The 141,822-nt window shown below is 40.2% G+C and overlaps 2 protein-coding genes across 2 annotated transcripts; one reads left to right on the top strand and one right to left on the bottom strand.

The window, feature by feature from the left end:
* Positions 1 to 30,933: 30,933 nt before the first annotated feature.
* LOC135936433 (zwei Ig domain protein zig-8-like) lies at positions 30,934 to 105,309 on the bottom strand. Its single transcript, XM_065479240.1, has 7 exons — positions 105,047 to 105,309; positions 61,251 to 61,480; positions 55,192 to 55,293; positions 46,158 to 46,266; positions 44,316 to 44,606; positions 34,492 to 34,971; positions 30,934 to 32,120 (listed from the first exon to the last, which is right to left on the bottom strand). Exons 1-6 carry the CDS (start codon positions 105,123 to 105,125, stop codon positions 34,799 to 34,801), a joined length of 984 nt encoding a protein of 327 aa, XP_065335312.1. The 5' UTR covers positions 105,126 to 105,309; the 3' UTR covers positions 30,934 to 32,120; positions 34,492 to 34,798.
* A 16,728-nt stretch (positions 105,310 to 122,037) lies between these two features.
* LOC135936441 (uncharacterized) lies at positions 122,038 to 124,159 on the top strand. Its single transcript, XM_065479249.1, has 2 exons — positions 122,038 to 122,939; positions 123,028 to 124,159. The coding sequence occupies exons 1-2, from the start codon at positions 122,129 to 122,131 to the stop codon at positions 123,195 to 123,197; spliced, it is 981 nt and encodes a 326-aa protein (XP_065335321.1). The 5' UTR covers positions 122,038 to 122,128; the 3' UTR covers positions 123,198 to 124,159.
* Positions 124,160 to 141,822: the final 17,663 nt, after the last annotated feature.

Here is a 141,822-nt window from a genome sequence, read left to right as displayed (position 1 = left end):
ACGAAGTCTGGAGCACACTATAGCTATCTATTATTTTTTCATATGCTACATCAGAACGAAGTCTGGAGCACCCTGATGCATCACAGAACGAATTCCGGAGCACCCTATATTTTTTATTGTATATCTACATGTAAATGTTTGTGTTTCATGATTATTTAAGTAACAATTTAACATATGCAATCTGAAGGTTGCGCAGGCCTTCAATTGCATATCTTAATTTGCACTTCTTCCTCTTGAAAACATTGGAGGCATTATTGAAGGTATTATTGAAATAGCTGATTTAAAGTAGCAGACTGCCTTTTAAACTTTAAAAGGCTATATTTATAACGCTATTCATGCACCACATGCCGGCACAGAATGCCCGCTGTGGCACACAAAACATCCCTTGTTGGGTTATTGCGACTAAAGGCTGAAGAACGCTTCCGCTTCTCCTTTCATCCTTTTTTACTTTCTCCTTTTAAAAGGAATAATATTCGGTCTGCTGTTATATTTTTTTATTAACGAGATAATTTGCAACACAGCAAATATATTATTTAAGAAAAGGACGCAAATCCTTTGCATTCACCGGTCCCTCAATGGAACCGTCATTTTTACTTATTTATTTATTTTTTTATTTAATTACAAACGCATTTGTCATTGGAGTTTCAGTTATTGTGTAAGGGTCTTCATACAGATTAAAGAATTTTTTTGAATCACTCGATTTTCCTTGTTTGAAAGCTTTCTTTGTTTGTATAGAACTAAGTCTCCAACTTTGAAGCTGTGTTTACCACATCTTCTATCAAAGTAATTTTTTCTTTCTTTTGCTTTCTTCCTCAAATGCTCATTTGCTTCAATTCGGACTTGTTGCAAATTGTCCGACTTTTCATTTTTAGGAAAATCGATGAGATTTTTTATCGCTCTAATAGGTTTTTCATTTAGCATTAGTTCATGCGGTGTTTTGTTTGTTGACAGTGACATTTATCCACTCCTGTATTTTTGGAACCACCTGTACCCAAGAAGTGTGTCTCTCATTGCAATAGGCTCTGAAAATTCGCCCTAATTCCCGCATAATTCTTTCTGATGGATTACCAGCTGGATTGTATTTTGAAATGAATTTTGCAGTGATGTTCATGGCTTTCATTTCTTTTCCCCACAATTTTGAAGCAAATTGCGGGCCATTGTCTGTCAAAATAGATTTGATTTGACCATATTCACGAACATAGTCTTGTATTTTCCTTACGATTTTTATCGCAGTTTCTTGTCTGAGAATGTACAGTACTACAAATTTAGTAAAGACGTCGTAAAGTACTAAGCTGTATTTTATCCAAACGCGTCCGGTGTGCAACTTTCCGTACAGATCTGCTGCAACCATTTCACGCTGCGTGGTGGCTAAAATTGGTTGCATTTCTCCGGTGAAATTTATATTTAAGACCTTGGTCTTTTGACAGATTTCACATCTCTCAATAACCCTTTGTACATTTCTCCTCATGTTAATTAAACAAAAGGTTTCATTGATAATTTTGCTAAAAAAAGCAATGAGTCGCTTGCTCTTTCCATCATCTTCGATCTGATATATTAATCCTCCTATTCCGGTGGTGGAAGCATCGGTTTCAACTACAAATGGTTTGTTTGGATCCACATGCAAAATCGTGTGTTTTGATTTTAATCTCGTAATGGAATTCCTTTAAGCATCTCGGCTTGCGCGACACAATATCTCTGTACTCAAAGAATAAATCATGTAATTGGTTTCTTTGTCGCTGCTCAAGCAAGTCGCAGTTACTCTCAGTATTTACAATTTCCTGTTCGGTAGGAAATAAATTTGTCACTTTACTTGCCAAATCAAAATAATCTAAGTCATTCTCCCAGCTTTTATCTGTAATTTACCCGAAGGTTGAATTTTGAAATATTCATTTTGTACTTTATGTTCTAGGGAAAGGACTAATTCTTCTATCTATTTATAATGATCTGCTGGTTGTTTGAAATGCAATAACTCTGTTTTCTTTATCTAATGAAATCGAGTGTTTGTTTTTTTCTTTGCGAATAAAATAGACTGTTGTGCATAAAGTAAATTGTAACCAAGCAATATTGGAATTGCTTCCTTTTCTACCACACAGGAATGTGAATTTAGAATTACTTTTTGTTAATGAATGTAAGAGGAAGGAAAATTTAGCATTTGACTCTCTTACTTCTAACTCCTGTTGCTCCTTTGATGAAGGACTTTGCAACTGGTATAAGCTCAAAATGTATTTGGTTTGCTTTTAATTGTGCATATAAATCTGATGATATGTAAGAGATCTCCGCTTCAGAGTCAATCTATAAATGCTAATAATTTTGAGTTTGCCAATATTGCAACTAATTTCAGAAAGTTTTAATTTAGGTCTAAATTTAACTGGATTTGATTATTTCATCAATTCTTCCCTCGGTTTCGCGACTAGCATTAGCACTTAGAGAAGTATTGTCGGTGCCACCCTGACCTTGTATCCCCTGCGCATTATTCCCTGAAGGGGACGGTACCGTGCCACCCAAACGCGGAAAACTCTGCTTTAGGATTTTCATGACTCGAATTTCGACTCTCATGATTATCAATTTTTTCTGCTACGAGATTTGGATATTCCAGTTTTACGGTATTTTCTGAAAGTTATTTCACTCTGTTTACCAAAGTGGTCATGGCGAGGTACTATTTGTTGTTGGTGTTTTTAAGGTTTACTTTTGCCACTCTGAGTGGCAGAACTGGCATTTTTAATGCAATTTACAGTCTGATATTTATTTTCTAGCTTATTGGTTAGATTTTGTCTTCGAATCCTTCGACGCGCGCGGGCGTTCAACTTCTGTGGGAATTGTTCCCCATCATTTTTCTTTTCTAAATTTTCTTGCCATAGGGGCCTTCTTCTCTCTATTAAGAGTTTCTCTAATTCATCTAACTCTTTTAAGTACTCTTGTAAATTTTCAATGTTTACAATTTTTCTATAAACAAGCGCTTTCGCGATGTTTTCTGGCATGGAAGATTTCATCCTCAAAAGAATTTCTGAGATAGTCATTTCTGGGTAGTATTCAACTAATCTCTCGTATTGGCGATCAAAGTACATACTGAGTGATTCATTCTCAAATTCTGATCTGAACGTTTCAGTAAAAATCTTTTCACGAACTGCTATATGCGTAATTTCAACCGCATTGTTCTGTTTCCCACTGTGCCATCTGCTGTTATCCCATGCAGCTCTATTTTGGCTGCAGTCGGGTTCTCTTTTAATTCTATCTGCCATGTCCATGCACGATCTGCTTTCACATTTAATTAGCACATTTGCGTTCATTTTTAAAGAATACGCAAATTGCTTGCTAGGAAAATATAATTATTAATATAAGCTCGTTTACACCTTTTTTATAAAGTGTGTATCCGACCAGCTCTAGGAAAATATTTTTATTTTCTGGTTTGTTTCGCTCTCAATGCAAAGAACGACCCAGCCTTTAAGTTGGCTCGTTTCGCTTCTTCTGAACAAGAGAGCAATCCAGTCAGCAAGGATATATAATTTATTTTCTGGCTAGTTTCACTCTTAATGAAAAGGAGTGATCCGGCTTCACTTTTCCTTTAGCGCATTTGCGTTCATTTTGAAATAATACGCAAACGGCATGCAAGGAAAATATAACTTATTCTGGCACGTTTACACTCTTAATGAAGAAGAGTGCATCCGGCCCGGAGGACCAAAATCGTGTAATGTCTCTTTTATCAAGGTGAATCTTACGGTGATTAATAAAATACCTGTAGAAATTTTAAGGTGAAGATTCCTGTTGATTGCTAGACTCTCAGGTGAAATTAATGTTTAATTAGCAATTCCTCTGGTTTCCTTGACTAATCAAGACAATTACCGACTAATAATTGAAGAATTAATTAAAGCAGATTTAGATGGTTAAGCAGGATCATGCAGTAAATAAAAGCTGAATGGATCGGTTTCAATACGTATATTGATCAATCAAGAATCTCAATACTTGTGCATATGATTTTACAAATTAATGTTCTTTTCCGAATTCGCGCGTTTAAACTTCGTGTGTCTTTCACTTTGTGTCCTTTAGGCACTTCTTCACGGCTTGGTTGTGTACTCACAGTTCAGATGACCTTTTTACGTGTGATGAGTTTGTTGGTCACTCACAGATGAGTTGGCTGTGCTCTCGCTGCCTGCTGATAGTGCTGGCCTTGCAAGCGCTGTCTTCTGCTGGTGCAGAAATGTTCTTACAGTGTCCTTGTGGCTATTTAGTTGAAGATCGTGGCGGTCTTACACCTTTCCTGTGTGGGAGCAGGAAAAGTAGTTCTGTCCATTTGGATTTGACGCAGACACAGGAAAACCCACTTGAAAACCTGTATCCAGAACTCAGTAACCACAGGTGCTGATCGGGCCTATTTGCTAAGTCCGTGGCCTCTGTTAGCACTTTCACTTCACTTGGACTGACTGAGAAGACAAGGATTTGACTTCTTAGTCAGGGGTGTCTCAAAAGACTGACGTTGCCTTCTTCGGACGAAGAGCTGCTCTCCTCACGTCCGAAAACATCTTAAATTTGGTTGGTGAAAGAAATAGCCAATAGTGAATCTTGTCCTTCTTCTCGATGCACTCATTGGTAGACTCGCTAATTATGTGTCCTACTCTCTACCACAAGCCCAGCGTCCTGTCACACGGGTCACACTCCCTCACATGGTCATAAATCTACATTGCTGTTATTGTTGTTTCTACAAACAACCAGATGTACGTGTCGAATTTGGGTTCCTTGCAATTTACATGTGGACAATGTCCTTTTTTATGATGGAACAATGTGTATGGATAAAATAAACCCTGCTGATCTTAATACAATAGACCTTTCTTAAGGGATGCTTCCGAGAAACTGTCGTTTTGGCCTTGTACCACGGTCTCACATTTACAAAAGAAATTATCTTCTTCCGGCTACATTGTTGTGTTATTTTATCGACATCTGGTCACCACGTTTGCTCATTAATCATTGCACAAGTATTGAGTTTGGTATCTAATTATTGCCTTCTTATCAATTTAATTACCTATCCATTCTATTATTAATTGCGAAAATTTATTTTATAATATGCTGAAATAGCATAGAGATATTACAGCGTGCTCTTTCTCGTTATTGAATGAAACACTGCTCAAGATTCCAAGAAAACTTCCCATAGAGGAGTCGTAATTGTAAAAAGAATACTTGCGAGGTACATAATATCGTTGCTTGCGTCGTTTCTTGAAAGTTAGAAAGAAAATTCTTTGCTTTTTAATGAATAAACGGGGAAAGAACCTATTTCTTCAGGTAATGATCCAGCTCGCGGATTAATTATTTTCATCATGGATTTCTCGCAAAACTTATTCAAGGGCAGATATGGTAGTTCCTTTTTTTACCCTCAATTACGGAAAGCTCATTATTTCTCCGTTTGAACTTATTCAATTGAAACCTTTGACCCGCGCATATGGGTGTTCGTATACAGTTAAGATTACCAAGATTTCTAGCATTATCTTATTCTTGTTACATAAATCCGGATACATTCGACGGCATCCATCTTTCACCCTTAAAATGGAAACACAAACTGCAAAGAACGCTTATGGTTATTGAATCATCTATCGATAATACGTAGAATCAATGAATAAAAACAAAAAGTGCAGCCGTTACCCCGTCGTCGTGCTAACTAAAATCGTCCTTCAAACAATCGTATCCACGCGCTCTTCAATTTTTGTGAATTGCGGTATAACGCGTTCAGTTCGCACGGTGGGTGTGCATCGTCATAATGAGATTTCCAGCGGTGACTCCGCAGTGCAAAAATTATTTAGGCCGATTTATCGCCGGCGCCGTGTGTAATGACGATCGTTTGTCAGCAAACTCGCGTTCCAACCGTAATTGTGCACGCACACCAGGATGAATGTATGAAACGACAATAATTGAATCAGCTTGAAGCAAATGAATTAAATCTTCATTATTTAAGAGCATTAAGAGTGACTTTGAGTCTAATGATACTGAATCTGTCATTGTCCCTAGTTTAATTATAGAGTGACTTGAAAGGCGACTCGTTTCGTGAGAAAAATAGATCACTCTACGAAACTAATGTGCCAAAATTATTCAACTCGCAAGCAAAACTTCGTGTTGCCTAAAGTTAGAGTAAAAAATTATTTGACATATCTTAATTTCATTTAAGACCTTGCAGGTAATTTTTGAATTCACAATGATCCAGCTATATAGCAAATTTTGTGATTTCTTCTTGCATGTAATGTTCATTGATTTGTGCCGATAAAACGGCAAACTCGTTTTATTCTTAGTTAGTAGTTTGATTGTGAGTGAATTTTTGGTTCAAAGTGGGAAAAAAGAAGTGATTATAATTATGTCAAAATTTAAGCTTTGAAGGATTTGAATGCGGTAAATTTTCCAGTATCGCTTCAAACCAATGAACTGACAGAATTATCAGTTGTAAATTCTAAGGCTAAAGCGAAGTGGCTAAAGGGATTATGACCAATAATTAATTTAGTGTCCAACAATAGGACCTTCCTATTGTTTGCGGCAACAACAGACAGACATGCACGCTCCCCACTCCTTAATAAGCTTGGACAGCCATGCTTTGTCCGAATTCCTCTTTGTTTCGCGTGAAATTCCACAATGGACCTGTTGTTTGTATGTCTATGTGCAGTTTTACGACAGTTCAGACACACTGGGCCGTTCAAAGAGAATGAATAAACATGGTCAGTGGATACTTAGAAATCCCTATCGGGGGTTATTTCAGGCAGGGTGCACTTGTTAAAGACATATCGCCAAAATAAATTTATATTTCTAACAATCTCCCCCAAATGCATTTATACATATATTACGTTCATTGTTAGGGGAAAACAAATTTACCCTTATTCTGATATAGACTTCAAATTTATTTATTATAAGTAAAATTGAACTCACGGGATTCATGTTAATATGTTGTTAATTTGTCTGCCCATTTTACTCCAACACAGCACATGTTTATAAAATTGCATCAAGCTTATCACTGTCAAAACCCTATCGAAAACAGATTCGTTCTAGAAATTTCTGCAGTTTTTTTACCACGAGTTCTACATATTTATATAATTACAAGTAATGGCATTCGTTGTTGAGTGTTTTGAATATCCCGTGTTGCATATAACTAAAATCAATTCAAGTGCTGCTTATCGGTTCAAATTAAAGCGAAGTTAAAGCGGCTTGGCTAGGCAGAATTGCGAGCTTCATGGGATGTAATTAGGTTCGTTGCTCGGGGTAGCCGTGCAAGAGGCTCTTAACAGCTCGTCTGCATGCGCAAAAATGCAGCGTTTTCTTTGAGAGATGAGCTCCGAACTCTGGAAAAGTTGCTCCGGGGAGTCGAAATCCATTTTTGCGCCGCTGGCCGCTTTATCTGCACGTTGTGAACCGGTGATAAGCTCCGAAGCAGTTAAAACTAATTTCCAACCGGAAGTGCCTCTAATGACTTAAGTTAGGCGCTCTCGCTTGGCAAAGACTGAGCAGTGAGCGTGGGTCTCGTCTTGTTCGCCCCTCACACAAATTGCGCGCGCGCGTGTGCCTTGTTTTGCAAGATTTATTAGGCACTGTGTATGCATAATCCCGTGATTTATAACCGCAGGAAGCGTTGTTCATTGGAACGCTAGGTGAATTTATTGGACTTGTACGCTCTCTCTCTCTCTCTCTCTCTCTCTCTCTCTCTCTCTCTCTCTCTCTCTCTCGCTCTCAGGCTAAAGCAGTAGTAGTTGAGGACTTAAATTGCCGGCGCCGCCGTTGCGAAAGATACAAATAAAAGAGCGGCTGACGCTCTCTCACTCAAGAGCGCGGACCATGATTAATTAATTTCTGCAAATGCCGCGCGCAATGCCACTCTCGTTCTTTTCCACCGAATGAGCCTGTTATTCAACCTGAATATAAAAGTGTAACAAGAGTGCTTTCGCACACATATCTCTTTCAATTAATAATTCATTATGCGGCTTTGTGAGCTTTTTCAGCACAGCGCAGAATACTGGAAAACGTGATTATTTTTATGCTCAAAGTTGCGCCGACTTAATCCTTTGAAAAGAACAAATGGAGTGGCTTTGTGCCACTGAACTTCTAATTTTAGTTCAAGCTGACCTTTTAAAAAAGCCGGCGTAGTTAAAAAGTGGTCCTTTGACGATCACTAACAAAAGAAAAGATTGAAACGGTAACATAATATTTTTCGGCCAACTCAGTTTGGAAAACACCAACAAGTGCAAAATAGCCACAAGCAGATCCAAACCCAAACTTAAATTTTAACCATATATCAGTTTTTTAATTAATGATTTGCAAAGCTGTAGTGGTTCGAAGCCAGAAGGGTTTTTTTGTTAAAAAAATATTTTAGACATGATACACTTTTCTTAACAGGAAACAGAACATTGTTTTCTACTCACAATTCAGTAACTTATTTTGATATTAATTTTTGTTTAATTCAACCGATTTAACAAAACACTTACTTAGAGTTTACATTGGTATTATTCAAATCTACAAAGTGTAAAGTTACACTGCACGTAATTTTTTAAATGTTTCAACTATGTATAGTAAGACAGGTTTTGCATTTTCCTTGAAACCTGGCAAGTTGCGCTTCACAATATTATGTAATAATAAATTCAAAAGAATTGGTAATTTGAGAGAGCGTTTTGTCTCGCTGCTACGCAACATAGTTCCTATTGTAATAAAGGATGTACCGAATATTTCAATTTCATATTCAACGTATAATTTTATGCGTCATGTATACGTTTGACAGAAATGAAGAATACGCACCAATCGAAAAACCTCCTCTGAATTGGCTGGAATTGCAACGTTTCGTACAATATAACTACACAATGAACAAATCCAAGCAGGCAATCTCAATTTATAATTATTTTGAGTGTGGTATTGGTTGAACCGAACATCTGAATGTATTTTGCCAAGACTTTGGAACATGTTACCGAGTGAACTAAAAAATTTAACTGACAAATGTGTTGTGAAGCGAAACATCAAAAAGTGACTTATGAACAATCGAATGGAGTCTCAACGACTGCACTGCATTATTATTTTTTTATTGTATGTAATTTGCACACTAAAATGTACTATAAATAATTGTGCTGCCTTGTGTAGCAGAATAAGCACCAGCCGTTAATTCTCCGGAATTGGCTGGACTTCTGTAGTTTCCAAAATAAATATTTTCTTAAAAAAATGTGAAGATACATAATTAATATTGTACACTTTTCAATGAATTGACAGTTGGTTGTTTAATTATTTATCTCTTTAGAGATGGTTTATCTCCTGACAGCGAGCAACTCGCGAAAAATTCTTGTCCACGATTCTCTCGAGCAATAACCAATTACTTCGCTCCAGTAATTTATTGCTACACACTGTTGAGGTTGGCTTGGATACTAGGAAAACAATTCCCCTGTTCACTGTGCACTTTGCTTCTGTTTATTTCTGCTCTTATTCCGTTCCATTTCAGCTGTTAAAAAGTTAAAGAGGAAAGTCATCAGTATTTCGAATCTCACATTGCTCTCGAAGAATAAAGAAAGACGCATGTATGTTTATTCAATTTATTTCCCACATCAAGCTTTTCCTTCACAGCAGTAAAATCACACAGGCTAACGTATATAAAGCATTTCCAGCGGCGGCAGGAAGCGGGATCGAAAAGCTTCCATCAGAGCAGCTAGCTGTGTGAGAGTGTGTGTCTGCGGTGCGACAACGTCATCAGCGCGGCGTGATTTCGCCAGGTAATAAAGTTTTTGTCGTAAGCTATCGTAATAAAACGACAGCTCCATTCGCGAGCGCGTTGTTGGGCATTCATTGCGTCGCGCAAATGGCGTGTTTGCGCGCCCGGCACAAGCATTTTTCGGCGTGCATTTTTCACTTTCTTGCAGAGACAGCGCTGAAGGCCTGCAGGGTTCATTTGACATTTCTCTCTGCCGCGCGTGCAAACAAGAAAAATGGCTCTCCGCAGGCGAAACGGGGTAAAAAATTGGTGCTGAAAATTGCTGCAAGAGAGCGAGAGGCAACGAGCGAGCGAGCGAGCGGGTGCAATCCCAAAGAGGCAAAAGTTAAGCGCTCCACTCGGTTAATTTGAATAAATAATTATGGCTGGGTGGGCAAGAAATTGCAGGCAAACTTTTGCCCATCGCACGAGTAAAGTCGAGCCAGAAGTTGCGAATTTGGCGCGCGAGAACGCGAAACAAGCGCGAATTAACTCTCTTTTTCACGGCTGCGAGAGGAAGAAAATTAAGCCCGGCTGGAACTTGGCTAATGGCCGCAAAAAGTATTTAAAAATGTGCTCAGCCTTTACCTCGGCGCGCATTAATTCGCACGCAACGACACAGAGATATGCAAAATGCGGCACCGTTTCGAAATTTTCCTCCCTACTTGCACTCAGCTGACCTAACAAGCCGCTTTTTTTTTTAAAAAAAAATCGTCTACCTTGCTAATGAACTCGAATCTCAATTTTCGGACGGGCGCCAGATGGGAGGTAAACAAAGGAGGCCGATAGCGATCGAGAAGGCACTCGGGACTTTAATAAAACCGGGACTGCATCCAAACTGCTTTTTGATGCGAAGGTCTCTCTCATATATTATGTTTTTAGCGCGTGTCGAACCCAGCGCGATATTACATCTTATGCAAAAGCGGCTCCGTTTTCAAAGGCTGCCTTATTAGGCCCGTCGTCACAGAGTTGCCGTGTTTTTGGAAATCGACTCTTTTCGAAGCTGATATTAGCAGTCTTATCAAATTGCGATTCTTTTGTGCGCAGTTTCATATACTGCTAAATTAGGAACACCTTGGGGGAAGTAGAGTTCTCGTTAAGGAGAGCTTTCATCACCATTATCATCAAATGCTTATTACATACATTATGGATTCTTAAACGCCAAATTAAATCTTTTCTTCAAAGGAATCATTTAACTCATTTAAGATATTAATAATTATAAAAAGCAAAAAAGGTCATAGGTTTTTCCCATCATTTGTAGATTTATTTGGGAAAAAAGGAATACGGTCTCTTAATTATAATTGACGGCTGCATCTGACCGAGTGTCACTTCGATTGATTGATTGACAGTCTCATTACAAAATGGAAATCAGCGAATTTGATTACTCTATGTTAGAATCGCTCATTCATTGGCTTGGCATAAAACATGTATAATTTTGTTATTAATATGGGAAAAGTTCATAAAAATAATTGAAAAGCGTTATATATATTAATTTATGGGTGAATAGCTTTGGTTGTAATATTTGCATCGTCAGATTTATTCTGATTTCCTTATTTTATTTTGTGATACAAGTTCATTTCTGTAGCTTTTATTATGTACGAAGCTTAAAAAAGTTAATGAGATGGCACTAATGGCAGAGATTTATCATTTAGCATATTGGAAATTGAACTTGGGTCTTCTCAATGTATTCGAGTCCATCACATTCTTATTTTTTCCCCTATAAGGCGATTGGCACGAAAGTGACAGATCTATAAATTCTGCTGTTTATACTAGAGACGGCCGATACAACAGCGCTGAACAACAACTTGCGCCTTTTTTGTTGTTGATGAGTTTTCTATGGCAGCAACAGCTGGCAGCAAGACGTAAAGAGAGCAAATCGTTCTCTATGATATGAAAGTCCTCGAAAATCACGAACGAACAAAGTATTTTTTGTGTTTAGCATTGTTTTGTGATTGAAGTTAAAACTATGTTAGAGCTTTTTTGATTCAGCTATGAAATATAAAATATTTTAAAGTATTTAAATGTTATTACACTTGTTTATTTTCATTAAAGTCAAATATACATGTATGCACATAATAAAAATCTCTTAAGCTTGAAATGCGCTCTTAAAATGTATTAAATTAAACTTAAAATTAAGACATTAATTTTAGTCTTGCGGGGTTAAAAAAATGATGGAGCTCTCAATACTTATGCAGGATGAAATAAATTAACAAAATTTTGCGACGTCTGTGACACTAAGTTGGTATTGCAGAATTAACTGCTTCGCCAACTTTTAGTTGGTCCCAGCTGTGAATAATTCAAGCAGAGAAAGTAATTGGCCAAATTTCATTAATGTGAGAAAAGCGCTTTTGATTTATAACCAGAATATTAAATGTGCAATTCCACGCAAAGCGGTGCTTGGTTTATTGTTGTTTTTCAGACGGAGTGTACTTATCACACGACTTGAGTGTGTAATGCAAATTTTTCTGCTATTACTCAGCTCGTTAACAAGCAGATGGAGGAGGAGCCCCTCAAAGCTGGCATTGAGAGCAGTCGGCTGCTCTCCTATTCGTTTGCGCGTGTTTACTGCTAAGCGTGTGTGTAGCACGTAAATCTCCTTATTCCGGCGGCAACTAAAATGCAAATTACAAGCGTGTTGCATACTTTACGAGCCGCCACCGCCGCCGGCAGCATTATGTTTGTTTCTTTAATTATCGCCTGGTGGCGTCTTGCTGGTGCGCCAGTTGGCGAGCGGCTCCATCATCCGAAACGAGCGCCGCCGCCATAGTCCCGGCGGCGAGCTTTAATGCCCGTGTTGTGCACACACGGCAATTTGCACTCTTCCTCCAGATTAATTCTGATGCTTTTAAAAGAGCGGATTGCGCTTCAGAGACTGCTGGCTGGATGGCTAGCTCGCTTACCCGCTCGCTTGGACGCACAAGCAGCAGTCACAGCGCCTGCAGCCAGATCGTTGTATGCAACCCGCTCGTCCGTGATAATCGGCGGCTTGCATAACCTTGCCTAACGAGATTGCAGGCAGAGGACAACGTCGGCTGACCCTTGAGAGGCGAGCGTTGCTTCACTGCCAGATTGGATCAATTGATTAGAAACGTGATTTGCTTTGATTGCCCATTGATTGATTGTACGATACGTCTTTTGACTTTGAACTACAGCCGTCAGAGTTAAGGACAAAAGAGATGGTTACTCGAAAAATAAAAAAATTTTACTATCAATCTGGAGAGAGGGAACGATTTGTTTTTAATTTTTTTTTTAGCAAAAAGATAGAAAGATGGAGAAAGGAGGTTAAAGGAGGATCAGAATGACCAGCCGGTTGGCTCGGATTATCAAGGCTATTAGAGACATTAGAGCATTTCGGGGATCTATTTCTCGCTGCTCAATGTCAGAGAGGGCAAAAGATGGTTAATTGGATGACTCGAAATAGTCGGAATGCTCAAATAACTCAAAGGGAGGCGCACCGGCGCTGACTCGCAACTTGATGGTTTTCGCAGGTTTTCGCACATTTCCAGTGGCTTTACGGACAGTTGTCTGACGTTTCAATAAAAGGCCTCGATGCGGGGAGGTGAAAAGATGGCCACATTGGGCCCAAGTTCCTCTGCAGCCATTCGTGCCCCAAGTTATCTGCCTTGGTGGTTTTATTGGGGCCCGGTGAGCTCGTAGCCCAGGGGAAGTGCTGAGCAGAGGCTTAAAAAATAAAACTAGAATATTAAATTGCAAGATGCGGGAACCTAAAAATATTTAATTTGGCATGTAGTGCAATAAACATAATTTTGATTGTGTTTCTTGATATTAATATGACATTGATTACATATAATGCCGAAATATTGTTCTCCCTGCTTGAAATTGTCAAATATTTGTTTTAGCAATAATTTAGCTCATTTGACTGAATTTCCCTAGCTGTGCAAGAAGCACTATTTTTCATTGTTTGTAATTCCGGGTCAGTAAGGTGAGAGATAATTCAATGTAATTTATCGTTTTCGCAATATTTTGCTAGTTCTCTGTTGTTATATCGGCAACTCCTTTCGTAAGTTCCTTTTGAATTTTATGTACCATTCGTATTGATTGAGCTAGAAAAAACAAACATATTTGCTATATTCGATTTCAACGTCTGCAGCCACCACCATAATTTTCCTGCTTTTAAAAAAAGCGTATTTTTAGAAGTATGCAGTGATCAGGGATGTTTGTTATGGTGGTGAGGTGTTTCTGCAGATGCTTTATATTTTACTGTTATACATGGGTAAAATAAACATCATCGTGTCCCGTTCCTACTATTATTTCCTCTTCTCAAACTTCCACTTGATTCAAACCATTCAATTACCGTCCTATTAATTATAAACTACTCATTCAATACTTTGCCTCAATAGTTTCATCGAGATATTTGTTCATGCCTTCTCGTGTTAAAGCGATAATTCTGATAATTCCTCTTGAATGTTTGAAAAGTTTTTTGTATGAGGTATTGTAAGTTGTTTTTGCATATCTGGAAAGTTGGTTCGTTTATTAATTTTTCTTCCGTGCCGTCTGAAAAATCACTTCAAAAATAAACTCCACCTCGTGCTCTATTGGTACTAATTTTTTATCGCAGCAACGCTCTTTCTATTTTTGTTTGGTCGTCTTTCAGCTGTATTTGCTTGGGAGAAATACGGTACTTGAGCGTGCTCACATACAAACTCGACAGCCCAAAATAGACGGTTGAGTATGTTTGCAGAGCAATATGGAGGAAGCAGCCTTTGACTTTAAATGTGAAGCTCGGCCGACCAACCTGCTCCGCTCCCTTAGAGAATTGATAATACATATTCCACGCTAATTTCGAATTGTGCACGCACCACCCGAGGATTGTGCGCAGCTTCCAGGATATCCTAGAATGCACTCGGCTGTTGCAGCAGCGGTGCAATAATGGACTTTGCATGTTGTTATCGCCGTCGAGCAGTAAAACTATAATGGCTGTGCACTCTCCCGTCGGCTTTAATCTGCTCCATTCGCCGGCAAGTGAAAATTTAAAGAGCCAAGAGATGCATTATTATATAGCATGTAGCACGTGATTATCGCAAGACGGAAATAGGGAAAATAATGGGTCACGTTTAATTACTTCATGTCTCTAGGAGAGGTTTGTATCTTTGTATACCAACAGCTGAATCAACGTTTTCTTCATTATTACGAAACTTCCATTTAAAAACGCTGTAGATTCTTGAATTTTTGCGTGTCAGATTTACACTTGGGTCAAAATTTTAAGAATTATGAGTCACTCTTAAAACCATTTAAATAACCACACACAAAAGTAATTGCACCTTAGCGCTTGAACTGGTTTACGTGATTTTTTTCTGCAAATATTAATACAAATTTTCCAATGGATTTTATTCTAGAATTATAAAGAGTCGGTTAAAGAGTGGAGTCGTTTTTAGTACAAAACAAAGAAAAATTCAGATTGAAGCTACAAAATCTTTCATATTTTTTAAGTGTGTATTTTCTCGAGAGCGTGTCAGTGATCATTTTTCGTCGAGTTTGGTGTCCAGATAATTTTGAGAAACAATTTATATCAGGTTTTGAAAATTTCATTTCTCTACCGAGTCAAATGAAATATGTAGAGAGCTAGAGAAAAAATTGTAATTGTCTAAGATGCCCTGGTAAAAATCTAAACTGCAATATTTATAATTGGAGGGGAAATCCATCTAAATTGGATTTAAAGTCTAGCAAATGAAATTAAATAGGACACTAGGTAATTCAAGAGAATTTGGGTTAGTTAATTTAAAAACCCTTTGAAGAAATTGGTAAAATTCGTTGATCCCGTGTAAATTAGCTACTATTCTATCCAGATCATCAGTTAAACATTGTTCTGAAGATATCAAAATATTAAAATTTGGATGGAAATCCATTTAGATGTTGGCCCTTTTATTTTTTAATTGAATTTTGAACCGGAATCTCGCCCTCTCTAACGAGAAGAAAAAAAGTATTGACAAACTCGAGCTTGAAATATTCGCCTGTGGACGAAACGGTGCTCTCGCCCGGGTGCAAAAGCGTAAACACACGTATATGTGGAATGCGTGGTGAATTCGGTGCGCGTTCTTTTTCGCTCTCAGCGCTCGTTAATTTCCTCTTGAAGCGCTCGCGCCGGGTCGGCTTGGCGAATTTCAAGAGGCAACACGTGCTGCGCGCACAGGTGCAGGTGTGTTTGCATAATCACAAAACTTCCAACATGTCTGCTCCACCGAGCGGAAAAATAATTTATTGGAAATCGCCTGCGCGCCAACTGCTGGCGAAAAATGAGAAAGAGCGCTCTTGACAGACTGATTGGAGTTGGGAAATCAACGCCACCAATGAATGAGGAAAATATCCACTGAAAACGTTTCATTCACGGAATTGAGTAACAATTAATCATGAACACGTAAATGGATGGAACAAAAGGAAAAGCAGGATTAAATTTATTTTTAAATAATAAAAGGTTCTACTTGTAAACTTAGTGCGTTTGATCTAAAAAAGGTGGTCCTTTGGTCCAAAAAAATTGAGGTTTATAATGGAAATAACACAACGGGAGTAATTTTTTTTTCGTTGAGATTTCAGTTGTTATGGGCATAAATAATTTGTACAAAGGTATGAAAATAAGTTTTTTTAAGAGTCACTCAAGAATGAGGAGATAGTTTAAAGAAATTCAACGTGTATTGAATGTATAATTTTTGACACAATTTTCAATTTTTAGTTTGAAGAAAAACAACAGGCCGGGTTGGAATAATATTTGCTGAATTGCCTTGCTACGACGGGTTAATTCAGATTTGGGAAACTTTCACTAGGGGCAAATTAAACATTTTTTTACTCATTAGAAGTTCAAGAAAAGTGTGTTATGTCGTTTTAAATTTAGAATTTCATGATTCATTAAGATATTTATGTTCTAAGTTTCCACCAAAAGAGCTTGTAAAAACAATCGATCTACTAAAACTCCCACGTCTAAATATATAATTATATAATTTGGAGCCTTTCCTTTAAAGCTCTTTCGAAAATTCTGAATGCAACATGAAAATTTGTTGAGATCAGATCAAGTTCTCGTTTAAGTCGTTAATATTAAATCAACATGTTTAACTTGTAAAGGGTATACATTCTGCTTCTCTCCCTTATTCGTTTTCACTAAATTAACTAGTTAACGAACATACAGAAATCGTGCGCAAGCAACTTCTTCAGATCTAATTAAGTCGACGGATTTAAAGTTGGAGAAAGTTGAGCGTGAGAGTGTATACATATATATATGTGTGGAGGAGTTGGCGGTCTTGTTTGCAGCAATCTCGCTCGGCGAGGCTTGGAACACATAATTTAACAAGCAATTTGGCTGGTGGACCGCCGCTTTGTTAATGTGCTGCACATAATAGGTGTGAAGTTTGCCGCAGCACGAGTGTTTGCGGGCGTGTGAAACGCTCACACGCTGAGGCAGGAGCGTCTTGGCTGGCCGACGAGATAAAGCTGCGGACCAAAATTCCATGTAGCATATAGCCGCTCAAACAGATTTAGTAACGACGAGCTCATTACGGGTTGCGACAAATAATTAAAATAAATCTCTTCATTGTGAAAAATAAAATAACCATTATCTCTCTTACAGAGATAAAAAGCGTGAGTTTTAAAAAAATTTCACTGCTGCCTTTCATTATCACATACGACCATAACTTTTTATGTTGATTTCTGATTAACAATATTATCTTTAAAATAAAGAGCAAACTGTCGCAATATTATTTTATTTTCATAAACCAATAATTCTTGTTTTTTCCACAAATATTAATCAAAAGACTCATGAGTGCACTTTGGCCCTAGTATTACGTTCCTTCATCTGCCCTATAACTTTGTCTAAATAAAGTATAAAAAGTCTACTGGATAAAATAATTGTCTGCTTCACATTAGTTAATATGGAAAAAATCGCTAAATTTATGCAATCTTGTTTGAGCTTAGTTTCAAGAGTTGTTGTTATTCATATGTGGACAAATATGATTGAAATGATGTATCTAATTTTTGACGAAGAATCCTTTCTTTCATCATTAAGCACTAAGTCACCAGTTCGATTTTGAAAATACCCTCGACTAAAACTTGGTTTCATACCACTAATAATATCATGGATAATTTTTTGGTAAATTATTTGATAAATTTGACCACAGCAGAGTCGTAAAAAAATTACTCAAAATTCCGCATCCCTTTCAATTCGCTCAAGCTGGACAGCTGGTGTCTCGAGGGGTGAAAAGATTCACTTCTGAGCAAGGGGAAAATAGTCAATTGACGAGGCCATTAAAGCGTCTGGAACTGCTGCCGGCATAAAATGTCGCAACCCGTGTGCAAAACAGTTTTCCGGCGGCTCCACCTCAAGGATTAGCCGCTCAAAGGGGCAAAGCTGGCTTTGGTCTGTTTGAAAACAAGCTCTTCACTGTGTCGAGAGGGGAGACAGTCGCGATCAAAACGGCCGGCACGAGAGGAAAAAGGCGGCTAGACGCAAAAAGCGGCGGAAGTGGATCGTCTCTGATTTGAATAATGACGGGCAACAGTGCCGTTGGCGCTCAATTAAAGCCGAGAAAAATGTCTGTGTCGAGCGAGAGTCGATTTTCATTTCACAAATCGCGCGCTAGCTATGTGCGCTGTTCGTGTGTGTACGTGAGTTCTGGCATTAATTTTTTTCGCTGTCTGCCGGCGATATTTTTCATTCTGCGTGGCCGCTTTTTGCTGGTGGGCCTGATAGGAGGGCAAAGCCGCTTCTTCTCCTCCGGATGACAAATGGCTGCGAGCTGGAAGCCACCGCCGACAAATTGAGTGTAAGATGCAGTCTGCCGCTATCGCAGCGCACCTATACAAACAATATCCGCACCGCTATTGTGCAAACACTGTTGTGTACTTGCACGAGCACAAGCACACTCCATCGATATTAACTGCAATTGCTGCTCGACCGGCGTCGCGACAAATTGGCTGGTGGCTTGTTTGCAATCACTGCGACGCAGTTGCCAGTTGCCGGGTTGTGTGCCTTCCATCTGCTCCTGAGTTGAGCTTTGATGATGAGGACTTAGTGGTTTGAGTGTCAAGGCTTCGGTTTCAACACACAATGCACACTTCGAGTTCAAAACGTACTTCAAATGGAGTTATTGAAGAAGAATCATCATTATATTTGATCCGCTTCGTAAGAAAAGAGGATTTTGAGTTTCAAGGGAAATCAGGCTAGCGTAAAATGCACGTTGCATTTGCTTATTATATTACCACAACGCAAATGACATGATGTGCTGTTGTAAAAAAAGCTCTGCTGACTAGCTCGTCCAGTGATCCTAGGATATTTAATTGTATTTTAATAATCCAGCCTACTTTGCTGCCAGTATGACATATAGATCGATAAGACTTTCAGTTTTGCTATATAATAAATGAAAAAAATACGGTAAATAAAAAATCCTTTTCATAAAATGAAATCTTAGTGTCACGTCTTGCACAGCCACTGGAAACTTATTTCATGAGGGAAATCGAGTTTGTTAGAAATTGCAAACCAGTCAATATTTTGCGAGCAGATGACACAAGACGACTACGAGTGCAAGTTGCAAAAAGTCGCGGACGCGGAGACATGCAAACACACTGGATTTGTCATAATTTATGGCACGGCGTCAACACGCTCAGGAGAAGTGGAGCAAGATCGTCTCTCTGCATGTTGTGTGCATTTGCATTTCGCTGCTATCTGGAGCGTGCAACGGGGAATTATTCAAACACGGTTATTATTATTGTTGTTGTGAAGGCAGGGAGGCGCAATTTTTACGACGAGATATGCCACAATGAATTCGTTTTGCGCACTTTGCTGGTAAATCTGGCTTTATATTCATACTTTGTTTTACTGTGCATAATATAGGAGAGTACGTGGATGCAGTACTCCTTCACTTCTCATTAGAGATGGGAAATAATGGCGTGCATGATCAGGTAAAAAGAATATTTAGTTTTAACTCTAACTTTTGATTTATTAACCATCTTCACAAAAGAAAAAAAATTATGCAGTGCGTTTTAGGCAGGCTCAGTTTCTTCAGCATTTGAAAAGGCATCAGTAACATGAATCCATAAAAAAACCAGCGATCAGAATACAAAGTTTGGAATATAGTGATTGAAATGTCTCTGCGTTTGAGAAAAATGTGGCTTTATACATGTACCTCGAGAATATACTGCTAGAATGAACTCGGATTTTGTGCATGCAACATCTAAATTTCTGTATAAAAAGTGAGTTTTAAGACAAAAATAATATGTGTAATTGAGCAATTTCGATAAAACTTGAAATTCCAGAGAAACAAAACACTAAATTTTACGTAAGTGCTATCATTAACAGGCATAGTCATTCACGCAAATAAATTTTGGGACCAATATGATGAATCATATATTTTTGTATTGCTTTGCACGTTTATTTGTTTTCCTATATTCTATACGATTGCATTGATGTGCGTATTTTAGTTAGTTGATCGTTAAAGTGAAATGCAAACAAAAAATAAATTTGAGGCAATTCTGTTGAACCAAAATGCTTTCTCAATTTGATTTAGCCCCTCCTCTCCTGGTTCACGAAGAGATTGCGGGGAAACACTGCAGTCAGTAGTTGGGGCCCGATATTAATTACACTTTTAAAACTATTCGCGCACCGTTGATGAAAGGAGCCTATTTATTGCGCGACAGGGACAATTAATCAGGCCGGCCGGAACATAATCCAGTCGGAATTCGGGTGCCCGTGCAAAAACAGGCATTTTCGTTTAGGGGCAGCGCGCAACAGCCGAGGGTGCCTGCTGCATGCACATAAATGAAAAACGAAATTAAAGCGAAAGTCATTTTGCGGCCATCCAGCAGCGGCGGTGGCGGTGGCGTCAGGGATGATTTATCCCTGGCCGGCGGGTCGTGTGTGTGCGAATGTGCGGGGGCAGAATCACATGCGCGGCACGTCCGAGTGCGAAAAGGGGCCATTGCGCCTCTCTCGCAGAATGGTAATGGCCAGGCAAACGGCCGCGCCGAGACGCCGCCGTGTCATTCGTACTGCAGCGCTGAATTAACCAACCTCGCCAATTGAATCTGGAATTGCGGCCATCTTGGATTCCGCGACCAGGGATTGACTGGCCAGCACCAAAGGGTCACAGCCTTACACGAGAACGTAATTAAGTCGCTGGCTGGTTTTCACTGTGTCGCTGCTCCGCGGCAAACGTGCGGCGCAAAGGGCTGCGGCATGTGAACAGTACGCAATTGATTTCCGCATGTGGCACTCGGTGTTTGCACCCAAACAACGAACTGCACTTCTAGATGTCAGACTCTCATGACTCCAAGCTCAGTTGTTTGCAAAATAACTGTTGCAGTAATATATTTAGCAACAACGAAGAAAATATAAGTTCCATCTATTTGAAAAATTTCACAAAAATAGCTTCATTTTGAGAAGTTTAATTCAATTGTAATTAAACTAACCAAAGTAACTGAAGATTTTAAATTTAAAATACTGTGCTGACGCCGCATGTCAAACATATGTTTCAACCTGGAGTGCATGGAATATAATTCTGCGCTCGTACATCAGAACCAAGCGAGCATGAAGCAGATTATATTACCTCCCTCTAAATATTGAAAGCTATTTACCACCATTTCCAATGTGGAACAAAGCCAATTTAACTTCAACTCAAAAATTGTACTTTCTCTCTAATAACTTAATACTTTTGTCAAAATTTTCTTTACCATTACTTTCAAGTTTGCTTTTAATTTTATAGAGAAATTAAACTGTTCATTTTGGACAATTTCTTGAAAATCTTCCACTTCACTGAAAACGGTGCAAAACGATATTGGAAAAATATAGATATAATTTAAACAAGAGGAAATTTGAGATCAAATCAATTTAAAACTTTCAATTTATTAGCATTATTAAAACTTTTGTTAAATATTTTTTAACATTGATATAAGAATTTTTTCGGATTATTCAGATATTGAAAGAGAGCGAAAAAAAGAAAGGTATAGGCTGCAATTGAATCATGGTAAAGTGCTAGCTCGCGGAAGCAAAAAGAGTTGCCATTAGGTAATACATATAAGGTAAATACACAAATCGTGTTTGAGTCCCATTATATGTATTTTCTGGTTGGTAACAACCACATTTTCCAACCGAGAGCTGGTCAAGCTCAGAGTTATTCACAATTCGAGAGCAATAAACGCGCCACTCGAAAACTATTTGCCCGTACTCGGAGGAGCTCAAAACGAGAGCCTCTGCATCCCGGACAATTGCCGCAAAAAGCAATAAAACTCTCGCATTTTACAACATAAATGTGTTTTACTGCCTTCAAGCTGCAAAGTCGTCGGAGTCGTGCAGAGAAAAAAAGTAAAAGAGGGACGGTCCATTACTGCTGCTAAGTTAATTGGACGCCGGATTTTGTCGGAGAAAATAGTCGCCTCCGCCGCTGCTGCTGCTCGATTCGATTTCACCAAGTCGCATTTTTCTCATTTCACCGCCGAAATGGGTCTCTACCGGACAATTTTTCTCCGCAGCACTCGTGTCGTCGACTCATGAATTTATTCCTCCAGTCGGCCGCCGTCATTAATTCTAATAGCAGCAGCCGTGTTGTGTGACAAAAAGCGCTTTCTTGTAATGATGCTCTTCAACTACATTATTCTCGCACACATTCTGTCTATAGAATTCAGAAACGGGAGAAAATAGCACTTTTCCTCGATAAAATACAAACGTAAAGAAAAAATGGCATCTATACTTTTATGTGGCTGATAGTTTGCATATGAAAGAAACTTGGCAGGCCAATTGCATTCAAATAAGGTGTTATATTTTTCCATAATCCAAAATTGCCTTACTAAAAGGGGCTGAAAGTTCGGATTTTGTGAATAACGTCATTTTGCTTCAAATTTAATTATCTCTGCTTCCAGATGAGTTAATTAGACAAACCCAATGCCATACATGCAAGGTAATTAAATGGGCATAATAAATTGAAAATTAGTGCAAGATCATAGGTCAAAGGTCAAGGTCAATAAAATTTGGCAAAAATATTAAAATCGCCGCCAGATATCGAAGGGCATAATTTTTGCGATGTTCCCTCTTCACCCCACAATTTTAGCTGTTTTAACTACGCTTTTCAAGACAATCAAATAGTTAAATTTAAAGAATATTAAAAATAATGTAGCATTATTAACACTTTGCCTCTTACGCCGAAATTAGGTAACTTGTCAACACTTTGACGGTAAGCAGACAAATTTCAAAAACATTAAAATCCCTAAATGGGTTGTGTTAAAGGATGGTTTTTGAGATAATTCTGACGCACACGTACCTGATCTAGTCGAAATCAGCATTTTTATGCTTTCATGCTAAAAAATGGTATTGTTGGATTCAAAACGAAACTTGGATAGGTCTAAGCACTCGCATACTAGGGGCGTGAAAGAGGGATGAGTGGTCACATTAAATTTAAGTGGTTTTAAATACTCTGCAAGATCAACTAATCGGGTCGATTGCTTCCAACCTGCAAAAATCTATTTTCCCATTTTAGAGGGGTTGAATGCGGGTGACACCCTTAAACTGCCTCGGCTATCTAGGGGAGGTGATAATGAATCGAACGGTGTGCAATTTTTGTGAAATCGATACTTATTATAGAAGGCGAGATGTGGGGAATAAAAACATGTCATTCCTTCAGATACCGTCTTAATAATAATAATAAAAAACTGTATGTCGACCAAATCTAAAAGATCCTCTTTGTCCAATGAGGTACAAAAAGAAGCAAAAAATGCGTGTTTTTTGTTTTTCAGGGTTCAGGGTCAGGGTGCATAAAGGAGGTTGAATGGGTGGCACCATGATAACCCTCTAGGAACCTGTGGGAGGTCAAGATGGGTGGCTTTTGAAAATCTGCTATGGAGTCATCCTTGTTTTTTAATATTTGAAATTGGGCAGTTTGGAGAAAAAGAAGATAAGCTGATAGAAAGCAAATCAGCTTATTTACTGTAGAATCAATTAATTCAGTAAATATTTTTGCCCAATGCTCCGCAACTCTTACAACTTAAAGACTAAACAACGCAAAAATCAACAAACATGGAATCACAAAAGCCCTCTCAAGAGTTCCAAAAAACAGAAGAAAGCCGCAGGACTAAGAAAATTTTTCCATTCTTCTGTCTCTTGTCGTGCACTCCTATGAATAAATAAATAATACAGAGAAAACGGCGAGAAAGACAAACAGCGCTGACTGAGTGAGCCCGCTTTATGTTTTAAGCAGACCGCTTTTACGACGTCATCAACAAAGTGGCTGATTCGAAAAAATGTTGCGTTGCCTTTATTTTGCACTGCCTTTAAGCTCCGCATTTTCGGATTTACGGCGGAAATTACAAAATAATTGACCGACCGCCTGCCAACACGAGTGACGAGTGCAAATATTGCTTGGGTTGTGGTTTATTTCCCTCTTTCCACAGTTGTATGTCAAATTTTTCTCTCCTCCGATGTGCTGAAAAGTAAAAATCGGTATTGATTGGAAGAGAAACATTCAGCACAGCGAGAGAGAGAGAGAGAGAGAGAGAGAGAGAGCGTAATTGAGGGATGAACTCGACTCTGAAGGTGACATCTCCTTAAAAAAGGATTTCACCCCGGCGCACGTGATTTTCTCGTCTCACTCTGGAAAAGCTCCTTGCTCAGCACAGCAGATTTCGCACTAGACAGTCAACTGCTCAGCCAAAGTGGTCGTCGTTTAAAAGTGAAACTTCTGCCCTCACCCACCCAGCACTTGATGCAAACTTCCACCTCTTGCCAGGTGCTCAGCAGATTAAAAAAGTTTTCTGATATTTTAATACAGGAATTATACATATATATATATATATATATATATATATATATATATATATATATATATATATATATATATATATATATACTTGAACCAATAATTACTTGATGAACAGATCTAATTGAACCATCTGTAATTTAAGTATTTCCTTACGATTTCTCAAAAGAATGTTTGTAAATTTAGTCGCTATCGCATTTGGAGTTAATATGAATCAATGTGACTACATCTCAATCTCTTTTAACCTTTCATTCTACAGTGCTTTCTGCAATTCTTCAGCTTTCGTAGAGTGGAAATTGCCATATCCGTCAAGAAATGGGTTATTTAGAAACGAGGGGAGCAATTTGCTGTAATGAATCGAATGAATGTTTTGTACCGATGAGACGAAAGGCGAGGGAGGAAAAAGTCGGAGATTTACATTGCTGGCAAGCAGATGCCGCAGGGTGGCTCAGGCGGAGCGACACACAGACACGAAACGCACCCCTTTGCGCGCCGACAAAGGGTGCAAGGCGCTCACGTGGAATAAGGATACCCAAGACTCTAGGGTCGCCCATCCTAGGCCCGAATCGTTGCATCTGCGGACCACGAATCATAATCAATCTTGTCATACATATTTTTCAATTGTGGTTCATTAAAATAAATGCAACATTTTCCTTTCGGTTGTTTAAAACTTTCATGTATTAACCGTCTACGCAATCTCTATTATATTTCTCTCGAGATTCTAGGAGGTCATTTTATGATTTTGGTTGTAATTGGAACCCCAAAACTGTCGAGTCACTAAAATATCAACGATAATTATTTATTGTTCAATTACTAGTAAAGAATGTGACAAACCTCATTCCTTTTAGAGGACACTTAATTATAATTTTCGGGCACTTAAAATTATGTAAACTCGAGATAATAATTATGTTTATTTTCTCTTACATAATATGTATAATTATAAAAACTATAATTAGTTTAAAAAATAGGAACAGAGAAGAGAGTAACATTTCATTCGAAAAATCATATTTATTTTATTTAATTTTTGAAATCTGCGACTTTGATAGTCCGATTTTTTGGCTTTTAACTATGAAGTTTTTAACAAAAACAATTTGCGGTAAATTGTCATTGATATTAATTAAAAAAACGATTGTTAAGCTCTTCCTTCCCTCCTATGTTTACTACATCTATTCCATCAATTAATCTGAATGCGAACTAATTTCGGGACCAACAAGGGTGGCCTAGCAACCCCTTTTCTCTTCCTTTATTCTTTCTGCCGGTGGTGGCGGTGGTGGTGCCGGCGCCGTAATTTATTTCTGCACAGCAGCAGCTTCTTTCGCTGCTTCCGATAGTGCGAGAGCGAATGGATTTCCTTTGAAATTCAAACACACACACACACACACACCGACGGCACACGACAAACTTTTTTCACGCCCCGCGCGAAACGCGAAGAAAAGAGAGAAAGTATATGGTAGGAATACGGAGCGTCGCCGCAGGATTAGACTCTTGCGAGCTGCGTGTGCTTCAATCAGGGCTCAACCGGGCTTAAAATGCTGATAAAATATTTAGCCCGATGCTCGTTTTTTCTGTTATACACGGACTCGAGTGCTTTGGAAAATATCCAGCAAGCTGAAAATAGCACAAGAGGTCCGTTCGAGCAGAACCGAACTTGAAAAATTGATCGTCAATCACTCTTTATGGATATTTGTGCGAAAATCAGATGGAGCGATATTCAGTCATCTGCAGAACTAAAAAGACTTGAAATATTTGCTACAATGTTTGAACTTCCAAGCAAGAACTATCACTTTTGGACAAATTCAAATAATTATGTCTTACACTCCTTATTAAAACAAATTTTCAGCGAGTGTTTGTCTAAAAATCATAGTTATATAGTACACATCAAATGGTTGAAAGTAAATATCTATTATTAAGTAATTAAAAATTCACAATTTCTATTTGATTTTTGTGTTCATCTTTGACTCTATAGATATTAAAACCTTTAAAACCATTAAAGATTGAAAGTGTTTGTTTACAAATGGTGGGATCTGAGATGTAAAATATTAAAAAAAAACAATTCCAAAGCAATATTCGCCCGATTAGTTGTATACTGGAAAGATTTAAAATACGATTGCCAATTCCAAAACTAGAAAAAGTCAGAATCCTAACTCTATAGCATGTGTAAAACAGTAATGAATCAGCAAAGTGGATAATTCGTGCCCTAAACCAATCCGTCGAACTGGAAGCGCTTTTCCGTGTTTACAGTTGGGCCTGGGACACATTTTCCGCGAACACCATCCCTGGTGTTTGCCGTAACAACAGACCTGGCAACAAAATTAATTTCCCCTCGGTGCTGGCAGGGCAGAGGAGTGCAGAGCCGGACTTGGCAGCCGCACCGATGGAAATCGGCCCCGTACGTGTTTTTGCGGTGTCACCGCCGAGCTGACCAATCGGCTGCCCTCGCCCAAAAATGAATTTCTATAATTGGAAAGCAAAGGGTGACGCCAATCGATAAATACGTACGAGCGGTACGAGCGAGCGAGCTCCACCGTTGGCTGTTGCGTGATTAACTGACACACCGGCGGCGGCCGAGAGGGTGGAGAAAAAACGCCGCCGCCGGCAATCGCACTTGGGATTTATCAAGTGCGAAAGCGAGGAGGGTGAGTGGAGCTCGAAATTATCAGCGCTAGACAAAACCTTCCACTAGATTAACTCCCAGCACCGACAGCGAGTGTGTGCAAACCTCCGAAAAAATAATACTGCCGCGCTGATGCTGCAGCTGGAGAACGAGTGCGCCATCCAACTGTCAAGAGGGTTTCGCAATGTTAAGGCACTTTAATTGAAAACGTGCTTTTCCACATACAAAAAATTGGAGCAGAAAAATGTTACACGAGGATTTAAGCTCGATTGGACTGGCAATCTGAAATAAACTCGGGATCGCTGCTTGAACCATTTCGAGTGTTTTTTTTCTAACAGCGAGAAATAATTTTTGATGCAAATATTTAACTGGAAATACAAACACAATAGCAGGGTAATTATGATAAATTCCCATCTCTGCGTATCAACTAAGCGATAAACATTTTCATCACCAAGCCAATACCACTCAGATTTATCCTCATTTCCAAGAATTGAGAAAATCCATCATACAACATTTTATTGTGTAAGTATTTTAGCTGATTAAATGGACCAGTGATTAAACAATGAGGAAATGTGAAATATATAGCAAAGAGTGTTAAGCTAAAAATGATTTTCTCTTTATGTCTTAATACAACAATCTGAATACAATTGGTAATTTCATGATATATTCTACTCAATAAAGCCATGATAAATCAAAATTCAAATTCAACTCATAAGTTACCAAACACCACTTTAATTTTATTTTTGGCGAACCGGTTATTTTGTCTGACTGTAGAAAACATGGAACCAATAAGTCATATACTTTTTTCAAGCTGCGCCTTAAAAGTCAAAAGTAAACTTTGGAAATGTTTTATTGCATATTTTATCTGAATGGAATTTGTCTGTTGTGAGTTATTCTGAATAAAGCATGACTGAATGGAATAAAAAACAATTTTCGGAAAAAAATTGTTAAATGCACAATTGATTTTTAGCAGGTACCAACCGAAAATTAAGATATTTTTTAGGTTTCCACCTTAATTCTGAATTTAGACTGAAAAATGGTGTGTTTATTTTTTTATTATTTGATAAAATCATTTTTTATTTCTTGTGTGCGTAATGTAAGGAATGAAACTATTGATTTTTAAACATTCAAATTTTGACTGTACAACTTAAAATATTCATGAGTTATGTCCAATGCAGTTAATTACAAATTGCGGAAAACCCGCAAAATGATTTTAAACAATACTCTCGGTTTTCCGGGAAAATTGTGGTTTTTGCAACCCTGTTTTTTGGACGGTGTCCGTTCGTGATTTTGGATAAATCCTCTCTGACCAAATTCCATCCTGAAATGATGATGATGTATTTATTAAACATTAAAAAGTGTACAACAAATTTGTGTGTCACTCATGTTGATGTCCTAAAAATCTACCTTTTTATTCTTGAAAAAGTCAAACCAGCACCTCCAACCTGACAATAAGAATATGAGTATTAAATTTCATTACCATAACGGCCCTTATAAATTTAGAGAGAAAATGACGTTTGCGTTCGCATCCCAAATTCAAAAGTGTTGAGATCAAGCTTTTTGATGGGAGTGAAGCCTGGCGCACCCTTGGCGGCCCAGGGCAATCGCAGGCCAAAGTTAGTGAGGCAGTGAGACAAGCCATTGGCAAGGTCGTCATGCAAGGCGTATGTGCGTGTGGATCGTTGTGATGGTGATTTGCAAAACAACAACAGCAAGTTCAGATGCCGTTCTCCGAGATGCTGCGGCGGCGATAACGAGAAGAAAGCGGGCGAGAGCGGCTTTTAATTAAGTCGATGGCTGGCTGCGTGTGTGCATGCTCGTCGCTTAACGACCTGTCGCACAATGCAGGCCGAGTAATCCACGCGCGTTTTAACGCCAACGACCGTGTTTGCCTGCGTGTGTAGCGAGATATTCGCGCCCACTTGCCTTTTATTACGCTGCAGCGAGATTGACATCGTCCCAGGGGACTCAGCGTTTATTGCACAACGCACTTTTTTCGCGAGATTTCAATGAGTGCCCATCACGATTATGCAAATTGCCGGCAGCTCTCTGGCCTGTCGTTATCGTTCCGCCGGCAGTTACGCCGGCCCGTCGGGGATGGATTTTCGGATTAATTGGGCGCAGCAAAAGTGGAAAGATGCTCTCGAAAGCCGAAGCGCAGGTATACGGCCAGGGAAAACTGCCCTTTTCGGACTGTCTTCTCAATTTGCGAATTTTCCAGGCTCGTTCCGCTGAAATGAAGAGAGTGTGCATTCATCCTAATTGCCACAGGTATTACCTTTAAAGGCTCCATTTTCAATTATGCTATGATACCCATTTTATCTGCCTTTTTTCGTTGGTACGATAGAAATAATAATAGTAAAATTTAATCTCAGTATTTCTGCTCTCAATTAAAGTGAAGAAAATTGCAAAAAATTACAGAAATTTTGTGAAAACTCTTTATACCTTTACTTGAAAAACTATCTAAAAATGAGGACAGAGCTAAAAATTTTCCAGGTTGTCATTAGATTTTTTGAGAAAATCGACCATAAAGTTTGCATGCTAATCAAGCGATGAGCACTGCCTCCATATTGGAAATCATGATTTATTTCACCAGAAGGGAAATTTTGCACATAATTATCACACCATTGAATGGACCGCGACGAGAAGGATCGAAATCAAGCGAAAAAATAATTTATAAATTTCGAGCAATTTTGCGCAATCTGAAATTTAACTGTCTTTGATCCTGATTTCATTGTTGCATATTTTAGAGATAAATTGTTGCTAAATTTCACAATCAATACATACTCTTGCGAGAGTCAACAATGCAATTTTTTTTCTTAATTGTTGGCTTATAAAGTCCAACTTTAAACATCGCAATTTGATCTTCAAATTTTTCACCCATCTATTGATAAATTCAATCGATAATCCAGCTGCAAATTGAAGAGGGAAATACAAATAAATCCAATTCCCTTCACAAGCGCTCTATTATGTGAAGCCATCTAATACGCTGATAATAATATTCACCAGAAAATATTATGCATCACGCATTTCCAGGGAGCAATTTACCTTGCCTTTTCCACACGGAGTGTAGTTCAAACAAATTTCAATTCTTCGACGTGTCCTTTGAATTCTGCTACAATCTTTCCAAGTGGGACATAGGTCGTTGACTCGCAGAGCTCGGATAGCTGAGCGCAATTACACTGAGAGCGTAGAGCCATGAACATACACACATATTAAATTATATCTGCATGCAGCGCGCATAAGCTGTTTACGCGAGGATGAATTGGAAATCTTGTCGGCACGCTAACGTACTTAGCCATCGTGTCACTTGTGTGCATTATGAATGTGCACTTTGTCAGATGATCGTTGCGAGCCAATTAAAACGCTTCTTGCGCGGATTGAATCTAACGAAGTGCACTTCTTCTTCTCTGTCTTCTTTGCTAATTTCATAAAGCTGTAAATTCCTCGTTCTAAGAGGCAGATTAAGAGTTACAACGGAGATCAATGTTTGCGCTTACTATTTGCGAGTGGGATTTCAATCGCAGTTTTTCTAGAACATCAGAATGACATATAAAATTTATTTTCATAAAAATGTTTAACGAAGATATATATTGCTTTTAAATATGAATGCCGATTGCAAAATATTGAAAACCAAGTCGGAAATGCCTATACAGCCAACTTCTCTGTTATCTGCGCGATCAATGGCATCCTACCCGTTGTACGTCATGTATTGCATTATTCTTTTCACAGTATAATAATTGTCTTCCCATTGATTAAGAGAATTCATTTCGCTTCTGCAGCACCATCATCCTATTTAAGAAATTGAAAATCACAAATATGAATTTGATTTGAACTAATTTAAACAAGGCCGATGAATGGGTTTCCTAAATTATGAAATAAAACTGCGACAATGTAATAAAATACAATAACGATCAATGTTTTTTTTTTATTTTTTTGTCGCCTTCCATGTTTTAATGGCATTAATCATGTTAATAATAATTGTCGTTGACAACGATATTACATATAATAGTACAATTGCGTGTGTGTTGAATGTGAGTGTTTGTGCCGCGCGAAAAGAGGGCCGCCGCTTGTTGCGTGCGTTGGAAACTGTTTTGTCTGTTTGTTTGCCAGCGACGAGTGAGTAAGTGTCTGCACTTTATCGCGAGAAGCAGTTTGCCTGCACAAAGAGCGAGAAACAGACTTGTCGCTCATTATTTACGCACACAATCAAGTCGAGATGTGTGTTGTTCTAATGGATTCATGAATTACTTCGTTATCAGCACAATGCGTGTTTCGTCTCGCGCGACACTCGCATCCGAAATTTCGCAGGGTTATTCCAACAAGTTCTTTTTTTCTATATAGCTAACGGAACGGAAAGGTGGGCAACCTGCACGTCTCGTCTGCGTTGCGTGGAGTCTGATTCTGGAGTCCGTTTACGTATTGAGCACATTTCGGGGGGGGGGAGGGGGATAAATTAATAGGGAAAACGAGGCCGCGTCTTCTTTCTTGCACACTCACTTAGCCAGAAGTGGAAACACTCACTGCGTCGGATATCTTCTATACATTTTGGCGCTGGAGAGAACAGAGGTATTTACAGTAAGGAGAGTGTCTCAACTCTGCACTGCTCTATAACACTGAGTGTGTAAACACAAAAGTTGAGTGAGAGAGAGAGAGAGATAGACGACAGAGATAGAGAGAGACGAAAATGCAAAGTTTCCGGCGGCGGGGGTATTTTTATTTACAGACAATTCACTGGCTGGAAGTGTCCCGTTTTCTTTGAATATCAGAGGGAGAACTCTATCTAGGGCCGAGTCGATAAACAGCACTCGCACACAGATTCGCCGTCATTTTAATAAAAGTTAGCTGCATCCACTGTGTGTGTGTTTGTATTCTGCTCTACTTCGCCGTGGGCCGCGGGACTCGCTCCACTTCTTGCTTGACAAAATGTGGAGAAAGCGAAGGAGCGATGATACTCTCTCGTGCAAGAGCGGCAAAGTCAATAAGCCGTCGTCTCTTCTAGCCCCTCGATTTTAAAGTAAAACAAAATGTCAATTCTGGAGTCTTGGGGCTACGACGCGACTGCCTCCGCCGGAAGACCCTGCGAACAAACCGCCGCAGAATAAATATGCATGTACAGCACGCCATGCGATCGCGTAGAGAGGGAAATTTGAAACAATTTCCGCACGCACCCCCAGACAAACTTGGGACCTAACTTTTTGCATTTTGGCCACTGCTCGGGGGTTTGTTTGACTGTACAAGCAGTTTCTGGTGAAAACTCAATTGCTCCCAGCCGGAAGAGGGAAAACATTTTAAACGTGTATCCCGAGAGCAAACATAGCTGCAAAATTTGAGTTTAATTTTTGGATCAAATTAATGAGGCCCTGCAGCGCCATAATTTATAAAATATTATGTACAGTAAAACTTCCATTTGCTTCGTTCTTTTATGAAAAACTCGCACCAATAAACAAATTAAGTCCAGTGTTGATGTCGTCGATAAAATGCTTTTACTGAGCTATTCTGAAATAAAAAATTCTGTGAATGTTTTTATTTAATTCATTCCAATAACTGATCAAATTTAATAGCAATTTGAAGTGCACGCTTTAATTAAAAAAAATACCCTCGTGAATTTTATGTAGCAAGGATTGACGTTTGCTTTTTCAAAATATTTTTAATTTTGTGTAAACGAGAAAGTATCGTGGTTCAATTACTTCCAAAGCTCAACAAAAAGCGAGATACTAAATTCCAAAATTAATCGTGCAAGGTACGTAGGGTAGCACAAAAATTGCTTTCAAATACACCCAGCAAGAAAATGGATATCTGAAGGGTATCCAAAAGGTATCCGGGATATCCATGGATCTCCGGAGGATATACATCTGTACAGCCCGATGTCATAGGGCGGATATCCTGGATATCCAATTTCTTGCTGGGCAGTTTAAATCAGATTGATATAACTATCGTTTGGTCCTTCAGCACCGACTTTTGTGGCCCTTTAGACGTAATCATTTTATCATTACTATTTCCTTGGCTTCTTTAAAATGTCTTTAACCTCTAAAAAGCTGAAGCCTCAGCTGAGATGGGAAGTTAATATGGTTCGGGATTTGCCAAAGACAGATTGAAAGATAAAAGGCGAGCAGCTGAAAAGAAATGCGATTGACATGCTCCTCAACCTATCGCCGTAAATGCAGAGCGAATGTCGATTCTTCAACTTCATTTGCGTCTCGTCGGCGATGATGTAGTTGGCAAATACCATTGAGTGGAAATTGAAATTTTACGATTGCAAACGACGAGCCCGTCGACGTGGCTTCGCGGAACCAGATTTATGGCGCGCATGAAGTCGTTCTCACGAGAAACGCCCAGCAGCTAGCTCGCCCTAATGCAATGACACTAAAAAGTGGCAATAAACAGAGTTAAAAACTGGAGCAAGAGCGGCTGGCTTCCAGCTAGCATGCATGCATTCGGCGAAATCGCGATGCGCCGTAAATCAATGGTTCGCGCACATGCTCGTAGCTATTTATTTATTTTTAGCAAACACACAAGCTCACGCTGCTAGAAGAGCAACTTTTTATTGCCACGAATTTAACCATGGAGGATTTATCGCGTGCATGGAAATGGACTTTGTCTTCATAAATAATAGAGAGACTGGAGCTGAACGCACATTGAATTATCTTCCGCGGGCTGCAAATCACGCGTTTTTCACATTTTCGGTATGTTATTTACAAAAATAGCAGAAGAACTTTTTATCTCCCTCTCGTGGCCTAGAAAAGACGTAGTGTCGGTGAGTAATTAGCAAAAAGGAGCGCGCAGAGCGGAGCTGCGAGATGGCCTATTTCTTCTCTCAGCAAAAAGTCGCCGGCGAAAGAAAGCGAGGAAGGAGGGCATCCCTGGGGAGGCGAATATCACAAAGAAAGAAACGAAATATACACGCCCATGAAGGCACTTTCGCGGGCGTTCCGCCTGATAAAAAGTGACAGCACATTTCAGAATGAATAAGGTTGCCAGCGAGCACTCGTTTCCGGCGAAATATTATATTATTTTCCACCGTTACTTAAGTCGGTTCGTTCAATCAAGCGCATTCACTCTGTATCAACAGCACGTGAAAGTTGCCTTCCTGGCATTCAAAATGAAAAGCTCTCAACGGGGGCGCTCTTTGAAGAAAATTTTAAGAAAATATGGCTGAGAAGATTAGCAGGAGGTCGACACTTTGAAATGCAATTTGAAGTAGCAGCCCTGGAGAGGTGCTATATTGGATTTTGTGGTTCTGACCTGTTTGTCATGTCAACATCGCTTCTTCACAGAATCCAATATGGCGGCTCTCACAGTGCTTTATTCCATGAGTGTCTCCGGCGGCAAATCAATTTTCCGACACAGTATGCTACTTCGCCGTCAAAACGCAGAGGAAGGATACATAATGCTCGATTTGAAAAGTAGAAATCGGGTCAAGTGGCAACCCGTGTGACGAAGATACTCACGTTGGGTCGCTCATCCCTCGGCGGGAAGAGGCAAAAAAGAGTCGGTTGGCCAAGCTGCTGCTCGGGGAAAGGCTCTTGATAAAAATATGATTGCGCACGCCGGCCGGCTGATAAATGGTTTAATAAGAGGCCGGTGTGCGATAACTCTCTCTCTTTCTCTCTTTTTCTCTCTATCCGCTGGGCCGTATACGCGAGCGACAGCTGCTGGTGCCTGCGTGCGTTGAAAAACTGTCCTTGCACTCGTCGTCACATCACAATTATCACAAAAGTCGTCCGTCATTGCGATCTATCCAGATTAGGCGACACTTCAGAGGCTGTTCACCCGTCGGCGCCGACGAGACCGGCTCGCCTCGTCAACGGCGCCGCCGCGCCCGGCCGACAGCGTCAGCGCCACGCAGCCCGCCAGCAGCCACAGCGACGGTGACCGAAGCCACGACAGCCCGCGGCCGCCGGTCTGCATCGCCGCCGGGTTCTCGCCCGCTGAAATCACATAAGACACGGTAGCAGTGAGTGATTTTGCTGGAAAATAAATCATCGAAAGGGCAGATATTCAGAGGGGGGAAAATTGATCACAAGGAAACTATGGTTAAATGATTTAAATATTTCACCTATGGTTATTAATCGAGTTTATTTTTTATCAATAAAAAACTATTAATAGCAGCAAGAGGCTGCATCTATTGGCGAAGGAAATGAAGATTAATTGCTGGGACGAAGAAACATTTCCTCAATATTAAAAATAGTTCATTAAATGGTAATGGTATTTATGAGACACAATTTTGCTCTAAAAAAAGTAGGATAATTGTTTACAGCATCTGACGTTTAACAAAAGAAAAACCAACAGTTAATTCTAAACCAGTTTCTATAATTCGATGTCAGCCATATCACAAATAATAGCAATCTGCAATAAATTTTGGTGATATCTTTGGAAACTCTTATTGCGAACCACACGTGTTTAGATAAAATTATTTTAAAAAGTGGAGTCTTCTAGAAAAGTGTGTAACCAATTCTAAAAAATATCTTTTGTTATATTACAAATCAAATTAATGTTAATGTTTTTGTTTTAGAAGTCATCTAAATAAATATAATTTTCGTAACATTTGACCCTGCATGTACAAATTTTTCATGTCGGAAAAATCTAACAATAAGCCTTGAGCTTCACAAATGTCATAAAAGATGAGAGATGAGCTGAACAGGAAAAAGACGGTTCCGAGTTGAAAACAGAATTTCCTCATTGCATATTTTTTGCAGATTTTTTGCCCGCCTTTCGGACGCTGTGTCTAGTGTCTGTTTAGCGTCACAAAGTTTTCCCGGCAGGCAGCAAGCGCAATGATCCGCAGAGTTGCGAGACCAGTGAGAAACAATTGCGAGCGGTGTGTCAGAAAATTCGAGCAGATGTTTGGCGCGGCACGAAAAAGCGAGAATGACACTTTTCCCAGGGCACGCTAGCGCCAGTGGTATAAATTACAATTTCAGGCCCACAGACTTATTCCTACAGACGTTTGATGGGCTTGTGTGCATTATGAAGACGGAGCGAGCGAGATGTCTGTCGCACGGGGAAGTGAAAAATAGCCTCGCTGATATTTTTCACCGCTGGAAATGATATGGATATGAGGGAATTACAATTGGAGCCTCGTTTAATTTAAATTCTGGTGCGACTTGAAATTTTAGAGCGTAACTTGGAGTGGAATTTTAGAGCTTAATTGTCTGGAAACGCCTTGGGGACTGAATTCAATCTTTCACGTCCCGCGTCTGACACGCTATACGCGTACTTTTGTACAATTTCGCCGACTGACTCTCTGCTGGGACCCGGCGTCTTTTTATTTGAGCTGATGCATGCGAGTGTGCCAGTGGCGCTGCCAGTTCAATCTAAAAATGTATAAACGCAAAGCGAATGTGTTTTTCTGAATGCTAAAAGGAGAGAGATATAGAGAGCAGCAGAGAACTCTCGGCGCGCGTGCACGCTCGCAATATTATTCCGTTCGACGCTCTCGCACCGTCGATTCGCTTTTTCGCCGACGAAAAAGATGAAAGGAGGAGAAATGAAAGAGAAAATGTTGTGCCGGGGAAATTAAGGTCGGATGCATAGAAAAGAGTGCTGCTGGAAAACGGATCGTTTTGACGAGCTACTTTGAAATTCTTGAAATGGATTATGCTCCGAAAGACGGAATCAGAGTTTGAGTTAAAACATATAAGTCTAAGCCACACTTCCTGGAAAATCATATCTGCAAACTATGTGGTCGACTTCACTGCGGTTAGCAGCACGAAATAATGGCATGCACTTTGCACCGAGGAAATAAGGGTCGCGTTTGAAGTAGTTCTAGGAAAAGTAAATCATTTAACGAACATCTTTGAACCTACCAGAAAAGTTTATGTTTATGAGGTAAAGCTCCCGGTATTTTTTTTTGCAAATTGTCGTGGTGGCAGAATAAAATAATTACATGCACTTTTTAACAGGGCAAATTAAAGTCGGTTGCAGAAAAAGGAGTACTGGGAGAACGGATCGTTTTGACCAACTACGTTGAAATGGATTTTGCTTCGAACTATAAATTGCACTTTAAAAAACAGCACTTTTCCTCTCTGTAATTTGCGGTATAACCTACTGCGTTAATCAGAACGAAAAATTGCATTCATATGCATGCTTTGTCAGGGAAATTGAGGCCACATCAAATGCAGAGAAAGGAGTCCTGGGAGTACGGATCGTTTTGACCAACCACGTTGAAATGGATTATGCTTCGAAAGACTGGTACTACATCTGGAACTATAAATTGCACTTAAAAAAACAGCACTTTTCCTCTCTGTAATTTGCGGTATAGCCTACTGCGTTAATCAGAACGAAAAATTGCATTTATATGCATGCTTTGTCAGGGAAATTGAGGCCACATCAAAATGCAGAGAAAGGAGAAACGGATCGTTTGGACGAGATACATTGAATATGCACATCTGAAATGGATATGATTCGAAAGAACGAGTCTGTGTGAGAGTAAAAACGGGTAGAAAAACGGCCATCCTGCAAATTTCAAATAGAAATTGCTGATTTTAGTGAAATTAAGGTCTGATGCAGAGAAAGGAGTTGTCATAGAAAACGAATTGTATTAATTGTGTTAAAAATCCTTGAAATAGATTTCAAAATACTTGTTTCTGCGTTTTAGTTTAAACGAAAATACACAAATACAAGTAAAACAACCGTTTTGCTTAAGAAAATTGCGGTTTTTGTCTCTGTGTTTATCAGCAGAGCGGACACGCATGCAAAACGATATTTTCAAGCATCCTTCAGCTGTAGAATTACGATGGTGGGAAATTGGTTCTCAGCGGTGCGGAGGATGCATTTCCCCGTTGGCTTTGTGCCCCAGTTGAACGGTGAAAAAGAAGCAGAGGAAAAGTGAATCAATTTAAAAAGAACGCGGGCTGGTAAATTGCCTTTTTTATTTCGCAATAATTCCGTTTATTAAAAAGAGCGGATGCCCGCTACGAGATATTAAAAACGCTGGTGAAACAAACAGAAATAAGTGGAACAATAGCAGCGAGACGAGGAATTGTATGTAATGAGTAAAAGAGCGGCTGGCAAATTAATTTGCGAGTTTTCGTATGTATGCAGGCTCAGCGTGTTTACAGCCAGAGGGATTATCAACAGTCGGGGGAGCTATTTTCCATGCGAAAAGTTGGTCTCGGCACCACCAGCCCGTCGCAGCGGGTTAATAACGCGTGAATTTCGCGAAAAAGCTGCCTGCCGACACCAGCGCAACTCGAGCCAAGAAACTTCCGTGCGCCAATATATGCATGCCCTGGATTATTATATTCCCTCCGCCTCTGATGATGATTTCAATCAGACGGTTGCCAGCCAGTCCGATTCAGCTTGTTTGTTGAGCGGCAAATTAATTCGGAGCCTGCCACGAGTCCAGAATTTCTGAGGTATGCTGTAGTACTTATTTTAAAAATTTGTCACTCCCTCGTCAAAATATGACTGATTTAAAAACAGCCACATATGTGAGAGCTTTTCGATTATTTTCTCATTTTTTTCTTTGCAGAATTGTCACTACTGAAAAATATATTATTAGGTATATTATTTTTAAAACCTTCATTGATATAATATGTATATGCCACTGTGAGAGTGCCTGTGATTTTGTACTAAAATTCCCGAATTAGTTTCTAATTAAAAACATGAGAATTTTTGTAAAATAAAGAGCTATCCCAGTAAAAATGCTTTGAATTCGATAAAAAATCTGTGACATTCAAGTGAGCCATATATTTGTATTTGGGATTACTTTTTTGACAGTGCCATAAAATGATTGAATGTTGACAAATGTCAGAGAAAACAGCTATAATAAAATCTTATCAACGGGAGAGGAGAGACAACAAGATAATTTCAAACGTTTGAATTTATTCAAATGAAGATACAACTCTGCGAAACAGCAATCAGAATCAAAGCACATGCAGCTGCCTTCCGAATGATCAGCAGGCAGGAATCCCGTTTCATCCGATTTGCCCTTTGGCGCTTCCTATCAAGCAAAGTTTAATCGGGCGTGATATGCAATTACGGTGCCTTTTAAATTATCACACTCGGCCGGCTACAATGGGCGCTGCATAAACATAACAGCATGCGCAAGCATCATATATCTGGCCGACCAAGGGCGTTACTTTGCGATCAATACACCGATAATTAAACGACGGACCGTGTGGGTGTATAATTATTGCCTTTTTTGCGGCAGCTTGACACTTGTACAGCAGCTATATTAGTTTAATAAAATTTATTCATTTCAGATTTGGTTCGGACGAGAGAGGGAAATCCCAGCTGCTCCACGTGAATAAACCGCAGGAGCCGTACTAATGGCAAATTTTACTCATTTCCCAAGAGTGTGATTTTGAGCGCGAATATCATCAAGTTGTTCGGAGAAGAGTTGCACTGAATCGACCTCTTTCCGATCAAGGACGCCAATGCAGATCAATTTATTTTCTTTAAAAGACTTTATTGAGTTGCGGTTGCGGATTCATTAAGCAATAAAAAGCGCCGCGGAAAAATTAGCTGGAAGACACATTTGCGGGCGGGAAATGGCGTCGAGCATGCAGACGGCGGGGTTACGCGGGAATTAATGAGGCCAGATTATTCTAAAGTGGACTCGGGCAGGCACATCCTAGGCGAAACTTGACGCGAATATTAATGAGTCCGCTCCAAGACCCAACAATTAAACGACCCGGGCGCAATTTATTTGCTACGATGCCATATTTGCCAAACATGAGCATCCGAGACTGCCTCCCACATGCGGTCCGCAACACAACTTTCAATTTTTGAAAACAAGAATTTGTATTACAACTTGAGTTAACGAGTTGTAAAAATGTAGAATGGCAAAATGTAAAAAAAAAATCATTCTACTTTTTACTTTTTCAATATTTTTATATCCAAATTTAGATTTGTTTTCTTAAAAACTTTGATTTAATTCTTATAGTTCAATTAGGATGCTTGATGACCCCTGGAAAAAAAATTGCTAGGAAAATTTCAATTCAGGCCCCACTCAAGGTAGTCACGGCTCATCTTTGGGCTCTGCGGTTTCGGAATTTGCATTTTCGCGCTGGCAATGATGGTAAAAATAGCGACCATTACTTTTAAGAGCACGCACGTGTGAGGGGCGCAAGTTTCACGCCACAATGAAATTTAATTAAACTTCTAGACAATGCACACACATGTACGCCTTCGTGTACGTCTCGGCCGGGAGCGGAACACGAGTTTTCTGGCTTTGTTTGTACGCGGCTCTCACAGGCAACATCGCCGCTTAAAACTTTTCGGCCGAAAGTGGAGCGCTTGTAGGTCTAATTTGGCTGTTATGTCTGACTCGCTTGCCACCTTGACAATGGCCTGGCTTAACAACGGTCACCGCCAGAGTCAGGGTGGCACTGTTGGAATGGGAACGGGTTGCTTCCTGCTCACAAGATTATCTTGCTGCCATAGTTTTGGAAAGAAGCGCCGGATTTGGTTAAGGTCCAGGTTAGTAGTGGATTGTTAAAAGCTATATTTCTACCATTCTTATGAATTTCTTAATACATATGTGCATTTCCAATTACTCTAAAGACTGCAATTGGATTATATTTCATTCTATAAGAATATTACTGAATATAACAATTCTAATTTTTAAATAGGATTTCCATGTAAAAACCGAAGCCTATATTTATGGATGAATCTCATTTTTAGCTTCCAAGAATAGCGTTGTTTGCTTTAGCAGGCGAGGTTATATTATTCAGTAAGTCGAATATCCTGCCTTCTCACAAAAGTCGAAACTCGACTTCTGCCGCTCAGGTTCCATCTCTATAGAGCTACACATTCAGCATGCTAACAAGATGGTGAACTACAAAAGGGCATCATAAATACATATTTCCCTCCGCTTGCCGGGCAAGAAGATGCCTGCGAGAGGACTAAACGCGTGGCGGCAGGAAAAATGTTTGGTCCTGACCGCATAAATCTGGAGTGAGCGCTGGAAATTGGACTGAGGAAGGGTCCCGGCATGAAAAATGAATAATAATATTTCGCCGCACGCTACGCCGAGTTAACTATACTTGTTGTGTGCGAGGGCAATTCGGCCGGGAGGCATTGTTGGGCGGAAGGAGTTGAGCGAGCGAGTCGAGTGGCCGCCACTTGACGACTCGGTTAATGATATCGAGCAGACGGAATAATGGAGAGGGCACGTCCGCCTACGATGTTATTGGTTATGACTTGCTAAAAAGCATCGGCAAGTGCAAAAATACAACACACGCACGGCCTGCTGAGCGCTTGAGAGCCTTTTTTTACTTACAAATTGAATTCGCTGCCGATTCTTTGTACGAGTCACGTTTCGTCGAACACAGCAGTTTGCGCTGAGGGCTATTTTGTGTTGCCACCTCTTTTTTGCTGGCTTGCACTTCTTCGCCCCGAGGGTCCAATATTCCTACATTCTAGCCGAGAAGTGCATTTTGAATAAGAGAAACATTAGACTGCACCTAACAATAAGCTATCTAAGCTTTTATAGTTTCTCGTGATAAAATTGGCTTATATTTCCCTGCCATTCCTTTTAAGCCCTTTTTGAAATCGACGCAGTTAGTGAAACAATTAGCTAACACCACCTACTCTCTTCGCCGATGTGTTGTATTCATGATTTTATCGGAATAAAAAAAAACTAATCAGAAAATTCCATTGATTCATACTGCTAATCTTTGTGAATGGTTGTCGCAATTCTAAAGCAACAGTAGCTGAGTAAAAAAAATAATAACAAGGATGCAACTAACCTCGAGTGAAAATTTGCTTTCAAGAATTGTCACATATATATAGGTTTCGGCTATTATTTAAACTATCTAAAATTTCTGAAACTGAGCCAGAGTTGTTCGACACCCTTGCTATAGTGAATCAAAAATGGTAGCATACCTTATTTGCTAACATAAATGTTCTTAATCACGAGACCAAGTTTGCATTAACGCTTTTAAGAATAATCGCAGCTCAAGATTATTTTTGCTGCTGATAATATCCTTAATTTACCTGATTCAAAGCTAGCAGAAAGTATAGATGTGTGTGGGATGTAGTGTGTGCTTAATTAGGTAGCCGTAAACGGCCTGAAGCTATTCAACTCAATAGGAATTTCCCCGAATGAATATACTCAAAGGAATGCCCCGAAAGCAATTTGCCCGAATGATAAATAATATTTATCGTTTCCTAAGCAAATTCGGAAATCATCATTTTATTTTATTTTAAGTTGTTGATATATAACTTCGATTCACCTTTGGTTAAAGATGTTTCCTTTAATGATTTTATTAGAACTTGCATCACTGTTAGAAGCGGCTTTCCCTTCTAGAAATGATTACATCCACACATAATTGTGGCAAAAGAGCCAACCGAGACCACCCACTTATTAGGATAGTGGTTATTACGTAACTAATTGCAAACTCCACTCAACGCAGTAGAAATCGCAACTTTGATCACTTCTAGCCAAACTTTTGCCACACGACGGGAAATTAATTTATAGTTGTTCAACGCGCGTTTCGTCTTCATTACTGGCGAGGAATGCGCAACTTGCATGTTGCTCGTAACAAGAAAGAAATTACACTTGCGAAACAAGTTTGCTGTGAATTTGGGAGAGAAAGTGAGCACTCTGTTTATTTTCAAGCAGTATTATTATCTGGAAGAAAGTTGCGAGAAAATTATAGCTTTAGTTCTTCATTTATCATTTCTTATCACTTTTATTTAAAAAAAAAATCGAATTGACCTACTTAGAAAACATAAGAAAAATATGAAAATCGATAGTAAAAAATACTACCTGTCCAAACGTGAAAAATTCAAAAGGAAATTCGCAAAAAATTGAATAAGAGGTCAAAGCCTCAATTTGCACCAAAGCTTTCCGCATCTCTTTAGCTTCAAAAGAATTGCTGATGCCGCGATTTTTACAATAGCAATCGCACCATAGCATAAAGCCATTTTAATACACTTGGTCGCCGACAAAGCCCAGATTTTAATCATTTCTCTCCTTGGATGTCTTGTTTGTGCTGCTCGCTTGAGAGGCCGACGATATTTATATGTGTGCATGTAATAAAATTACCGATGCAGAAGCATACAGAGGACATCAATGGATATCAAAAGCGGCGTAACTCGTTGTTTCCTCGAAGAAAATAGGTCGCAAACTTGAATTATTCCGCAGTGTGCATGCGATCTGACAGCGATTTGCTTTTTCCTTCTCCTCGCCAGTCGCATTGCTCGCAAGCTTTCAAGTAGGAAAATGCATTACGTACGCTGCTTGTACAATTCAAAAGTTGAGTGCACTCACCCCATGCAAAGGCAGGAATTCAGACAAACTATTTTCGAAGCAGACCATGCGTACACAAATAAATATATGAAGATCAATAAGGGCAAAGGCAAGCGTCTACTCCCTCTGAAAATGACTTTTGCAATTTTTGAGAAGAATGGCCATATTGAGCGCCTTCCCAGGAACTTAATTAAGAAATTCTACCTCATCTTTGAATTTCAACAGTAGTTCTAAATACAGTCACGTTTAGTCAGAATTTTTCTTCTTTATAAAGATATCCTCTCAAATTCATTTCCAAGGATCAGAGCAGAAATAGAATTAAAGGAAATAATGCAAGAAGGGGATCAAATTTCTAATCTATGATACATCACTAAAACTTGTAAATGGTTATTGAAAGGTACGTTCTCACAGGTTCATATGCTGTTTTATTCATCTTAAATTTGGATGTAAGAGCTGTAGGAATTTTCGAAAACATTCAATGCGTAGATGAGAGCTGGGCAAAAAATGGCCAGAACGATGTAACGTGATGTTCAGGGAAAAGTTAAGACGAGGATACGTCGGATACATGAAAAATATTACCGCGTGACTGTTGGATTAACTTGATGATTTTTCTGGTTTTGTCTTATGCTATTATAAAAATCAATATCATCAGAAGTGTCGTGCCGTTGCAGTAAATTGATAACGTCACCGTAATTACTTTGGTGATTTTTTTCAATTTTTACTTTCAAGATTTTTGGCGTATGTTCTTTGATAATAAAAAAGATGTCCAAATTGGGCCAAAGTTCCACCGACCATGTTATCCGTTCGGCGATGCTTTTCGGATTCGCTCGGAAGTATTAAGCAGATAGGGCCAAGAAAAGTTAGAATATAGAAAAATAAGACAGAACAGACTGAGGTGCTGACAGTTTTTCTGTCACATACATAATTGAATAATTTTTAGTTGATATCAACAGCAATTTTTGATGATCTGTAACTTAGCAAAATAAACATCGACATAGTCTTACTGTCTCTAGGACTGAAATGAAATTCTAACAGTTGACCAAATAATTCCAGGGTATAGAAAAAACTCACCATTGAGCACGTGTACGTATGTGGACGCCGGCTGGGCGTTGTTGGGCACGCAGCTGTAGTTGCCTGAGTCAGTGCGCTGCGCAGAGCTGATGACAAGCGTCGAGCTAGTGCGGCTCTCGTCGGCACTGACGTTGACGCCGCGGTCCGCGTCGTAGTTGATCATACGGTTGTTGTGGTACCAGAACACATAGAGAAATGGCTCCGTGCTCTGTCGCAGCACGCACGATAGCTTCAGCGTGCTGCCCATCTTCAGAAACTTCTCTGCCGGTCCCACAATCTCGGCTTTGGCCTCTGCAAAACCACGGGTTAATGTTCAATAAATTCATTGTTCCAGAACAAGAAGCCTGCAAAATCAGTTTAAAAATTACATTAATAACACGGCATAATTGAAATTCAACATTAGAACAAGTAGTGCAGACTTTGCCGTTTCAAAAGTTTGTCTCCATTCAACAGTTTTCATAATCATGTAATGAAAACAAATTGAAACTTTTTACAGCATTCTTCTAATATTATTTCAATCGTCTTGCAATTAAACGGATTCAATTCGATCAAAACTTTGTTTATTCATTCCTCCAACTTATTTTATTACATCAATCCTATTTATAAGAGTAATTTTTAAATTGGCAACTCTCTTTTTTATAAACTACATGAACCTCGTTATTTGGCCAGACCAAGACTTACTTAAGTTATAGAGCAGAAGGAGCAGCTCAAGTTTTACTTTTAAATCTGTATTTGGGTTTAAACTTGAGTAATATACGTGTATGTATACAAAATTTACTGATAAATATTTGAATTTGTCACATGACATTCAAACATTTTATTTTTTTAAATAGGAGTCTCCTCATAACTCACTCGCTGTCACATTTTCTAGTAAATTTTTATTAAATTCTGCAAGCTGAAATAATCCATTATTTATGAAGGAATAAATTTCAGTCATTGAGCTTTTGCTACGCTTTGCAAGAATATCTATCTCAATCAAAAGTCCTGCACGCGCATTTTCCTTTAAAACGCGCCCTTTTTGCTACCATTCAAGCTTTTAATTTCACTCTGCATGCGATCGCAATCATGGATTTCCTCCGGCTGCAAAGTGCAATTTTCCTCAACCACACTTATATCCACCGAGAGAAAAAAATAGCGTGAGAAACATAGCGGGAGAGATCGGGTACAGAATACTGTCTACTCGCTTTTCTTTGTTATTCTCTGCAATCGATCCGATGGAAAAGGAAAAAGGCTTGCATTGCATCTTCTACGAGAGTTTAAACTGAACTTAACGGTTCGTTGCAACCAACCAGTTGTTTGAAAGTAATTTTTCTTTTAAAATTGAAAAAAAAAACTTTGTGGTCTTATTTTGTTCAAATAAAATACAAGTGACCGCTCATAAAATTTGATGCTAACTGGTCACAAATTAATAATAAATTAACATTACATAGTATTCATATCAAAATTTCCCCCCTCTTCAACTGCTTAGTTAGCCTTTCTTTCAACGGGAACAGGGTTGGCAAAGCTTTTGAAAATAAAGATTTCGGAGCAAGCTGTTCCGAGTGCAAAAGGCTTTTGTTTTGCAGCCAAAAGTGCCACCCACTCGAACGCAGTTCTCGCATCTAATTTCGAGCAGCCGCTTGGCCGGCCCCAAAATTACCAACGAAGGCTGTTCAATCGGATTCGCTTTGCCCTCGTCTGTCGTCGTGGGCGCAGAATTCGCTCCTCGTGCGTGCAGCGCTCGGACCCTTCCCCCGACTCCATTTGAATTGATCGCCCGATTTCATCGTGTTCGCAGAAGAGGCGACGCTTGATTTCATTAAGGAGAACAAGAAGAGCTAGACGCGTGTTTTTTGCACTTACCGACGACTCTGAGGTCTATGAAAATACTTGTTGGCGGGTGCGACGACACTTGGCACTCATACAGCCCGGCGTCGCGCTCTTGCACGAATTTCACTTGTAACGTCCAATCCTGCAACAAATAAAACAAGGAATATGAGCGCCAAAGAACCAAAAACATGTGTCGAATGGAAATGTTACATTGCAGCAAGAGCAGAAACAAAAGTCGCCGGCCTTGGCGAGAGCGTGCGAAAAGAAAGTGCGGGTCTTGAAGGGCAAAATGGGGTAAACTTGAAAGCATTTTGGGAACGACGGCAACGACGCCCGTCAAAGCGGACACCAGTGAGAAGAAATTTTATTTCTCACTCAGCTTCGGAATTTGTAGCATCAACGTTTGTGATATGCATAGTGAAAAGTAAGGTAAAGGGACACTTATGTTACATTTTCTTTGGGGTAGGTAAGGGAACGAGCTACTCTGTTTGACTGGTAGAGACTGACTAATTTATTTCACACTCTGCACTCTTTGCGTACACACATACATGAAATACCTGAGAGAAATAGTTGGGATATAACAATACTGCTTAATATTAAGACGAAGGTAATGGAGAAACGAGCCACGGGTTTGATGATGTAACAGTGAAAAATTTTTCCTTATGGAACGCTATGTACGAATATTTTATCCACTTTATTAAGCAAAAAGCATATATGTGTATACCAATAAAAGCTAAATAAAGAGATTGGCAGCTTGAGTCAAAGTTTGATTTTTTAACACGTGGTGAAATTAGGAACAAAAATGGAGCCTAACATTCAAGAATAGTATAGGAAAAATCTATTTCTTTCTTTTTTCTTTGTTTACCTAGTGATCTCGTAAATTTCCAGGGTCACAAGACCCTTTGCCTAACAAATTATTCAAGAATGAAGATGTCATGGTTCTGCACGCGTATATTCATCTATATTGGGTTTAATTTTCTTTCATAAAGCTGGCTTACTTTTTATGAGAAAAATAAAATTTAAATACAAATATAAAAAGATGCGAAGAGTGAGCGTAAAAAGGGGGCGCACGTAAAAGCTCTCATTAAACTGCACTCGTGTCTGAAATCAAAATCTCATCTCGGAGACGCGACTTCTTCATTTTTACGAGAGAAACCTGGCCGCCGGCGAGAATTAAGCTCCACTTTCGGTCGGTTGGCGTTTGACAACCTCTCTCCAGCGCTCGGAGCCAAGAAAATGCGGCCTTCATGCCGAAATAATAACGGCCGGGGATGAGAGCGGCTTTAAAATCTGGCGTCGATATGAAAAATAAAGCGATTAGCCTGGCTGCCAAATGTGATTTCAGCGCCGCGCGGCACTAAATCCGCCGCGCCTCTCAATTACCATCTCATTTGGCCAAAGCCTGCAGGGTTGCCACTTGCCAGGTACGTATAAAAGCATAAAATATCAAAGAAATTCTTCAGATGAGACCCTATAACTGAAAATATGTGATCTTCATCTTAAAAATGTTCAAATATGTTTATTTTTTAATATGCTTTTCAGATGTCAAAAGTATAGCGTTTATTTAAATCAGAGTGTCTTCAATCTTGACCATGTCAGGAATACATGACTAAAACTTGTGTAAAATCTAAAACTGAAGGGGTTTTATATTCCCAAAAAATGTAAGCTGCTTTCAATGGATTTTTAGGTACTTAGAGAAGTTAAAATCGATTCTTCCGTGGAAAACTTGAGCATTTTATATGTACAACGATTTGGAATGCTTGATAATTGCACGTAGTGTAATTAAATAATAATTCAGAGAATATTGTTTGCTTATTAAACAAAATTGGATTGATACTCACTCTCAAATACTGGCGCAAGCAATTTTATTTTACGCATATTTGACCAAACCGGAATAGTCATAACTCATAACACATAATAATATTTTTAACCTCAAATATGTCTTAGGACACGTGGCAACCCATGAGTGCCTGGACACATTAGAGCGAACGAGTAGCACACGTTCAGCCTCAGGGGTTCTGGGTTCAAATGTTTGCATAAATGTGTGTGTGTGTGTGAGTGAGGCACATCGTCAGTTGGTTTTTCAGCATCAAAAGTGAGTTGTGGTGGCACGGCGACAGAGCCCAGCAGACGCCGTTGGCGACGACCTCGACCAGCGTCGGCTGTTAGTTGCTGCCCTCGGAGCAAATCTAATTTCGGGCGAAAAGTTAAAACACCGAAATTGAAAAAAGGTCTCATTCACTTTCGCATTTTCTTTGCCGGCATCAAGAGCAGAGCAATGAGCGGAATTCCTCGGCGGAGAAAGGCGATTTGGGTCGTGTAACACGCAGCGTGGTAAAGAAAAAGACGGACAGAGCATGGGCGTAAAAAATTGGGGAGAGCAGGAGAGAGTGAAACCAAGTGTGCTGGCTGGTGAATATGAATAAAAAGGCGTATCTGCCGCGGGGCTTTTTTATAGTTCAAAGAGGGCTTGGTCCAGCCGAGGTGTTGTTGCGTCTCGTCAGGTGAACTCGGGCGTGAAGTGCACGCCTCAAATAAGAAGAGGCAGAGAGAGCGCACGAAAGAGTTGGGAAAAGAGCAAGAGTCTTTGCGGACGCGCTGCGAAGGAAGAGAGAAAGAGAAGAAATTTATTGATCCGGTCGGCGAGCAGCCAGGGGCCAATATTGCTGAAAGAGTCCTCTCTGCTGCTGCTGCTTTTTATTATTAAATTATGTTGCAATCTATTAAGTTTGCCTTAAGTGTCGCCTATTTGTTTTGCCAGAAACGCTTTTAACGCCCAATTGGCTTGGGCAGAAATTTCTGCCGGCTGGGGATTCGCTCCTCTCTCAATTGAAGAGTCGAATATGCGGAAAACAATTTGGCAATTTCTCTTTAAATTTTTTTCTATTAAAAATATCCCAGAAGGAAGGAATTGTGTTTTATTATTAGAATATATTATAATGTTGAAATAAAAATTATGTATTAATCATGGTACAGTTTACCTTTACTATATACCGAACCAATAAAAAGCAGCTTAAATTGTATATAATGTACATCTATGTTTATCCAAGGAAATGAAGCTTAATTTACTAAACAGTCTGGAATAGCAATATCTGATATAGTCAAGTTGACCCGAGGAAATTTATGGCGGCAGAACGACAAAAATAGCACTTCTGCGAATTGATTTCACTGGTCTCTCCCAACTTCTATGGAAAGGTGCTCATTCAAAGATGGCAAAGTTGACTCAATTCAATCAACGTTTTTCTTTCTCTCAACGATGCTCCAGTTCGGTTGATTGATGGCAGCCTTAATTAAAAACGCGTGCCGCAAAATGTAGATATTTACTCAAGAATGAATCTTTCGGCTTTCTAAATGAGTCACTGACGTCGCAACATAGGACCGAGATAATTTTTCAATGAGTTAGTTTGCGCGCAGGCTGCTCGTCGCATCCGCTTTTTCATCACTGCAAGAAAGCGTAATCATCTTGTGATTAAAGACGCTGTGCGAGCAATTTCACCTGCCTTAGATAATCACCTCTCCCTCAGCGCATTGTTCCCCTCGCAAGCTGTGAATTTCCTGAGTAATTTTTGCCTCTCTGCTTGCGACGAACTTTGCTCTCTGTTTTTGAGTCGTAATTTCCGTGTCTGTGTCAAATGTAAAAAAACGGACTAACGAGGTTTTTTAAGTAGCCAAAATGAAAATTCAAGTCCTTTGCTGCTACAAATTGCGTTTAATTGGTTTCCCAAATGTAATTACACTCTCATGAAGGTTTGAACTCTTATGAAAAACTAGCGCACAGCTGAATCACCAAAATACGAAATCAGCCTAACATTTTATGGGGCTATAACAATATATTCAAAACTAATAAATTTATAAAAAAGAATTTTTAAAATTCAAACTCAAATACAAATAATGTTTCCTTTTTTAGTTATGGGTTTTTGCAATTCCTGCATCAGCATAGAATAATTTTGAATTGAAATCATTCAAAATTTAATCTTTATTACCACGGATCAAAAACTCGGAAACCATGAACACTCGTTGAAATAGGCGTTTTTAGAAATATTTCTAGCAAATTTAATTGTGAATAAAGATTATGCTGTGAACGATTATGCCGTGAACGTGAACGCGTCAACTCGCGGCTAAATTCAATCATAAGGAGCAAGCAAGAGCATCACACGCAGCTTCGTTCGCACTAGTCGATATACACTACACGCACTAGAGAGGATTTGCATGCCTTTTTGCAGCGCGTTTTGTGAGCCAAAGGTTGGCGATCGCCTATTAAGCGGAACGGGTCGTAATTCGGGGATAAATACGCCCATTTGCACCATTGTTTTCGCCAGATAAAAAGGCAGTAAATGCGACCGAGAGTGCGTGTCGGCGGAATGGGCTCATTGATTCGCCACAAACACACTCTCTCGATGCCGCAGTTTAAACGCCCTGCACGCGGATCCAGCAGCCTCGAAAAATAATGTAATTGCTGCCTGTTCGAATTTGGCCCTGCACCAGAACGGGATCCGTTCCTCGATTAATTTATCGAGCGATGCCTGCGACTGACGAGACAAAGAGCAGGACCTTGTGACGTCTTAAATAAGCGCCAAATCTGGCATTAAAGCTTAAAGCAGCTCCTGCAACCGCGAAGGCTCAACTTTGCCCTCTCCAGAAATTTTAGTTCTCTACTGTTATTAAACCTAATAGATATATGAAGGAGTTTGTGTGTACCATCCAGTTTTAACGATATGTATATATCAGATATACAATCAAATGTAAAAAGGGAAAATTAAATTACCTCGGAGAGGAATCTCTATATTTTCTATTTTCAGTCCTGAGGAAAATTCATAACGAGTGTACATATTTCTGTGCCGCTTTGTTGTGAGGTGAAATACATGTTCCGATGTTATAAACTCATATAATACTTGGAAATGTAACACATTTTACATTCCATGTAATAAATATTAAAAAAACACCGTTTCTAGTTTTTCCTTTCGCTTGAAAGTAGATACCCATCTTGCCAGGAACTCTTATCGAAAGCAAATAAAGAAGAAAAATATAAAACTAAGATTTTCACGTAAACAGGGGACAATCGATTTTTTTAACGTGAAAGCTGAAAAGTAATCTTTGAAGACGAGGATTCGGTGGAGCATGTACAAGAATGTGAAAATATGAGTATATGAGAGCTATTTACTTTTCATAAAAACACGCGATTCCTCAATTGGAACAAAGCGGGACCATAACAAATAAAGCTCTAAATTTCGCAGCAGCCCTGTTTACGTAGATCATATTGACACCTATAGAGAAAAACAATGGCCTCTGAATATGAGAGAAGTGCAGAAATATAGGAAAGAGTATTGCACTATCCAGCATTTCTTGATCTGAAATAGATGTTCCCACCCCGCCCTAAAGGAGGAAATAATACAGTTAGACAGAAACTTCCCTCAGAATATAATTTTGAGGCTCCTTCATGGAAAAGGCAGTATTTTTTGGAGAGAGAAAGAGAGAGAGAGACACTTCTCCACGCCCCTTTTCGCTCATTTTATTACCACTTTTCACTCTCCCTCTCCCTCGCCGAGGGTTAAATATTCAATCGGGGGCCGATGATAAAAATGGCGCTTTACACACGAACGAGAAAGCGTGCGAACGACACACGTGAATTGTTATGCTTTTTAAATTGGTGCCACGAGAGGAAGATGTCGCCGTTTAAGGAGTGTGCTACCGGGGTCATTAGTATTCTGGGCTGTTAAGTTGGAGAACGGGCTGTTGGAAACAATGACGTCAACCCTCCTCCGCACCCCTTCCCTGAACGCACACACATGCTTTTTTCTTACTCTCAAAGGACGCAGTGGCCAAGATTGAATACCTGCTTTTATTATGTGGGAGGCTTCCAGAGCTAGAATAAAAAAAAAACACTCCGTGCGAGGGTTGAATGAAGTATAAGAATTGAAATTTTGTTTTACGAATGTTGACGAAAACCATAAACATTGTAATGTACCTAGGTACATTGCAACAAAATGATTTTTCTATCAAGCAGAATGACAGCATTATGATTCACTAGCAAACCAAAATAAGCAAGATTTTGTAGCCAGAACGAAAAATCTTGTGTTGCAGAAAAAATAATGTATCTATGTCGAAGACTCATTTAAGAAGCATTAATTAACTTGACCATTATTGGGAAAATAAAATTTGTTAAGAAGCCATTATTCACATTAAAGGGAACTATGAGCATAATTAAAACAGAAAACACTAACTAGAATAGAGAATTTAGTTTAATAAATAAATTCGAATAGCTATACTCTGACTAAGAGGTTTTTAATAGGAGGTGCGCATTAATGTAATATATGATACAGGTCAAAATTATTTCGGTCGTTCTTGTAATAGTAAGCAGGGTTTTGGCACCTCAGGAATCATTTCAACATAATGAAATATATGACCACAGCATTGCAGGGGATTAATTTGATTTGCTCACTAACTACTGACTGAGCACAATCAAAGAGAGAACAATTTACGAATTTAGGTGACATCTCTCTGCACACCCGCTCTTTGACGTGAATAAGGATAGTATAGATATTGAGCCGTGTGTAAAGTTGTAACCAATTTATTAAACTACTTAACTTATTGTTAGTTTTATGGTTTGCAAGTTTCATCATATTATCTTTTTGTACTAAGTCTACTGAAAGTATTTGGTTTGTTTTTGCAGCGTTCGTTCCCAAATCGTGAATTGGAAGCGAAATCAAATTGTGCGATGATTAAACCGTCATGCAAATGTTTCCTTATTCCCTTCGATTTATTGTTGTTTAATTCTAAAATCTCCAATACGTTTCCGTTTTTCCCGATTTCAACCCTGGACACATCCAATCAATCAAAATCGCGCAGATGCCAAATATCGCCACAAATCAAAACAATTTGCCAACTGGAAACAATCAAACTGCAAACCCACACCGACGAAGCAGTGGATTGCGGAGGAGCAGGTTGAATTTGCGGTTTGCGTCGGCTCTTCCTCCTTAATTCAGTCAGTTGATGCCGCGACCGCAGCAAATTGGATCTGTCTCGCGCACGTTCGCATGCCAAGTGCCGCTGCACGCTCGAGGACACACTGCGAATGCAATCAGTCCTTGACCTGCATTGTTGCTCTCTGCAAAATATGGTCCGGGCAGGCGTCATCACGGTCCGTGGCTACGGCAATTATAGCATGTATCAGCGCCCTTGTGCACGTTGATTGGAAAGGTCCACCGGGATGCATCGGCGCATATCATTATCACTCGACCGTCCACGCGAATCTGATTTGCAATTTGGTCTGACGAGTGCATCGAGCGGTTTTACGACTCATTTGCAAAACAGAACGCAATAAAAGTGATGCATTTCGCTTTTCCGTTTGATTACATAAATACAAATAGTGACTGAAGCGGACTGCAAAACTAATTGTTGCAGCTCTTTTTGCTGTACACCGTTCATTATTATGGTTTCGGCCAGAAGCATTTGGAAATGCGGAAAATGTAGATTTAAATTTTTAAACCTTAATGAACTCTTTTAGTTTAGTATCAAATACAGAACGTTGAAAAGCACTCGACTTAAAAATTGCTGTCTTCAAATTGCCGCACTGCTAAAAAAACCTCAGCAGATACTACGCAAGTTTAGTGCATTATATTTGAAATATTTAAAACCATTAAGTCACGAGGCTGCCTCTCCAGGGAAATAACAATAAACTCTCTCTCTCTCTCTCTCTCTCTCTCTCTCTCTCTCTCTCTCTCTCTCTCTCTCTCTCTCTCGTTCAAATTTTAGAGCAGCTATTTGCTGTTTCTGTTGCAATTTCGCGCAGAATTTCAGGAAGTCAAATATTGTGAAATGAGAGACAAACGCAAGAGAGAATTATTCCGAGTTATGAACAGTCAGAATATAAATTTGCTCTGAGTGAGCATGCTTGCAAATACACACACATACACTTTGTGAGCCGTGGAAACATACACAGAGCATATATAAACGAATGAATTGTTTGTTGATTTGGTTTGGCAGGAAACACGTGTAGCTGCAGCCGGTGGTGCACAATGGGAAAGAAGCAGCCGCCAACTTTCCGGTCGCGTGCATTCGTATTTGGTCAGCCCTAATTGCAGTCGGACGCCGCCGTGCATGCACTGCTCTGTGTACACACGACGACGACGTAATTTCAGCACCGATATTAATATTAATTGCGGCGGAATGTGCATATTAAGTTAGTTCCAGCCGCTCTTGGCATGCAGCCGCTGCATGCAGTCTCTGACTTTTTAATGAATACCAAATTAGCTGCTATGCTCTGCCCGTGTGAGATGAATATGGATAGCGCAACCCACTTTGCATACATTCCCTGCGACTGTCTGTTATGACCCAGAAAGTGGCACTAATGAAATTTATATGCGTTCGCGCTTCCTCGCAGACCTTCAAATCAAATAACCTATTATTAGATTAGGCAGGCCAATTATTTATCACTTATTATTAGGCCGGCCAAGTAACTCTTTTATCATTTGTAAATATTGGTTTCCGTATTAAAATTGCACTGGTTAAAAGCTCAACCCCACATTTTCGAACATCTACAAGAAGAAAGTTAAAGCATTGAAAATATTTATGAAAATTACCGTTACATATGGATTACAGAGTTCCATGGAACCGTTTGAAAATGAAAAAGACGATCATCGACGTAAAACTAACGTAACTTTTCAGTTAAAATAAATGTTGTAATAATTGCCATTGCATGAAGTGATATGATGGCTCTAAAACTTTATTGCAGGAAAAATGCTTCGGTGCAATTATTGGATGCGCACTTCACCGGAAAAAATATCGTCTCTGCATGACGCATTTAGGTTTTACCGATCGTCCCATAACCTTTTTATCCTTTAAATCTCTCGACATCGCAAGGCCGATTTTGTTTGCTCCAATATCAGGAAAGCTATTACTTTTCATAGTTCATAATCCTTTTATATGAGCTCAGAATCTTTCTGAATGAAAGTGTTACAACGGCCCTGATTCAGTTAAAACAAAAAGAAATCCAAAAAATAATTCAAGTCGGTTATTGTGCAGAAGAGTAAACAAAAAAATAGCCGAGTAGTGCAAAAATGTTTCTTACCTCTGAGTGTTGTGCATGAACTGCCTGGTAGCGCTCGTCGCTGCTGTAGGTCGTGAGGCCGACTGTTAACAAGTGATAATCCTTCCTCCTTATCCAAGAGATCTGCAACATCAGAATCACATTACAGCGCTCTTTTATTCTCCGGGTCCGAAAAAAGGCCGAATTTTCGCATGCATAACAAATTCGCCAGCCGGCGCACGCCACGCTTTTCCCCCCGACGAAAAAGAATAAGTATATAAAAATTCCGAGCGTCGTTTATGCTCTGGCAGCGGCAGTTTAAGTGCCGCCGACTCGCGAAAATGATGGATGGCCCTTCCAACTCGACTTTTGGTGCACACATAAATGTAGAGTGAGGGAGGAAAAGCTGCTGCGCTCGCGACTTGTTTGTTGTGCGCCTTTCGCCTGCAAATCTATAAAAATCTCTAGGTCGTGCAGGCTAATTATGATTTATGGCTAGCGTTGCCGCCGCGCAGCAAAGCCCCGCCAGACAAAAAGTCTCTGCGAACTTCGCCTTCAAGACTCACTTCTGTTCCTGGAAAATAGTTACGAATAGAGCGCTCCGTCAAAGAGAAGCTACACGTTTAGTTGGAAAGCGTAATGATTGGAGATGGAGACTTTTCCAGATATTCCAGGTTTGCTTTGAAATTTCGAATGAGTTTGGCTCAGCAAAGATATTAATAAAAAGACGTTAGAATATAAGTAAAAACGTGAGAAAATCAGGCCGAAAACCATTTTTAACATCATGACTTTTATTTTTTTAACTTAAATGTTTTAGTTCGTGTAGGCATGCTACGAAAATTTGGTTTGTATCAATAAATTTTGGAACGCCAACAAAAGCTTTGGAACTTGTCATTAGGTTAACTTGAAATTGAAAAATAGATTTTGTGTTATGTGTCTCACACGCGTCTTGTGCAGCGTCTGGCCACATTACTCTCAAAGGAAACTTTAAGGATTCTAGTTTTTGGTAAAACTATTGAATTATTAATTTAGCATTTCCTGATGAGAACCACTTACAGTGGTGTGAATTTTTCGATTCGATGGCTTTAGCTATTTATAGCACAGATATTTAGAAAATGGCCTTCCCGCTTTATTTTTTCTGTTTTACACTAGCAGCTGTAATCATTACGGAATAGTTTAAAACAACGAAAATAATCACAATTTCTCAATATGATTTGTCGAAGGAACGTTTGTCGGTTAATAAAGTTTTTTACCGCCGTCCGCACGGTAGTTACGGCAACTCGCACATAAACACAGGGCACCCCGAAGGGCGGTAATCTATTAAATGTTTAACCTTTTTATTCTGCGCAGTTTAGCTAACACAGAGAGCAAAATGTCACTAGCATAGTGCGCCCAGCAAAATAATTTAATTTGGCGAAGATGCATAATTGTTTTTGCTTAATCTTCGCGCCAAATTAAGGCATGAACAGTGCAGAAGTTTTCGTATTAAACTTTGAAACAATTCGGGGGACACACGCACATACGCAGGAGAGCTTCATTAAATCATTTAGTGGCGAGCCGGCCGGCCGTAAATCTCCCTTGGCAGATTAATTTCGCAAGGCCGGCCGAAATGACACTTTTTCCTCTTTGATGTCAGCCGAGTGAAGCCGCTTGTAAACAAACACACTGCCGGCTGGTTGACCATTGTGACGGGCTTGAAAAGAAGGAGAGACAAAGCGTTGAACTCGCGCAAAAAGCGCTCTTTCAGCCGCGCGCCTTTTATCCCTGAGACGGCTACGCGACAAAAAGAGTGGGCGAAAAAAGTCCGTGCGGTTCTCTCACGAAATTTTCCGCTCTATGCCCAAATTGACGTGAGATAAGTAGCCACGCTGCGATTCATTTATCTTTGGGGCACGCAAAAAATCGACTCAAACGACGCCTGCTCGACTTTTGACCCTCTCAACGCCTCTCGTCGCCCACTACGCTGACCTACATTCCACAGGACAGGTGCAAAATCACGCCGCTTTCGCGAAATTGCAGTAAATTGAAATTTTCTCAGTAAGCCTTGCAATCGTTTACCATTATTTTTTTAACATTTCGATGCTATAAAATGAATGGAAATAAGATGTTGCAACAAGTTGAATGCCATTGGGGGAAAAAGGAACAATTCAGTGTGATAAAAAGAAGTAGAAAATTAATGTGGAGGGAAATTAAAAACAGGTCGTGAATTTGGAATTAATCTATAACCAAACAATTTTCTTTCTAGAGATATTAAATGTGAAAGTTGCATCTCCAAAATTGTTTTAATATCCACTTATCACAGGGATAATAGAACATCCTCTGCTCGGAGTTCTCAAATATCTTTTTTTTCTGACGCACTCTGAATGGCCCTATTATACATATGTGCCAAAAATTTGCTGGACTAAATTTAGAATTTTAAACTTCTTTGAGATTAAACTGAAAGCATCAATCATGCACGAGCAGCTGCTGTCCCACGATAGCTTCCAAAATTGCGAAATTTTTATAGCAGCTCATACAGATTTTACCAAGCCCCTCATAGTTAATCAGTTCTCCCGGGCGAGCTTAAAGCCGAAACTTTAGTCGCACGTAACGTTTCTGTGATGAAGTGATCTAATTTCCAGGGATCGCCTTGTGAACCCTGCTGGCCCGAAATATGAGGGAGCGACAGAATGCCTCGTCTTCCGTGGAGCGGAAAAGGGGCACGAGGGTAAATGGAGAAGTGAGTCTAGGCTGGTTCCAAAATGAGTGAAAACTGCGTTGACATCGACAGGTGTGCCGGTTCCCTGGGGACTTGGCCGGCCTCGGGGCTCATCTCTCTCTATCTCTGCTTGTTGTTATTACGCTCTCGTCGTCGACGACAATGACGATGATGACATCGTCGCCGTCAAAGTCAACTGCCATTGTCGGCGGCATGACTGTGTGTTTTCTGCGTGCGCTATTTGCTCACACACTCACGGCGCAGCAGCAGCACAGCTCGCGATTCCGCCTTCTTATTTGTGTCTCGGCTGGGTCCGTGAAACGAGACAGCATCCGCCCATGTGAACGTGAAGCACCCTTATTTACGCGGAAAATGACAACGCGGACGTGGGTGAAATCTGCACTGCACAAAAAGTTGCAGAGCGGCAATTGACAGAATATCAAAATCAGCAAAACAGTTTTCGGCACTTCGGACATTTAATTTCTTTCGTATATCTTATTTTATCAAATAGGCAAATATATGGATACAAAAGAAATCAAATTTTTTTTTTGAATTTGGTCTGATCTTATTCATTGTTGTCTTTTCTCACATTTTGTTAAATACATTGCTAAGCTAATTTGAATTGAAGATCGGATATTCGGGAGACCTTCTCTTGGTCTGATTGAATTATCAGTTTGTCTTGGCTCAGCGGGTGCCCTTTTCTACATTCAAATCCCATTATTTCACGGGGTGTCTTGCTGCAAATATACATCACAGATCAAAGGCCGAGGAGAGAATCAACAAGCTCCTCCGCCAACTTAATAAACATGCACACCGGTTGCCAATAAATAAATGAGAGAGCAAATCCATCTGGACGCGAAATTCCATCGACTGGAGCACAAAAAGGGTGTATTGCGCTGCTGCTCTTCGTGGGGGTGTATAAATATAATTTTTTGCTGCCGCGCGGGGCCAACTTGTCGATTTTGGGCCTGCGTGACAAACGAGCTGGCTGGCGGCTTGTGACACGTCTTTTTCCACCGGTGCCTGCTGCATGCTGCCGGGGGTTGTGAAAAGTAGTCCTCCATTTTGCTCTCTCTCCCAATGACGGTTTTCCGACCGATAAAACTATCCATGCAGTCAACCCTAGTTACAGCAGGAGTTTATATATTAATTCGGTTCAGCGCACCTATTACTAATATCGGACTTACTAAGTATTTACTAATTATCTCTATTCTAACAATGTTAATAGCTGGTATCGGTGCCAACTTAGAAACTGACTTAAAAAAAGTTATTGCGCTTTCAACACTTAGACTAAATTTCAAATAAGGTATTTGAATAGTTTATTTTTAATTTGCATGCAATTAGTGACAAAATTAATATTTTAGTGTCAAGTTTTGGACGCAGAGGAGACGCAAAAGGAAATGTAACCTGTGATTTTCCTTTGCTTGAATTTTTTATCTCTTCGTATTTAGAACGAAAAACTTGCCTTTCAGACTAATTGCGGAGCCATAAAAAGATCAATTCCAAAGCCCTGGTGGATTGCCAATTATTCAGATGTACGCGGGATCGTACTCTTTCACGTCCCTGCTCATCTGCTGCCTTTTTTCCGTGGTGTCCAATCAGCGGCGTTCTGTTTTGGCCCGCATCTGTGCCGTACGCAAGCAGCCCTTTTAATTCACGCACAAACGTGAAATATGCATGAGCGAACCTTTGGGCCGGCCGGCGCACCTTTCGCCGCTTTATTAGCCTGCCAGTGGAATTTAATATTCAGCAAAGTTTGGATTCACACACATGCACACTGGCAGATGTGAAATGAGTCTTCGGACCGAAGTCACGAACCCGCAGCTTATGTACTTATTCCTTTTTGCGGTCGGAGCACGCACCACCGCTGTGTTGCAAAGTGAATTTCAAACAAAGGCTCCGAATGCAAATATTCCCACTGGCCGATGGGAATTTGCGGAATGCGATACTACCTTTGACAGGCAGTCGTAAATTTCCGCACTAAATTCTGCCCATGTATCTGAGAGGCTGTAAATTTCGCGTGAAAAAGGATTACACGCGCACGTCTCTGGGTTTTGATATATGCAGGTCAAAAAGGCAGCAAAAGTTGTTTCTGCTTTGGCATCGCCGGCAATGCGAAAACTCGATTTCCTGCTTTCCAATGAGTAAAATCGAGCTGTTCTGGTGATTGGCATGAATGGGTCGTCTTTACTTGATATACTTTGAACATAAATAGGTGACTGTTTATAGAGGTCATCTTTTAGTTTTTTAGTAATATTGTATTTAAAAATTTACTTTTAAAAATAGTTGACTCTTTCAGCCACTTACTGAAGCAATCACACTCATTCAAGCCATAATTTTTATGAATCTAATTAATCAGAGCAGAAATTTGGTACCCAAAGCACCATTCTGCTTTCGGAGGTGTCTTTTAAAACACAAATCGAACATAAGTGATAAAAAAATCGCCATCTGGCTATTTTGTCACACTTATCTATATGCGCAACTAAAACAGCTGTATTTTCCTCACTTGAATTGTCTAATCATCATCGGAATCAGCATTTATCAAGTGTTTTGATTTAAACACACAGGTCGGATAATCCAAGTTCACTTGAGCTTGGTTTTGAGAAAATCGGCAACTCAATCAAGCCTAATGAAACTCGTAAACTGCTCAGTTAACCCAAACAAGAGCGTAATTCGATCCCCAAACTGAGTAAGTTGTAAATTATTCTTTGACGCGAAAGCAATTCGTCTCTACGCACCGAATTTTAAGTGCTCCGTTCCGTGTGCTCGTTTGTTCTGTTTACTTTCGCGTGTCGCTTTCGGCGTAACGAGATGTCAAGAAAAGCGTGGCACGAGCACAGAAGGAGAGGAAAAGGCTCTTTCGCAGTGGCGTCACAGCACCGAAAAACACTTGTGCGTGCCTTTGTTATCGGCAAATTGATTATCAGGCATTCGAGTGTGCCGAGTTTTGAAAGGTAATATATTTATTGAAAGCAAATACAGTAAGGAGCATGTGCGTAATGCCAACGAAGAAGCGGCCATCTGGGATTTTTTTATAGACATCATATTAAGGGGATGTTCACAACAATAATTTTTTAACAATTTAACCTCAGTAGAATTCGGATAATTCAGAAACAAAAGGTCTGCTTCAAGAAGCTAAGGAAATATTTCTTGTTCAGGACATTGAAAACTCGAAATTCCGCGAAAACCATATTTAAATTTTGCAGAAATTACACGAATAAAGTGAATTTAATGAAGATCAATAAAATTAGTTTCGTCATTCATTTTCTAGTTGTATTATTGGGAAAAAAAATTCCAGAAACAATTTGCCCTAGTTCTTTACATCAATGATGTAAATGTTATATAACTTGGGAAATAAGGATTGGCGTGCCCCTGAAACACGAGGGCTGAGGTTTGTACTTACCACTCCATCACCGATGTTTTTGACAATGCACGGCACGAGGGCGGTGCTGCCGGTTTGTGCGGTGACGACGCTCGAGTTCTCGGTGGCGAAGAAGACGGGCGGCGGCGACACTGTCTCCAGCTGCTCCTCTTGCCCGGGCACGTCCGTGTGCACGATCTCAATGACGGGCGGCGGCGCCGGCAGCGGAGCCACCAACGGCTTCACTGGTTTCTTCTCTAATGGCTTCTCACCTGAGGACATGATTCATAAACACATTAAGTCTGTATAGAAAAGTATAAAATTAATAATTTGTATCATAAATGATTAAAAAATTTCCCGATAATGAGCAAAATAATAGCTTAATATTTTATAAGCTTAGCATGTACCCAATTTTATGAGACTGAAACAATACTAAATGTGAGCTGGAGTGAACTTAAATTTTAAGATATACATGTCTTCACTCGATATGCCATGGGTTATATGCCGCGTTATAAATTTTATTTCATACAATTCAAGCTTACGAAATTTTCAGGACCATTTTTCAGCAAAGAAATGTGCTTTTTCGATTGATGAGAAAATCTGATCAGACCCTCGACCAAAATGGAGTTCATTTTTGGCACAATTGGCGGCCGGTGCGAAAAGGCTGCGAACCCTTTCATTTCACCTGACCGTCGCCTCTTTCCACGCACTTTCCTTTTCGATTGTCGCAGCATGAAAGGCTGCTCTCGGCAGCGTCATATTTCATTTATTGGTGGGCAGGCAGCGAAAAAGAGCAGAGATAGATTAAAATGCCTGCCGCTCGCACATACCTTTCCTATTTCCTGCCTAATGGGCGAAATAGAAAGGCTGCCGGGCAGCGGTCGCACTGGCGCGCGTGGTATTTTTTTATCTGCACACAGCGCGGCCGCCATAAAGCCTTTTGATGGGCGGTAATAATAATGATAAGCGGCCGCTCAGCACTCCCTTGCTAACCCACTGGACACTGGATATCGCCCAGCAAAGAGCACAAGGATTAAACGGCGCGCACTTTGCCGTTACTGATTGGAAGCGAAGGTACAGAAATTCCCGGCATCTGCACCCGCAAACCCTCTCAAATATAACAAGCGCTGGTGTTTGGTTACTCGAGGCACAAATAGGCTTGATAGGCTCAGTTTCGAAATACGCATTCTAGGTAAAATAAATAGAAAAAAGTAATCCTTAAGTGTGAATTTAATCAGGTTGCTTGGCAAAAAATTCAGAAAATAGAAACAATTAAGTATTTGAGTTTGTGTGTCAGTATAGGCTTTGAAAATGTAATGCAACTGTAAAAAAATGTTTTTAATGTTTTACGATGTGAATTGTAATAAAAAATTGATGCAGGTTTTCCAAAGCCTGAAAGTTTTTAAAAATAATTTACAGTTAAAATTTTGCATGATATCATGTCAATTCTAAGAGTAAAAATTGTATAGTGTAGCCCATAAACTTGTGATTACTTAAATTAATTTGTGAGATGGATTGCAACATAATTTTTTTCCTGTGAATAACATCAAGCTAACTAATTGTGAGGAGAAGGATTTATAATTCACACACGAGACTAGATTCTAGTTAAAAAAAGGTATAAAAATAGGAAACCACGTCTGGCATTAATTTTCCCAACAATTATATCATATTAAAATCAACAGCTAAAGCTTGGATAATCCTCATTCCCTTAAGCAATTCTGCGAAGCTAGTGAGCCGCTGCAGAAATGTTACGCCATGCATTCGTGCGATTTGATGGATAGAGGATGCGCTGGTGCTCTGTTCTACATAAATAAATCGGCACGAGGATGAATGTACACGGACACTCGCGCCGACAGATAGATAATAATGCGCGGGTGACCCGATTCGCCCTTTTATTGATTTATAGGCAGACACTGCGTTCGGCATTATCTCTGAGGCTTGCGTTCCTCAAATTTAAACTTATCACCGCGACACCACCGGTTTATTTATAAGCGGAATGTGTGTGTGTGTATAAATTTCGATCTTGGTGTGCTGCGCACTGTGCTGAGCGCCCAAGTTTGCCGATATTTTCGCTTGCATGCATTATTCATCGTCGTTTGTCATCCGTGCACAGCCGGCTTTTGCATTTTTATCGCCGATTCAAAATTACTGCGCAATTCTGCGCACACAATACACTCCACCCGATGTAATGAGATAATTTTTCAAATCGTTGCCGCAGTATTATTCATGGTGGAGCTCAAATAATCAGCAATTATGAAGCAAGCTGTGCAGAGTCTGCAATTAGGGTTATTTGTTCAGTAAACGGAATTTCAACCACATTATAACTAATCAACGTGAAACAGGTATAAAATATTTCGTCGGTCATTTTTGTTAAAAAAAGATAATGGTACGCTACAAAAAAAATGAATCTTATTACCTTCGCAGACAATATGAGAGGCCATAAATGGTTAAGTATTAATCAATCAAAAATTAGCTCCAAGAGCCTGCATTAAACTAATCAGCAAAAATATTGAAACTTTTGTTATCCTTTGGAATGATTGACCAAAAAGGAAATTATAGTGAAAACTTGTGTAACATAATTATATATTAAATGAAATGAACAACAAATTGATGGTTTCACGTCAATAGGAGGCTAAAAAAATTTACTATTTTACCAAACAGAGTTTTGAGAGCATCATCTAAAATTTCAGCTCGGAAATGTTTTTCACTATTAAGAACAAAATTCTGCGCATTCATTTATTCTGTGATGTTAAAGCTTTGCCAAACATAAGTATTTTAGTTTCTATCTCTTTCAGCTGACAGTCGGTTACAAAAATGTCTGCTCGAATTTCCTTCTCTTTGTCTTTCTCCTGCTGGAAGTTTCGAGATTCAAAACGTATCTAACAGTTTCTAAAGCTTGTTATAATTTTCGGTTCTACATTTTTCATACAGCAAAGAGAAAATTCAGAGCGTACGCGTTTCAATGTGGCCAAAAGCGAGATGGTAGCTGGCTGTTGCCATAGGAAATAATATCCGCATTACGCAGCACCGGAGAATGAGCCCGTTTAGCAGAAAACGGTTTCAATGTCGGGCTGGCTGAGCCAGCGGCAGCAAAACACGGGAAAGGAGCAAGAAATTTATGCGGGAGCTGGCGAGCTTTTCTGCTGGGAAAACATCCCTGCTGCGCCATCCGGTTTGCGCTGTGCCGTTCGCACATCTAGTAAATTATATCAGAACGAGCCGAGAATATTCGCAATATCCGGCGACTGCTGACAATTAAGACAAGCGCAATTCGCTGCCCATTCCAGGCCTAATCCCGGATCGTCAAGCCATAGACACTAATTTATAATTCAGGGGAAGTTGATGAACTCAATGGATTATCCTGATTGATTTCCTGATTTTGATGCACCATAGATCATAATAAATGGAGAAGAAAATTGAAGGAAATAAGAAAGAAATTACATATGCAATCGAACAATATTTTGTATGCAGGAGAAGAAAATTAGTACAAAAAATAAAATAGCTTAATTGTACAACTTCGTTTTCAAAATGAACTAAGTCATATGAATTAAAATGATTTAACTTGTATATTTGTACGATATTTGATGTTTTTTATGCAAAATATAATCAATATATGGTAGCCCTAGCCCTATTATATAATGAAGTTTGCTAGAAAAATGAGGCTCTTGTTTCTCATCCTCAGGCACATTTCGTTTCCCCCCTTTCCTAATATCCAAATTCAGAGCGCCTGATTGGTGTCAATCAAGAGGAAAACGATTAAAGGGAGGGTAACGAGTAAATTTGCACGTCGTTGGGCCGAGGGAAGGGGGCGGAAAAGCGGAAACATGGCACATTAATATCGCGTGGGTAGGTAATTAAATGGGGCGCTGTTCTGAGACTGTGCAACTGGAAACTTTTGCAAAATTGAGTTTGATGCGACGGCCGAGAGGAACAACAAGCAAAAGCCTTGTTTGCCACGCGATATAGGTAAACACTGCCCCAGGGAGGGGCTCGGCGAGCGAGCGAACGCGCGGTTATTAAATTTGTCCGAGAGTGAGTGCCGCGTGCGCGTGTATACCAAATGAAAACATTGAGCACTCGAGAGGCTAAATGAGCAGCCCGGATGGTTAATTTACCTGCCCGCTGCGCTATTTGTTCTGCTTTCGCAGCACCGCGAAAAGTTTACAGCAGTGTTGTGTTTACAGGCCGAGAGTGCCTTCATAAACAATGCTCCTCGTGATTCTTTTTTGGCCAACAACCAGATTTTCTGGCGCGTTTCCTGAACTTACGAGTTCACCAGTGCATTGTGTTGTTTGGTGCTTCTCTCATTTTTAGGCAGACGGTAACAATGCCAAAATTATATTCGACGCGGAATATTTGAAAGGTCTCTCTGTTTTCCACATAGAGCAGGGTTGTGAAAATTAGACTCGACTCTTCAATGGAAACCCTTTGATGTTTTAGATGATACTTAAGAAACCTTTTTCTTATTTCCGAAAATACCGTTTACCGAGCCAAGCTATTTTCAACTCTATGTCGAAGACACACACCATTCTACGAACTCTATATTTACCTTTCAATACAAGTACACGTAGAACAATTTGAAGCTCTATATTGGGGATCTACAATCCTGAGAGTATTTTAAGATCCAAAGCAATTTTTCCTCTTCGCATGATAAATATTGGATCTCAGAACTCAAGCCTGTAATTACAATTTAAAACAAAAATATGTCTGCTCTCTAGACTTCGAGCTCCTGACTAGATCAATTATTTCTTCAGTTATCGTTTCAATGCAATGAACAGTTTGTGAAGAAAATACGGAAGGAAATCTTGGAAAATATATTTTTCCAATAAATGAGACGTGAAGTATTTAACTCCAACATTTCAATTCCCTTTTTACTGTTAGTGTTGGGGTAATACCCAAACTTCAAGAACTGTAAAATTGAGCAAAACAACGTCGTTGTGGTGCCCGCGGATATATTTTCAATTTGTAGAAATGCATGGCTTTCTTCTACGATCGTGGGTCCAATCAGAAAGATATACTCTCTCGGCGCGGATGCGGGTCGAATTTCGCTGATGAAAGCAATTTATATCTCTGCCGGTGGGAAGAAAACATCTCTGCGGGCTGGCCATATATTCGGGAGGGTAATGCACAAAAGCATTAGTTTTATTACCAAAGTTTTTGCCGCCTGACCCCCGCTGGATGGAAAGCTGGTTGGCTGACTCGTGTGCATGCTCGGGCGGACGGGGAATCGACGACGGCATAAATAACGAGTGCGTTTCCAACATGGGCAAAACTGCGGCGGGTGCAGCAGCGCGCGATATACAAAGCCGGCCTGCTTTTTACGCGCGCGAAATCTCCTTAAGCGGCCGGGTGTGGCTTTCAATCTCATTTATCTTGGGACACGATGTAGCACGCGACTCCCAGCCGGGGACACAAGCTGCAGCCAAAGTGCGATTTATGAAAAATATGGTTCGCTTTCGCCAAATGGCTTGCTTCCATTTCCGGATTGGATTCCTTGTCTGCTCGTCAAAAGTCAAATGAAATGAATGACAATGAAAATGCACTCAAATAAATGGTTTTTACGAGCAAAGATATCGGGGGAAACTGGAATTTTTAAACGCCAAAATACATGTTTTCTGACTTCGGCGCATTTTTTTGTAGTTTTTAAGAATACATAAAAACCTGGAAGATTTTCAACAGAGATCAAAAAGCTCTACCAAGGTAAATGGAGCATTTTTCATCTAGAAATTTTATTCTTTGAAACAGTTTAAAAATGGAGAGTAGGTTGCAAAACTTTACACACTTATTCACAAGGTTGAGATTTGATTTCGCATGTTGAGCGAAGTTTAAAACAACCACGAGTTCAAAATCTCAATACAGCATACTAAGCGGTTTTATGTATTTTGTTTTGCAAAAAGGTTCTCCTAATGAGGCTTTCAGAGCTGAATTATCTGGTTTTCCAGCAGTAATATCAGATTGGCTATATTAGGAATTTCCCATATACGCAAATTTTCTATTTATTGATGAGATTGCCGTATAGCTCAATGGAATTCATAAAAAACTATTCAAATTTAAATTGCAAAAGAAAATTGTGTGCAAGTTATCTGGTAAAAAAACGTTACTTCCATGTGACATTCGAGTAAGCTTGTATTTGAGAGCTTAACTAAAAGCAAGTTTGCTTAGAAAGCTCGGCGAAAAGCAGGCGCTCTCTAATTACGAAATATCAGAAAACGATAAACCGTAAAACGTAATGAAAAGCGTCTAGCAGCACACGTTATCTTTCTCTGCCGCCGTTATAGAACAAGCATCGCGGTGCTGCTGGTTTGACAGAAACAGGCGCCGGATTATGGCGGACAGAAAGGGCGTCGTCAGCGCGGCAATTTGCGTTGCAGACGCGCGATCTCTATAAAAATAAACGAGATGGAGGCCGATCGCAGCCCTAATAATGCGTGCATGACCGTCTTTCTATATTATTTTCTTGATGCAGCGTCGGCATATTAAAAGCAATTAAGCTAAATCAAATATAGGGCTACGATGGCAACAAGACTACCTTAACTAGGCTTCCTTCCTCAACCAACCAAGCTTTTAATCTCTCGTTAGGCATGGGAGAGCTCGAAAACTAATTTGCCCTGTTTGCAATCTAGAAAGTAAATTTAATCCAGTGAAATTCAATTTTTCCAAACGAACTTGCAACATTTCCGATTGTTAAAAACTGACTATGTGTAATGATTTTAATACCCCATTTACAGTTGGAATAGCGTGGCTTCTTTAAAGTTTCGTTTGTATTTTGACGTTTAGAAATCATCAACGCAATGCTCACTGTTGATCCAATTTGCGTATAGCACAATTCGACGCAACAGAAATTGCATTAATGTGTGGATCGATAGGCAATATCAGAGCAGATGGAGAGATTGGAGTGAACAATTTTCAAAGCGGACGCAAAACAGTCGAAAAAGAGTGGGCGCGTCATACTCTGTCGCAGAGAGCCACTGTAATTATCAATATTTCATGCAAAAAGCGGCTCTGCTTTTACGGGCCTCGCACCGGTGAATTGAATATTTTATATTATTGTCACATAATGGTAACAAATAATAGGCCGGCTCTGTTTTATCGCCGGGCCGGCGCTTTTGCATTTTGCATCAGCTGGCGGCGCCGCCGCCGTGTGCGCCAAATTGAGCTCCAAGCACGTCTCTTGATTCCGACTGCACCACTCTTTCCGCATATTCCCGCCGCAAATAAAACATAACTTTTGCACGCAATTACGCCAGGCCTAAAATTCGCATTCCCACTGCAGCATTGTTTGTAAATCTTTTGTTAACATTACAAACAACCCGAATTAGGAAGTTAACTTTGGAAGCTGCTTTAGGATGATTAACAAAAGAATGTCAAGCTCGTGTGAATATTTACTTGAGATCAAGTTCCTCTCATTGTTCAAATTGTGGGATTTTCAGATTTTCATCTGCAAACCAAACATAATAAAAAAGTAAAAAAAATTATATCGCTCCCATTTAGAGCGTACTGATGATTTCTCCTCTACCTAGCAATGGAGATCAACTTAATTTATGACCCAAATCACGCGACAAATTTTTACGATGCAAATCGAGCAAATGGACCAATTATTGCAAAAATGAATTCCAACGGTTGTCTATGGAGGGCCCATCTGCTCTTTATAAAGTGCGTTTTCCTTTCAATTGGCGTTGTTCTCCTCCTCGCTTTTTCCCCGGAAGACGTCGAGTGCTTCCTCCTGCAGACCCCTCAAAAGCCGAGTAATACGTTAATTGTATCAGAGGCTTTATCGCTGCCGGCGGGCCGACGCAGCTCGCAAAGTGTTTTTGCGCTCCAAGAGGCAATCAACGGACGAGTCAGTGGAAAACTCTTTCTTCCTCCGCCAACGATTCTGCTGCCAAGAGGCCGCAGATGATGTCTTGTACGTAGAGCAGACGCCTGGATTCGTCGATTCGAGAGCTCAGGGATTATGGATTGTTGGTCAGACGAATTAGTCAGAAATATACGCGATTTGCTGTTGGCTGGTGGTTCAACGAAGTCGTTTATCGAAATTTTGCTACACCTAATCTTTAGGTTTGAGAATATGCAAACCTAGAACAAATCATACTTTTATGTTATCAGTAAATAAATAAGAATGATTCAAAGAGCCTTTGGAATTACTGGAATTGGCCGCAACATTCAAGAACAGACGCTGTATAATTTTTATCAACTTTCAAGGAATTGAAGATATATAGTGAAGACCAGGATACGCTAACAGTAATGATATAGAGATAAAACGAACTGACAATTCTGATACCCCTAATTCTCATCAATGTAATTCACGTGGCAAGATATAGGAATTTTCAGTCTATTTTAGCGTCCATATCTCTATAATATGCTATCCATATTTAGCCTGCTTGATGGGGTTTCCTTTGTTGTCGTTGATTATGCAAAACAATATAGGCAACAGACTAATAACCTGGTTGTACCCTATCTTTTAGTCATCTCCAACATCGATAATATGGTCGTGATACACTTGCATCTATTTTTTTTCAGTGCTTGTTTGCTAACCAAAGTTGACTATCCAAAATTTTCCAATATAGTTTCCAAATATTAAATAGAGCCTATATTTTTCTTAAGAGGTTCGGCTCAATAAATATTCATATAAGGGATAAATTTTGAGAAGTCTCTATCAGAAAAAATTTGAAAATAATTAGGGAAGAAGTATTGAAGAGCATAATGTGAAACGCATAAACCACAATCCAACAAGAGGCTCAGATATTTTCTCTCTGTTTTGTGCAATAATTTAGTCATTGAAATAATTTTGGAAATATGTATTTTGCACACAACTCATGTCCAGCGTAGTAAATTTATTTGTCCTGTTTCGGTCCGCAATTGCCATTGTTCCTCTGCCAAAACTTTTATTCACAGTGAAAAGATTAACAAAGGATGAAAAATTGTTGGCGCGTCGGGCGCGAAAATAATGTGAGTCGCACGCATTTTATTCCGCTGCAAATAAAATAAATCAGGACGCGGTTCGTGCCAACCAGCAGTGCGCATGTATTTATTTATTTTCGTAGCTCTTTCACTGTTATTATCAACGAGATGGGTGCGTGTCACTCGAAAAAAAAATGATTTAATTACGCCGCCCAGTTGTGTCCCCTACAACAGCAAAATTAGGGGAACGAGAAAGCTGCTTGAGTTTCCTCCAGGGAGTGTTGTTTTAATCCCTCGCGGGGCGAATTATTTACATTAAAAACAAAACGCGAAGTTTAATGGAAAATAAGGGCACATCAAGTTGGAAAAGTTTTTCGCACGCGAGAAGAAGCAATTTCGGAAAGCAATTTCTGAACGTATAATTGGACGTTGGCGGCGGAGAGTTTCTTCTTTAATTCTGCTTGCTCGACTATGCTTGGTTTCAAAGCCTTGAAGCTGATCAGCGACTTTCAAAGTGAAAAATAAACTTTTTGTTGCTCACTGCAGTGTTCGACGAGAGTTGTTTTTGTGTCACAAATGACCGAGTGAGCGGGAAGCATCTATTTATATGCACACAGACGCATGTTTCCTGCTTAATGGATTTCCTTCGCACAATACGTTAGATTTTTATTGATGCAGCATGATGCACATGATTTCAGTAACTTGAGCCATTTTCTACAACATTATAACAAATCAATATTATGGTTTTACCAAAGAAAATTCAATGTGTTATTGTATTAAAAATTCCGTTTCAATCACCAATTTTATCATTCTTTAAGTAAAATATAAATTTTCATGAGATTATGGAGATGGAGTTATGCATGCACCTCAAAGAAGAGATCATCCTCATTAAGAATTTATTCTTCTTTACAGGAAATGGAGGAATTGCCCTTTTTACTCTATAAAGCTTTTCATTCAATTGAAGATCTCGTCATCATAATGCGGTGGGGCTGCTGTAAAGAAAAATTCCTGACCTTCTTTTCTTTACAATGAGAATATAGCTCCATCGCAATCAAAAGAAAGAAATCGTTTGAAGATGAAATACAATAAAAGTTCAAGAGTGGAAGGAGAAAAATGTTAAACATGAATTAATAAAAGCTTGTGAGCTCGTTAAGCTCCCCGTTATTTCTTTTTTCTCTTCCTCACAAGGCGTCGATCGGCGAAAAAGCAGTGCTGGAAATGAAATATGTATTCCTAAACAAGGACTCGACACTACACAAGTGGCGCTTTTTCCGAATGAGAATCACTGGGCGGGGGTGAATTGTGTTTGTTCGTCAGGGCAAAAACCGGCGGGCGCGAGAGACAGTGATAAATGCTCGCTTCGGCGACGCGGATGATAAATGGCGGCCGGCGAAAAATGGCAAATAATAAATTAATATTCACCCCCGGCTCGCTGGGCGGCTGGCGGCGAAAAATAAAGCATCTTCGCCGTGTGTGTATAAGTGAGTCGAATGCAAATGCCACCCCCACCTGCCCCCGCCGCCACCCCCGCGCAGATTTATGGGCGGCGCGATTACTCGGCAGCAAGGAGAGTGACAAGAGTGCGGATTAAAGTTAGCGTGCCTGCCGATAATGACGCGCGAGACGCTGATGAAAGTGCTATTGACACAAGTAATGCAATTTATTTAGCGCGGACGTAACTAACTACCGCGCGATCTGCCTTATCTTTCTTCAGCACTTGCCGGCCGGAGACAACTTCATTACTGCTCTTTGCAGCTGCCAACGCGCGAATTTATTTCAAGACTTCCGCGACGAAGACGGAGTGAGCAAATCCAGAAATTCAGAGGAGCACTAGAATATGCGCGTTTTGTTATCTTGATTGCCCCGTTTCCTCGGAACATTTTTATTCATCAAATCACTTCTAAATTATTTTTTTCCAAGAGTTTCTCGAAATAATACCTGATGCGGAGCTGAGCTCCTACCTTTTTCCCTTTTTTTCAGTTTTGGTTCAGGGTATTGTTAGTGTGTTTGTTGATAAATTATTACTAGGCGCTAGTTTGTAAGAAATTTGTAATGCAACAGAGAGGGCATTTTGATTTTGATCAGATTTCGCCCGACTAGGTTAGTTCGCATTTCTTAAAGTGCTGAGCGTTTAACAGCGACGGACCAGGATCAAGCGGGTAAATTCTTTATTTAATTTAAGTTGTTCATAACTAAATCTAGATTGATTTGTCAAATACGTTTTTCTGAGAATGTTTGAGCTCAAATTCGAAAATATTGTTAAGATCTTTGACCTGATTTCGAATTTAATTTTGTTGAAGGTCCAAGTGTCCAATTATAATATAGTGACGTCAAGTAGTGTCCTATTGTTCAACTTCAATTATAAGGAAATTAACTAAAACTACCGAGAGTTAATTAATCACCCCTTTCCTTAAATACCCATTTAAACACCAGAGCTGTTTGTTAGAAACTAAAACTTTCTCAAATAATACATACATAATTTTTCAGGCAACCTCAGAAATTTAATATTCACTCTCATTCGAAAAAATTTTGGATGAGAACGGAAGTAATTGAAATAAATACAATCGAAGGGAATTTTAAGAAACCTAGGAAAGTTTTACTCTGCTTGGAATCGACTAAGGATGAGTGGTTTTGAGTTAACATTTAAAATAGAATTATTAAATCTCATTTTCTAACATTGTGTATAGACAGGCCTCATCAGCAGTACTTAAACTTGGAAACAAACTTATTGCACATCCTATGGTTAGGGTTAAATGCTATTGAGAGTATAAATTTTGAATCAAGGTTTTTTTATAATACCCATAATACCCGACTTAACGCACTCCTGAGAGCCCAAACAAAAAGAGGAATGTGTAAGGAAATCTTGACAAACCTTCCTGCAATACTGTACTTTCCCATCCTAAAATATGCAAGTCCATCCCTTATTTGAAGATATTTTAATGATCGAATATATTTATTTAAATACTAGTTTTGCAACTTGTACTAAAGTCACTTCAATTACTGACTGCATATTCATTCACTCTGAAGTTGCCGAAGTTAGTGATCCAATAATTGACAGCTAGCTGAAATAAATAATTCGCGTCACTTCTTTCAATAATTCATCATGATCAATTTCCAATAGTTTCCTCTACAAATCGATTTCCATAGGTTTGCTGAGAACAAAGGCCCAAAGTTTCCGCGTGAGAGCCGTCAAACACAGCTTTCAGTGCCTCATTCACTTTCGCATCGTTAAAAATTAGTCGAACGACAGCAAATGCAGCCGTGAGTGTATGGTAAACTTTGTTAAAAATTGTAGGCGAAACAATAAAAAAGTCGACGTCAGACTTAATGAGTCTTTTGCGGAAATAAAAAAGTTTGCGCCGCCACTGCATATTCCATTCATCACGCGGGCGAAGGGAGCCCCACTTTCGGGCTAGTCATTGTGGTCTTGCTTTTATTGCTCGGCGGAAGTTGCAAAAGTTACCTTACAAAAATTATGGTCGACGCGGTTGGAAAGTGGCTCGGCAGCGTGCGTTTCGATTGTAAACCCGCCGACACTGAAACTCCTCTGTTTCGCCCGCCCCTATTGTGTGCATACCACCGAGGCCAAAGAGTTTTGTACTGTTTTCGGATCGCGTTGATATTCTGGGCACACGCGAGGCCGAAAGAGAAACAAAAAATGCAAATTCCGCTGGCCGCACAATTTCCATTATACTGCGGCTGTTGGTGTGCTCCGATTGAGAGAACTCCCCTTCAAATTGGAATCACCACTGGCAGAAAGATTTAGAGTTGATGGATTTTAAGGATACAATGATTATGCTTCTGCCTCTCTTACAAATATTGACCCCAAAACATCTCATTTTTTACAGTTTTTCATTTGTATCTAAATAAAATTATTAAAGATTTCTTGCAGAAAGGATTTAAAGGGATCAATTAGCCTCGCTTAAAAGACCTAATAATTTCTAAGAATAATGGACCAGTTAAACATGTTTTAGCGCATGTGTCCACAATAGCAGTCATTTGACTCACTTGAATAATGCTTTGACCTAAAAAATTCTAGGCCGTGGTAAGCGTGTCTCGTGCAAGATCTTGAAATTTCAAGTGCCTCCCTTTTTAAATCAGTTGCAAAATTTATCTATAAAGGCTATTAGCACTATCTTTTCTCATGCCCTTCAACTTCATTTTTTACATTTCCTTGTCCCCTTGTTGGAGGATTGAGAAATGTAACTCAATTTTAATAAATAGTAAAGCTCCTATTTTTCGCATCATTGTAAAATTACGAAAATTACAGCACCAAATGATAATTACACGCAATGTCAGTTAACGTTTAATTGCCGGCAATGAATTTTGCAAGTTTCTCATCAAGACGTGAATATTATGCAAATTAATTAAGGCAGTATATGATACACGATCTTGGCATTTTTCATCCAGATTAATTTGATAAGCGAGAATAAGCAGCTGTGCGCTGCAATATAAGGAGTAAGGAGAAGAAAAGTCAGCTGCCTTTGACGCGGCTTGGGGTAAAAAATCGCTCAATATTACTCCGCACAGAAACAATGAGCCGCGGCGGCGGAATTAATTCAGCGGGGCATGGCAGAAAATTATTCTTGCATCACAACGCCCATCCGGCTGGATTAACGATGAGTGACGTGTAATTGATAAATTATTATCACTGTGTGCACGCGACGACTGCTGCTGCTGGGACATTTGATCCGAAATACAAATGGAGCTCGTGAATTATTACGTCGCAATGTGCCTAGCTCTCTGTAGCCGAGCAAATTTGCATCTCGTTGCATTAATTTTCACCACGCGCGCAGAACGCCGGCGACGTGCTGATGACATTTTCTAGTAATGCACGAGCTCAGCACCAACGTGAGTTAATTAACATCTGAGTGAATTCTAATTTTTCTTCCAAAGAGACGGACCAAGGCGGAGCAGAACAATTTCCTAGAATAAATTTCAAAGACTCCAACTCCAGATTGCATCGAATCTAATTTTCCTGCCTTTGACGCTGCAGCACGAGTGTAAAATCTAGAATGCCGCAAATCTGAATAAATTCAATTGCCGTTCAGCGGCACATTTCCATTCCTCAGCGAGCATGATTTATTGGCTGCAGAGGAGGGCATCAAAATTCCGAATTTCGCTCAGAATTTACGATTCCGCCCGCAGCATTAGCAATTTTCGCAACGGTTGCATTGCACATTTCGGCCAAACTGCCAGCGATCATAAATCGAGGGCGAAAACGGGCGTTTGCACACTGGCGGGCAATAAGTCGCACCTGCGTGTGTTCGTGGTGTATATTTGGAAAGCCTGCTGCTGCTGCTTTCGGTGGAAAAGGAGCTGGAGAGCTATGCAATTGCGGGTCACTTAACAGCACCCTCGCCAGCAAAATGCTCAAAACGCTGGGCGAAAAGAGCAGCGCTCGTGTAAACACCGCGTGTTTTCTGCCGCTCCTCCCTTAATGACAACACGTCGGGTTGGCCTGCTCTGCGAAAGTAGGTTGCCCGGCAGGGCTCAAATTGCCCTGCGCAGGCAGAATTAGCGGGGATTTCATTCCAATGACTGCAATTCTAGTCTTTTCCAATCAGCACGCTAAAACAGCAATAAACTCATATTGCTGCGGTCCACTGCCATTTGTGTGGGATTTAGAAAAGTTGGAAATGGGCGGGTACAAAATTTTTAGTGACGATTCTCTCAAATAACAGTTTGAGCCAACGACGTGATTAAAACTGACTCCAGGAACAAACTTCCTCTCCTAGAATGTTCTCAACTTTCATTATTTTCGTTCCTTTTATTAATTTTCTCTTTGGTTTTTAGTTGTTGATTAATACCAGTGAAGGCAGAGGCACCCGCGCGCGGTTCCTTGATTTTTAGCGAGCTGTTTTTTCCGTAATCAGATTTCAGTACGGAAAAAACCACTCACAATACACCGAGGAGGTGAGAATGCTGCGGTTCCGTTCAACTGGAAAATTGTTTTTCAGGTCAGACTGAGACTTAATGGCCATAATGGTGCCCGTCCAAAAATTTTTATGCCTTAAATTTCAGGGTTTTACCATTCTATATTACATGAAATATCAATTATTCAGCTGCTGCATCCTTTCATCCATTACCTGTCTGGATTTAAATAATTTTGAAATTATGCAAGGGTCATCAAATCTCAATTGTACCAATTTCAATCTCCAAACAATTACCAGAATCAAATAGAGCGTCCTTTACTCTCAAGCAACCATAAAAGAAGATTACGGTCGCACTCAAGGATTCTGCTATAATTATTCTTCTGTCCTGAGTGAGTGATTACAAACAACGACGAAGACAAGCTGTTCTCCCACTTCTTGGGCCCGAGCAGTTTGCCGATGTACGATGTACATAGCGCCGCGGTGAATATAAAGCAAAGGCAGAGCCTCCTTGGCTGCAGACATTTTAATGACTTGCTCCGCGAGACGCAAGGATTTTCTTTCTCGCAACCACGCACTTCTTGCTTGGCTACATACATGCGTAGTGAGACAACACACAGTTTCGACGGGGCCAAAGTTTTATTCGAGAGCACTGCTGACTGCAGACACAATAACGGGCGTCGTGCAATTACTAAGAAATTGGAGCCTGCCACGCCCCCCGAATGCAAAGCGTGCTCTGTCTGCTGTCATTGCATTACACGCAGCATAAGTTTCGCGAGAGCGGTTACGTCGGTTACGAATAAAAGTTGAGCGCGCGCACGCACACATATGAACTTTCGGGTGTATTGTGTGGCAAGTTTCCTTCTGACGCATAAACTTATCCGAGTGTGTAACAGGCTGCGTTATTTCCGAGCCACGAGAGTAAGTCTCCTACTCAGTCAGCTTCGTGTGGTACACTGTACTATACGCGGCTGAGAAAAACAATGAATAACAAATCGCAAAGAGTGAGGCGAAAAAAGCAAGGTTTGTTTGCTGCGGCGAATTCGGCGCGCGCATAATTCTGTTACACACATTCAGCGCCAGCAGCACGCCCAGCCACCACGTTGCATTATTCATGAAGTCGCTATTGAAGTATGTGCCTGCAATGTTGCGATCAAAACCTTGATTTATTGCTTCTGTGGCTGTCTTTTTGAGTGTGCGTACGCATTCATTGCTCCAAGACGTCTGTCTATTGTTAGCAAACTTATTTATTTGGATCGACGGCAGGCAGACTTCCATTAAGCTCGCAACGCTTTCATCTCGACTCTGAATGAGTACAAAATTAAATATTTTTAGCAACTGCAGAACATTTGGATAGTGTGGAAAATTCAGAAAGTTTCATAGCGGATTCGAAGCAAAATTTTCTGCTTTCTCTGTAGCACTCAAGATTTTTTATATCAGGAAGCCATAACAAGTTCTCATCTCAACACAAGATTTCTTCCTGCTCATGACACTCTAATCAAACTAAGGAATGGATGAAGTAATATGATATTGCAGGTAAACGGCAAGTAAGATGACTTACAGTCGAGATGATTGGCACATTTCTAGTAATTTTCAAAGCGGTGCAGCTATTTTTGTAAAGAGCTACGACCTGATGTGAGTTTGAAGTGAAGTCATGTTGTTTCACAATTAAACGAATGAAACAACTGAACTTATGTAATTAAAAAGCGTTAAAGAAAACTTGTTGGCTTGAAAACCTACAATAGAGCGCAATCTGATTTTAATTAACTCTGAGTAAGGGATCTGTGTAGAGCAAGGATGTAAATAGAGTAGAGATTTGGATATGAAAGAGGTTTTGAAGCATAAATGTTCCGATTTTCGGATTAGCTTTATTAACATTACGATTCATAGAAACAATGGGCAACAATTTGAATAGCTTACTTTCCCTACCAACTGCCATATCCTTTCTAAATCTAACCGTTATAATAGTGGAGAGACAGGGTCTGTTGCCCCGAATATTTGGTTGCAATACATTCCTTGTTTGATGTGGAAATTATTCCAAAAAATAAAAACGTAACATGGAGTAAACAACAATTTGACAAGCGAGAACGTAAATTCATTATTTCTGCAATCCTTAACTTAATTCTGAGGATGATTTATTCAATCGTGAGAGACTAGACTACATTAAAATCTAAAATTTCAAGCAATATTTCCGAGATTTGAGTAGTGTATGTTCTAACTAAGAGATTTGGTCCCCGTAGGTGAACTGATATGCTTGTGCTGTTGTTTTAAGCAGGTGTCAACCTTCTCAAGACCTACGCCTGCCACAATTTTTCGTGAAAAATATCATTTTACACCATCCGTGCCTTCGTAAGAGTCGTTCTAGCAAGAAATGCTGATTGCGTCTTTCTATTTTTGGGACAGTTTGCCTGCACTCTCGGCTGTAAAGTGTAAAATGTCAGCAGTCTCCGGTGGCGTGCGACGCTTCTTAATTCAAAAAGCGTGCCAATTGTAGGTGGCAAACAAAAGGGGGTGCAGCATGTGTCACCCAGCTTGCGAGTGCTGACAAGCAGGTGATGAATGGGGGGGACCTTCGCCTTTCGCTGGCTCCATGCAAATTGCAGTGCACAGGGGCGGAGTCTTTTGACGTGGCGCGTGAGGTGACGAAACGAGGTGTTACGTAAGGTCTGGTGCCTTTAAACTCGCACACATCACATACGCTTTGGATAATGAGAGCAGTGACCGCATTGCGGGCGGCACGTGATAGCACAGTAATGAGTCAAACACACGCCCGGTCGAATACGCTCTCCACGGGCGCCGAGAGCAATCATCGAACATATTTCCAGTTCACATCGGCATGAATGAATCGACCGTTGAGACTTAGTGTTTCCCCCACACGACCGATTTGACGGACATTTTATTTTAGTGCTCTGTTTGTTGATTTAACACCTAACGATTGCTGCTGAATATTGCGTCAGTTAACTAATTTGCTTATTTATATTTAAGAGCCATGATGAAGATATAAATTTTGGAAAATTGGGTTTTGTTACATATAAGTTTTTGTTTTGTTTTGAAACTTACTCCGTTCATTTTGAAATTTGACTCTTGACCCCCTTGAGTGGCCTATAATCTCCCAGTCAGTTTGACTAATTAAAACGAGAAGCACTTTGGAGGAGAGCAGCAATTCAATTGAAGCTGAATAAGCTGCTTTAGAGTTTTCGAATTTATAAATGAAAGCATGCAAAACTCTCTCATTGCTATTTTAAGAGAGTGATGAATAGAACTTCAATTCAGGAGCTTATAAAGTAAAATAAAAACTAAATTCTCCAGGAGCTATCGCAGCCCCTGGGAACTGTCCAACATTTGGATCAATATTATACCTTGTGGTGGGAACATTAATTTTACGGTAAATATTGAAACCTCAAAGTAACGCCGTCAGAAATTCCACTCAAATCCTCAGTTGCGAAAGCCCCTTAGTTCGATATTTTATAAAGCTGAATGGTAGGTACATAAGCTCAAATAGCAGTGGCGCGTGTACAATGCGCTTGGTGGATTTAGTCCAGCTGACCTTGCAAAAAGCAGCCGGCTGCTCTTGGTTTCCGAGTTGGGCGCGCGAGGAGTGATTTAGATAATTGAAGAGGCTGCTGTCGGCATCGTTTCCAGGCTAAAAAAGAGCTTCTGAGAGAAAGAGAGCGCGAGAGAAGATCCCGCGCGTTTGCCCGACGTTGCCTACCGCTTTTTCTTTCGGGAGAAAGTTAGCGCAGCGGATAAACAGAGCAGAAGATGGGAAAGAGCTCAAAGTGTATGGCGGGATTAAAATTGAATTAGCACTTCTTGCGGCAAACTGTTCGGGCGCCAACGCAAGAAAAATTGGTCTTTAATTACTACTTGCTGCGTCGGTCGGAAATTCGCGCATGGGCTGAGCAGCAAATCTTGCGGCTGTGAGTGGTTCAATTTCGCTTCAAAGCTGAGCCAATTTGCATAAATTAATGGATGCTTATCCGTTTCTGTGGTAACGAGTGCTGAGAAATCTGTCACTCTTTCAAACAAGTTAGATAAGATCAAGTTTAAATATTTAACTCTGCGTGCTAAAAGAAATCAATCGGAAAAAATATAACTCTCGTGATGTATTGGAAACCCACAGTTTTTCGTTTTAGCGTTGCTGACTATGTTGCCTCTAGTTTTCCTTGACAATCAAAATATAAAATGATGCTAACATGCCCAAAATATAAAATGCAATAAAATTTAAGTTTTCTTAACAAAAAATAGCAACACATTATTTGTAATCTAAAGACTTGAGGATGATGAAGTCTTTATTTAAAAAAGTGCTCAACAAAAAATAATCAATTTAAGATTTTCCCATCTTTTACATTACTCGAAAAGTTCCCCGTTTTCATAAATAGGACTAACAATGTTTTTGATGACAACGACGCAGATCAATTTCTAAGTTTAATTGAAGTTTCGACAGAAAGTTTTCTAAGCTCTCTCTAACACTCTTAAGGGGAAAGAAACTTTTTTGAAAAAGTTTGACTATCAAAATTTCATCCTGCGTGACGGAGTGCAGGTAGTCGCTGAGCGGCGGAAAATCAATCGACGGCGGAGTGCCGAAAACAATCAGCTATCCGTCTTTCGCGGCGAATCCGGTCGGCTTTCGCGCGCGCGTGGCAATCTCGCTTTTTTAGCGAGCGGGCCTCGTCTTCCGCCCACGTGGAAATATCGGGGATTATTTGCCTGGCGTCGGGCGATTTGAATTTTTCACTCGACTTGGCCGATTCGTTTTTACGCCGGCGTGAATTGTGATGATGACGAGATTTTTCGCGCCAGGGTTGCCACGCACTCGTTAGCCCTTTGAGCGGAGGTGGAAGGATTGCTGTCAGAGCGAGAAAGAATGCGGATCTTTGACAGGAGTGGCTTTGGCAGAAGTAAGATCAAAAAGTGATATTAAGGAGTGCGTCTTCTTAAAAATATAGAAAGTTATATCGAAGACTTTCTTGAGATTTATGTCTTTAACATTCAAAGGCGGATTTTCACTTGATATTTTATAATAAACTGTCCACTAAAAATATTTCCCGCCAGCTTTTGATTTTTTTCTCTGTTGATTTTACAATAATATTTTGCTACCTTAAGTATCCAAATAACCAACCACTGCCAGCAAAAATGTTAGAACAAAAGCCGTTATTGCGGGTAGGGGAAATTGGTAGATTGGGAAAGCCATTGGCAACCTTGCGATACCGGATGGTTAAACATAAATCAAATGTTCCTTAAATAATTCACCATCCGCGTCGGATCCGCGACGCATTCAGCTATGCCCGTCTGCTCAATGTAGCGTGTGTGTTACAGCGAGTGAGCGTGCATTAAAAGCAGGGGCCACTTTTCGCCGCTCCGACGAAAGAATCCATTTCACGCGCAGAAAGTCCCTAATGCGTGTTTGTCACTGCGTACGCTTTTTAATTGCTGCCACATCGCCATCCAAATGAGTAACGGCGCCGCTCATTTTTTCCCTGAAAATTTTAGCAATGCAAATGTATTTTTCGCACCGCCGTCTGTCCGTCCGTCGCAAAATGCAAATCGTGTTTTGGACACCCTGCGATCGTGAGCGCTTTTTTTAATTTTGCAAATCTAATGGTGTGGTGCTCTCAGCGAGATTAATGGTTCAGTTTTTAGCAAACAGAATTTAGGGAAAATCGCATATATCTTCACTTTCACACGATCTCGGTAGCTGATACCACTCTGGACTGTTTTGGTAGTTCTCTTTTGCTGTTGGCATCAATAAGTTGTAGATTTAATTTAATTTCATTCATGAACGTATAAAATCAATGAAGTAATAAACCAGCAGATCCACATTGTCATGCAAAGTCCCTTTCTAAATTTCCGATCCTTTGAAGAACGTTAATTCTGTTCCTAATAATTGACTGTTTTGCGCGTTGGTTTCCTGTCTCTTGTGTTGTGAACAATGCCGAATTTAGTTCTCTTCTTACTGGAGCATCTCGGCTTAATCCACCGACTGATGTATATTCACGCTCTCTCATTTGTGCCTATTATTTTCGTCTGAATTATACATGGGTTGTTCACGTCAAGTTTACCGGCGTGTTCTCGGTGCAGTCACACACGCGCATTAATTGGGTTACCTTGGCGAATATGAATCTTGACAATCAGCATTTCAGCGAGTCTACTATGCTGTGCCAGACGCTGCACGATTTCTGACGAGAATTACAAGCCCGAGTGTCAGCGTGAATTGCGCGTCTTTGTGATTTGTCTCAAGCTGTTAGAGAGTGAGGGGATGAGGAAGGGATATATTTTTATCTCAATAATGGTTGGTTGGAGCCTTTGAGACTGAAAATTGCTTATCAAACTATTTCCGCTTTGAATTTATCTTTTTTAGGGATCAGATTTGTTGTACGGAATGCCTCAGAGTGATAGTTTGCTCTGCTATTTTGTTTTAAATTTTACTTATAATAAAAATTAATATTTTAAAAACGACGAAATGTTGTAACTTCTACGAAATGAAAATGGGCACGGACAGTTTTGAAAATGTTAAAAATTGAGGTAAATTATTTTGCACGAAAGGCAGGGTGGCTTGTTGAGCCTAATGTAGCAGTGAAAGCAAATTATTAGCGATATTGCAGAGACTCGTTCCTTTCATACTAGCAGAGAGGAGAAGACTTTTTGCTGCTGGAAATGAAAAACATCCCCAGGGGGTCGGATCGTCGAAATTGGACACGTCGCTAAACGGCCGTGAGCAGCGAAGGCCATAGTATCAGAATTTTCCGCCCCACCGACTGCGACCGGCTAGCTTTCGCAACACAATATAAAGAGCAGCAGTGTTTGTTATTGTCTCTGTGCCCTCTCGTAAAAACAATCTTTGCCTTAATCAGCACTGCTGCAGCTTCCCGCGAAAATGATTAATGCGTAGGGGGAACTATGTTCCCAAATTCGCTGAATTTCTTTTTGGTCCGTTGGATATTACATAACGCAATAAAGCTGGGTAGTAAAAGGGGTGCAATAAAGATGGTTTAGTCTGCATTTTTTTGCTTGCACTGACGTTTGCGAGCAAAAAGTTTACTGCTCTAATGTCTTGTTCAGTTTTTATTGAAAACAAGCGGGCTGGATTAAAGAAAAATTTTTAGATAATAGAGACTTCAACAATTTTCTTTACGTGTAACAAACTACAAATATGAAATATTTGTTTCAAATCTTGCGGAGTTCTACTGACTTATATTTGGATCCTTTCCCAAACTCGTTTGTGTTTGAAGAAAAATGGTTTACCGTGTTGGTCAGTGTAAAAATCACCCTTGTCTTTACATTTCAAGCAGCGCTGAAAAATAAACTTGCAATCCACCGAATTGCCGTTGGTCAGATGTTTTTAAATGAAAATCCACATTACGTTTCATTACGTTGTTTACTTTTAATTTTACAGCAGAGCAAAATAATGGTGATTTCAAAAATGGCCGTGAATACCGTCAGCTGGATTATAATGAAAAAGGGCGGCGTAGTTTCCCATCTATGTTCTGCAATCAAATCAAATGCCCGCTATTTTGCAACTTCCAGAAAATATTCACGGGAGAAAAATGATAAAAAAATCACCTGATTGCAAACAAGCTACAGCGCAAATTTTTAATTCTGAAGGTGTACTCATATTTGAAGCACATTGCTGGAAAACGCAGGAAAGTGCAAATACCCTCACACGCTGGGTCTTTAGCATTGTGAAATTTAATATTACTGCAACTGAACAAACTTTTCCCAAACAAGAGCGCTCCAAAGGCAAACAAAAGAAAGTTGCATCTCGTCCATTTTTTTTAATGGTTGCAACCATTTCAATAAAAATTTAGATTACTGGAGCTACTGCTTTTAAATGTTATTATTGCGAAATGTCCCCTTAATTGTTATGCTCGATGTATGATTTTCCATTGAACATATCGCTCAATTGCAGAAATTTCACAGCAAACTTTGCATTCAAGCTTTGAGCATGCACATTCTATGCTTCGCCAAAGTGCACTCGGAGTACTTTGCCGGATTCTTTCAGTCATTCATCCAGCGATTTCTCGGCGGAATTCTGCATTCTGTGCGAGCAGCAGACTGTAAATGTACAAATGTGGCTCCATTTCATGCCATTACCGACATTACTCGGCGTGCCGGGCTCGCTTTTTTACCCTGGCAAAACAAGTGCACTCGCTCTCGAAGCACAGACATTCGCTCGCAAAAGCAAAACGAGAGCACGTATAAAGCATTTTGCAGCCACCAAGGAGCAGCGAGAAAACTCGTTATTTATTGCGCACACGGAGCAAGAGTGCACTCGCGCGACTTTTTAGGTTCTTAACAGAAACACAGAGAGCAGGATGCACCGCGCTCGCCTCTAAGCAAACATATACATGCATGTGAATTACTCCTTTGAGAGTGTTTTTATACTGCGAATTGAAACCTCCCGGCATTTGTTTTACAGCAGAGAAAGCTAATTTTGCCAGAGAAAAGGGACTTTTAAAGTCGAGACTGGGAAATTGCCAATAATTATCCACTAAAGTATCGGTTGCTACACAAATAAACTAAACAAATTAAATTATATGGTTTTTTACCTCAATAACCTGATTTCTTAGTAATTATTTATACTTAGTGCTACAGTGACATTCAAATATATCTGGACGTAATTTTATTAAAGATGTTTAAAAGAGGCGATTTCTAATTCCCAGGAAATTATTTGTTTTTGGCCTAAAGAGATCATTCTCTAATGGGTTAACTGATTCTCCCCATTTCTGAATCATGGACACTAGCGAGATCAATTATTCTTACATTAGGTTTAAATGGGGGCTAAGTAAGATTAAAATAGTTGCTAAAGAAAATATGGAAAATAATTTGATCGTGAAATTGCTAGCTGTAAAATTACGAGTCACGTGAAAAGTTTGCAAGACCAATTTCCAATTCTGCTTTGACGAGATTAAAACTTTTTTACCTCTGCTCAGCACTTCCCGTGGGCTATGAGCTCACTGGGTCACAATAACACAACCAAGCTGATAACTTGGCACAAGTGGCCCGAGAGGAGCTTGGGCCCAATGTGGCCATCTTTTTCGCCTCCCCGCACCGGGGTCTTTTATTAAAACGCCATACTTTTGTTCCTTAAGCCGCTGGAAAGGTGCGAACACCAGCAAGTGGCGAGAAGGCGCCTAGCTGCTCGTTGATCTATTTGATAATTTGGAGTAACTAAATCAACCACCTTTGCCATTTCTGGCATTGTGCAGCCAGTGTTAGATCCTCGAACTGCCCAAATATCTCCCACTGCTTTGATACTCCTGAGAATGCCTTAACAATGCGAGCCAACGGGCTGGTTAAAGTTAACTCGATTGAAATCAAGATCAACTGACACAAAACGTTAGCTGCGTCATTCATTGGCTTGTACCCTCTACTCTCCCTTTCTGTGGGTTTTATCGAGCAAGTGAGCACATAGTATATCGGAACTAATTCAGTGCCAACTGGGCCAATAAAAAGCAACATAATTTCTGGCGAGGCCGACTTTTTATTTACTGATCAGACACTTAATAGTCGAAGGCGTATTATGATCAATCTTTCGCGGGGCAATACGGAGGCTGTTTTATGGGCGGGCACATCAAAGGCCGTGATTTGGATTCATCCGCTGGCGCAGAAATAAAAATAAATGGACCAGCAGCAGGCTCCGCACCCGAATTTCCGCCGCGAATAAAACTTTATCGCCCGCGTCGTAAATTCCATTTGCATTTTCTCTTTTAATGGTGAGAATGCAGCGCCAGAAAAAAATGGAGAGAAAAAACTTTGACTGTTTACAGAGTAATTAGGCAGCGAGATAAAAGAAGGCGGCCATCTTCGGCGTGCGTCAAAAGAGAGGAATTTCCTTTACATTAAGCAATGTTTCTTCAGTGCTCTACTCGGGCGGAGTTAATTCCCCCGACGACGACCAAACTTGCAGACCCAATCGATTCCTGCACCATTGATATAATTAACGCGTGCCGCCATCGGGCGCAAAAACTGAAAACTCGTCGGGTGAAATTGGGCGCCGGAATTCATTAGCCCGAATGGAATTTGCATCGCGGAGGCGTAGTTTGCCTGCTTGCACTCGGCAAAGTTTTCAGCTCTCACTTTTTCAGTACACCAAATTGCTCCGGACGAGAAATAATCCAACTTTTTATTAGATTAGGCGGGTTCGCCGAAGAATCTGCTTCTCTTCAGGCTGAATCAACAACTTTCCAGCGAAAATGGAGCAGCGTCCCACGCAGGAGCAAAATCATCTATTTGTATGCAACCTGCTCAACATTTCGGACAAGCTCGTTGCATACTTTAGATTTTCTTTGGCGTTCTCCTTGTGTATTTCAATTTTACAGTGCAGAAGAGAACACCGTTGATTATTTTAATTGTTTTACTGTTGCTATATTTATTTCACTACTAAATTTTTAAGATATATTAGTTAAAAACTTCCCCTGATTCAGTACAAAAGTTAGCAGATTAAGCTCGGTGCGCGAAAATATGCACTGAAATTTTTGAGTGAGAATTAGTATTAAGTAAAGAAGGCAAGAATTTCGATAAATATGTATGATAGGCATTACCAGGGTATTACAGAGTTTTTTAAGAACACAAACAATTATTGAAAAAATTCAATTTTCTATGAATAAAATTAGGAAAAATTTAAATTAAATTACTCCTTTGTTCAAGCCATTTACTGTAGAAGTAGGTGAAATTGCATAATTATATGTACTTCGTACTAACGTGTGATTTGAGAAATTAAATGTTAAAAGAGCTTGTTTTGAAAGAGAGCCAATAGATGACACCCTTTTAAAATTTTAAAGCATAATTGCTGCGATTTTAATGTTCAATCCTGATACTGTGCATTCTGAACGAAAAAATACCTATTTTGAGCCAAAAACAAAAATCATAAAAGCCTATCGTGATAGAAAGATCAGAAAAAATTGTTTAAATTATTTTCCACCGCGATTTTCTGAGACGATGTTAATGTCAGGGCATAAAATAAACTCTTCCCCGGTCCAGAATCCACAACCATATGATTTATTAATTTTAAATTAAAAGCAGAAGTTCCCAAAATTGTAAATTACTTTGGAGTTACCTCTATTGGTGGCTTCAAAAACAAGCAAAAGGACTCCCCAAAATAGCCAATCGCAAGAAATAGTGCAAAAATTTGCATATTCTTCTGACCTTAATCAACCATAGAGCGCAAAAAACACGATATCAGAAAAATCTGTATCAGTGTGTTGTTAATCAAGGACGAAGGTCCCGTTAGGTTTAATTTTACAAGAAACTTGGATAACGAAATGCGACAGCCGCACTTCCGAGTAATTTGATTAAGCAAAGAGATTTGCAGCAGCCGTTGGGATTTAATTTCCAAACTGCTCGACACACACCTTTCCTGCTGCAGTCTGCTCTCAGTGAAATTGAAACGAGGTAGCTAGCACATCGCAGGAACAATGCACAAGCGAATAAAGACACGCTCGCTCGTCACGTTCGGAAATAAGGTCTTATTTTGAAAAGCTCTTCTCTTGCTGCCAGGCTCGTCTGCTGGAAAATTCGCATTAAGAACACGCGCTTTTCTTTATTGCTTTCACTCTTGCGAATCTAATTTGGTTCATTGTTAATGAAACTTTGCGGGTCGATAATGCGCGCCCGCGTATCTTGTAATTGTTTATGAGAAATTTTCCAGCTGCACTTTATGACTCTTGTGGGATGAACGATGATGCCCTGGGCTATATTTTTTTAATGGAATAATAAAAAATGTAAACACTTTACGAAAATAGCTCTTTGATTTTGTAAAAACTCTTTCCGTCGTTGTGCTCAAAGCTAGCGGAAGTGAAGCGAATGGATGTGGAGTGTCTTAACTCTCTCTCGTTCTCTGTGCTGAAAAACTTTTCAAGGCAGGGTAGAATTACTAAATTCAATAATCCTGACATCTTTTTCCATTCCGCTTGACACTTGTATCTGTGACTATGTTGTCATTACTACCCCAAAACTTTATTTAAATGTTTTCTAATAAACAAATAGTTGGTTATCATCTTTTCACAAGGAAGATAGTGCTTGGATACTGGAAAATAAAATATTAAAATACATTTATTGATGTGGTTTATTTTGGCCACAATAAGGAACAACATTATTGTTTCTGCGTTTTGTGTGCTTGACAATGCGGGAAATCGTGAGATAGAGCACGTGCCATGCGACACTTTGTTGATTTTTTTACTGTCATGAATAATATTGTCACTGCTGCATAATGCACACATTTGTGTGTTTACGTTTGGTCGGCGTTTGTTTGCTTATCCGCTATTGCCCAGTTGAGCTTTCCGCTTCGCTCCTTTTCCCATGGCTTTGCTTTTCTCACGAGTATCATGGCGTGATATTAACGTCATTCAATATTGGCCTTGTAGCTATTTATAAGTAATTTATTTGCGCTCTGTGGTCTGATGCAAATAAATTTAACTTAAATTCAATTCAAGTACCCCACATTAATTTTATGTAAAAATTTTGATACAAACTGTCTAGCATTCGGTGCACAAATTTTCACATTCTTGACCAAGTTTTGAACTATCTCTTTTGTCCTTCTAATTGATCCCTTATTTTTAAATTTAGTAGTATATAGAAAAATAAAAAAATCATCATTGTGCTCGTTTATTCTTAATAAAGTACGAAACTTCTGAACTTTTTTTTAGCATGAATTAAACGAATAAAAATTACTTTAGCATTATGATACCAACCGTAACACAATCCAAATTTTTTATCTATTCGTACATTCTTCAATCAATGTTATTTTAATTATAAAATTTCTGATGAGGCATGAGAATCGCAGTGATGAAACAGCCCTGATTAAAAAACTTTTGGTATCATGCACTGGTATTTAAATATGATTCATCTGGATTGTACGCAAACAAGGGATGTTTCAAAAACATTCAGTGAGTAATCAAATAGTACACGCAGTTGATCGGATTCATTGGCCCGAGAGGATTGAAACAGAAACCGCAGCAACGTATGCACGCTTCAGCGTAATTAGATATCTCGATTCAGTTTCGCTGAATGCAATTTGCTATACGTATGCTGTTGAAATGGTTGCATTAGCAGAATTTCCAATTAGTAGCGTTACTATCACTATATGAACCGCAGAGGAAGTTTCTGGAAATTAATTTTAAGCAAATAACGATGATGTTACTGGGGTGCTGGATAATAGCTCTCTCGGTGCTAAAGGAAATTTGTTTAAGTAAGTAGGAATCAGATTCCTAGAAAAACATAATATAGATTGATTGATCAAACGTATATCTTTTGTTGGAATGTGAACTCTTTCTGTTGGTTTTAAATCATTTGTAAGTGTTGAAGTGCCCGAAAACTGTTTTCAAGTGCAGAGCTACCGCCTCTGGAACAATCTTCCGCCGAATTTGTGTCTCAACGGAAACCAAAGTGCATTCAAGGAATTTTTAAAAGAACAGTACCTCAAGAAATATTGAATCACCTCTCTTTTATACAATTATGTTCAAACTGATATTATTTTGTCTGGATATGGCAATGTATGGGGCAAAATAGCCCTGCAGAACCATAATAAAGATTACTTTGAAACTAAATTCAAATGAATGCCAACGAACGATGAAATTCGAACATGTTGAAATACTCAAAAGAGCTTAGTTTCAATACATAATTTCCAACTTGAAAAGATACAAAATTTGCCGAATAAAGAATTTTTGTTTAAAGAACATAAAAAACTGAAAGCATTTTCCATTTTCGAACTAATTCAGCTAAAATTTCAACAACTTCTCAATTCAAACAGGTATTTTGGGCAATTTAGCTCTCTCCAAAACAACCACAAGTTTCTTTCTCGTTAGAAAACACAATATTACCATTTAGATCCTGAAAGTTTAATCAATGTAGGGATATTTTAATTGCCAGAGCGACATATTTGACAGCTTAAGAGGAAATGAAAGTCGTTCTGAATTTTGTATTAAAGTTGACATTCTTTCCATTTGGTAAAAAATGTTTTAATGCACAATTTAAGATTCTATTTAAAATTTAAAATTTTTATCTGCAGACTTATATTTTGTCAGTTGCCGCATACAGAGCTCAGCATAGAACAACTAAAATTTGGCAATACTTAGAAAGCGTGCAAATAGTTTCCTTAATTATCCTTCTCTCTTAGAAATTTCACTTAGAGCCAAAGCCTTGAGAAATTTTCAACTTGAATTCGTTAACTAGAGACAAAAGTTGATCTGCCTCTTCTTCCTGCTTCCAAGAATAGCCTCTTTGCCTAGATTTCCTTAAGTGCTCGACTACGCAAGGATGCACGTTTCGCAAGCGGCTAATGGCCGGCGAAAGGAGGGCAAACGAGCGTAATAAGTACACGGAGGTGCGACTAGGCAGGCCGTGTGTGCCACTGATTTAGATGCTGCGTGGCCGCCTCCCTTTGTCATGCAAATTTCATCTGGCCTCGCGAGAGAGAGAGAGAGAGAGAGAGAGAGAGAGAGAGAGAGAGAGAGAGAGAGAGAGAGTTTTAGCACGAGGCAATGTGGTGCCACAATAGGCAGAAAGGGATATTATTTGCCCCGGCAGCCAGCCGCGCACAGACGACGCTCGCTGCTTTTGTCGGGCAGGCTCTATACGTGTGCGGCTGCATTCATCCGGATAAAAATATTATTGTCCTCTCTCGCATGCTGGCGAAAATGAGCAAAGTTATTTATCTGCGGCACACGCGCCGAATAAACCAGCAGCTAGAACCGCTTCGGGATACGGGCGCTTCCGCCTTCATTATTCCGCCACGCACCTAATTTATACTCTTTTTGTGTGAGAAATTTAATTTCTGCACCCGGTTGTCCAAAGCGGAATGTGCCGTGTGCCTTTTGTTTCTTGCATTCTGACTCATAAAATTTACCTCGGGCGCATGACTGGGGATTGCCTCACGAAAAAAGCCATCCATAAAATTTTCACATCGTAACAATCACTAAATCCCGGACACTGACGTGAGTGATGCTCAGAGCTGATGCTATCCCCGTGTAAAACTTTATTCCTTTACATAGTTTTGACCAGAACTGAGAAATGCGCAGGTAAAGCGTCTGCTGGGGTGCTGCGCTTTGAGACGGGCAAATGAAATGTGGCAAAGAAACGATTGTGCGAAAAAATGGATTATAGTTTGCACAACATGAATTATCTACGCCAAATGAATCAGAAAAATGGCAATATTGTTGAAAGCAAAATAGGCAACAGTAATTCGATCGAAGTCATATTGGATCTGACGAGTGGGAAACTGTTGATGGCGACAATCCACGTGCATTTCATTGCTCTTATTGAACTTTAATATGTTCAAAATAGTTTACTGGATTAGTTTAGACAAGAATGTTTCAATTACTGCAATTTTGCGTGGGAGAGCTGGGCTGTTTCACGAGCCTAATTTTCCGATCACAGAGAGCTTTCTATGCCCTTTAGTCCCAAGATGAAAACGGTGTTCAACCCTTCTATAACCCAACGGTCGATCAAAAGGTCGCTAGGTTTTTCGCTATTAATATTCCATTATTAAATGAGCCCTGGCATAATAAATTGGAGCGTGGTGGATCTCGTTCAGTTGCGCCGTGACATTTCCGAGCAGGCATTTTCAAGGAGAGAGTGAGTGAAGGGAAGACATGCACATGGCCGAACAGCTCGTCGGCTAATGGATTAAACCAAAACTCGGCTAGGCGTCTCACTCAGCGTCCCCTTTAATCCGCCAATTTTAATGTAGAACGATGCAGCAGCATGAGCCGAGCCCAGGGTTGCCACCTGACCGAAATTGATGTATTGCTTTTGAAATCAATTTGACCACTGTGATTACAGTACTGGTATTTGATTTATTGGAAAAAAATTCAAATTTTTATACATAACGCGAATACTTGCCCCAACCATCCCACACTTCGTCATCAAGCAAAAAATAACATGTTACCAATATCATTACAACCTAAATAATTTATTGAAAGCGGTCTTATTCAACGAGCCCGTTTCTGATCGTTGGTCTATTTAGATGCCTGTGGGTTCACACAAGGAATGAGTAATTTAGCCGTGTACACGCTTAAGTTAATATCTTTTGTAGACAATCCGAATATCCGAATAATAATATTTATCAAAGACAAGGTAACATTTTCCGTGGATCCCTTCATTGCATTTATTGATCTCATAGTAGCAGTTGTTGCTATAGCCAGGAGGGAAACTTTTGGGCATTTGCTCGGAGATTCATGTGAAGTTAAGAGTCACGCCTGCAGGGTATGGCAACCATAGACGTCTTGCTGGGAGCTCTTGTTTGGTGTGCATACACACACACAGCACACTAGGCCATGCTTTGAGTTGAGCATGTTAATTATTCAATACAAATCGTCTGCGCCGGGGTTTTCACGTTGACAGGCCGGCGGAGAAACACTTTGCTGTGCAAATTCATCGCGGCCAAACGAGCTGGTTGCTGCCGGTTTATTAGTGAGACGAGGTGAAACCCAATTTCGCATAGCTCCTTCAATTAATAATTAACTGTAAAATTGCTTCTGTTCCAGAGATTAATTCTGAGTTTGCACCTTTGAATTTACCCTCCAATTTCAAGGCAGGCTAGTTTTAGTATTCCAGAAATTTTAAAATTATTACGCACGCATCAATAGAAATATTAATATTTGCTAAATTAGTTTCAAATATGGAAACAAAAGCGGAATTATTTTGTCCCCGCAATAACAGCGTTGGATTTGAAAATATTTTATTTCGCATTTCCATCAGACAAAAGCGATTAAATGAAATTTCGGTTTTATGCTCGCTTCTCCATGTAAATTAGGGCTTGCTTTTTACGGCAAAACTAGCACCAGATTTTTATGTAGGGTCGTTAAAAGTCGGGCATGTACATGAAATTTGACTTGATGCTCATTCACATCCCCAAACTATGCGAATACTTTATTTCGATGTGATCAGAAATGGCGTTCGCCTAGAGCCATTAAAAGTTTGACGCTGAAGTTTGTTTACAGAATTAAATCAGAGAGCAAGTTGAGGGCTCTAGGCAACAGTTTTGGCGCCATCGGTGTTTTAATTAGGCGTCATAATTTGAGCTGCGTGGGCGTGCGAGTGTACGAGACGACTCTAAATCCCGCCGTAAGCTTTTATAATTAAGTTTTTATATTCCATTAGGACGGCCGCGTGTTGCATATACGCGGCCAGGCAGACTGCGCTGAGAAAAGTTTCGGTTTTTGCTACTAGAATATTCATGGAGGCCGTCGCAATCATATGCCACCCGCCGGAATAATATACATTCTCGGAGGCTTTAGTCCGTGTAATTATATGTGAGTCCTCCGTTTGCGCGTGGGCCTGCCGCTTGGAAATCAAAGCAAATTAATGTGATAGGTGAAAATTACGTGATTTGATTTGCTCATTTTGCTTCACATTTGATTAAGTGAAATATATGAGAATGAAAAATTAGATGAACTTGCTCAGGTGCCGTTACTTTGAAATTTTTCCTAGGTATTGTAAGCTCAAAGACACAAATTTGAAGATTTCTATTTAATGCAAAAAAAACCTAATTATCTTTTCAGAACGGCGAAGTAATTAAACATCTTTTTATTTTTTATCAGGTTAAACAGCTTAACAAAACTCGCTCTATAATCGATTTTGGTCGAGACCTTCTTATTTTATGGTGGCTCCGGCGACGCGTGGCTCCTCTTTGAAGCAGGAGATTAGCATCTTGATATAAATTCGGAAGCGTAAAATTGCATTAAAACTCAATCGGAGCGCACTTACGCTGCCGCTCCGCTGAAGCAACTTTGATTTATGATCCACTCCGTGAGCTTGGTGCAACTTTCCAGATTAGAACTTGCATAGACGCACTAATTACGCTGCTTTTTAATCGCTCCCGCAAGCGCTCGCAAGAAAGGAAGGTGAGGAAGAGGACGACCAGAAGTTTACAGACTGATGTTATTAAATTTTTTACATCAAAATGAAGCAACGCCTCGTTGCTATTCAGAAACGATTTCAGCTTGTTTTGCAACGCAGATGTCTCCGCAATCCAAGTTTTTGAAATTCAAAGTTACGCGTGCCTTTTTCTACAAGAACTCTTCCTTTGATTTTATAATTTTCTCAGTTTTGCAACTGTTTTGCCACGTGTTTGCTTAGAGAACGGTTTGTGCGGATAACGACGCAAAAAACTGGGTCATAATGCAATTTATTTTATCTATGCAAAATTGGACCAAGAACTTATCCGTCAGAGTTATATTCGCACATTAGATTGCTCTCTGAAGCTCTCTCAAATTTGTGTATATCCCCTAAATTATATATTAGCTTTCTTTTCAAATGTTTTCTGGGTATGCTACTTTCCCACGATTCATTTTCATTTGTAGCAGCCATGATGATTTTAAATTGTGAATTACATGTTTCATTTGATAAATCTAGATTTGCTGTCTTTTCAGATGCCACTGTAAACGTTTCATATAAAAGTTTTGAATGAAGCAACCAAGTGAATGGGTTTGCTGTCTGATAAAGACTCAAATTGGACACGGTATTCGTGCTCGGTGCTAATCCGAGGCTGCGCGTGGAACACAACTTTGCACTGAGAGCCGCTGCTGTCTTTCCTGCGGCGCGAGTTTAAGGCCGGCCGAAATGTCGCTGCTCATTCCTTCCGCTAAACTCACAACCTATTAAGCCGCACGGCGAACGTAACAACTCCCGGCACTTTATGCCGACCGACCTTAATGCAGCCGCCGCACAGCAGCCGACGTATAAAAAGCCTCGGACGCGAGCCGCCTGCCTCGCAGTTATAATAATACAGAGTTATTACTTCTCCTTTTACGCGTCGGCCAAACTTTCGCTCTCGGACAGCGCGCGCTGCTTTTTGCGACCAGAATAAAAGGCCGAAACTTTGAATGCACTTTTGATGCCCCGGCCGCGTGTTTCGCCTGGAGCACAAGAGACAACTTCTTCCCTAAAATGAAACGCGCAAAGCACGAGTTAAGTGGACGAGGCAGTTGTTACAAAAGTCCTTTGCTAAAGTCCGAGAGCACTGCTGCAGCGACTCACCGTTCTTGCCAAATTCAATAAAAAGTTCAATTGGTCCCTTTCCAAGGAAGCCATGGAAAGAAGTGGAAAATCTTTGAAAATACAGCCTAAACGTCGAGGTAATTAAATGTGAGTGGGAAACCTCAACTCATACTCCCCTTGATAAAATTTTCTAATGGTAATATCCCCCATCAATGAAGTTGATCAGATGAAATTTATAAAAGAGTTATTGAATTTTTCGTCTGCATATATAGCAATGCACGGAGCAACTGGACCATAAAAAAGATTAATTTGAAACTAACTTTCGGGGTGTTCTGACAATATTCTGATTTGATCAAAATTAATTTTAAATAAACACCCCTTTGGAAAAAAGCGTTATAAATTAATTCTATTGAGTCAACTTAACACAAATTTCTCTTTGCTAGATTAACCCAAAAGTGTCGCAGCTCTGATTTTTCCCTAGTTTGAAATTAACTGCCACTCAGCACGCTTGAGGAACTATAAAAAGGCAATGAAAATACACTTTTAAGGACGAATTGATTAAATCCAAGGGAGCAGTTTCCGTTTTCAACGGCCTATTTTTCTGCCATAAGTCTAGAACTAAATATGCAAAGTGCAGCTCACGTGTCACGTTTTTATTATTCATATCGACGGCGCCAGCACGCTGCGTATGCGGTTGATGGAATAATAATTTTCTCACTGGTATAAGACTACTTCCGCCACCTGATTAAATCTGAATAAGAATCCTGCTTTGATTGAAGGTATTGAGCCTCGAGTATGAAATTTCAATTTGCACATTAATTGGGCGTTGATTACAACAAAGTTGACACCTCTGATTGGACGCAATCTCGGCCGAAATATGAATTTCGGGCCTTTTAGTGTCACCGTCTGGCAGTAAAAGGGAACAGCGTAGCATCTTTGCCAGCAGCAACAAAGCGAGATTAAACTTCTGGGTCTGTTCGGGTGGCTGGGATAGAAAGAGCACGCAGACGTGAGTGAAATTTATCAGAGGACGCACTGGCCGGCCGGCAGCAGACGAAACAACAGCAAAAAGGCAGTAAATCAATATCGCGATGAAAAGCCGCCTTTTTACTGCCGCCACCTCTGGCATCTCGGGTAGCAGACACAAGAAACGCGCGCGTGGCGAATTGCCGTTTCTTGTCAGCACCAATTTGGCAAAATTTCAATTTAATCCGAGAGCAAGGCGCATCGTAAATTAGGGTGATGCAGTGAAAAACGAGCTCAAATCTGCTGGCCCTGTGACTGCCCCTTCCTGACGAGAAATGCGACACGCACGCGAGAAAGAAAGATCAAATGCTCTTCCTCCATTCTTTCTTTCTTCTTCCCTTGCTCTCTCTCTCTCTCTCTCTCTCTCTCTCTCTCTCTCTCTCTCTCTCTCTCTCTCTCTCTCTCTCTCTCTCTCCATCCATGCGGAGCGAGCGAAACACGATTGCCCGCCTTCGTTTCTCTTTGCTCATCGTGGTTTCTCCAGCGAATTGTGCGGATCATGGTGATGAAATGGCCATTCCAGGTGGAAGAGGAGGAAATGCTATGCCAAATCAAAAAATCCAATTTTCCGGATCGTTGGTCAACAAATAAATGATTAAGGTGTAATCAAAAGCAAATAGCTAATTTTAAAATAAGTTGGAAAAATTATTCATGCCTGATAAATTATCTGTTGCAAAATACACTAGTTTGCTAATTAATAGGCATACAACAAGCGCAATGACTGCAAAACTAAAACTTATTACGGTGCGCGGAACGCAGGAACGGAAGGTTGGTTTCTGCCTTCAGGGTGTATTGACGTAAAAATCAAATAAGGGTCGCTTCCCTCTCCTTCAAAGTGAACGGTAGGAAACTCTATATTTCTTTCGATTAACACCTTTTTATACATTAAAAGAGTGAATAGCTACAATTTATTTTTATAATCAGCCATAAATTTTTGTAATGATTTTGACTAAAAAGATCAGAAGGCGATGCACTCCAGTTTTTTAATCTTTAAAATCACATATCCTTGAAAGAAGATAGAATTTGCCCTAAGGACGGAGGGCTCCGTTTGTTTAGCTCCTATGCGCGATGCATCTCTCGGCGGCGAGATTTATTCTCCAGCTGATAAAAAGGCAAACAACAATAGCAGATTTCCTGCAGATTGCGACGTTCCTGCTTTCGCAGTCGTTAATCTAAAGAAGACAGATCTGCTTCTGGCGAGCCTATAGCTGCCGAAGCTGGCGAAATCACGAGAAAAAGCTGGCGGCGAATGAATAAAGTATAACGGAGAAATGAAAAAGACCCAGGTCGGTCCCCGAAGCGCAAAATTTATGTGGCAATCGCGGAAAAAGCATAGCCAGTTTGGAAAGAGATTGTCTTTTCCGACAAGCCAGCGCCTCTCGGAGGGCGCTCCCAGACGACGAATAAAACGTGTCGCATTACAAAATACGCGCAGGTTGCCCATGCCCGGCTGCTGGCAATTCAGTTTTCCGCTCCCCCGGTGCGAGGGACGCAGCGGGGCCGCGCGCAGAAATGCTCAACTTGAATTGGTCATGACCGCCCCCAAGGGCCGCTGTTCTCATCGAATCGCATTTGCGGCGGCCGAGCACCAGTCCACCGACCCATATTGCCATTTATGGTGGCAAAAAGTGCAAAAATAATATGCCCGAAATAAAACCAGAGGCACACAGCCAATCAGTTTCCAAAGTCAGAAAAGGCTTAAAAAATTTCAAGTTCAAGTAGCACAGAGAGTCTTGGATATTTTTATTTTCCCAAACAATGCCAATCATCTGCAATGGGAATCTGATATGGTGGCGGGACTGGAGGGTTAAATGTTTAATCTCCATGACTTTATTCTAGTTTTTTCCCTTTCGCACTTTCTCGGGAATGCGGCAGAACACCACTTCTGAAATAATGTTCAGTGTATTGCGTTTAATTATTTAAAGCTAAGATGGTTTATCTGATGTTCTTTGGAACGATGACAGGCTCAATTTTGACAGAGTTTTAAATACCATTTGTCCTTTATTCTTAAATAACCTGAAAGTATTGTTATAATTAAATACAATTGTAATATCCAAACTCTCTAGTAGCAGGTATAATAATAATGTTTTCGCAATTAATAATGGAATTGATAGGTAATTAAGTTGATTAGAAGAAACTGAAGGATAATCGATAATAAACTAAACTCAATACTTGTTCAATGATCAATTTTGCTTGGTTACCAGGGATACGAAAAACACAGCTGGGTCAGCCAAAACATCTCCATAAAATAGTGTTTTTATCCAGAGACGCTTGTTTTGTGTTTTTAAGTTAGATGCAGACGCGCTTGTTTTGTGTATTTAAGATAGATAGTCAAAACAGACTGCCTGTGAATTACAAAGAACCGAATTTGACGCGCACATCTAGTTGTTTGTATAAACAGCATAATAATAACACCAGACAGAGAGAGGGTGTCCGACCCTGGTAACAGGACACTGTGTACTGGAGAACAAAGTAGGCCATTCATTAGTGAGTGCACCAAAATGAGTGCATCTTGAAAATAGCAAGACTCAACTATTGGCTATTTAATTAACCAATCAAATTCAAAGGATTTCGGACGTGCAGGAGAGAAGGTCAGCGTCCGAGAGGAATAAGTCAGTCTTTCGAGACACCCGAGACTAGGAAATCACTTCTATCTTCTCAGTCGTCCAAAAGTGAAGTGAAATTGCTAACTGAGGCCTCACACTCTGAGCAATCAGGTGTAGTGAGTTCTGGGTATAGGTTTTGTGTAGGTTTTCCTATGTCTGCGTCAGCAATCCAAATGAACAGAACTACTTTTCCTGCTCCCACCCAGGAAAGGTCTACTAGACAGCCACCATCTTCAGCTAAGTAACCACAAGGACACAAGATTTGTTAGACAAACAGGGGAAATCGGAAAAAGGAAATTCTGCTAAAAAATAACCGGGATATGACAAGAACGAATTTTTTCTGGGAGCTGGAATCCCGCAGAGCAAATAATAAAATTCTCTCCACAAGAACGCAATTTAAATCATCTGAAAATGTGTTAAAAACAGTACACAACTTGTATTTGATTGATCAGTTAGAAACACTCAAAAGCACCGCTATTTTTATTTTGGAAAGACAAGCATCATCCTTTTTTTTCCAACGAAGTAAGTAAGCTTTTTCATTTTCACGATCCAGCCATCACAGCTTTTATGCCACTTCTTTCGAATTTAGTCATCATTAATTTCCTAAATAGATTTTCTGACATCAAATGCGAGTCACTGAAACATACTAACATCAGAAGTCAGCATAGGAGGATTTCAAAGGAAAGTTGTTAGTCTCATCCGTTTGATTATCTTTGTTAATTGCTAACTTTGAGCATTCAAGTTTTAATTAAATATTCATGATCTTCACATGCATTGAGGTCGGGGGCACTGGGAGGAACCACCACGAGAAGCGGGATATTGCAATTAGTGGAGTGGGAATCCATCTGGTGGATGAAATGCATCGCAAGTTAACTGATCCCCGCATTCCCCATCTCGTATATTGTACAGCTCGGCAAACAGTTTTTCTCGATGAGAAGTCCACATCTGTTGGAATGAGTGGTTGCGGCCTCTCAATTATTAAAAGCACTCGCGCTCGCACGTGTGTGTGTGCCGGCTGCTTTTTTCCTGGCCGCACAACGCGGCACAGTGCAAAAGTAACAAATGATTAAAGCATTAACCGTCTCGGCCATGAATCGACGAGGCGGGCGGTTTGGTTAGCAGAGTGGTCGCCAGGCAATTTGCCATTTGCTCCGATTTTTCTGCCTGTCACTGCGGCCGCAAAACATTTCAAACGTCATTTCGTAGCCATTGACAGCGCCGTGCCCGCCGTCATTCGGCCGCTTGATTGATACGTCTGAACAAACAATATTTCGCTGATAAATTAGAACGCCGCGCACCATTTGTCACTTTCGCCTAAATTGATCGAGCCGCGCAGACAAATAATGCCAGGGCCGAGTGGAGTGCTCGCCTCTCGCTCTCTCGTGCAGAAAATACGCGCGCCGCACTAATGGAGCCGCGGCAGCAGCCAACGCCAAATTCCGCAAAACGCGCGCAGAGACACGAAACTCTGATGTTTATCATCTTGCCAGCTGAGATTAGCTCGGATTTCAGAGTCATTGTTGTTATTCAGCTCATCAGGTGGGGAGCTTGCAGAAAATAACGTTTCCCTGTCGCTGATGGCACAAACAGACGTTTTTCTTTTCAGGCCTTCTCAGGCATCTTGTTTTCTTTCTGACAAATTTTACTTGTTGTGATAGTATTGATTTTAAATTCAAATGCCTTCATAAGTACTTTTTATTCGCATCGAAACCCCTGCTTATATATAACAAAATGGTGTATTTCAAAAATACGTTTCTGTCGTAACTGAAATGACGATTTGCCATCAATTAAACTGATAAAGTAGGCTGTAGGTTCAGAATAATTATAATATAAAAATAATTTGGGGTTAAAATTGCAAAAATAAAGGAAAAAACTAAAATTAATAAAATGAACTCTCATTAAAATATATGTTTAAAATTGACTGACCAAATTTTAGTTTTTGTTTTCAGATAGATAATCAATCTCGTGTGATAAGTTGGTATCTTTTTTAAAAGTTGGTTTTCAAAACTAGTGCATCTTGTAAGGTGAACAGTGATCATCTCTATTATAAAATAACCATTTCAGACGCTGCAAAAACTGGCTTTCCGCTAACATGAATTGAAGACTGCCAGACATCCTAAGGGGGTTTGCGACGCTCCAGATTGATAATCTTCGCGCATGTAGGCCAGAAAAACTCACTCAGCTTAAGACTTTTCTCACCTTCCGTTCACCTCTTTCACCACAGCGTCATCATCAATCAGGTCATAACCTCGAGGATCGACTTCTCGGTCAATCGGGACGCTCTAGAGAAGAGGAGAATGCAGCAACAGCAGCAGGCTCTGTAATTACTCGCAAGAGTTGCGAGGCCACTGCGCGGCTGTCTATTACATATTAATTGTCCTCCGACCGCAAAATAAACTCGATCAATTAGGCTTTCGGCACGGCAGTAAAACTTCTCACCAAGTCCACACAAAGTTTGCCTAAACCGAGTGCACTAAAACTTGGCCCCGAGGCTGATACACCAACCAACTCCGGCCTAAACAACACTCGAGAGTCAGCCAGCCGGGAGCATAAACACCCGCGAAATTCTGTGTACGCCCGGCCCGAGTAATCTGCCGCAGCGATTTCACTTTCACGCGGTCCACCCTCAGTTCTTGGTGGCGACGGAACTGAATAAATAAATTCCTGCAACGTGCCGCCGAGAATTAAGGGTCAGCACTAATGGCCGAGGAAATGATGCCGGCCGAGAATTGCCTCTTTCTGCAGTAAATAACGCTGCTGCACTTATTTTGTTAATTATCATTTTTCTGCCCGGCATTGCGCGCCAGAGTTAATTAAATAATTCCAACTAGTAGGTCGGCGATCGAGCAGAGAGAGCGGAAAACTAAGCTTCTAATGGCCCTGGAAATGATGAAGCCATCCGCCCTGCTGTGCGTCGGTTTTATGGCCGCTTACGCGCATAAAATTTTCTGATATTTACACCTGCGAGTAAAAATTGTGCCTGTTTTCACTAAAATAGGATGTTCAGGAGGGTCCACAACCTCAAAATTTTATACATTCTCTTTCAATCGGGTGAAGCGTTAAATCCTCTGAACCAATTCACTCGCCTTGCTTAATATACGATAAGAAATAAATAATATTATTATGTCCTCATCCCTCAGACATGAAGCTCATGAATTAAGGCTGCAACCAGATGATAAAAACATTTGCGTAGAAAAATGGGGCAACAAATCGAGGAAGGTGCATCATTTTGAAAAATCATGACGAACCTCGTTTTATTCTACCTTTTTTCATCAAGAAAAACCAAATCACGATTAGGTCTGGTTTTATTTAAAAGTATGCAATATTTATTAATTATTTTCATGCTATCTGCTTAGACACATTTTGGGCCATCCTGTAGAGAATGAAGAGATCTTTTAGTGCAGATGGAGCAACACCTCTGCGCGTACCGCAGCCCTCCAGGCTACGAACATTGCTTTATGCGTGCGTGCGTGTGTATGCGCTCCATCGAATTTCGTCTGCAAATATTTTCGGTCGTCTTCGCGATTGGGATCAAGAGCGAGAGGGTGAGCTGGAATCCATCAAGAAGCACGCCCTGTTTACGGCCTCGACACACTACTTCCGCCCCCACTGGCTGACTCTATACCTAACGCGAAATGGGCTGTTCGCGAAATTGAAGCAAATTTCTGATTGAGAGCTATGGAAGTTCACCTTTTTCAGCTTTTGCTGTAAATTCAATTAAAATAGATAATTATTTGACAAACTATTACAGATAAACTGAGTGTGTCACCCGCGTGTCATGACCGTCAAAATGAAATATTAATCTGGCCACTCTAGCTGATTAAATATTGATGTGCCGGCAACTGAAAAGAAGAAAGATAAAACTCGGTGCGTGATTTGAAGTATTATAGACCTTACGTGGAAAAAAATATAGTGAACATTTTTTTACTCTACCATGCCATCAAGATAATCCACCTTAAATTATAAACGTGTAACCAAATAACCCTCTTGAATGACGCTTGAAAATAACAGTCGCATGTTACCTCTTGTAAAGCAAGAAATTGTTCGTTTTATTTATTTATTTAATTTATAAAATCACTTTGAATCTAATCCACAGCAAACTAGATAGACTGAGTGAGTGAGTGAGTGAGTGAGAGAGAGATAAACAATGGTGTTAGTTTAATTTCACTAGATGTATGTATTTTAAATGGCGTCAAAAACGGTCACTAATTAGTGAGAAGTATTATATTTTTTATTAATTCATTAATTAGGTATAATTGGGTATGTTGATCTATAAACTCACTGAATCATTTTTATTCTACCAAAGAGATGATGACTTATATGTTTGGTTAATGTTGGAAGTCGGAAGGTATGGGACATCGCTTCCATCAGTAGCATGAATTTTAAATCTAAAGTCTCTTTTAAAGGCAAAAGAGATTGCTCTTGGATTTTTTTATTATTTAGACTCTAAGAGCATTTATTAAGGTACTCTCATTAACTATTAGATACTTTGTAAATTCTGCTAGATGTTCTGTAGATATTTCTTATGAATTTTTACTTAAATTAAACTTCTATGATGGTGAGCGGTCTATAAATCAGTAATGTTTTCACCTTCTCAAAATTAAAGATGAATACAGCGCGCCTGATTGTGAGTTAAATTGAATACCTCAAAAAATTTAGTTAAAATATTCATATATATGCATAGTAATCATCGCCTACCGCAATGCACTAGATTCACACGAAGTTTGCAAAGCATGGACAAGCTGCATCCAGCTTTGAAGTTGACTACGTGCTGGCAAAAAGGAGGCTTTCAGAAGGCTATGCATAAGGGCTCGTCCTGCGTGAGCTTTGTTTCTCTCGCTTTCCTTATTGCCAGAGAGCAGAAGAGAGCATTTCGGCCGGTATATCGCATTGCACCACTCGCCGCCTTTGTTTTTTCCTCTTTTGCTGCGCCACCAGAGCAGCCGAGCGAGCCGCCCGGACCAACGCTGCCCGCAAAATGTTTCGTGAATCAATCGGCAGCTCATCAATTTTTGATCAGATGAGCTAAAACAAAGGCTGGTCCTGAGGAAGAGGGTTCTAAATAAATGAGCCTTTGCTAATTGAAACACGTACTTGACGCAAAATCGATGGTATAATCAGCTTTTGCTCTCTCAACATTCAAATTAGATAGAAATGTGTATGTAAACAAAAATCGATTGCGATGCGCTCTAGAATGATGGTAATATTTTTTACTAAAGTTTTATTCAGAGCTCCAAAACTGATTTTAATCCAGCTCAGAAGTTGTTGTTGTTTATAGGCATCTAATTAAATGTTTGACTATTGATCCAACTGTTAATTAAATTTTTTGTTAATAACTGCCCTCTGGGTACTTTTTAACAAGAGCCTTTATGAAGCTTTGGTATTTTCGAGGCAGAATTATTTTCGCAGAACTGAAAGAAAGGTTCGCGCAATTCCCAGAAATTTGTTGCTGATTTTGACGGAATTAGCGGGCGAACACAGTTAATTCGTCAGCAGCAAACCGACTCGACTGTTGATTTAGCCGCGGATCATCTATCATTTCAAAAAAGGGCTGACTCGCAACTTGTATTTTTCCGGCTCAACCTGTCAGCAAACTCTCGCGAAAATATTCGCAGTGAGCAGCGAGTGAAAAACGAAAATTGCGAAAGCGATTACGTGTGAGATTTATTGCGCGAGTTGCATTCGGTCGACACAGCAAATTGGTTTTAATTAAAAGCTGTTGCTGCGTGAAATCATTCACATATAATTCCACACCAGCAAATTCTGTTATAGTCCGCAGGGCAGAAACGGGAATCTGAAAAGAGCTCTGACGAGATTGTTTAATTCTCATTCTTTACAAGAAACAGTGTTGCGTAGATTCGATCTAAAGTGCAAAAGTAACTTTTTAATTAAAATTTTCACCGTGTATTCTCATTTTTAAGGTTTCCGCGAGACTAGAAATTATTCACGGAATGTTTTGTTTCACTATGTTAAGAAAATCTAGTGTTACGGAGTCAAAAATAATTTACTTTTCAATTTGTTATTATTTCTTGCGGTGTATTTGCTCTGTTTAAAAAGAAAAAAACAAATGTTTGGTGTTTGCATTGTAAGTCTTTTAGTGTGCGTAACGGACATGAGAGGAGAAAAATAATATTTATACGTGTATTTTTGCCCGACGGTTCCAACAAAAAGTAGATTCCATTTGACTCAAAGCCTTTGGATCGCCCAAAGGACTTTGACTGTTCACTAGGCTATTTTTACAGTAGCCTCATGTGAATATACAGTATTTTCTTTAGCCAATCAAAAATTTTAAATCTTTTTCTATTTGTAACAGAACACTTTGTTTTGCTTGTATTACAAAGATTGCTCAACTTTCCTAAAAAATGGTCGTGTAGCCATACTACGCAAATATCAAAAGAACTAACTAAAGGATCTCGCTGTCAGCATTTTTTGTGTGGCACTGATCTGAGCAGACGAAAACGTCAAACACAACAATTCGGAATGGAGCACTCACCAAGACAGGACACGTGCGAGACAAGCAGGGCGGACAGGAGCAGAAGCAGAGCCCGCTGCTGCGACGGCGGCAGCATCATGTAGGCGCGCGAGGAACCGCACTCTGTCAGCGAGGACACAAGAGATCGCACGGGGACAACGGCGACGAAACTAATCCATTATTTGGCACAGAAAGTTGCGAGCACACACTATGCGAGCGGCGGCTGGAGCGGGCAGAGATTCGTCTGGAAGGGGCGGCCGGCGATCGCAGACTGGGCCGAGCGGCGCCCGGCTGCGCCTGCCTGCCTGCCTCCTCTCCGGGCTCCGCATGCATGCGCACCGCCGCCGCCGCCCCCCGCTCGCTCCGGCCGCCGCCGAAGGCCTCCGCCCGCTAATTAAGATTGCCCGCGGCCGACACTACGACCCACCGACCGACACCTGCATTAGGCTCTTCCTCTCTTGCAGGTATTACGCGAAGTATCGTCCCTGAGCAAGCTTCAATAATTATTGCCTCGTCCGCATCAGGATGAGAAATTAATGATGATGCATGTATCAATCGCTTGTGGCCTCAATCTGATCGGAACCACAAGGCTCAAATTGCTCCAAATATGAAACTGAAGAAGATTTTGCATTAAAATTATTTACGAAGGTTTGTTTGTAAAATGTGTAATTTAAAAAGTTTAAAATTCACCTCTTCTGTGAAATTTCAATGCTCTAATTCGATTGACTACCTCCAAAATTTCAAAGAATTTCGCAAAACGTAAATAGAACAGAAGCCAGATCAGACGTTGCTATTTGACTTTTGCGGTGACTCAGTGCGACTAAGGATAACCTTTTGTAATTTATCGTTTTCGCAGTATTTTTTTACTCACTAATTTTTTGTACTTACTTATATGTCTTTCTATTTCATCGTTGAAACTAGGGCACATTTGAAAATTTGAGCTCATTTGTGTTTGAAAAAGTATGTGGATTGTGTGGGGGAGCCCCGAATGGAAAAGTATCGTTTATTTGTTTAGAATCGTCTTTTAATTGCCACCTTAGTCGTAGCTTGTAAATTTATATTAAATTTAGTAGATAAGAATAAGAACTACTGTAAATCAATTACAAACATTCACAATAAATAATTCATTTATAGTTTATAATCAAATAATTTATCACAAATCAATAATAATAATATCACAAAAGACTTACCCAGATTCCGGATCTATTAATAATTTTATTTCTGCTTCTGTGTCGTTTCCTCGCACGGAATTTCCTTGTAGAGGTAAGTGGCCCTTGAGTGGACTGGGTCCCTATGCGGCATGGTGCGCCCATGTTATCCGTTCGCAGTGTTATTGGGACCCAGGTTTCAGCATTCGTGTTAGCACAGTGCGCGCCCTTCCCGGTCCTCGGACAGGGATAAAAAGCATAAAAAAAGAATTTCCGACAAGGATGGAGTCCGTTTTCATTATAACATAAAAATAGGTTTTCGAAAATAAAAGTTCGTTAAGATTGATTGAGAGATGGACAGCCAAAAACATTTTGTACTCTAATTGCAATCAATATTGGGCTGAAAGCCATATTATGGTGCGTGGACACTGCAATTTGATTCTACGCTTTGCAAACAGAGATATCCCTTCCCTACCAGGAAAGAAACTGGTATATTTACTCAGGTATCGTTTGCAGACGAAAAATGGAAAAAAAAACTCGTGGAATTTAGTAATGATTTGAAGTGTTATGTATCATCATGTCCAATTTTAAACTCGAATAGCGCCGCAAATTTTCAAGATCATTTTACGGAAATTTATTTACCATCAGTGAATGTTCTAGATAGAGGTTATTGAGATGGCATTTAAAATTTTACTTGAAACACATTAAAGTTGAAAAAATTGAACTGCAAATAATATGAGTTCGTGATTTCCGTATTTTCTTGAACCATTTTTATTTAAGCCCTAGAATTTCCAATGGATGCTTTTCATCCAACGAAAAAGTATTCGAAAAGTTAAGTGTGTACGAATTGAATTCACGTGTTACGTAATGATGGTATCAATTTTTAGTAACATGAATTGCGATTTTACTCACAAAATGTGAACGTGTTGCATACCATCAGGATTTACGTAACGCAAAAGCTATTTCTGGTAGGAAAATGAAAAATCCGATTCGTGGAAAAGCACTCTAAATTTCTAGGGATATTTTTAGATGGTGCGGAAGATAAACGAAACTTCCAAAATAAAATCGTCCCTGATAAAATTAAATTTTCGGAAATGTCGTGCAGCTGGGAAGAATAACCATCAAAAGATCGTCTATTAATAACGCGGCGACCTCGTGCAAAATCCCCTTGATCACTATCTGCACTGGAAAGAGAGTGTTGGGTAGTGCTGCAAAAAAGCGTTCGGGGAGCCGCAGCAGGCAGGCAGGCAGGCGGGGCATTAAGACGTTCACGTGAAGCTGCTCTCGGCTGCGGTGGCTCTCTCTTTCCTAACGAGAAATTCGATTTGGACCGTGCTTTTCCAGCTTCTTTTGCCCCGAAAATCAGCTTCATTGCTGCAACTCGCCGCTCCGGCCGGCATGCGAACACGAATCTTCTCGGAAAAGAGCTTTATTACCTCTGGCGACGGCAGAATTTGGCCCAGCGCTGCTGAAAAATAAACTCAAGCAAATTAGCCGACGAACGCAGTATAGGCTCTCTGCTAATTGCGCCCGTTTGCACTTAATGAAGCCGTCCCGGCCGATTTATCCGCACGCCCGCATTTCTGCCGATTCCGATCTTTTCATCTATCAGCCGCTTTTATGCGCGGTTCGTAAAAACGGAATTATTGCAGCTTTGAGTGAAGAAGGGTCCTTTAAAGTGATGGTCGCGCCCGTTCTGCGTTTCATTTGCCACTGCGACGCGCACGCGAAAGTGCCACTTTCTTTTTATATTAATTTCCGCTATTGGCAACAAGTTGTTTCAACTTTATTCGCTCGTTTTTGACAATTATAACATGAGATTAGCCGGTTGAATTTGTATTTCGACATAGCATACAAGTTTTTTGAGGAATGAAAGGTGACAAATGCAGGGTTTACCTGAAATTCACTTATAATCAATTTTAAATTGGTTGTGACTCTTTTTATTCAGCATTTATTTTTCATATCTGCATTATAATTTAAGTTTTGTTATTTCAAAGGATGGCTCATTTCAAATTGTATTCTTGTCAAAAATAAATTAGCGTGTTTTATTAAATCTTGTTCACTATGCTCGATTATGTGTATGCATTATTAAGGGTAGGAATACACAACTGCTCTCTAAAATTTTCATTGCTATATATTTTCTCTGGTTCCATTCACAAAGTTTTAATGCAACGGCCGCAAACAGTGTTTTTTTCTGGGGTTTTTGAAACCTGCCATGCTCGCGCTGTTATTCGCATGCACTGCATGCATTTGCAATTATAAAATGTGAATGATATTTGAAGGTCGAGTGCGGGCAGGATATGCTCCTTCACTTGTCTATCTTTAATTGCAATTTAAAGAGCTCATTTGTATTTGATGCGAAAGCATTCCAACTCACTTCATGCTGGTTTTCCCCTCTCCAGCACACGTGTGAGTTAATTCACGGAAAAAATGTGTCTGGCGTTTCAATAAAAATAAGACCCCGGTGCGGGGGCAAAACATGGGCTGGTCCTTCTCTGGAATTGGCTTCTCCCACTAAGGCTGGTGCACCCATCGCGATGATTATGGGACGCTAGTTTTCGCGACTTGCTCGCTATCGCGGGGTCACTAATTCTTAAATTGGACTTTTTCCAATTTTTCGCTGTATATCATGATCAATAATCATCTACTGCATAAATAAATGTTAAACGGTTTATTCGATTTTTTTTTGCAAAAATCTTTCCTTTCATCGTATTGTGGACTTATCCTTTACTTCGAGAGACTGATAATTGCAGAGGTAAATTTTTGCCGCCTATACTTGAGCACGAATTGCAAACGAAATCGGAGCGGAGTGCATGGGCTGAAATATTTCTCAAGGATGGGAAGCCGCCAGGGAGTTCTCAAATCTGTGTTTATCCACGCCGTTTGGCGTCGCTTACATTTTTACGCTCTCTCTCTCTCTCTCTTTCTCGTCGGCTCTTTTATGAATTTTATGTGCATACATATCTTGCGAACGTTTGTGCGTATCCCACCGTACACACAGACACAGGCGCCGATCGATTTCATAGAGAGCGACGAGAGAAAGGGTTATTGGGGGCTGGGCGCCAATATTAGGTTTCAATTTGGCACCGGCCGGCCAAAGTGGCCACATAATGATGGCCAGCCGGCAGCCTCTCGCTCCGGTCACGATCTCTTTTAAATCAGCGCACGACCGATTCCAGCCCTCGGCGAAAATGGTGAAAATGACGGCTCTCCCTCCGCCTCCTTTCCGTCCCTTTAAAATTGTTTTAGTACATCCTGCGCTTGTTGAATCATTGTTCCAAAACGGCACTACGCGAGAGAATGATTTACAGACGTAATAATATTGCGTTGCTGCTGTTTCTGTAGGCGAGTTTAATTAAAAGACATTTTACTCTGCTGTCTCATTTGCAATTAATACACCGAGGCAGATAATAAATCGAGCCGCGCGCCGAGCGACAAAAGCAGTTGAAACCTGTAATCGGGGAATTGTTGGTCGCTAGATTTATGACCGGCAATGATACACTCGCTCAGTGTGAGCGAATCAATACAAAGCAGCGCTGCAACACTCGATTCATCTTGTGCGATCGGCACGGACGGAAAGTCCTGTTTTATTTGACTTCTCCACCTCTCGTGCGCCGCCAGATTGCTTTTCCTATTCCCGTGGAAAAAGGGAAAGAGCGCTTTTTAGAAAAGGCAGAAGCAGCCACCGCCGAGCTGATTAATTTTTCAGTCCCAATTTATTCGCCCAGCCACTTTTATCAATTCCGCACGCGGCGAAAAATGCTTTTAATTCACGGTTCCAGTGAAAGAGCTGGCGCAACCCCTTTTAATCTGAAAAGAAGCAAAATAAATATTTACCCACCCTCGAGTGAACTTCTTCCTTTGCGGCGGCAGCGGCAGCGGCAACGGCGTACGACCCCTTTTTATTTCCTCCTCTGTGTGGAATCTGTAATAACATAATTTGCACTGCAAATATTTAAATTGGTTTTCGGATCAAAACCACAAAACATCAGCTAAAAACGAAAATTTTCAGTCCGATATCCACAATGAGTTGAATTCTAGATTAAAATTGGCATTTGAGTTATTATTGTGTGGCGCCTTCTCACAGCAACTGGTTTGCATTTTAACCTGTATCGCCAGGTGGCAGTGCAAAGGTGAGAAGTGCACCTTTCCTGCACCTTCACTCCCACTGCATCATTAGCCTCGCACGACAGCAGTCAAAACGAAAATTTACACTCCGACTAGGATAGAGATTTCGTGCGAGAATATGCTAAAAACTATTTCTTATCATACTCGCAATACATCGATTCCTGATCTTGATCTTCAAACCACGAGACCGAAATAAAAGAAGATTTCTACCAAATGACGCATTTTTGACACGGCTCTTCGATAGCACAATTGCATACATAAAGCAATCGATGAAATCGAAAAATTGCACAATTTCCAGAGCTGTTGTTTCGTAACTTCAATAAGGAAATCAGCACGATATCAGACAACTTTGGAAATCCATGCCGGATTTTGATAGTTTTGATGCACAAAACCGATTGACAAAGTCGTTGCTTGAAACAGGGTGAAAGTGGACCACATCCGCAGCAATCTCTTTCTTCCACAACGTTCCGTTTGCTTGAGATTTCAAAGAGGTCAAACTTGGATGAGCGAAATGTGATTGAATGGATGGCTTTGGGGCCGATTAGGCGGACACTTGGCAACGCGATCGTCACGCCTTGTGCTGGGGGTAGGCCTCAATCTGGCTGAGTGCATCGCCTTTATCTCGGCATCACAGGCGGCCGGCGATGTTCACTGCAGCGTGCACGAGCTTTCCAGCTCGCTATCTCCAGTTAGACGCATATTCGACCCGTCACCCTCCAAAATGTTTTAGATCGCAGCCCAACAACAGGTTTCTAGCCCTGCACTTTTGATTTCTGAGCAATTTGTTGTCAATTAGATTAATTTTATCGGCACTCCGCTCGTTTTTAGCGAGCTTTAAGCGATACGGACGGTGAACTTGATGATAAAAGTTGGTTGAGGACAAACGACTTCTAGATGGGTAGTCGGGTATCTACTTCACCTTTCAGAAATGACTTGGAGATGCAGAAATGTATCATTTCATAGAATAGTCATACAATGATGAATTGTCGATCAGGAAATATTTAAAAAAATGTGTGAAATATAATTGAAAAAATTCACCATAACAAAGTCGATACAAACAAACTTGTAATAATATTTATAAAATCAAAATATTTTGTATGTTCATTCATTTTATTATAAAGTTGGTTAGGCTTACTGTTGAAATTATCTCCGAAACACATATGATTTTTTTTAGATTTTTTAAAAGTTCCCATAATTATATTTTGATTGCGCTTACATATTATTTATATCAGCCTGGAATCGCTGGGTATTTTTAAGTCGTAATATATGCATTGAGTTTCTTGCAAATTATCACCACCAACCAAGAAGAATAATGCAGAGAGGTGGAGAGTTGTAGAAAAATGTTTTGGGTCAAGACGGACTGGAAGTGAGGACGTCTAAAGTGCATTTGTGGCAATCAATAATATAGAAGGGATGGAACTGCTGGTCTCTGTGTTTTTGGCAGCAGCGCACGTGTTAATAAAGGCTGTCGCCTGAAAAGACGAGTTTTTGCGGCCGAAAACTGTCTCCCGCGTCCGTAATCACCAAAGTTTTTGCGGCTGCCCTCGAATCCCTCTCTGACCACCCTAGCCACAGATGATTATTGTAAAAATTCAGTTGATCGATCGTCGACCGATTGCAAATATATGAAAGCGTCAACTGAGTAACGCAGTTCAACCGCACATCTGCTTGACAGGCGCGCGAACGCATTTTGCTCGACCGATCTGATGCACCGGTTGCATAACCCGCATTTTTTACTCGTCATTTGTTCAGCGGGCTCTAACCGACTTGCTGGTTGGTAAAACATAGTTTAAATAATAAACATTTAAATTGAAAATGACAGCTATTTCTAATTCTTTTGAATAGTTTCATGGATTGCAGAAATTATTTATATTAAAGGGGATTTCATTTTTTACATGATTAACTATCCAGGATGTATATTTCTATGTAATCTTGCATAATCAGGATAATATATTATGTACTGCAAAATTCTAAAATAATATCTTTACCCTAAATCTTCTCTGAAAATACAGAGAGCCAGTTTAAACATCTGAAAAAATAGGATACAAAGTTTGCATTGTAATAAGAAATTAATCTACTTTTCCGGAAGACACATATAGCTCATAATTCGCTCACTACTGTTAATAGATCGTGAATGAGTGGAATCGAAATCAATTGAAAAAATCGTTAAGAAACCATCTAGTTTTTAGAAATTAGGTGAATACTGTGATTTAACTGCTGCTCAATCCTGATTTGATTAATGCACATTGTAGGGAAAATTATTAAAACTAACGAGTTGAACAGTCTGCTAATTATAATCAACGTGCAATTCAAATTAATTCCAATTTTTGCCCTTTACCAATCCATTGTAAACTCCATGAGAAAATTGTATTAAACCTACAACGAAATGGGATATGCATTTGCAAGGATAAGTGAATTTCAATTAATATTATTCAACGGATAAATAGGGATGTGGTACTACTTAGAAATAAAAAAATATACACCGCACTAAACACCTTAGATCTTCCAAGGAATGCTTAATAGTATTCTCGTCATGATTTCCAGAGAAGCAAGAGAATCACAACATTATGCTAATAGTGTTGACAGCTCAAGTGTTCAATATACTCTATACATTGCTAAAGAACTTTGGAGTGGTGTTTCTAATTCAAAATAAATTTGATTTCCGAATCAAACAGGGCCAATATATCTCTGGAAAGCAGTCTCAGATGAACAAGGTTTGGCAGCATCTGCGATTGAAATCAAGTGCAGTCGATGAGTGCTAAAAGGGCAATTTGCGGGCGCAATAAAACGGAGGCGGCCACTCGAGGCGGCTGCTCCAAATTTCTGTCAGAAGACGGCAGGCATCAAAGCAGCCGATCGCTCAGGAACTCTGCCGAGCATAACAAGGCGGCTGTAAAAGAAGAGTTTGCGCCGGCAAAAAGGTGGCATCCGGCGTGCGCGCACTTATCTGCCCGATTCAAAGGCGCGCGGCCCGCTCAGCCCGCGGCGGAAATTCTCTTCTCTATCAACGGCTGCGACTAATGCATTGCGCTCGAACCGCGCAGTTTGAACGAACAAGTGTCTCCGCCGTCGTCAAACTTGTTTGCTCCCAATCTAATTTCGTTAAAAGCAGCTGGAAACGCACACTGCGAGCGAGGAAAAATGAGAGCCGTATTTTTCCCTTCAATGGCTCTCGCGGAGGACTTTGCAAAATTTATTTTCACGGTTAAGGATGTGATATAATGTGTCACATTGGAGAAAGTTAGGTCCTTTATAAGAAAGTATGAAAAAGAAAACACTTTCAAGGTTTTTTTGATGGCACTTTCTGAACCTGGTAAGATGGGAGGAGTGTCATAAACTCTAAAAATCTCCAAATTTGTTATGGGGAGCTCGTTATGGTCTAGAAACTTTCTTTTAAACGTGAAAGATTTGGGCTGGCGTTGAAAAGCTGAAAACATAATATATAATTTATTTAATACTCATTAAAAAATATTTTACATTCACGAGCTTGACATACTTCAAATTGAAACTGCTTGGTTTTGTGTTGATCTTGGGCTTAAATTTTTAGGGCAGCCTAATTTTGGATCATGTTACAAAAATTTAATTTAAAAAGCTTCCACCCATTAAATCTGAAATATCGGAGTTTCAAGAGTTCGTAGAAAAATAAGAAAAAAAAATAGTCAAAGTTAACGCTTACATACAAAGCACGCAGTCAGTTGTGGAATGATTGCTTCTAGTGGGTCCTATTGAAAAAAGGTGTTAGCCGAGTTAAAAATTTATCCTTTTCCCTGCTTCGCGGTGTCAGAATCCTCTCAGAAGTGATAACGAGCGAGCTACTTGTCACAATGGAGCTTTTCACATCCATCGAGCGGGGCATCTTCTTTCGAGGGTGCTGATCGGGCAGGAATCAAAAAGAAGCGTTTAGCTGTTGCCGGGCTCGACGACACTCGCGTGAAACCGCCCTTTGTTGCCGCTGAGTTTACAATATAAATAGGAAGCCGTGGGCGGAACGTGACTCGCATCAGCTAAAAGCGAACCAATCAATACGGCCGAGCAGAAGCAAACAAAACAACTTACTCTTTGTTTCCAGCTGCTGTTTTTGCAACCGCAAACAGATTTCACTTACTTAGTGCAGGGCAAGCAGAGTTATCTTGCTCTCGCCCGAAAGCAGCATTTTTTGTGTTTCCCCTGCCGCCTCAAACTTTTCTGCACAATCCCTCCGGGCCTTTGGGCAAAAAAATCTTCACATCTCGGAATTAACTTTGAGGAACCAACGAACCTTGAAATGAGCGTTTTCACTACCTACTGAAATTAGACTGAAAAATTGCTTCTTCAAGTTGAAATTTGCTCTGCAGCTCTCTCTAAAACTCATTTAAAAATTGAGATGTGATTAGATCTGATTTAGCAGAAGCTATACAGAGACAGGAAAAAGGGTGTTTTATACACGGCCTCCTGATATGCACGGTAGTCTTCATTTTGAGTAATGGATAATTCCGTCCTCATATTGAACAAACTAGCATCCTGGAAATTGAAATGAAACACTTCAAAATATTGAAACGTCAAAGGTATGAGAGAAGTCCCTCTGTATACAGTTGTGGAATTTTTGTTGTATTTGACGGGGAAAAGTTGTTTCTCGTCAGAATCGCTTACCCGAATATAAGCATTTCTTTGAACTAGTTTTCTTCCAGCTTACGGATTGCCAAGGCAACCAGCCGAAGAAAGTGTTTTCGGTGAATATGTGTGTGTGTGTCTTCAATAAAGTATGTTTTGGGAACTTTTGGCGAGCGTGGCAAAATAAAGCACTTCACCAGAGTGAAATATGTAGGGACCCGCACAGGAGAAACCCGGTCTCTCGCATTGTGCTCTCTCTCTCTCTCTCTCTCTCTCTCTCTCTCTCTCTCTCTCTCTTTCGGCCTGTTTATAATTCATACACACACAGAGCACAAACGCACACAAACACACAAAATCCTGTCGTCGCATAAAATTCACGCGACGGCTGTTTTTGTTGTGTGCGAGAAATTTAAGACTGCGAAAATCCGGCCGTCTTGTCTGACAACCAGCAGCAGCAGTTTGTATCAAAGCGCGCAAAAAGACGGGGAATTAAATGTTGAAAGTGACGAATATTGTTGATGTGTTGTATCTTGCTAGGATGCCATCTGCTTCTTTATTACTCAAGACCTTCATTTGGGGTTTTGCGAACGAAAAGGTCAGCTAGCAGGAAAATTAAGAGCAACTGAAACGGTTGAGGTTTGTTGGAAAGGTATGAAAACTTTGAACTGCAATTTCTTTTGGCAGATGTAAACTTGGCATGAATGATTCTTTCCTTCCAACAACCATTAATATTCATAACATTCCCTGCCCTCTATGAAAGACTAGAATTTCAACACAATCCTCTCGTTTGGTTTTTCATTTTAGATTCTCACGGAAAATCATCCCCACCTACTGAGTTGAGAAATCAACATAAATGCAGCTAAAAGGGAATTCCTCAACCCATTATAGCTGCTTTGGCAAGGAGAAAAACATTGCAAAGGCACTGTTTGATGCTAAACACGGTCTTTTCCTGTCATATTACCTTCTGTTCGTGTATGTGTGTATCATTCATGAGAGCAAGTTTGCCTGCGAGCAACACCGCGTCGCGCGTCAACTTAAGCTCGCGGTCGTAAATAATAGAGCAGCCGTTTCAAAGTTAATCCGCTGCCGCAGAATGATTGCACCTTTTGAGCACAGGAGCTGGCTATGCTGGGCGCGCGCGTGTTGCCTTCAGATGCTGCATCGTGCAGTCAGCCCGCAGAGAGATTCAATCTCGGCAAACTAATAATGAAGTCACTCGACTGTGTTTCCCATACCTCTCCCGCAACGCAGACAAGATGCAAATGCAAGCTGGCGAGAAGATGCCTTCTTTCGACGCTGATAAGTTATGCGAGTTGCTGTCAGATTGTCGCGTGCAGCGTTAATTCAATTAGCAGTCCCACCACACCATAGATTGCCTTTTGTCTTCTACCAGGCTGTGTTATTCTAATTGTTAAGTTAAGAAAATATTTCATCTGAAACTGCAGAAGAAACGACTGCGAAGCTTTGGCATGCACCACCCTGGGGCGCGAGCACCGCGGTGACTCGCGATTGATGCAACCAGCTGCACACACCGACATCGGCAAGACAAGTGTGTGAATTACAACCGTGTAGTGTATTAAGAAAGGAATGATATGCCACCCACGCACTGAAGGACTCTTCGGCGACACAATTCAGCTCATTTTGTAAGGCGTATGTGATTTCAAGATTTTAACTTGTGATGTGTTTTAGTCCTTTTTTGGATCGGGCTTCCTCCAATGAGAATCGTGAAGTTATTCGGTCACGAGGTTTTTGACAATTTTCTGACAGCGAGGACAATTTTGTGCGAACAAAACTGCGTTTATAATAAATAATAAATTGTTCTTTGCCATTTCTAATTTGTTGATTTCATTGTATTGAATGGTTGGCTTGCAAAATTAAATTTTAAAAAACATTGACAAGTTTTCAATTCCAGTAGCTTCATTCATCAGTATCTGTGTCGTGGAAAAGGTCACAATTTGCAGGGCAAAATCCTCTCGACTGTTACCAGGCAGAAGGACTTAAAAGTGGTTGCATGTGAAGCAGCTGAGCAGGAAAGTGGCACGGCTTTATCGCATTAAAGTTCAACAAAGAGTGCGCTGCGCCTTATTTATCGTGCTAATCTGGCTAGAGAGCGGCTGCCGAGAATTCCAACAATTTGGCCTGATTTAGTGCGAATAATTCGGCGGCAGGGAAGAAGCCAGTAGCGATTGAGTCCTTTGGGGCAATAATCCGGCGAGACAAGTGCGAGATTTATATCGACGTGTGCAGCTGGAAAACGGAGACACTGGCTTGGTGCACGTCGAGGGAGTTGCGGCCGCACAGCTGCTCTGCCTGCTTATTCCAGTGCATTGTTCCGCGCCTAGCTGAACACGCCCGCGGGGAACGTGAGGCACAACAACCCTCCTCGATTGCCAGCTTCTTTAATACACGACTCTCTGCTGTTGCCCTCCACCGGTGTTAATCAGGCAGCCAGCGCTTTTTACGCCGCACAATTGGCTCCCGACCGTGGGGTTTCCACACTGCAAGACACGTACATGGCAGTAAGCTAGGAACAGAACTGGAACCTTTATGCAGCGTTGAAAAGAAGACAAAATTGAAAAAAACTGTAATATATTATGCATCTTTCACAAATTTATGTTCTTTGCAAATATAAAAATCCTCAAATTAAAATTCAGCATTAACGTGATGAAAAACGAACTCAAACGGAAATATTCTCTTCAAGAAAATAATTCGTTAAATTGCATTTATGTGCACGAACATCTTTAATCCAACTCACGGAGGCTGATTTTCATAACAAGGATTGTCAAGGTTGCTCAATATAAGGATGCATTGAGCAGCAATGCAAGACCTTGGAATTGTGTCTCAAGAAAATCAGCCACATGAAAGTAAATGAAGTATCTCGAAAACAAATTCATTTTTTGTGAGTATTTGTGGCCTTGCGAGGAAACACCTCCTTCATGCTGCCTAGAGCATTCTTTCTGAACAAATGGGTGCCTTCTATTTTTTCACACGCTATGGATTTAAGGTCAACCTGATATCGGTCTTGAGCCGGTTTTGCGTGGGTGACAATGCTCTGAGAATGGATCGATGGGCGATGAGCGCAAAAAATTAATTGGCACACACACAAGAAGAACGACCGAGCTCTCGACACCACAGCTATATAGCTTGAATGACCGCACGTTGGCATCGCCGTTATTGATGACTTTGACAGCTTGATAGAGTTGTTACTCCATTGTGTGTGCACGCGCTGGTAACTCTGGTAAGTAAAAATATTGCCGTTTCGCGCCCACTTGCGTGTAATGTGTCACGTCACTTGTAAAATTGCTGCGCAACGTAAAAAATTACACGCGGTGGCAATTTCAACAGCCCGAACACTCATACATCCATCAATAGCCAGAAAATAATAATGTTCGTGCGGCGCGAGTCGTGCTGTTTGACTCCCGCTCTTTGCAACATCACCAAGTTGCTCTTGCGACATAAATAAGAAAGAAGGTCAAGAACAGATGACGCAGCAGAGAGAGTTTTTTTTAATTTTAAGAGGAACGAAACAAATCAGCTTTTTCCTGGAAACGGTGAAATACAAATGAGATATTTTCCCAACCCCTAAATTATTCGTGGATTTTAATTGCTTTCTTTCTCGTCGAGCGAATTTTCTTCTGTCCCCAATTATTGACATTCCAAGTATGCCTTTTTTAATTTACGCTTTTTGTGAATTCAAAGGTTTTGGTTTTTTTAAACACCAATTTAGCTTGAAAATCACATTACAAAGCATAACACGGGAATCTTAAAAAACGAATTTTAGTACCACTTTTGTTCAATTGTGTCGTGACATGCCTCGGCCTGATTTGCCCCTTTTGATGAGACCAATTGGGCAAAATGTGCAATGTTGTCCTTCTAAATAAATATCTGATGGGGAGCCCATTCATTTCTTTAAATTGAACTATCACATTTACTAATGAATTTCTCGGTTTTATTTTTTTATCAATGTCGGTACAATTTCAGTAAAAAAGTTGCTAGTTTATTGTTCCTTGTAAATCAGGAAGTTGAATCAATTTTCAGAATATGTGCACAATTTTGCCCTATAGTTGGCTATTGCAAAGATAAATTTTTGGGAAACCTCTAGAGATTTATAGAGCTTCTAGAATTATTTTGAAATGCCATAAAAATAATGTTTCAATCAATTGATCTCATCAACTGATTCAGTTGCCCAACGTTCAATGAAAATATAAAAAATCTTGATTTAAAAAACCGTTCTGCATAAAATCGATGTGCTTGAAGCCTAACATTACCTGTTGAGGATGAATGTCTTGTTTGGTTTTATTATTCACGAATTAGGACTTGATCCTGACCCACAGATAAAATTTTTGATGAGCCTTCTGGCACCGAATTAAAATTTTATCTTCTCCCGCAGTTCCAGCTTTCAGGAGAGATGTCTATGCACTTTTTCACCGTCACCCATGACAGTGGGAAACTTGAAATGTCCATTAGTTCCGCTACGCCTGTGTGCAGGTAAATTGCGATTTTTGGAGCGGATAAGGGCAAAAAGTGAGGCTTTCGTCGCGAGCACTCGAATTAGCATAGAAATTGAAGTTGAAATAAGTAATATCCCGGCGACATTTGTGTGTGTGCCTTGGAGCGGCAATTGTGCATGTAACTCGTGCCGTACATACATATTATAGCTTTCTCTCGGCTGCTTCGCTCTCGTCGCGCATTACCATAACCAAGACGGAATCATTAATCAAAGGCTCTTTTATTAGCGTGCCAGCAGCAGCACGGCAGCATAAAAGTGAATGTATCGCGAGCGCGCGAGAGCAACGTGTGTTTGCGGTCTCGTTTCGTGTCTCGCTTCAGGCCAGACAGACCGCTGGAATTCGAAACTTTTAATTCACCATAAATATTCTGCGCGCAGTGGAAAAGGCTCGACGCCCTCTCCCTGCGGACCGTTTTCGCCGTTTACAATAGCGTGTGTGTGACACACACGCGGGAAGCAGTTCGACCAGAAAGTTTACCCGATTTCCACCGCACTTTCACGGCAAACAATTCGCTTTGCCATAGTTTGTAGCGTCCAACCATCCCTGGGGACGCGGTACTCGCAAAATGTCTGCTACAATTTGCGTTCGGCATTAAAGACTAGCAGCAATCTAGTTTAAATGAACTAATTTTTACTCTTCAGGTGCATCTAACCAGATTGGAGTTTATTGTAAAGTTGTGCTATGGATATTTTTCCCCGCCTCTGCTATTTTTTTATTTTATTTTTTTTAAGGAAAAAAGCTTTCCGGGATAAAAGCACTAACTATAGGATTATTCTTTTTTTTCGATTGGATCGCATTGGAAATGTCAAACTCAAAAGTCAACTAATTAGTCGCGTTTTCTATAGATCCTTTTCAATGAGGAAACTATAGCAACATATATGCGATGCAATTAAAAATAATAATTGGCAAATGTTTTCGTAAATTTTAAAAAGTCTAGGCGTAAAAATTTAGAGTAGGATTTTTTTACAATTTTTTATTTTTCATTTTAATGTATGGTTTTTTCATAACACGTCACTCCAGAATTAAATTTTTTGCATAATTTTTTAATCGAAATAAAATGGCTCATTTAAGAACATTTAACGGTAGCCATGTCAGAAACATAAATCCGTCTCGTGTCTCATCAAGAAAATCAAGTCCACGTTTTCATTGATCCAGTGTCCCATGAAAGTCAGCACAGAAATCTAAAATTACATTCACAGGAATTTCAGTCTTAGAAAGATGACTAGATTTTTGAACGTTTTTTAACACCCGGAGAATTGCGAATATATATTGGGCATTTAATTTACAAGCTGTGTAAGCGTGTAATTTTGTGGTAGGCCTCATGATGTACCTTATATCACATTAGTGAAGGGCGAAAAGAAGCAACTACTTAGGGATATATACTAGGCATAACAATTGTCTAAAACAGAGTAAGAAACGTCAAGATATGGATAACTGTCATCAAAGTGTAAAGTGGCTATGTTCAGCATCTATAACGTAGTGGTTCGCCCCTGGTGTTCATTGCAATAAATCAAATATTAATTCGTCATTCATTCAAAATATTTCCATTGAAAGGACATAACAATCGTAAAATAATTTAATCAAGAAACCGAACAGCCGAAACGCTTTCTCATTGAAAGCATATTTTTCCTTTAACTTTCGCGGTAAAAGGCTCCGTGGGTAAATTCGAAAGTGAATTCCCAGCAACAAAGGTCGGAAAGACATAAATATGAGTTGTGGAGCGCGCGAGGCGGACACGCCACGCTTAGGTTTCCAATTCCCTAAGTGCCAATGCATCATGTGTGGTGCGGGCGCGAGAATATGTGCAACGGATTCTATCAAAACACATCCATCCATTCGGAGCCCAATCCATCAGATGGCTCGTTTTGCATGCAACCCCTCCCCCTATACGACCAGTATCATATCGCCTGACTGATGCAGAAAAAACTTTTGGCTGCGTGCATTAGCGTTCGACACGTATTTCTCGGCTAACTTTCTTTTGTGCCACCAAGAAGAAACTTTGGCAGGAGAGAGTTGCGGAATTGCGCGAAATATCGGTGATTTTCGTCTGACACTCGCAAAAAAGTTAAAACAAGAGTGATCAAAGGATCGCCGGAAAAATCCAATTAAAATGCTAACAAAAGCACCACAAAGTTTGCAAAAAGAAGGTATTATTTTTACACGGCGTTAAGTTTTCCATTGATTTTTTTCTGTATTGATCTCATGAAAACTTTTTGTTATTATTTTTTATTTTGTAAAATCTAAATTAATTTTACTAAACGCAGATATGCGTGCAACACTGTCTTTTCCCGTCCTTAAACATTTCATAAAATAGATTTATTAAATGGTATATTTTTTGAATTGGTATATAAATTTTAGATTATTTGTTAAAATTTATATTTTTATTTTTAAACATGTCGTTTCCTCGAATATTTGATTTTTATATCTTTACATATCTTTACATATCTTTACATTGGGAGTTGGTTAACCTGCCTGCTGAACAAAACAAAGCCATAATCACTCTCCTGGATTTTTGGTTTTTTTCTGCTTTTTTCTGGCTGACAACACCGGCTGCGATACCTGCCCTTGCGGCTTCCGTGTTCCTAGTGACCTTTGAGTGGTTTAAACCCCCCTTAGGCTAAATGTGGGCCGGTGTTTACTCAAGTGCGAGCCGCCTATGCCCGGAGGCCGGGCCAGCGTGCTGCTGCCAGAGGCGTGATCGAGAGCTCGAGCGACTGCATCTTAAGATGGACAAGGTTCTCAACGACATGCAATTTATTAAAAATTCTGTTAGTGGCCAGATGACGACTGCGGTGACCAGACAGAGCCCCAGAAGAGACATGCTGGCTGATGAAAACAAAACTTATTCGTCCCGCTGCCAACCTGACAAAACTGCACCAGATTCGAGGATGACGTTAGCTCCGGCTCAAATCTTCACAATCGCTGGCGACCTTTTCACCGACGCCCCCCCGCAGTCAGCCATGGCACACTGCGTCGGAGCCGACTTCCTGATGGGGGCTGGGCTGGCAGTTACCTTCAAGAGGAGATTTGGCTTCCAAGGGTACTTGCAGTCCCTTGGCCTGCGCCCGGGCGAGGTCGCTCAGGTTGTATGCGACAAAGAGGACCGGCTCATCTTCCACCTGGTAACGAAACCTCGTTCTGCCCACTGCAGACCCCTGCCAGACGACTTCCGTGCAGCTGTCTTCGAGCTGGCGCGGCGGTGTGCCAAGGCGAAGGTGTCGACACTCTCGATCCCCCGTATAGGCGCTGGTCTTGACCGTCTCCCCTGGCCTTGGGTGCGCGGCGTGCTTGAGGAGGCCTTTGCTGGAAAGGACATTGATGTCCTCGTGTTCACGCAGCCCGCAGAGAGACAGCAGCGTAAGCAGAGAACGGTGGCCCCGAAGCGAAGTTGGCCTAGCGGCGCCCGTAAGACCGCTCGAGCTCCTGAAGCCGCTGTGGAGGGTGGATCAGCTGGACACGGGGAGGGCATCACTGCGACATCGGGGGCCACCACCTCCCCCTCTGTGTCCAGTCCCACCCTGGCGGCCAGTAACTCAGGTGAGCCTGTTCTTAGCTTTTCACCTGCCAATGTTTCGTTGGCTGGTGATTCACCTGCCTGCGCTGATAAGACTCTTACGCCCGACAGACCCATCTCGACACGTGGCCGCAGCTGCAGAGTCCCGGCCAGCGAGCGCCTCTACAATGACTGTAAGAGGAGATGCCAGTTGTTCTTTGAGGACGGTTCGGGCCCAGAGTCTGACGTGGAGCAGCCCTCCCCCTCCGCCCCCTGGCGTAGCAGTGCCAACCCTGATTTAAAAGCTGCTAAAATTACTGTCACGACCTCAACGGGTGGTTCCGCCGGACGCCATCCGAAGGCCTGTGTTGTGACAGGGGCTCTATCTTCCTGTGCGTCCGGCCCCACCCCAACAACCTACCCCTCAGGTGATGTTAATAACTTTCCTGCCCCTGAGGCACTTGTTGCCGAAGGGGCTCTCTTTCGGATAAAAGATGACGCTTTGGGAACTTCCAATAGCATGAAGAGTGCCGCACCCAGAATCAGCAACAGTCCAGCCCAGCTGAAAAGAGTGCTCAGACCAAAAAGGAAAGCCACCCAGCCAGCTGAGATGCCTGCTGCCGGCAAGGCGCCGCTGACGGGAAAAAACAGGGACACCAAGGGCAGCACGAGAACCAGCTAAGTGTAAACCTTTCTCTGCTTCTTTGGAACATCGAGGGACTTAAAAATGTGTTCCCCCTTCTCGACGTAAATTTTCTTCGAAAATTTGATATTATAATCTTGACTGAGACCTTTCTGTTAAAAGAATTTGCAATCCCGAATTTCTATTGTAAAAACCTATTTGGTTCGAAACAGCGCTCTGGGAGACCTATGCGCGGCGTGTCCGTATTTTTCCGGCCGAGTCTGGGTAACCTTAATAGCTACATAATCTTAGATAATTCTCTTATCTTAAATTTTCCTGATTTGAGCATTGTAGCATCCTATTTCAATCCACTCATGTCCCCAGACGAAGTCTGGGACGAGCTTAATGAGTCCCTTTTGCACATTTTAAATCTTGAGAGTGTAATCTTCGCAGGGGACTACAACTGCCGCTTAGACAAGAAGAAAGGAAAGGGAGAAATAATCTTAGATTTTATTTCGTTGAATAATCTTCAATTAATGAACTCTCTCCCTTTGCAAAGCACTTATACCGCAAAAAATGGCTCTAGCGTCGTGGATCTTATACTTTGTGGATGTAAAATCAAAAATAAATCATTTAGAGTTATAGATAGTTTTCTAAGAAAGCACAGTCTGGTGTGCGTGCAGATGGAAGTGCCACATATTGCAAACAACAGTCTCACAGAAGTAAATCGAATCAAACGCAATTTGAATCCAGAACAGTTAGCTTCAAGTGTTAAAGAAGCCAGACCCTTCCTGCATGAGCTTTTGTATAATCAGGATGTCAATGAATTTTATTGCAGTTTACTGAGACTTGTTGAGGATGCTACAGAAACTCGTGAGACTGTTTTTAAAAAGAGAGGCCAGCCGTGGCATGATACAGAGTGCTTCACTCTCAAACAGACGCTCCTAACCCTGAGAAAGTTGGCCGACTCTAGCCAATTCTGCTCCCTGCCCTTAGAAAAACAAATTAGTACGCTAAATTCTCTGTCAGCTGAGAAAGCCGCCTATCGTAAGCTTTGCAAAATAAAAAAGACCAGCTATCAAGAGCACCTCGATGAAAAAATTATTAACGAGGCGGAAAGCCGCTGCTACAGGATTCTCAGGTTGAGGGGCAGCTGCCAGAGTTCGGTGTCCAATGACATTAGCATGGACAATTGGACGCAGTTCTTGGGCGGGCTTTTCAACGTGGGAGGACTTGGGCAGAATGACAGCTTAAACTTAAAATCCAGACTGATGCATTACGAAAGCGAAGTTGCACATATTCCATTCATGCAGGCTGAAGTCGAGTTGGCGCTCAGAGCTATGAAGAACAAAAAAGCCCCCGGTCCGGATGAGTTGCGCAATGCGGCGGTTAGGCACTTGTGGCTGGCTATTCCTGACGAGATGACTGCTTTCCTCAATAATTGTTTTGAATTGGGCTCGTTTCCTAATGCTTGGAAAACGTCCAATTTAAAATTGCTGTACAAGGGGAAGGGTAGCGTTTCTGATGTGAATAGCTATAGGGGTATAAGTGTCTGCTGCTCGTTGTACAATTTACTGGACCGTATTTTGAACAATCGGCTTTATTCTCGGCTCATTGGGTCCATCCCGTCGAATCAGTTTGGCTTTGTGAGAGGGAGGTCTACTTTGCATGCCGTACAGATCCTCATGGACGAAATAAATTCTGTAGTTTATACGAATAATAAGCCATTGTACACCCTTTTTCTGGACATCAAGAAAGCCTTCGACTCTATCGACAGAGGCTTCGTCTTTGATAAGTTAGTGAGGACCTGTCAATTTTCTCTCAGTGAGCTTAGCCTTCTGGGTGAAATGTTAGACTCAAATTATCTGGTTGTCCAAGATGGAGTTTCTAAGTCTGAGTCAATTGTTCAGTCAAATGGTGTGCGCCAGGGTGGCAGTATTTCGCCCTTTCTATTTATCTTCGCAATTGCTGACATTAATTTTATTTTGGATAAGGTGCCAAATGTTAAACTAATACTTTTTGCTGACGATATGGCCTTACTTTCTGATAATTTAGAGGATCTCAGGCAATTCACTTTGATACTAATCGAATACTTACAGGAGAGGAGTCTACAGTTAAACTTTGACAAGTGCAAAATTGTTAAATTCAGAAATAAGGGACGCGGGAGGCTTAGGAAGACTGATTCCTTCGTGGTAAATGATGAGGCAGTTGAATTTGTCCCTGAATTTACCTATTTGGGAGTCACCTTTCAGTCCTCCGGTCGTTCCTTTTCTACTCATATGTCCAAAAAAGCTAGAGCCGCCATATTTGCCACGGCTAAGCTGACCTCCCTCTCAAAATCGTCTGTCAATACGGCCCTTAAGCTCTTTGACCTGGCCGTGGCGCCTATCGCCAGCTACGGCATTCAAGCAATGTGGCCGTATCTTACGCTGCACGATCTAATAAAATTAGAATCCGTTAAGTCGAGATATCTGAAAAAAGCATTGGGCCTCTCCAAGTTTATGAAATCTAGATTGACCTACAAACTGGCTGACACTGACTTTTTTGTCAAGGACTTAATGTCCAGATTTTCACTGCCTGAGACTCCAACTTCTAGTAAATTTATTCAAAATCAATTGTTTAAATTCTCTCAGATAGAGCCGGAATTTTACGACACGCCCGCTATGGTCAACCAGACCTGGAAGACAGCATGCTACGCTAACAGACATGTAATCACGAGACACGCTTGTCACGGTTTTCATTTTGTACTATGCCAAACCAAAGAGTACCACAGCGTAGCGAAGCCAACATGTGTTTGTGAACTTTGTGGAAAAAGTATGGAGCTGTACCACCTTTTTAACTGTGATATGAACCAATCTAGTTTGACACAAGTAGCTAAGACTGCTAATTATATTTCTAAAAATAAGTGATAATAATGATACGATTGTTGTACACGAAATGTGTTTAATAAAACCTTGATTGATTGATATCTTTACATGACACACCCAGCTAAACTTAACAATAAATGAGTGCAATATTTTCATTCATTGGCAGCAAAGAAGTAGTTACATTTTCTAGACGCTGATCAATCCATCATATGGACTTTTCATTAAGTAAAGTCTCTCTTTAATTAATGATCGGCTGGATTACAGTTGAAATATTAACACTGGAGCAATTATTTCCGGCGGAGCGAATTTTACAGCGCGGTGTTGAGAGCCAACAGAGACTTAATGCTCTCATTATTCGGCGAGAACGTGCTTCTTTGAATCAAAAGAAGGGCGATTAGCGCAGCAATTTGCACGGTAATTATCCTGGTGTGCAGGGAACGCAGTGGTACGGCCATTGTTACACCGCGCGACAATTGCCCAGGGCCCCCTGAGTAATTAATTAATGTTTCACGACGGACGCTCCGCAGATTACGTTTATAACGCGATTAATCCGAAACGCTGAATATTTGAGTCTGGCTCAAACGAGAAAATAACAAATAATTAATGAAATTATTGATGACGCCAGTGACGGACGTGTCAACGGATTGATTGATTCCCCATCCTGTCGCTGAAAAGCGTTTTCAACAACGTTCGATTGCTTGCCTGTTTTAAAATTGAATTTAATCCGCGACTGTTGTTTGCGCTCTACCGTGAATTGATTTCCAAGCACAGAACACAAGTTGTGAAGTAATAGCTAATTAATCCATTCATTTCATTTGTTACACATATGCATTGAATCGAGAAAATTAATTATGCAGTGCATCAGCTATCGCTGAAATAGTGTTTATTCGCTCCAACAATCGTCGAGTCTTTCAAAAGCACAGAATGCTTTATTTTTTAAGTTAAATTCCCCAATGGTTTTACCATGCCAGAGAACGATATTACGAATTCACCAATTGTATTTACAGTTATACGATTATTTACTCTCTATAATCCTCTAAATGTTTTTATTAGGTTCAGAATTCATTTTATTTTATAAATTATTTACATAATGCGTAAATATTTTTTCTTTGTCACTTTCGTCATTGACATTTTGAAATAGTGACAAAACTTATCTGTCATCCACTAAATAATTTGATAATGTTAAATCCAGCACGACGATCAGACACCACAGAACTATCATCTACCAATCTTCTTTAATGAAGAACTGTACTTTTATTTAATATTGAAAACCACAGGTCAAACAAAAAACTAACGCTCCTATAGAACGCTGGGCTATGATTAATGTGCTTTCCAAGTTAACCACCCATTGTGGAAGATTCATAGGAGCAGAAAAGAACTGGTTTTCCGCCCTGTCTTTTGTGCTTTACGGGCGGTCCAATTATAATACACTAAGACGCTTGCTGATAAAATCTGGCTTTCTGCGTGAAAGCAGGCGGCTATCTACCTCAAAGGAGTCATATAGTCCCCGAGGGACCGTAAACAAAGAGCGGGCGGGTGAGAGACGCAAGTGCCGCTCCTAGCCAGCAGCATTCGACGCTGCTTTGCCAGTCCTTCCAGATAAACGGACCGCACTCAATTTGATCGCTCCCCCCACCCCCCCCCCCCACACACACACACACTAAAATTGAGTGTTCGCTTTTGAATATTATGGATGTCGCCGATGTGTGATGGGAGATCTATATGACAATTTATTTGGAAGGCTTGTCACACAATGGAAAAATATTTTGCGATTGCTACTATTAGTGCAGCATCCTAATTTGTCTTCATTTTAAACGTTTTAAACAAAAATCTTCAAAACTGAAATAATCTTACACCATTTATATATAATATATTATTTTGTAGCAGGTATAATATTAAATTTTTGCAATTAATAATGGAATGGAAAGTTATTAAGTTGATTAGAAGAAATCAATGGATAATCAATAATAAAAACTAAACTCAATACTTGTGCAATGATCAATTTTGCTTGGCATACAGAGATATGAAAAACACAACTGGGTCAGCCATAACATCTCAATAAACAGTGTTTTCATTCAGAGACGCTTGTTTTGTGTTTTTAAGATAGGTGGACAAAACAGACTGCCTGTGAATTACAAAGAACCGAATTTGACACTCACATCTAGTTGTTTGTATAAATAAATAAATAAACAGCATAATAACACCAGACCGAGAGAGGGTGACCGACCCTGGCAACAGGACCCTGTGTACTGGAGAACAAAGTAAGACATTCATGAGTGAGTGAACCAATGAGTGCATCTGGAAAATAGCAAGACTCAACTATTGGCTATTTAATTAACCAATCAAGTTCAAAGGATTTCGGACGTGCAGGAGAGAAGGTCGGCGTCCGAGAGGAAGAAGTCAGTCTTCCGAGACACCCGAGACTAGGAAATCACTTCTATCTTCTCAGTCCGTCCAAAAGTGAAGTGAAAGTGCTAACTGAGGCCTCAGACTCTGAGCAATCAGGTGTAGTGAGTTCTGGGCATAAGTTTTTTTTGGGTTTTCCTATGTTTGCGTCAGCAATCCAAATGGACAGAAATACTTTCCTGCTCCTACTCAGGAAAGGTCTGCAAGACAGCCACTATCTTTACTATCTTCAGCTAAGTAACCACAAGGACACTGCATGAACAATTCTGCAACAGCGCAGAGGTCACCTATACCGTGAGTACACAGTCAAACCGCGAAGAAGTGCATAAAGGACACACAGTGAAGGACATACGAATTAAAACGCGCAAATTCGGAAAATAATATTAATTAGTAAATCATAATGCACAAGTATTATTGAGAATATTTGATTTTTACAATACACGTCAACTTAAACCTATATCCATTCTGCGTTTATGCACGATCCTGCTTAATCTGCTTTAATTAATAATCGGTAATCGCCTCGGATAGTCAAGAACACTAGAGGATAACTTTTAATTTTTACAGTTATTTTATTAATCACCATATTAATCACCTTGCTAAACAGATACATTATTACAACCAATCGTAATTTGAGCAATTATGCAGTTTGTTTGAAATGCCTTTATTCTGTGCTTTAAGAAAGTTTTTAGAGAAGGAATTAAGACTTAAAAAATATACGTGGAAACATTGTTGAAAATTATAGTCTATTGTTATAAAATATTAAGCTGCCTAAATTATTTAATATGGAAATTGTTGCCCTGTTCTTTAACGTAGTTCTCAAATATACAAAAAACTTAAATACATACTGTGATCGAAATAATCAATTAATTAAACGTGAAGCACAGGAGGTTCAATATTTTGCCAAACAAATGTTTGAACTGTGTTACGGAAAAATACCGTAGTACACACTACACACGCTGGCAACAAGGACTAAGTAAATAGTTTTTACAACTCACTGGTGTAAATCGGCTTGCGTTTGTTTTACTTGCGAAGGACGTGCGCGTATATTTATACTTCGGGTGGTCTGCTCTCCGCTTCGAATGGTGGTTTATTGAAAAGGACTCGAAATCAATGCAAAGCGCGCGGCATTCGCTGCGCTGTGCGTGCGTGTGTGTGTTTGTGCTGCGGAGGAAGCGTTTGCCAGCGGAGAGTAAATGCAAATAGCAGGGCCGCAGCAGCATGGGAAAATTCAAGAGGAAATTGTGATGTAGCTCTGGATTCGGCTTTTTTATCTGTGCCATTGAGGATGTACCGATTTTCCAGCTAGCTCTCCTGCACGCTTGCATACACTATTTGTGGAAAGGGGAGAGAGAGAGAGAGAGAGAGAGAGAGAGAGAGAGAGAGAGAGAGAGAGAGAGAAGCGAAAGGGACTGGGGGTGATATCAAATTCATGAATAAAAATACACATTTCGTCCGTCGCGGCCACACGTCGCTCTTTTTTACGGCGCGCGTAAAAATTCCTGCCATTGCCAGCAGCCGCAGCGTTTTTTGATTGGACTTTGATGTGCTGGCTATGCGTTTGCAAAACCACTATTTACACAAACAAGTGTGCCGTATACGCGACAGTCAGAAGCGATTGAAGGCGATGAAGGTTGGCATTTCAGCCAGGCTTGACTCGATTCTGAATTGATTTCCTTTAATAATATACACTGTGTTGATTAGCTGGAAAGATTAAAATATAATGAAATCCTTTGAAAACAACATGATTAAATAATTATTGTGCCCGATTTGTTTGCTAACTAACAATAAGTAACGATTATAATATCCAATTTCCCACTGGCGTCCACAGTACTTGGGACTGGAATCCGTGATTTTTTTTCGTTTCTATAGCAATAATTATTGAACTAACTCTGAATTACTATTTAAAAGAATGTCGCAAAATTGATTTTTGTCCAAATTATGATTAAATGAACCTTCATCCTCGTTGCTGTGAAACTTCCTTCTATAATAATTAAAAATGAAATGCGTCAGTTAGTTTATAATATGGAACAACCAACCTCCATTGTCTACATTTTGACAAAGATTGATTTTTTTCATTTTTTTTTTTGTGAATAGGTGAGTATAAAATTTAGAATATTCCAAAAATCTTTGATTGGTTTAGAATAATTGTATTTCAATGTGTCGTTGTACTGTATAATTTCCTTTCCTTCAATTCATGCCAATTCATGCCAAAATATTATTCAGGGTTTGGTGATGAGCGCTGTAATTTTATGTCGCAGGATAAATAATTTTCCACCGTTTTGGCCATTATTTACATGTGTCTAGAACATATTATCCACGCACTTTGTGCAAAAATTTGTCCGTTTGTTTAATTGCCATCAAAACGCAAATTAATTCAACCAGACTGATTGCGTGGTTGCGCACACATTTTTTAGGGTGGACGAGTGGCGGAAGATAATTCGGAATCTGGGCGGCAATAAATCAAAGCGGCGATCCGACGCCATTAGAACATGCACACACGCTCGGACATAATGCAAGGGCGGCCGAGCGCAGAGTGGATTCGAAGAGAGCGAGCATTTCACGGACGTAATACACTGGGAGCCGAGGAAAGAGCAAAAACTGGAACACACTGGTGCAGAGCAGAGCCGGCCGGCTTTATACCAAGACACTTACAAGCAAATTACGGGCCCGTGTAATAACTCACTAAAGCTTTTTGGTGCAAGAAACGTACTTCCATTCTCGGCGGCGTAATGTGTCCTGCCTGCCGCCCCGCAGTCTCTCTCTCTCTCTCTCTCTCTCTCTCTCTCTCTCTCTCTCTCTCTCTTTCTCTATCTATATTTAACTCGAATCTGGATAATTTATTGCACTTGGCGGCATCATTAGAAAATCAGCACACACGCTGCACCAAAAGCTCTGATTAAATCCCGATGCTTTATTGCCACTTTGCAGATTCCAGTGGAGATTAGCAGCCAGGGAGGATTAACGACCGAAATTCGTAAGTCTGCTTCCAGAATCTTATTAATCAAACTCTGAATTGCAATTAGGGCTCTGCGGAGGTTCCAATCGATGCGTCTTTTCAATAAAATAGATCGCAAGCGCATTTTTCATATTGAATATTACATATTACGCATACTAATACATTAATAATTTGATTAAACTGCCACCGCAAGAAACAAACATCATGCCGTTCGAGATGCACCTCAAGTACACGGACCTGAATTTCTTCAAGAGATGCCAGGGAGGAGCGATTGACTTTGACGTGCGCGCTCGCATCACAGAACGTCGCCAGTTGCGAGGCGATGTGAACAACCACCATGCTCGTCTGCAGCCGCCGCCTACGCGGAGTGTGTTCGGTCAGCGAGCGTTTTCATTTAGGGTGGTAACGCCGTGGAACGACTTGCCGCCCGAATTAAAGGACTGCACGGTGGAGGAATTTCCAAAGCTCTGCAAAGGCTACTTGTGGCGAGTGCATTGTGATGATGATTAGCGTGTGATTAATAATGTGATTTGCGGCTCAGTGCGGCGTGAGATAACTTTTGTTTTCAAGCGTTTTTGCAGTTTTATGCTAGCATTTGTTGGCCCATTCTTACCATGTCTTAATTTTATGTATTTTTGTAACTATGACAGTAGGAATAAACAAATAATACTATGATATGACGACTAACAGGTTAAACGAATGGGTGCGACAAAGACTCACTGCACTTGGACGAACTAAGAAGACAAATAATGTGACTTCTAAGTCTCCGGTGTCTCGAAAGACTGATCTTTTCCTTTCGGACGCCGACCTTCTCACGTCCGAAATCCTTTTAATCTTTTAATGTGATTGGTTAATTAAATAAAAATAACCAATAGTTGAGTCTTGCTATTTACAAGATACACTCATTGGTTCACTCACTAATGATTATCCTTCTTTGTTCTCCACGTTCCCCAGTACACAGGGTCCTGTTACCAAGGTCGGTCACCCTCTCTCTCGGTCATAAATTTACATTGGTGTTAATATATGCTGTTTAGACAAACAACTAGATGTGCGCGTCTAATTCGGTTATTTGTATTTCACAGGCAGTTTGTTTACTTTCTATCTTAAAAACACAAAACAAGCGTCACTGGATGAAAACACTCTTTTATGGAGATGTTTTGGCTGATGGTTGTCCTTCGATTTAATTACCTATTTGATTGCACTATTTATAGTGAAAACTAATTTATACTTGCTAAAATAGCATAGGTGTGCATTACAACGCATCGCAAAGGAGGCAACTATCAGCCACACGTACGCAGCGGAAATTCGATATTGCGTCGCACCTGCCGTCTCATCCACAACTAGCTAGAGGTGGGTGCCAAAACAATTCGATAAATTCTGCAGAGAGGAAGTGGATCGGCGGTAGCAGGCACAAGAAGTAGTGCGTAGTATAGGGGAAAATTATTTGCCTAAAGCGGGTTGTCGGCCACCTTCAACTGCGATCCGTCTGCTGATTAGTTTGTTAAGAACAGAGAAGAGACGGAGGAGGACTTCACGGTTTGTCCCTAGGGCAGAAATTGCGATGCGATCGTAGCAAGAAGGGCGACAGCAAGGCCTCCTGGATACACCTGGCCGGAATCATATCTGTTGTTTGTGATTTTGATATTTAAACTTGTGACTATTAAAACGGCTAAAAGACAAATTCCACATTTATATTTGACAAAAATTAACAGCGAATTGAAGATGAGGTCACAGCGCTTCACCCTTTGATGAAAAATCAGAACGGAATTATATTGTTCTCTTCAATATATATTTATAGTTTCCCACCTCAAAACGGATCAATTTTCTAACTGCCTGGAACTGTTTTTATTCAATTTAATTATGAATAAGATTCTAAATCACAGATTTGTTTCAATTGATTTAATGATATAAATTTGGATCAATTTAACTATAAATTTTCATTCCAAACGTATCCTCAAAATCAGCCTAAAGAGCCATTAACAAAATAAAAATATAGATTAATTTGCTAGCTTTATAGTTTTTATAACGTTGTTTAAGGGTTAATTGAACTATCGAATTTTGAGCAAAGAAAAAAGACTAAATGATGCTGTTTGCCTGCCATCGCAGCAGGAGGCTCTGGAAAGGCGAAAGCACCACCTGCGGGACATAACACTGCGCGTACCAATTCTCAATTCTATTCATCTGCGTCTCGCCTCTGTTCCCTTTGGTGCCGAGAGGTGCAAGCGGCTCAAATTTGCCAAGCACAGCACAACAATGTCGAGACGCACTGCTTTCTTGTGGTTTCGCACGCCGTTCTTGAGAAGCAGCTAATTTCCCGACAAATTGCAAGCTGCCGCAGCAAAGCAACGTGGGCCGTGTTTACGCTCAAACAACACCATCATCGTAGTCATCGTGCACGCAAGTATAAAGCACGCAGAGGCCGCATTGTTGTGTCTCGCTGTTTGCATTTTGCGTCTGGCAATCTGTCTGCGGGTGCACGCCACCTCATTGCCTCTCAGTTTAACGGCTAAATATAGAGCAGATGAACAATTTTGTACCGGGAGGAAAAATTCAGAAAATTTTCCCTGCTGTAGAAGAAGATTTTATATTATATTCACTAAAAAATCTTTGAGATTCTTTTCTTCAACGTTTACAAGTTTCGTTATATGCTGAGATATTCAAATAACCAGTGTCTTTAAGGTGCAAATTAAAGTAAAAACTGAAATTATTGGTGTTTGCAGCAATAATCATTGACAATTAACTCGAAATTTTCTGCAGACACTACAAACTAATCGAACCGTTTTGATTCGATTAAAGCTATAAGTTTGAAAATTCATTAAGAAATTATTATCTCCTTTATATTAGTCGCCAGATGACGAAGATTTAAACTAGAGCTGATTGGTATGTAACACTTTTTAACATTATTTCTACCAAATATACATTTAAAAGTTAATGCCTCAATAAAAAGCTATAATGAAATGTAAGAACATTTCCGCGCCAGCAGAAGACAGTAGCGCCTGCAAAGCTAGTACGAGCAGCAGGCAGCAAGAGCACAGCCAACTCATCTGTGAGTGACCAACAAACTTATCACACGTAAAAATGTCATCTAAATTGTGAGTACACAACCAAGCCGCGAAGAAGTGCCTAAAGGACACAAAGTGAAAGACACACAAAGTTTAAACGCGCGAATTCGGGAAAAGAATATTTATTTGTAAAATCACATGCACAAGTATTGAGATTCTTGATTAACGCAGTATACGTATTGAAACCGATCCATTCTGCTTTTGTTTACTGCATGATCTTGCTTAATCAGCTAAATCTGCTTTAGTTAATTCTTCAATTATTAGTCGATAATTTTCTTGATTAGTCAAGGAAACCAGAGGAACCGCTAGCTTAAATTTTTAATTTCACCTGATAGTCTAGCAATCAACAGTGATCGTCACCTTAAAATTTCTACAGGTATTTTATTAATCACCGTAAGATTCACCTTGCTAAAAGAGACATTACAATGTTTAATGCCTATATGGGATGATAATTGCGTTCGGCAATTCCGAGCTCAACGCGTATCTCGTTCAAGATCATGGGTGAACTATCGAGCATAAACCTCATCAAGTTACAAAATCTAGCGTTTCATTAAAAAGTATATTATTTAAAAACAATGATGAGAATTTATAAAGAACGAGTATTGTTAAATATGCTGATGTTCTGGAAATGAATGAGAACGAATTTCAACCACAAAATTAAAAAGAAAAAATAAAATAAATCAGGAATTAACTATACTAAAACTTCTACTACTATTGTAATGCTTTTCGAAAAAGAGCACGTAGATTTTCTAGCACCACTTGAGACACACATTTGAGCTCTCGACTGACTCCATCAAGATAATCCGCAACCCTTTTGATCCTGCGCCACTCGTTATACCAAGTATAACAAAAGCGCTTAGCTGATTATCGCCAATTATTGCGTGTATTCACACGCTTTTAATTGAGAGCATGAACGTCTCCTGCAAAAGGGTGAAAATTGCGGCGGCAAATTAGTGCTTAGATCTTGTCTCATCGTCGCGCTCGGTGTGGAATATACATGGCACACACACACATGCAGCTAAGGCGCGGCTAAGCCATTCCAAAGTGGCTTACGGCTGGCTCACTTTATTACACGGAAGGCTGCGCGGTCCTTTCACCAAAGGCAGCTCCAGTCATAAATTTGTTGCTCGCCTGCTTGTCCCCAAAACTGGCCCTTTATATATGCTTAATGGAGTTGCCCCCGCGTTCTGATTTACGCTCGCTGGGGAGACCGCGCACACAAACACAAACCCCCGGCGGCCACCGCTCTGTAAAAGTGAAATTTGCCGCCATAATTCTGACCCGCTTTCTTGAGGACGCGCGGGCCGTAATTACAGTGCTCTGCTAATTAGGCCTCGTTTGATGATGACACGGTTTCTGGTGTCGATAATTGTGTGACTCGGCCGCCACGAAAACGAGCCGCTGTGGTTAATTAATACTTTGCACGCAACGCAGCAGAAAAAGCACTCACGTTCCAACGGCAAACGGCTTTTCTCTACTTGAGCCGCAACTGCTGATGCAACGCGCTCCATTCGCAAAGTCTGGCACTTTTCTCCGACTCCTTCTGCACCTGCACGTGGCAACTTGTAATTAAGTTGGAGCAAGACAGAGCAAGAGATAGGGCAAAGGGCGAAGACGACCTCCTCAGTTGCGTTCATCTAATTGAGATTAGTGGTCTGCGACGCTTTCGAAAACACCGGTGCATTTGCAAAACTTGTGCAAAAGCTCAGTTGGATGTAATAGCTCTGGTAGCTTTCACAATTGAGGTGGAAGCATGCCGCAATTTCTTGAATGCACTTAGTTGACTATGGAAGTCCGAGGAGACTGATATTGAATTGGAAGAAATCATTTGAAACATATTTTTTCGCGTTGATGATGATGATATATAAAATACCGTGCTGCGTACCCGGCTCATGGCAGTTTTTTAGTTCCAAAACATCCTTTCGAACCTGTTCAGTAATTAATATCTGGACTAAATTCATTATAATTAAACATGCCTTATATGGTAATTCAACAATGTTAAATGGAAATTGGAGCATTGCAAGTCAGGGGTGAGAAAATCTCATTGCGCTGCATCTCACTATGTCTAGGGTGTCAAAGGTGACTTTTTCGCACCACACAGCAGTGACATGCGGCGGGGTGGGATTCTCTCACCCCTGACTTGCAGTGAGGGGACCAAATTTTGAGGTTGACATGTTAATCGATTTGCATGTCATGGATAACACTATTTTTTGATCTGTTTCAATCAAATGTATCATTATGATCCCCAAGATATTACTAAATGTACATTTTGTGGTGAACGGTGGGAAAAGTATCATGTTTTAAAATGTTAAACAAAAATAATTAGTTTAAGAGAAGCAGCAAAGAATTGTAAAAATTGATACAATTGATTGCAGGATTAGTGTTCCACGCATATAGTTGCGTTTAATAAATTAATTCATTCATTATGGTAATCCCATTGAAATATTTTTGCATTTCAGGTTGATGATTTAATTTTAAATTTACAAAATCAGGCCAAACTATTAAAATGTTATAATATAACTTATATGACACGCCCTCTATGATCTTACAAAATTTATAAACGTGACACTCTTTGAATAAGCTTTGCATTTGAAATAATTTAATATATAACATTGCAATATTTACGTAAATGGACGACACAAAATATCTTTTAAGCTTGCCTTTCAAGTGCTGAGTGCAAAAAACGGTTGTTATCAGTCAATGAGGGCGTTGATATACCCAATCCTAGGCTCCCTAGGCGTTAGTTGTGTTCGGTCAGCGTGCGAGCGACTCAACGTTGCCATACATATTTCTGGCTCTAGTGGTAGCGAAGTGCTCTTGTCCCTGCCTCTTTGTCTTGCTCACCCAGTGCGAGCGACGGAATTATTTACCTGCTCGGTTCAAGGACACTTGTTGGTTTTTGCTTCATCCTCTTTGTCACGCACTGACCAGAAGAAAAAATGGCCACGAGCCTGTCGTTATCCTTATTAATGACCATCCGATTCTTTGTTGCAGAGAGACGGATTCTTGAGATGTGTTTCGAAACAGCAGCGATTCAGTTGCTCCGGTAATGAGCAGGGAACAAGTAATATCAAACCTTGTATACAAACAGCAGAGAGACAGACTTTTTGTTCGTTCAAGGAAGCAAGTGGAAAGTAATGATGAGATGATTGGAGAGTGAGTTAGAGACACGCTCAACGGAATATCAAAACCTACAAATAATATCTCTCAGGTATATAATTTCATATTAAATATTTTGAAGCATTCTGCTAGAGGAAAGACTTCAGCTCATAATAATCAAAGAGAATATGGATTAATACTTGAACAAAGTAAATAAAAAAACACACAAGGCGATTTACTTATTAGAATACGGGAAATTTCCAGAACAACGATTTTGAGCTTCTGAGACTTGAAAGATGGAGCTTTGTCCTAAGGAGGGTGATTTGTGAAATTTACATAGACTCGTTGCTAATCATATATATTATATCTTTTTGATTTGGTTTCTGCTTTAAAATTTTGGTGCATATATATAGCCCATTACTTTCAACGGTAGATTATTCAAAATCCTATGGAGCAATTTGAAAAATCTACTGTCCGGTAACAAAAACTGATGAGATATTTTTCCTCTTCAAATTTTCATTTTCCGTAGTTCTAGAAACAAATAAAAAGCATTCAAAAATTTGAAAATAATTTAAAAGTAAAAATTGAACAAAAATTAATAAAAAGGGATTCATATAAATTTGTAGGAGTACATTGAATATTATCATGTTGATATTATTTTCATTTTATATTTAAATTAGGTTGATGTCTGAGTAAAATTTAAATTGTGTGCGCCTAGTGCGTTTAATTAATTTTGTTTAAAAATATTTATTGTGTGTGTGGGGAGATTATAGTGATAGTGAATGAATTCTAATACACTTGTGCAAATAACAAATTACTGTCGCAAACAACTGCAAGATAAAATAAGGCTTTGAGCTATCACCGTTTCATTCCAATTTCAATGGAACTGAGGCTGAGCAGCACACAACGAGCAAATTGACAATCAAAAGCACAGTCAAATCAATCCGGAACCAATAGTCGCAGGATGTGAGCAGGGCAGCAAAGCCGCGCGGCCTCTCTCGCACGTTATTAATTAAGTCTTGTCTGTTTGGTCAGTCAGCCGGACGGATCGAGTGGCGGATCATTCCCATGAAGAAGGGTGCGTTCAAACACACGCCCTCCCTCCTCTGCCTGTGGAGTGGGCTGCACAGATTGCAATCACATCACTCAATGTTGTTTTAATCTGGCCGAGTCGGCGCCCACTGTCAATCACTTTTCACGAGCCGCCCTCGCCGTCGTCCCTGACCCAAAAGCAATTAATACGCCATCTCCGTTCATGGATCTCGCGTGTGTTGCAACCACGCGACCTGTAATAGGCGTTTAATACGAGCATGTACTGCCCAAATTTCTTGAGCGAGACGACTATATAAATTTCATTGACCCCGGGCTTGAGGGCCGTGAGTGAACGTATCTGAAATTGGTATAGATTGGGTAGATTAGTACAATTTTTGGTAAATATGCTCTTAATTTTTAATAACAGATAAAAACATAGATAAACGTAAAACAATAGAATAAGATTTCAACGGCTTTGTTGAGAAAATTTTTTATATTAAAAATATCTAAAATTTTCACCTGAAAATTCAGATTTTTATTCATACAATTTTTGTTGTTAATAAAATAGCATTTAAACTAAGAAATATCATATGTCAAGTCTATCTGCATATAGACAGTTGATGGGAAATTGAAATTTAGCCATGTTTCGGACATGTCGTTGGAAAGACATTTTGCTCTTTTGTGGCACAGAAACCAATTGCTGTTTGACACATCCCCAGCGAGGCACGGTTTACATGGAAAGCAAACAAGCAACTTTAATTGCAGTATGACTGACGGATGGACTGCTCTCCGTGCTTGTTTTATTGGTGGCATGAAATTAATTCCGTGTGCAGGCACTGCGAAATGGCAAAACTTTCTGCAGCATGCAGCTCCACTCGGCCAATTAATTGGCACCGAACGTGTTTATGAGTTAGCCAACTATTCAACTATCTCTGCGAATGTGTATTCGGGGTAGAAAATTATGAGCCAATAACTAGGCGATCAGCGTTTGCTAATGAAATATAAACAGCGAGCGCGGTTTGAAAGATGAGCGCTCCAGGCACTTTGCTGTCAATTGAATTGATGATTTCCAATCTTCTCCCGTTTGTTCAATTAAAAGAAATGTCAGATCTGACGAGGTTTTGATATATCCTATCTGGTATTGCGATTTATTTTCCTTTCTGCGAGCAATTTCATATCCCGTGCATGTATAAACCACCCTCACGTGTCCGTTGGCGTTGGTCGGAGAAATGGGTGTTAGCGAAAATGGAATCAGCATCGTGCGATTATTGACCCCGAGAGGCTGAAGTTTATGGGGCAAACGGGCGAACGTGTCCAAATTCCATAATAATCTGACCGCATAGCCAGCAAGCCGTAAGCAAGCGAAACGAACGCAGGGGCGAGCAGGGTTGGCAGTAAGACAGCCCGCAAAGAAAGCAATTGAGGTGGAACGCACACGCCGCGTCTAAGTTATTTCTTGTAATATTATCGTGGAGATTACACGCTAGAACTGCCTTAATGAAGGGCTTTAATCAAACCAATTGCCAACATTTAATGTTATTAACAAAAACAAGAAATGGTAGTGCACATTTTCTTTGAGATATTTGTTTTAACTAGTTATTTATAGAAATTTCCGCGGCAATTTTTTAATATACATTATCTATTTTCTTTCAAAAATAATTTGAAATAGAAAAACATATACCAATTTGTCAGAAGTTAGGCTAAATTTTATGTTTTGTGCATTAATTTATTTTTTAGTATTTACCTTGTTACAAATGAAATTCACAACGAAAGGCGTCAAGCTTAATAAATCTTAACGTGATATCATATTTTCTTAATTTTTTAAAAAACATTGAATTGATTGTGATGATGAATATTTATAAAAATACATAACAATAAAAACAAAACATCATTTGTCTACCACTCACTTAGTAAAATATAATGCATCGCTTTTGTCTTCGCCTAGCACAAATGGTGATTGTAGGATTGGGTTACAAGTGCAGGTATACGGGGCAGCCTTGGGCCCGTTCTTAAGAAAGTCTCAGCAGCAGCTAACACATCGGGTTGGTCGAGGTTAATATCAGCCCCCCTTCGCTTATTTATTGCGGCCTATAACTAGAGTAAGTGCTTTTTAATTTAGCCCCATTCATACATCTGCGGTGATTTACACTGGGCCTGCTTTCCGCGCCGCGCTTATTGTTGGGGCGGCCCTCGGTCATTAATAAAGTGGTCTTACCGCGTGTCAATCGCACCCACTCGGATTCCGACAAACGCGAGCGCTGCTCCTTCGCCCGCCATTAATCTGTGTAGCTGCGAATGAGCGAATTTGTAATGAGGCGAGTCGGGCTGACGATTCCCATTATTCATTTCGCCGGAGCGTGGCTCCCCCGCGCGATGAAGATATGTGTGTAATAGAGAGATGCGAAAATGGATTGCAAACACTCTTGGGGAAGGAGAGATTCTCAGCAAACAGCAGTCGTGTTTTTCAGCCAAAAGTTAAACACGAAATTCAGCGAGCGTCCTGTTAAGCTACTGGCTTAAGCATAGTAAAAATATTAAGTGACTTGCAAACTTTCGCATTAAGAGTGGGTTATGTCAAATATCAACTTTTTGAAGTTTGATAAGTAAACCGAGAATGTATGAACATTCAACTTGCAGAAGCTGAACCAAATGACCAGGGAAAACAGTGACTTATGTTAATATAAGAAAATTCCATTTATTAACAAACTAGATTTTACCTCCAGCTTCGAAGCGAATTTTTACTGTTCACATCTCACATCCTTTTGATTACGCACGGTATTTTCCTAGGTTCAACTGCAGATTGTGCTTGTGCCTTATTGACAAAAAATGTCACTTTAACAACCGTGAAGAATATCTGTCTGCTCGAATTTTGACTAGCCTCTA

The sequence above is a fragment of the Cloeon dipterum genome, chromosome 2 (assembly GCF_949628265.1).
Source record: "Cloeon dipterum chromosome 2, ieCloDipt1.1, whole genome shotgun sequence".
Taxonomy (NCBI): Eukaryota; Metazoa; Arthropoda; class Insecta; order Ephemeroptera; family Baetidae; genus Cloeon; species Cloeon dipterum.
Note: the sequence above shows the minus strand (reverse complement) of the source record. Positions and strands in the feature narration are given on the sequence as shown.

What these genes read in the sequence shown, in the direction of transcription:
- LOC135936433 (XM_065479240.1), bottom strand. Translation starts at nt 105,125, where the DNA reads ATGATGCTGCCGCCGTCGCAGCAGCGGGCTCTGCTTCTGCTCCTGTCC. An exon ending in CATAGACCTCAGAGTCGTCG is followed by an intron (nt 44,607 to 46,157) that starts GTAAGTGCAAAA and finishes GTGGTTTTGCAG; the next exon opens with AGGCCAAAGCCGAGATTGTG. An exon ending in ATACGTACACGTGCTCAATG is followed by an intron (nt 34,972 to 44,315) that starts GTGAGTTTTTTC and finishes ATGTGATTTCAG; the next exon opens with CGGGCGAGAACCCGGCGGCG.
- LOC135936441 (XM_065479249.1), top strand. Translation starts at nt 122,129, where the DNA reads ATGGACAAGGTTCTCAACGACATGCAATTTATTAAAAATTCTGTTAGT. An exon ending in CCTGGCGGCCAGTAACTCAG is followed by an intron (nt 122,940 to 123,027) that starts GTGAGCCTGTTC and finishes TACGCCCGACAG; the next exon opens with ACCCATCTCGACACGTGGCC.